General features: G+C 35.8%; 10 protein-coding genes, 1 long non-coding RNA gene and 4 other non-coding genes across 22 annotated transcripts in view; 5 read left to right on the forward strand and 10 right to left on the reverse strand.

Annotated features, from left to right (window-relative positions):
• LOC132616130 (uncharacterized) overlaps positions 1-2847 on the reverse strand; it is a 3307-nt gene extending 460 nt beyond the window's left edge. Inside the window, exons 1-2 of the long non-coding RNA XR_009573026.1 lie at positions 2143-2847; positions 1147-1197 (exon numbers count right to left, since the gene is read on the reverse strand). This is a non-coding gene — a long non-coding RNA (uncharacterized LOC132616130). The remainder of the gene's footprint in view (positions 1-1146; positions 1198-2142) is intronic.
• Positions 2848-4620: 1773 nt separating this feature from the next.
• On the forward strand, positions 4621-9011 carry LOC132644125 (uncharacterized). 2 transcript variants are annotated; one of them, XM_060360684.1, is made up of 4 exons: positions 4621-4977; positions 6993-7231; positions 8016-8164; positions 8570-9011. In XM_060360684.1, the coding sequence occupies exons 1-4, from the start codon at positions 4811-4813 to the stop codon at positions 8804-8806; spliced, it is 792 nt and encodes a 263-aa protein (XP_060216667.1). In that variant the 5' UTR covers positions 4621-4810; the 3' UTR covers positions 8807-9011. The 2 variants fall into 2 exon arrangements, with proteins under 2 accessions (XP_060216667.1, XP_060216671.1); XM_060360688.1 differs by having other exon boundaries at positions 4868-5007; positions 7034-7231.
• Positions 9012-10944: 1933 nt separating this feature from the next.
• Positions 10945-11028, reverse strand: LOC132619461 (small nucleolar RNA snoR114). The gene has a single exon (XR_009574723.1). It is a non-coding gene; the product is annotated as a small nucleolar RNA snoR114 (small nucleolar RNA).
• Positions 11029-11036: 8 nt separating this feature from the next.
• Positions 11037-11107, reverse strand: TRNAG-GCC (transfer RNA glycine (anticodon GCC)). Its single transcript has one exon. It is a non-coding gene; the product is annotated as a tRNA-Gly (tRNA).
• A 6258-nt stretch (positions 11108-17365) lies between these two features.
• Positions 17366-17746, reverse strand: LOC132616366 (protein phosphatase 1 regulatory subunit INH3-like). The gene has a single exon (XM_060330863.1). It carries the CDS (start codon positions 17744-17746, stop codon positions 17366-17368), a length of 381 nt encoding a protein of 126 aa, XP_060186846.1.
• Positions 17747-23284: 5538 nt separating this feature from the next.
• Positions 23285-24715, reverse strand: LOC132616398 (uncharacterized). The gene is made up of 2 exons (XM_060330864.1): positions 24518-24715; positions 23285-24427 (listed from the first exon to the last, which is right to left on the reverse strand). The coding sequence occupies exons 1-2, from the start codon at positions 24713-24715 to the stop codon at positions 23285-23287; spliced, it is 1341 nt and encodes a 446-aa protein (XP_060186847.1).
• Positions 24716-25117: 402 nt separating this feature from the next.
• On the reverse strand, positions 25118-25188 carry TRNAG-GCC (transfer RNA glycine (anticodon GCC)). Its single transcript has one exon. It is a non-coding gene; the product is annotated as a tRNA-Gly (tRNA).
• Positions 25189-52364: 27176 nt separating this feature from the next.
• On the forward strand, positions 52365-58486 carry LOC132644145 (adenylate kinase, chloroplastic-like). Of its 3 annotated transcripts, XM_060360725.1 has the most exons (7): positions 52367-52631; positions 53228-53326; positions 55316-55444; positions 55562-55696; positions 56252-56398; positions 56828-56902; positions 58200-58486. In XM_060360725.1, exons 1-7 carry the CDS (start codon positions 52452-52454, stop codon positions 58275-58277), a joined length of 843 nt encoding a protein of 280 aa, XP_060216708.1. In that variant the 5' UTR covers positions 52367-52451; the 3' UTR covers positions 58278-58486. The 3 variants fall into 3 exon arrangements, with proteins under 3 accessions (XP_060216717.1, XP_060216711.1, XP_060216708.1); XM_060360734.1 differs by lacking the exon at positions 56252-56398 and having other exon boundaries at positions 52365-52631; XM_060360728.1 differs by lacking the exon at positions 53228-53326 and having other exon boundaries at positions 52366-52631.
• A 203-nt stretch (positions 58487-58689) lies between these two features.
• Positions 58690-63456, reverse strand: LOC132644132 (receptor protein-tyrosine kinase CEPR2-like). Of its 3 annotated transcripts, none has more exons than XM_060360718.1 (4): positions 62844-63456; positions 60459-61986; positions 59331-60335; positions 58690-59214 (listed from the first exon to the last, which is right to left on the reverse strand). In XM_060360718.1, the coding sequence occupies exons 2-4, from the start codon at positions 61888-61890 to the stop codon at positions 58841-58843; spliced, it is 2811 nt and encodes a 936-aa protein (XP_060216701.1). In that variant the 5' UTR covers positions 61891-61986; positions 62844-63456; the 3' UTR covers positions 58690-58840. The 3 variants fall into 3 exon arrangements, with proteins under 3 accessions (XP_060216701.1, XP_060216694.1, XP_060216686.1); XM_060360711.1 differs by having other exon boundaries at positions 59331-61986; positions 62844-62877; positions 63048-63451; XM_060360703.1 differs by having other exon boundaries at positions 59331-61986; positions 62878-63451.
• Positions 63457-84588: 21132 nt separating this feature from the next.
• On the reverse strand, positions 84589-84695 carry LOC132619118 (small nucleolar RNA R71). The gene has a single exon (XR_009574519.1). It is a non-coding gene; the product is annotated as a small nucleolar RNA R71 (small nucleolar RNA).
• Positions 84696-100336: 15641 nt separating this feature from the next.
• Positions 100337-103646, forward strand: LOC132644162 (uncharacterized). Of its 2 annotated transcripts, none has more exons than XM_060360743.1 (2): positions 100337-100612; positions 101470-103646. In XM_060360743.1, the coding sequence occupies exon 2, from the start codon at positions 101591-101593 to the stop codon at positions 103427-103429; it is 1839 nt and encodes a 612-aa protein (XP_060216726.1). In that variant the 5' UTR covers positions 100337-100612; positions 101470-101590; the 3' UTR covers positions 103430-103646. The 2 variants fall into 2 exon arrangements, with proteins under 2 accessions (XP_060216726.1, XP_060216730.1); XM_060360747.1 differs by lacking the exon at positions 100337-100612 and adding an exon at positions 100685-101364.
• A 1053-nt stretch (positions 103647-104699) lies between these two features.
• Positions 104700-109323, reverse strand: LOC132644173 (alpha-(1,4)-fucosyltransferase). The gene is made up of 3 exons (XM_060360756.1): positions 108582-109323; positions 105383-105556; positions 104700-105272 (listed from the first exon to the last, which is right to left on the reverse strand). The coding sequence occupies exons 1-3, from the start codon at positions 109074-109076 to the stop codon at positions 104703-104705; spliced, it is 1239 nt and encodes a 412-aa protein (XP_060216739.1). The 5' UTR covers positions 109077-109323; the 3' UTR covers positions 104700-104702.
• Positions 109324-111671: 2348 nt separating this feature from the next.
• Positions 111672-115895, reverse strand: LOC132644181 (N-terminal acetyltransferase B complex catalytic subunit NAA20). The gene is made up of 6 exons (XM_060360761.1): positions 115736-115895; positions 115022-115112; positions 113355-113487; positions 112175-112244; positions 112019-112079; positions 111672-111930 (listed from the first exon to the last, which is right to left on the reverse strand). The coding sequence occupies exons 1-6, from the start codon at positions 115811-115813 to the stop codon at positions 111839-111841; spliced, it is 525 nt and encodes a 174-aa protein (XP_060216744.1). The 5' UTR covers positions 115814-115895; the 3' UTR covers positions 111672-111838.
• A 15227-nt stretch (positions 115896-131122) lies between these two features.
• Positions 131123-139916, forward strand: LOC132644188 (probable alkaline/neutral invertase D). 2 transcript variants are annotated; one of them, XR_009583827.1, is made up of 6 exons: positions 131123-131273; positions 132794-133195; positions 133479-133910; positions 136261-136819; positions 137034-137384; positions 139628-139916. XR_009583827.1 is itself a non-coding variant. In XM_060360768.1 (5 exons), the coding sequence occupies exons 2-5, from the start codon at positions 132827-132829 to the stop codon at positions 137327-137329; spliced, it is 1656 nt and encodes a 551-aa protein (XP_060216751.1). In that variant the 5' UTR covers positions 131123-131273; positions 132794-132826; the 3' UTR covers positions 137330-137611. The 2 variants fall into 2 exon arrangements, 1 of the variants encoding a protein (XP_060216751.1); XM_060360768.1 differs by lacking the exon at positions 139628-139916 and having other exon boundaries at positions 137034-137611.
• A 3444-nt stretch (positions 139917-143360) lies between these two features.
• The window catches only part of LOC132644198 (uncharacterized), a 5131-nt gene continuing 4312 nt past the window's right edge, over positions 143361-144179 (forward strand). The window contains exon 1 of the mRNA XM_060360775.1: positions 143361-143795. Coding sequence (XP_060216758.1) covers positions 143616-143795 — 180 coding nt within the window. The 5' untranslated portion in view covers positions 143361-143615. The remainder of the gene's footprint in view (positions 143796-144179) is intronic.

The following is a 144179-nucleotide window of genomic DNA, read 5'->3' on the forward strand; positions in this document are numbered from 1 at the left end:
GGCTTGTCTTTCCCTTTTAAAAACGTTTCCCCTCCATGAACGTAGAAAATAGAACTTATATTATGTCGTATCTTGTCGTATCGTGTCCTATCGTGCCCTATCGTGGCATATCGGGTCGTATCCTATCGTGGCATATCAGGTCGTATCCTATCGTGTCTTATCATGGCATATTATATCGTGTAATGTCATGTCTTACTACAGCATGTCGTGTCGTGTTATATCATGTCAATGTCATAGTATAGTGTGTCATAGTGTATCATGCCATAGCGTAACTTGTCATATCATAGCATAGCTTATCATATCATAGCATAGCTTGTCGTAGCGTATCATATCATGGCATAGCGTATCATAGCGTATCATATCATAGCTTAGCTTTCCGTTGAAAATCTTTTCTTGTTCGTATATATATAAAAATAGAACATGTCATATTGCTGAGGCGTCAGCAGCCGATCCATTTAGCCATAAATACACATCCCGCGTCCGGGCATCCCGCGTCCGGGACGATATCATGTCATGTAATGCCAACTGATCAGGTGGATATGCGTGTATAACGCTCTGCCCTTATTCCCATCTTCCCCGTATACATATGCATACATCATGTACATATATCAGCGTCTATAGCGCTCTGAATCTTTTATCATATACATATACTGGTATCATGTACGTATATCAGCGACTATAGCGCTCTGGATCTTTTATCGTATACATATACGTGTATCATGTACATATTTTATAAACATATACATATTTCCATTAGAATGGTACAGTACTTATCGTTTGATAATCGGAACGAGGATCAAAAGTTTCCTTTGGATTCTACTCCAAAATAAGTCAAACGGAGCAATAGGGAAAATCCGTGAACAATGGGCCCACCTCGGGTCAAATGAGGCGGCGTACCAAATTTACGTACATTATATTTCATGACGTCACTTGTGAGGGTTTTAAGGTAGTCGGGTCATATTTATGCCAGTTCTAGATGTTTAGGAAGTTTCTCCAATATTTTACACAATTTCTAATTCAATTCTACTGAATGAAAAAGGGGAAACTTTAAGTGCGGATTCCGGGAAATAGAGTTGTCCCCGAGGCTCGTACCCAACTTATTACGTTTAAGGCATGCCATAGAAGGAAGGGTGAAGCCTTACATACCTTTTCCGCTTCATACACGTCTCCAAAATCAAGTTTCAAGTTCGCCAAAATCTACAATTTGGTCACAATTACCAAATGTTAATTGTAAGGCTTTAAGATTTCAATCTTAACCAATACTTGTTTACAAAAATTTGGGCAGCATCTCCCCTATAAATACACCATCCCCAAAATTCAACTTAGCCAATTTTTTATCAACAACAATCCGGGAATTCAACCCGGCCAAACTATCAACACAATGACAACAACCATGACTACAAAACACAATATAACACAACTAGTCTTCTTTCCAACATAATGCAATAGCTTTCATTCCAACTTCACATTTCCAAAACCAATCTCAATGTTTTTACATTCATTACTAATCAAGATCATTACAATATAATTCGGAAGCATTTCATATCATTTCTACCAAATATTCACAAGATATACAAAATATACAAACTTTCCACCAAAACCATAATCCATCCAAAACTTCTAATCTTCAATCTACATATTCCTAACATATTTCCATCTTCCAATTTCATCAACCATAATCATAATTTGCACCTTAATAATTTCATTTTCATAATTACATAAATCTACCATAAAATCACAAAACTTCTCATAACCACTTAACAACCAATCTTTCATGCCAATATGGACTATTATCCTTCCAAATTCACCAACTAACATAATAATTCACATTTAAAACTCCACTTCTATAATTACATAAAAACTTCATTAAAATCATATAATTTCCTATAACTATTTCCAATAATTTTCCATGCCAACTTGAACCATTTTCTTCCATTTCCAATATAAATTTCACCATAACCACAACTAGAATACAACATAAAATTCAACTCATATTATTTATACAACAATATACATATATGTCCACTTACATATATGCACACCCACTTTGTAAACTTCCATATTTCCATAAATTCTACTCATTTCTACATACTACAACATAAACCAACCTTCATAACATAATAAAAAGGGATTAATTCTTACCTTTTTCTACAATCTTCTTCACTTGACCAAGTTGTCAACTTGAAGAAACAAGTGTTCTTTCTTCCAAAATAATTACACCAAGTTGTAAAGGACCCTTGAATTAGTAGGAATACCACAAGAAAATAATTTTTGGGAGAAGATTTCAAAGGGACAAAAATTGGAGAGCATGGCCGTATGCCATGTCTCCTTTGCTCTTCATTTGTTTTGTTTTTCTCCTCTTCTAATGTTCTTGAAACTTCTATATGTTTCAAGACAACTAAATGACCCCTTTTATTTAATTATCACATGGAAATTAATTAGAATCCATGGGCTTGGGCCATTGTATGGCCGGCCACCCCTCTTTTGGGCCTAATTTTTTTTTCTTCATTTTTTTGGGCCAACTCGGTTGATCCCGAGTTGGGCCTAGCCCACTGACCTTTCGACCTTAAAACGTCCATATCTCCTTGTACCGATGTCACCTGGGAACCCACAACCTATGGTTGGAAAGCTAATTCAATTATCTACAACTTCTATTTCTTGATATTTTTCCAAATTCCAAACTTATAATACCGTTTTTGCCCCTACAAGTCAGATCACCCGAAAACGTTTTCTTAAAAATATTCGTTTGGAGGACTTCCACTTTGATTTGGCCCAAGGGTCCTTCTTGAGTTGTGTTTAACTTCACATATGTGATTCATATGACTTTTCAGATGTCCAAAAAAAAATCTCGATGTGTGGGCCCCACCTCAGCTTACAAATAATCCGACGTAAAAAAAATACGGGATATAACACTAATGGTCTGCAGTCACAAAATTTCAATCTATTGTCAAGTAAAATTCATTTCCAAACACAACTACCCAACAACGACAACAACATACTCACCGAAATCTCATAAAGTGGGGTCTAAGAAGGTAGAGTGCACGCACACCTTATTTCTACCCTGTGAGCTACAGTGGTTGCTTCTGGTTGACTCGGCACAAGGACAAGCAATTCAAACCAGTATATAAAGCCATGGATAAATATTATAAAAAGTACGATAAAGTTGTTTAAAACAAAAAAAAAGAGTTGTAACTACGCAAATTAATACGATAATCAAAGTATAAGAAACAACAGATAGTGGCAGAAATAAAAGGATAAAAAACTACCAGAGTAATACTACGACTACTAGTATGAAAGAATAAGTAGGACAACGCTCAACTATATACTAGCTTTGTACCCTAATTTGTATCCTTCAAAATCTGCTATCTAAGATCACGTCTTTGGTAAGCTGGACCTGCGTCATATCCTGTCTAATCATCTCTCCCAATACTTCTTCGGCCAACCTTTACTTTTCCTGAAACCGTCCATAGTCAACCTCTCACACCTCTGTACTAGGGCATTCATGCATCTCATATGTACATGCCCGAACCATATGATCAGCCTCACCTCCCGCATCTTATCCTCCAACGAGGCCACTCCCACTTTGTCCGGTTATCTTCAATTCTAATCATATCCCTTCTCATATGCCCACACATCATTCGTAGCATCCTCATTTCCGTAACTTTTATTTTCTGAACGTGAGAGTTATGAACTGGCCAATACTCTGCCTCATAAAATATAATTGACATAACCACCACTCTATAGAACTTACCTATAAATTTTGGTGGTACCTTCTTGTCACACAACACTCCGGATGCGAGCCTCCATTTTATCCACTTGCACAAATACAATGTGTGACATCATCGTCAATATCTTTATTTCCTTGAATAATAGACCCAAGATACTTGATTTTTTTTTTTTGAATGGTCTTAGAACCAAGGCTCACTTTCCTGCCAGCCTCAACCAATCTCATGACAAAACCGACGTAAGTAAATTAGAAATAGTAGAAACTACAAAAATTGTTACTACTAAACACAAGCGAAAAGACGATGGACGGAAATCAGCGGATAAAATCAAGAGACACTATTTTAAATTTTTTTATTGTTTTTTTACGAAAACCAACGGACTTTCATCAGTTATTTTTGAGGAAAAATGCGTGGAAACTATTTTTTTTTTAAAGAATCACTACGATGGAAGTATTTATTTTATATCGGGTTTTCAGTAAAAAATGAGTCTAGTGTATTTTACTTAGTCGATGGACTTTCTTGATTTTTATCGACAGAGTCCTTCGATTTTTGTGTTTCGAGATACTATTTTCTGACATTAACAAGTCTGTAGGTTTTTCCTATAACCGACTGACGTCTGTCGGTCTTGTCACGAGATATTTGGTCTTTTCTTTAGTAATGTGTATCTCTAAATGTGAGTTTTTACTAAATTTTTTTTTCATAGTTCTCCTCAAATCTAATAAACAGAGTTCGATGAATATTTTGTTGGAGACTAAAAGTGTTAATTTTTGGTGAACTTAAAGGACCAAAACTGTTAAGTGCATACTTAAGGGACTATTTTGAATCTACTGGATCATTTATGTCCTCTCATAAAAAAAAAAAAAAAAAAAGTACTAAAGTCTTTGATGAGCCGTTTGTATTGAATGTCAAACGTAAATTTGGTTGGCGCTAGGCTTCAATTCTTTACTGCGGTAACACTCATACATACAATTTCTCCTTCAAATTCTCTAGAAAATACACAAATATATTTTTTTCTGGTGAAATTAGGAAAAAGACCCAATTCAACTGTATCGGTTTATTTAGTAGAAAAAGATTAGATTTTTAGGATGAGTTCACGGGGGTTGCTGCCATTAATGAATCTTGTTAGACTTAAGGGAGTCCCAATTTTGCAGCAATTGCATTTGGAAGAGAGGCTATTGAGGACCACTTCTCAAAATTGGTGTATTGTAAATGATGGAACCAATGAACCCACCATTGTTATGGGCATTTCAGGGTGAGATATCAATTTCCCCCCTTTATTATGGTATGCTTTTACTTTTTTTTTTTTAACTTTTTTTTCATACTCCCCCTGTCCCAATTTACATACACGGAGTTTAAGAAACAAAACAAGACTTTTGAATCTTGTGGTCTAAAACAAGTCATACATATTTGTGGGGTTATAGATCATCTCGTTTAAATTTAATTTGTTGCCAATTAAGGAAATATGTCATTTTTTTGGGACTGACTAAAGGGAAAGTGTGTCATATAACAGAGGGAGTAATACTTTTGCTAGAAATGTTTCTTGATTGGCGGGTTTATTGTGCAAGCAAAGACCAATTTGTGTGGGGTGTCAATTGTCATAGCTTTTGGATTTTCTATTTAATGATAGACTATCCCATAGTTCTTAATAAAATCTGTGATAATTGGTGCTTTTTGCCATGAATGGCTTATATTTGTTGTAACAAACCCAAACTCCTCACTGTATTAATAACAACAGGAACACAATTGCAGCTCTAGTATAGTACTTGCAAGTTGCAACACAATTGCAGGTATTTGTTTTTCATAATACTTTTGCTAGATAATGCTTCTTGATTGTGTCGATTGGCGGGTTTATTGTACAAAGACTAATTCTATTGGCGGAGCCAGAATTTTTAGTTTATGGGTTCTAGATCACAATTTTCTTTTTTTGCTTACTGGGTTCTGAATAGATTATTAGTACATATTAAATAATTTTTTTTAACACATACAGGGTATGAACCAACCAAAGTAATTGGGTTCTGCCAAACCTGTAATTACTACTAGAGGCGGAGCTAGAATTTAGAGTTAATGGATTCTGCACTTGCCACTGAACTCATAGTCGTTATAGTTAATGGGTTCACAATTAAATATTTATACACATTTAATGAGTTTATATATATTAGTTCGTCCCGTAACGAATACTCTCCCTCCGCCCCTGACTACTACACTGTCCGCCCCTGGTTCCGTAGCTTTTGAATATTCTATACCAACACATAGTTCTTAATGAAATAGGTGATAATTGGTGCTTTTTGCCAAGGCTGGCTTAGATATACTATTTTTTTGTCATGCTTCATTGGAAGGAAAGTTAGAGAGTTTAAAATATTATCCGTTTTCGCTTCATAATTGTAGTTTTAGAAGTCTTTGAATAATAGGAAGCGAGTTTAGGTGGGGTGTGCATTTTGAAAAGTTTCTCTACAATGAATTATTAGGGTGATTTGGTTGGGATGCTATCTGAATTTCAAGGATGTTCACTGTTCCTTTGAGGAGGGAAGAAAAAGATGGAGAATCGACTTCATCTCCAGACATATGATGCAAACAAAAACCTAGTATTTAAGTGGAGAAGTGTGATGAGCCAGGCTTGTTATCCACTGAATTTCGAACCCTGTGCCACTAGCACTCGGGGGTTTCTTAGTTATCACAAAGAAAAAAAGAAGGATCTTCAGGTTGTGCCAAGGTAAGCAAGATGCAAAGGCCACTTGTTTCTATATCTCACACCGGATGATGGATGCACTAGGAGTATGGTGTCACTTTCATTTACATCTACTTAAATAGTCAATTTAAGGGAAAACGATACCTCTAACAACTGAATAACAAAACAATCAAGGAATGAGACTTTGCAGAATATCAGCATCTGCGTTGTTTCTGTAAAAAAAAAAAAAAAAAAAAAAAAGATAAATTTTCTATGAATCAAATATGTTCCACATCTCAAGAATAATTTATAAAGATTCTTGCTGGTTGATTTAACTTAGTGAACTAATGTCGTCAACTTATGATTCCATTTGTGTATCTTAAAGACACTGAAAAATTAGGCCAGTTTATCCACTTTCTGATATCGTGAAGACTGTATATTGGTTGGATCTAAGCCGTCAGTATTACCGAATACCTACACTGCTGATGTGCAAATTCTGATCTATCAGTTTATAATTGATGCCATAGCTGTAATGATAGAACTTTACTGTTGTATGTTCTGGATTGAGTTAGTTTATATAACAACATCAACTATTGGCACAGAAAACCAGCTGAACTTCTTGAAATCGGTTCTGTTTTGCAAGACAAGATTCCAGTAGTTAAGAGGTTTACTGGAGGAGGCACCGTAATTGTTGATCACAGGACAGTTTTCATCACCTTCATATGCAACACGGATGCTCTCCCTAGCGTACAACCGTATCCTAGGCCCATCATGTCGTGGAGCGGCCAACTGTATAGCAAAGTGTTTCAAGGAGTAGCGGATTTCTCTCTTCGTGAAAATGGTACTTTTTTTTGCTCCAGGATATTGTTCATCGTTGACTGCCCAGCGTTTTTGCAGGAAGTGCTGCAGGTTTTCTTCTTCAAGAACCAAGAAAGAAAGAAACAGAGAAATAACACTTTTTCTTACTTGTCCAAAGAAAAAAAATGGCTTGCTTTTAAACTTTGTTATGGAGGAAACACTTGCTTATACTTGCTGTATGGTATTTTTTGCACTATATATTTGTGAATTATTTGGTTTGACATTAGTGAAACTTATTTGACTAATACAAAAAAATTAGAAGTTTCATTTAGCTGACAATGTGTTTTTGCATGTACTGGGGCTAAAAACTAAGGTTGAGTTCAGACTGACGATGCTATAGTAAGCACTTATTCTATGATGATGATTGTCCTCAAATAAACCTTTTACACCGCATTAGTCAAGGGACTTTCCTTTTATATAGATTTAATATTTGTGGTATATAAGGTTCAAAAACTCTCTTGCTAACTTCCTGACGAGAAAATCCCATTCATTGGATAGCCACTTGGATGCTTCTTTTTCTGTATTCTTGTTTCTTCTTGTTAGCAATGTTCTATGATTCTTGTTACCCACTTGGTTCCCGTTGAATACTAACCCCCTCCCCCCGCCCTCCCTTCTCTATCCTTGTTGCTATCCATCTGACTGCTTGTATTTGTCTTTTTCTTTTTTTTGCTCCCACATTGATATAACTTGACGGATTCTTGTTTTATGTTGTGCTCACCAACTTTCTAAGACTACCAACTTCATATTGTACTTTTACATGATCACAGACTACGTTTTTGGCAACCACAAGTTTGGGGGAAATGCTCAATCTATCACAAAAGGGCGTTGGGTTCATCATACGTCCTTTCTGTGGGATTATGAGATGATGAACATGGCTTATCTCAAACTTCCAAATCGAGTTCCTGACTATCGACAGGTCTGCTAATACTTTTGCAAGTTCCTTGTCTACTTGTTCGATAATCTTGTGAGCATTTTTTCTTTGAAGAACTTGATGATGTAGCTGATTTTTTAACATTGTGTTTCTGGAAACACTTCAATTTAAGATGTTGGCAGAATAATCTCAGCCGTGTTTAGGATCGATGCCAAATTTCATTCTTGTTTTATGTTGCAACTTGCAACATATGGGAATAATATTTTCGTAGCCATAGATATTTTTCTCTTCCCTCCAACATATAGTACATTTAGGTACAGAGAATAGATAAAACATTTTTATTTTCATGAGATCTTCACTACATTTTGTTTGCACAAGTTACTTTTCCAATGCACATTAGAAATTTGCTTGTTAAGTTTCTGACAGAGAGTTTTCTTATTGGTTGTTCAGGAAAGAGACCATTTGGACTTCATCTGCCGCATGAAGGATTATATATCTCGTCAAGAATTCATCAATAGAACCATATCTGCTCTTGGCAGCCAATTTTGTGTAACTTCTCTGGAGCTTGAATCATTTGACTGTCCTGATGACACGAAATTTGTGCCCTCCTCTAGACTTCTGGGAAAACAAGAACTGGAGGATAGTTTGGAGTCTGAATCTGGGAATGTCATACTTCAGTCACTGTAACTGCCACACGACCTTTGCTTGAGGGTGCTACTGTATGTCAGTGTACCTTAATTGATTATTCATTCGATGAATAATTTTCATAAGAATATTTTTGTTAAGTGGGCTCCTAATCTGAATGTGGTTGCCTACCTCCAACTCATTCATATTGCTACTTGCTCAGATTGAAATACTGGGAAGAAGTGCTAATTTTTAACATTGTGCATTACAGCGGGCATTAATTGAATCGTTGTTTGTAAGCACGTCGATCGAGTGTTTACATTATTTATTCACTGGACAAACCACCATCTCTCTCCCCTTCATTTGGTTCTGTGGTTTTATTTCGGGCAGCAAAATTTGAGCTACCTAGACTTTTGATTCCAAGAGTTTGTTGTAGCTAGTAGAGGTCTTGGCGGGAAATGAAAATTTCCAAATTTACACAGTGCCTCTTGATTGGTAAGTTTTGCTTAAGCATAGTATTAGAGTATGTTACCAAGCACAATCACTAGGCATGGCCAATGTAACAATAGCATCATGCATAATATGAGCTTTCTCTTAGTTGACCACCTAGGAAGCAAACCATAATCTCTTGATGATCTAGTGAAATAAGGATGCAATTCTAGTTGCCCTGTACAATCGTACTTTTCCAACTTTGATGGGGCAGTGGTGATAATAATTGTGCTGGAAGAAGATTCACACGATTACAATGATTAGTAAATGTAATTGCCACCTTTGCACTGTATTTCTTTAAAATATCAATTCCTTATAATCAAAATCAAACAAAAATCATAGATTTAGTTGAAATTAATTTACAGGCCACACGGGTAGGATTAATGATTTGCCGGACTGTTGTATTACATCTCATCATTTCTGGACACAAGGAGTGCGGTATGAATTGCTGAAATTTCAAAACGATGGACAAGTATATGGTGTTCGATACCTAGTCTTAAGTTAACTTCAAGTTTCTTGTTACTACCCCAACAATTCTTGAATTTAACTTCAAGTTTCTTGCTACTACCCCAACAATTCTTGAATTCGAAACCACTGGCTTACATGAAAATCTTAGACGTACAAATGGTTTGGTACTTGAAAAGTTCGAAGCTATGCCTATGCAAAAGAAGCCAAAAATCTGAAAATTTATGCGTATACCCATGATGAGAAATCTGTCTATACAACTAAATTCCTCTTGAGCCACCCCCTCATTGGGCGTGTGACCAGATTGCACTTTAAAAAGGGTAATCCGCACAAATGTCCCTATTTCGAGGTGGTCTTTTAAGTTTTGTCCCTCAAATTTGTGGTCTTTAATTTTTGCCCTGCATCACTTTTGGCAGGGCATAACTTGAATTTTACTCGGCATAGTTTTAAGTTTAGCGCATATGTATCATAATATTCTACAAGTTATGCCGGACAAGACAGAACTTTCAAATTTCAAAACTCAACATAATCTGAAGAACGGCATAAGTTTAGTTTTCGCTCGGCATAGTTTACGTTTAGCTCCGGCATATGTATCATAACATCCACACAAGTTATGTCAGACAAGGCAAAACTTTCAACACTCAACATAATCAGAAAAATACTACACAACTTATGCTGCATAACTAACTTCCTACAAAACTTGTGCCGAGCGAGGCAAAAGTTCAATTTCCGAAGATAAAAATATTATAGAACTTATGCCGAGCGAAGTAAATCAGGATATTTTTATTAAATAAGCAACAAGAGCAAAAATTAAAGACCATATACGAGGGACAAAAATTAACGACCAATGTGTTTGAAGGACGATCCGTGCAAAAGCTTGCTTTAAATAGAGGATTTCAGTTGTTTAAATAATGTCCTCATCGACTTGAGGTATCGTCCAAAAAGGATCTATTTTAACTAGCAAACCAACCAAAGTGGTCGTTCCAATGACTTTTAAGAAAAGATCGGGCGAACAATTGCTTAAAATCTCTGTCATTGCCTTTTCTTCTTTCTTTGTGTGTATCAATCTGTTTATAAATTTGGTCTCTACGTGACTATATTATGCAGGCCCTAATTGCACTATTTGAACATGGAACTGTCAGTTTGTACACAAGTTTGGTGGAGTTGCTAATAAAGAAAAAAAGAAGAAATGAGAAATATTTGATAATGGTCTCCTGGGGCCCGGGTAAATATAACTGCAAAAAGAGAGGCTCAGATGCACATGTTATCGTCTGATATCAGACTCGGTAGAGACCCTAATCTCACCTACTGCGCAATAATCATCACAGCACTCAAATCATGCACCAGCCGGGAATCGAACCCGGGTCTGTACCGTGGCAGGGTACTATTCTACCACTAGACCACTGGTGCTTCTTGTTTACATCGCTCAGCATTTCTTATTAATACAAATGTCACATCAATAAAATGAAAACTCATGTTATCATTTCAGCTGTTCTTAGTTACCCTATCACTACAACAACAACAACAACAACAGCCCAGTGAAATCCCACATCTTGGGGTCTGGGGAGGGTATAATGTACGCAGACCTTACTCCTACCAAGGTAGGATGGTTGTTTCCGAGAGACCCTCGGCTCAATAGAAGCATAAAAAGGGGGTCAGATAAGGTTAAAAGATTTAAAACGATATTGCAATGAAATAATGCAAGCGACACATTAAAACAGGATAATCAAGGAATTCAAAGCGATATGGAAATGCAAATCACGAAAGCGGCACAGATAAAATAGAGTAATCAAAGTACAGAAAGTAGCAAATAATAACATAAATCAAAGCACAAGAAATTATAATGCACTAATGCGCCTACTAATAAGGAAAGATAACGAGACTTATATACTAGCCTTCTACCCTAATGTGGGTCCTCCACACCTTCCTATCTAAGGTCATGTCCTCGGTAAGCTGTAACTGCGTCATGTCCTGTCTAATCACCTCTCCCCAATATTTCTTTGGCCTACCCCTACCTCTTCTGAAACCATCCATGGCTAACCTCTCACACCTCCGCACTGGGGCATCTATGTCTCTCCTCTTCACATGCCCAAACCATCTCAGTCGCATTTCCCGCATCTTGTCTTCCACCGAGGCCACTCCCACCTTATCCCGAATAGCCTCGTTTCTAATCCTGTCGCTCCTAGTGTGCCCACACATCCATCTCAACATTTTCATCTCGGCAACTTTCATCTTTTGAACGTGAGAGATCTTAACTAGCCAACACTCCGCCCCATACAACATAGCCGGTCTAACCACCACTCTGTAGAACTTGCCCTTCAGTTGTGGTGGCACCTTCTTGTCACATAGCACTCCTGAAGCTAGCCTCCATTTCATCCACCCTACCCCAATACGATGTGTGACATCATCGTCAATCTCCCCGCTGCCTTGCATGATAGACCCAAGGTACTTGAAACTACTTTTCTTTTGGATGGCCTGAGCACCAAGCCTAACTTCCACGCCAACCTCCTGGGGTGTCTCACTGAACTTACACTCTAAGTACTCTGTCTTGGTCCTACTCAGCTTAAATCCTTTAGACTCCAAGGTATGTCTCCAATCCTCCAGCTTAGCGTTAACTCCGCTACGAGTCTCATCGATCAGGACTATGTCGTCCGCGAAAAGCATACACCATGGCACCTCACCTTGAATTTGTCGCGTCAATCTATCCATCACCAAGGCAAATAAAAACGGACTAAGAGTTGATCCTTGATGCAACCCCATCACAACTGGAAAGTGCTCTGAGTCCCCTCCTACTGTCCTTACTCTAGTTTTGGCTTCCTCATACATGTCCTTGATCACCCTAATGTATGCTACAGGTACACCTTTAGCCTCCAAACATCTCCATAGGATTTCTCTTGGAACTTTATCGTAAGCCTTTTCTAGGTCGATGAATACCATATGCAAGTCCCTCTTCCTCTCCCTATACTGCTCCACCAGTCTCCTCACAAGATGAATGGCTTCTGTAGTTGAGCGTCCCGGCATAAATCCGAACTGGTTCTCTGAAATAGACACGCCTCTCCTCACTCTCATCTCCACCACTCTTTCCCACATTTTCATAGTATGGCTTAGTAGCTTGATACCTCTATAGTTTTCGCAACTCTGGACATCCCCCTTGTTTTTGTATAGAGGGATCATTACGCTCGACCTCCATTCTTCGGGCATCGTTGCCGTCTTAAAGATGACATTAAACAACCTAGTCAGCCACTCCAAACCTGCCGAGCTCGCGCTCTTCCAAAATTCCCCAGGGATCTCGTCAGGTCCGGTCGTTAGTTACCCTATCACTGAATGTTATTTTTTGTTTGCAGTTCCGAATAACATAAAGGATACAATCACTTGTGCATATTGCTGTTGGAAACGATTAAAGAGGTTTTTTAACCTCCAATGTGTTTTTTCTAACTGTTCCAAATCATAATACGAGAGCTTATGTAGTTATGTTAGGTTTAACAAATGGTCTTTCGTTCTTTTATGAATTTTCCATGGTTGAGAATTTGAATTTCTTGGATTGGACTTTCAACTCGTATTTGTTTCTCTGTATTATAAAAGGAACAAGAACTTTTTTTTTTTTTTTTTTTTTGGCTCTCTTACTTAGAGAAATTAGGAAAAACACTCCTATCGTTGTTTTAGTGACATAAAACTTTCCTTTCTTGATAAAAGACATGTGACTTTGGTAGAACCATAAAATAGGATTGAAATCTTCCTTTGAGAATGATTACTTTTCTTTTGGTTGAGAATTAGTGTTTCTTGAGAACTTAATAGATTTTTTTCCTCCTAATCTTTCAAATTATGCGATAAAACACCATACGGCATCAACAACGTAGATTCATGTTGAGAGTAAATTGCTAAAATAATTCTCATTCAAGCATAACATTTAAAGACAAAATAATTTTTTAAAGATTGGAAAGAAACAAGAATAACTCTCTAATCCTTGGTTGCGTCTCACCAACACATATATTACCTACAATATTAAAAGGTCTCCAAAGCTTAAATTGAATTTTAATAATTATTTATGTATAATATTTTCAAATTAACCTAATCAAACTTCAATTTATATTGCGAAATTTGTAAAAAGTTAAGATAAAAAACTTACTTAGTAGATATTAAACTTCAAACAATGATACGAAATTGATAAAGAGTAAATGCAAATGTATATTCCTTTTTTGAAATAATAATAGTTTAATATCATCCATCCTATGGTACGTGGCCATGTCTCCACTTCAACATATTCCTGTATCATTATAAGTCGTTTGATAGGATGTGTAAGAATAATACTATTGAATAGGATGGATTAGTAATGGTGAGAATAGCACCGATTATTGAATAGGTGTATAAGTAATGAATATTCACACCAGCAATTCTTACGACTCTATACAGAAAAGTGGGGAAGGTTAAACTGAAAAAAGTTCTGGCAAGCTGGAAGCAAAATGCAAAATCCTTCAAAGAACCTGGTTTAATGCTCCTGTGACTCACAGAATTTTCTGCTAGTTTTGTTTTTCTTGTTTCCATTCTTATCGGGGAATGTGCTTTTAGTAGTTGTTTACATTACAAATAGCGAATCATAAAATTCAAATTCTTGGGCACACAGTTCTCTTATCAAACTCCACGGCAATGCTTCAGGCTCCAAAGAGTCATCAACTTCTTTGTGGTGCTTAATACAGCAAAAAAGCAATGAGATACAAACGGGCTAACAAGAATAAGTTCACCTGAAACAGTAAAAGTCCAGATATCAGCAGTAATTAGGCAGATTCTCTAACAATATTTCTGGTATTGACTGCCAACTTCGATTAAAGAAAACGTCCATCAAAGAACTCACCCCCCCCCCCCCCCCCCCCACACACACACACACACATTTCATTCAATCAACCTCAATCCTATATTAGCTGGGGCAACTAAATGTACCCAATGTATCAGTTCTACTCTATTCAAATCTATGTCTATTGGTACATCCTAATGATAGTCATCAAATTATCTTTACACAGACTGTCAACCTACCACAATCCTCCTTCTGGCCATCACTACACAACCCTCCGTACTCTCATAACTCAAGTTGGATAACTTCCAAATAGTTCAAAGGGAAAATCTTTCGGCAATTTCATTTAGTTCAACCTTTTGAGCGGAGATTCTACACAAGCACTTCACCATATAGGAAAGGGAGGATGAGCCATAAGTTCTTAGTATACACAGCTATAATTATGGGACCTAAACATACTTTTCGAACCTGAGCAAAAGAAACAGGGTAGACTTTTTTGTAGCGCCAATTGCACATAGACTCTGACTACCAGGCCAATCATCCATCAACAGTAAAACCTATGGCATTTGACACAATTGAAGCAGTAGTTTTCTGCTATATAACCATAATCAGAAATCTGATCAATACAGCTGCTTTCTGCGGTTACCATAAGCAAATATATAGGACCACAAGGAAAAAAACATATCTAAAAGAGAGGAAACTAGTTTTTGATTTTAGTAAGCATCTCCACTGCTCGATGGAAAACCTAAGATGCCTCAATCATAAGATTCGAATTTACTAATGTGCTAATGATCTGATAAGAAGAAGTTTCTAACAGATGGTCAAGGCTGTTTGAAACTCTCTTATCTCATCCAGAAGGCCAAATAGGGTATACATAAGATATCTCATCATTAAAAATCCTTTATATAGGTTCTCAAGCAACCTTCTAAACCGTCTGCTTTTATCACATTAGCATCTTCACTGTGGTTGCTGCATTAGGCTACCACCCTGTAAGTCATCTCAATTTCTAATATCAAGAATCACATTGGAACAATTGGAGGATAGTGCAAATTTTTCTTTTACATTACTAAAGATTAAAGTATTTTATTGATCAACAAAAGCACCAAGGAAGTGCATCAATGTACACAAAAAAGAACAGAGAAGATATAAAGTTACAAAGCCTATAGCATCTGAACGAGATGAGGAAGTCAAATAAGGTGTGTACATCTTCCAGAATTCCAAATTAAATCTTGAGCATGTAACCAAGTACCTTCATAATCTTTCTATGAAGCATGTAAAATATACATGTTTGCACAAACCTTATAAAAACTATTGATCTCCAAGTAATAAATTAAACACGAAAAACATGAGATACCCTTCACTCATGATGAATACTCACACCAGCAATACTTAAGGCTCTTTATAGCCAAAAACAAGGGGAAGGTTAAATTGAAAAAAAAAAAAAAAAAAAGTACTTACAAGCTGGAACCAAAATGCAAAATCTTTCAAACAACTTGATTTAGTGCTCCTGTGGTTCACAATTTTCGCTAGTTTCTTTTTCATAGTTTCCTTTTATCTTTTCTATTGCCTTTCTTATTGAGGAATGTGCTTGTAGCGGTTCTTTACATTAAAAATAGTGGATCATAATATTAAAATTATTGGCCACATAGTTCTCTTATCAAACTCCATGATGACGCTTCAGCTCCGAAGAGTCATCAACTTCTTTGTGGTGCTTAATACATCAAAAAGCAATACAAACGGGCTGACAAGACTAGGTTCACCTGAAACCATACACGTCCAGATATCAACACTAATTAGGAAGATTCACTAACTAAATTTCTGGTCTTGACTGCTAATTTTGATTAAAGAAAGACATCTATCAAGAACACCAACCCACCCAACCCCCCCCCCCCCCCCCCCCCAAAAAAAAAAAAATTCAATGAATCAACCTAATCCTATATTAGTTGGTGCAACTATACGAATCCAATATATCAGTTCTACTCTTGAATTCCATTTCTGCATACCTAGATGGGCACATTCTTTTTTTTTAATAACCGTGGTGTCCGGGCCAGCTTGTGACTTAGATAGGCACATCCTAATGAATAGTCATCAAATTATCTTTACACCGACTGACGACTGTCAACCTACCACAATATCCCCCCTGACCATCAAAACCACTATCCCCATACTCCAATAACTCAAGTTGGATAACTTTCAAATAGTTCAGAGGAAAATGTTTCGGCAATTTCATTTGTTGAGTGGTCTTTCCTCCTTTCATGTTTGTCTCGTTTAATATCGACTTGGATTTCTTCAGTTTGATCCAGTTAGTTAGACAATTAAAAAGGTGTTTCCTTGTTCTGGGATCCTTTATCTTTGTTATAGTTTAAATCATCAATTTTAGACATTACTTTGGTGCTTATGCGGGTTTATGCAAAATTAAAACCGCTTAAAGGAATCCCTTTTCTCACCCTTTTTTATTTTAAGAGTATTAGCAGAGAACACAAAAAACTTGAAGTGGATAAGAAAGGAAACAATATTCTTCCAAGATAACCTCAACAAAGTTCAGGCATAATGCAGAAATATAAATTGTTCATTTTCATCCAAAAATAAACTCCAATCAAATCCCTCAAGATTTCACCTTTGAACAAACAACATTCCAATGATACCAAATATTCGAATTTACCCCACATAATAACATTCTTCATCTTTCCTAACAACATAGGAAAAAAAAAAATTACAAGCTTACAAATCTAATAGTATAAAAGAGTAACATTAATATAAACTGTTCAACATCATGTCCATTTAAACCAATCATATCCAATAATACCAAATCATCAAATTTACCCCAAAAGTTCCATTTTTTTTTTTCCCTTGTTAACAAAAAGTTGAACAAACTTACAAGATCAATGATCTTCAACATAACTGGTACTAGCTTCATCTCCATGATCTTGTTTAGAACAACAATGATCCCCATGATGATTACTCTTCTTTAATGTCTCATTTTCTTCATCATCATCATCATCGCTATCATCTTCATCAAAAGGCTTTTCTTTATGGAAAATACAACATTTCTTGGAACTTTTCTTGTTGAGGAATTCATTGTCTACAGTTCCTGGTTTCCATGATACTCTCCTTTTTGGCTTCAGTTTCAATGTTAGGGTTTCGATTGGTGGTTGTTGTTGTGATGATGATGACGTGGCAGATTCTGATTGGTTTTCTACGGTTAGGGTTAGGGTTGATGTTCCGGTAGCCGGTGGTGCAATTTCTCTCCTTCGTGTGGTCATTTTTACCGATTTTAGCCTTCTCTCTTTCCCTTTTTCTGTTTTGTTTTGTTGCTCTCATATAAATAAGGAAAAATCTAAATTTGTTTTACGGGTCAAGTATGACACGTACTATTCGAAATAGTTTAAATATACCCTCCCTTTGAATATCAGTTCAATTATTAACACAAATTTGCTCTTAATTTTAACGAAACGACACATGACAAGCTAAAAAAAAAAAAAAAAAAACTAATCCATCCCCAGTTTCAAATATAGGATTCATTTTATAAACTCAATTCATATTTGAGTTACAGGGTGTTCACGGTTTGGTTAAAAATCAATTCAAATCAAAATCGAACCAAACCGATATTTATTTTAGTTGAGTTTGATTTAGTTTTAAATTTTTAAAAACAGATAATCTTTGATTTGGTGTTAGTTTTAGTAAAAGCAAACCAAAGAAAAAAACAAATCAAACCGACAAATTTTAGATATAATTTTTATAATTATATACACACAATTTTTATAATTATATACACGTAATATATTAATTTTTATAAATATTTTTAAATAATTTATATACTTTTTCAGCAAAATTTTATTTATTTTTGTTAGGCTAATGAACTTCATACCTTAAACTCATTTCTAAAAAGAAATTCATGAATTCAAACTCTTTTGTTCAAAGAAACAAGTATAAAATTTACCTATATTTGTTTTTTGTATTTCTTATAAACTTTATTCACTTGATTAAAACTTAAAAATCCTAAGACATTTTCTCCATAATTCAAAAATATTATAACTACCACAATAAAAGGATAATAACAAATTATAAATTGGAAAATGATAGAAAACTCTCTCCTAATTGTAGGTAAAAAAAACCATGAAAGAGGGAAATAACGTTTAGTTTTCATAAAAATGGAACCAAACAGACTACAACTAAATCGATGGATGTGTTTTACATTTGGTTTGGTTTGGTTTTCAGAATTTTAAAAACCGACTAGATTGATTTGGTTTTGATTTTAACCCACAACCGACCCATGAACACCCCTACCCGTAATCGTTTACTTTATTTATTTGTGACATAATCCTTATTTCCGTCACAATATTGTGATAAATATATTTGTTGCAAATACTCCGTCATATATTTTTTTTCTTGTAGTGTATAAGTAATTTCTTGATCGGCTAGCTAGCTAACATTTATTTTTGTAAAGAAAAATTCAATTCACAAAATATTTTTTTCTCGACATGATGTTGACCCTCAGTCGATATAAACAGTGTCGAAGCATCTTTCAGCTCCCTCGGTATCAATCAACTTGCATATGGTGCGAACACTTTTCAGCGAATTGAAACCAATCATAAACTAATTAAGAAAGTGTATTACTACATCTTAGATTGTTTTTCTGTTTGTTCGCGTGTTTGTAGCGAATCCACCACCTCGAATATATTCCTTATATGAGCCTTTTCAAATCGAGTTTGTTGGTATTGATTCGACGATTCCTGTTGAGCAGGTCAGCGATAATTAATTATTGAGGACATACAAACATGTAAAACATCTATATTTAAAATCCACTAATCCAACCAATTTTAAAACCTCCAATTAGCAATGTTGGGAGTTCAATCATCCTACAATACCCCGTGGTGGTTACATTTTACAGTGTTTTGATATAAAAGAAAATGTACTTGGCAATAATTATTTTCAAAATGATAAAATGCTTACACAGTTTCTAAACTTTTTAAGGTTGTGTTTAGGCAAATTTTAGGATTAAGGGGTCGTTTGGTTGGGAAATAAGTTATTTCATCCTCCCACAAGGATAAAACAACATTATAATCCCGAAATAACTAAGCACCATTTTATTCCAACCAATTTTAAAACCTCCAGTTTGCAATGTTGGGAGTTGAATCATCCTACTATACCCCGTGGTGTTTACATTTTACAGTGTTTTGATATAAAAGGAAATGTACTTGCAATATTATTTTCGAAATGATAAAATGCTTACACAGTTTCCAAACTTTTTTTTTTTTTTTGGTCAAATGAAATTTTTTATTCAACCAAGTATAAATTTATGTACATGCTATTCCATTGGACTATAGGAACAGCTCTCTCATTGTATCCCTCATATCTGCTATGTAGACTACGACTAAAGCTAAGCTATCAGTAGTGCTATCTGCATCACCTAGCCTACTAACATGGAAATCTATTTCTACTCTTTAATATGGGGATCCAAGCAGCCATCTTCTGCCCTTTGATAAACACTTGCATGACTATCTCCTTTAGTCGTTCCTTACTGGTCCTACTTCCCTGTTGGAACCTGCGTTGGTTCCTTTCCATCCAAATGTGATATGTAGTCGCTGCCAGTAGGAAGCCAAGGATATCTCCTCCAGCTCCTTTATGTCTCACGGTGGAGCATACCCACTGAACCTCGTGCTCCCAGCCTTGTATTTGTCGATTCCAGCCCATCCAATTAACCAACTGCTGCCAAATATATGAAGAATACGAGCAGCTGAAGTATAAGTGTGCATGTGTCTCTGTCATAGTTGAGTTACAAAGCACACATTCACCCGGGACTTGGATCCCCCATTTGCTTAAGCGATCCATAGTGGACAGCCTTTGCTGTAATGCTAGCCATAGGATAAAGTGGTGTTTGGGAACTAGTCCCTTCACCATAATCACTTTCTTCCAAGGAGCTTTCGGGAATTGTGGCATCATATCTTGATAAGTTTTTTTAATGCTAAACTTACCCGAATCCGCATATTTGTTCAGTCTTTGCTCAATGTTCAGGTCGTTGTCTAGCCATTTTCTTGCATCAAAGAGTTTCCTAACAAGCCAGCTGGTTGGTTTTGGCGCCTGCATATCACCTAGCTCTCTGTCTTTGATGTAGAACGCATGTATCCATTTTACCCACAGCTTCTCCTTCAGTTTAGTTAGTGCCCACAACAATTTAAGTATAGCTGCTTTGTTCCAAAGAAAGTAGTTCAAAATGTTTAAACCACCTGTAGACTTGGGTTGGAATAATTTATCCCAAGCTACAGGTGGTCCTTTTGTGTAATCACTAGATCCTGTCCAAAGAAAATTCCTGCATACATTCGTGACCAGCTGAAGTACTTTCTTTGGTAGCACAAAGACTTGTGCCCAGTAGGTTTGCATCTCGAATAGCACACTCTTAATCAATTGTACCCTTCCTCTATAGGACAACATTTTAGAGGACCAACACTTAACTCTGTTTGTGATTCGATCCACCAAAGGCATACACTAGCTGATATTGAGCTTCTTTGAAGAGAGGGGTACACCCAAATATTTGAAAGGCAAACTTCCTAGCGCAAAGCTCATATCTGCCAATATCTCATCTCTTAGTTGCGCGGATATTCCAGCTACATACAAGGAACTCTTCTCAAGGTTTTCCTTGAGGCCCGACACGCTGGAAAAATGCTCAAATCTCTCCAACATGTATTTAATGGATCCCAAGTCAGCCCTGCAGCACATTATCAAATCGTCAGCAAAGCATATATGAATCAGATTCATCCTTTCACACTTAGGATGGTAGTTAAAATTAGGCTCGAATCGTACTTGCTTGAGGGACCTGTTCAAATATTCCATTGCCAACACAAAAAGATAAGGGGACATTGGGTCCCCTTGTCTAAGTCCTCTCTTTGCTTGGAACACAGGGGTTAATCCTCCATTTATCAAAATCGAGTAACTAACTGAAGTCACACATACCATGATCCACTCCACAAACTTTTGTGGCAACCCGAATTCTAGTAGAACCATTTTTAGGAAAGGCCATTCAATTGAGTCGTAGGCTTTTCGGATGTCCACTTTGATTAGACATCTAGGTGAAACTCCTTGCCTGGTGTATCCCTTCAGCAGTTCATGAGCAATTATCACATTATCTAGTATACTCCTTCCCTCAATAAAAGCTGATTGTGACGGACCCACTATGTAATCTACCACTATTTTCAGCCGCACTGTCAGAATCTTTGCTATTAGTTTATAAAGAGTGGTGCAACATGTTATGGGCCTGAAATATTTCACATATGTAGGATTCGACACTTTTGGCACTAGTGTAACAGTTGTGCAATTCACTACTTTCAGCAGTTTGCCATTTTGAAAGAACTGTAGTATGGCACTTGTGACGTCGTCTCCCACCACGTTCCAAAATTCCTTAAAGAACTCCACTGGATAACCATCTATTCCGGGTGCTTTGTCGGCTGGCAGCTCCTTTAGTGCCTTACGGACATCATCTGCCGACACAGGCCTAAGAAGTTCTTGCTGTTGTACTAAGGACAGACACGGTCCATCCCTAGCAATTGCTAAGTTTAGACAGGGAAGTTCAGTAGCAGCTGTACCTTGGATCTTGTGGAAGAATTGCAAGAATTCCTGCTGCACTTGTACAGGGTCAGATAGTTTCGTTCCCACCTCAGTGTATATACTAGATATTCTGTTCTTGGTCTGTCAGGCTTTGAGATGGGCATGAAAGAACTTAGAGTTTGTATCACCAACAGCTATCCATGTTGCTCTGGATTTCTGTCACAAGACTTGCTCGTGAATATTATCCAGCTTCTGTATTTGCCCCAACACCTCTCTTTCCTCCTCGATCAGTTGAGCATTGAAGAAGTCTAGATTTAGAGCATCCTGGATTTCCTGTAATTTAAGATGGAGCAGGTCCAGCTTTTTATCTAATGTGGAGTACTCCTTGCTCAGCCCGCTAATCCCGACTGCCAACTTTTTCAATTTTTGCCATACCACAAACATCCTATATCCTGAAATTTGCTGGTTCCAGGTATTTGTCACAACTTGTTTAAATGTGTCTTGGTTCAGCATAGCATTTATCAATCTAAATGGCCTTTTGGTCGAAGTAATAGTAACCTCAGTGTTCAGTATAATAGGCGAATGGTCAGAACATTCAGGATTCATGTATATAGCTTCCAACTGACCATACTTGCAAAACCATTCGGCATTCCCCAAAATCCAATCAATCTGGCTGTATATCCTATCATCTGAGTCGCGTTTATTGTACCATGAAAATTTGCATCCCCGTCTCGTGACCAGCCCCAACCCGAGATCAGCAACGCAATCCTGGAAATCAGTAGTTTCACTTATATGGACAGGTGCTCCATGAATTCTATCCTCCACAGATAATATCGTGTTGAAGTCGCCAATTAGTAACCAAGGGTCACTCATGCCTGTACTAATGGTCCGTAGCTGCTCCCATAGTTGTTTCCGTTCGGCAGCAATGTTTAGACCATACACAAACGTCACATTGCAGGAGAAGTTCGAGTGTTTGGCCTTCACCTTACAATGGATTATTTGGGCAGTTTCCCGCAGCGGGGTAATCTCTGTTTCATTATGCTTCGAGCCAATCCAAATCCTACCATTGTGAGCCGAAGGGTAGTTGGAGTAGAATTCCCAACCCACCCCAAATCCTTGCTGAATTTTCCTCGCCTTCTCCACCTTTACTTTCGTTTCTAGTATAGCTATAATATCTACTTTGTTCTTTCGCAAAAAGGATTTCATTTCCTTTTGCTTATAGGGGCGGTTTAACCCCCTAATATTCCACGAACAAAGTATCATGGCGGGTTGAGTGCCTTGGGGCTTTGCCCCTGACCAGCTTTAGTGATCATTGCTGTTTTACTCTGCCCGACATGGAGCTGTATCACCTGAGCTACAATGCCCTGGCTGCCACTCTCCGCAGCCACCTCTTTCGTATTTGCGACAGTTTTAGAGGCTTCCCCCTGCACTTGCTCACCATATCCTAGAGTCACTTGCTTCCCAGCTTGTTCCCGATCTCCTTGCTGAGGTATCGCAGCCAGGTCAGTGGCCTTTTCTTGCCACTCAGCCCTGTCCTGCTTCCTTTTCCTCTTAGCCTTCTTCTTTTCCTTAGGCATATTCTCATTCGCCTCACCTCGTGCTTTGCATTCCTCTGCTAAATGCCCCAATTCATGACACTCGTGGCACAGTTTGGGGTGCCACTCATATTCAATCTCTTGCTCCCTTAGCTCCCCATTCTGTTGCTCAATAACCAACACATCTGGTAAGACCTGGGTGATGTCCATCTCTATCAGCATTCTAGCATACGATACCCTTTCACACGAAGCTGTCAATTTATTTGTACATACCGGCTTACCCAGATAGCTTGCTATACGGCCCATATTTTCAGCAGACCAGTAAACCAGGGGCAGTCGTGGGAAAGTTACCCAAATGGGCACAATTCGCATAGGTTCGTCATCCATCTGGAAATCTGGCGTCCAGTTCTTCAATATCATCGGTCTGCTGTTGAAGGTGTATGGTCCATTCTGCATTATGAGGTCTATATCCGCCTCATCTTCAAATCGAAACAGGAAATAGCCATCATCATGGAGTATCACTCGTGGAGTTTGAACAGCAGTCCACACTCCATATACAAACTTAAGCATTTCTTTAAACGCCGGAGTGCCTCCCATCACATAGCCAATTAGAGTTGACTGCCATTTCTCACATTGTTCCTTCAGTTCCTTATGGTTGAGCTTGACCACTTTCAATCCATCCCTAATTGTTGGGGGGAAAAAAGTTAGTTTCAACCCATGTTGTTTCGCCCGATTTCCTCGCACAATCTCCGCCATTGTCGGAGTTTGCCCAGTATTGAACTCAAGTTTACGAGTAGCCACAGCTTGAGGACCAGTCGATACCTTCTCCTTTTCATTATCTTCCATCTTTTCCTCACCTCTTTTCGCCTGTGAAACAACAGGGTTTGGATTTGGATCGCCGACCTCGATTGGGTCTAGATCCGTAGTCTCCTGCTATGCCGGAGTAAGCTGACTTACCGTCGGTATCTTCCCAGATCTCGCCTGACTCGACTCCGGTATCCAATCCGCTAGTTGTAGTTGTTCGAGATTTTGGGGAATACCAGATTCCGGCGTCACCATACGCCGCTCCTCTTGCGTTGCCGCCGGTGTCCTCGTGTTCTTTTTCCTCTTACCTTTCTCCTTAGGTGGACGCCCAGGCTTGCGCCCCTTAGCCATCGCCGCCGGTACACAATCAGCAATCCTCGCCTATCGTGCGCCGAGAGCTTTGTTATCGTGCGCCTAGCCTTTTCCAATTATTTCTTCCAAACTTTTTAAGATTGTGGTTAGGCAAATTTAAGGATTAAGGGTCATTTGGTTGGGAAACAAGTTATTTCAGTCCTCCCACAAGGATAAAATAACACTACAATCCTAAAATAACTAAGCATGATTTTGTTCGAGCCCAAACGAGCTCTAAAAGAAGGATGAGACCAAAGAACTATATTTGTTTAATTACTCTCCTGGGTTAATACCTGCAAAAAGAGAGGCTCAGATGCGACACATGTTATCGTCTGACATCAGACTCGGTAGAGACCCTAATCTCACCCACTGCTGCGCAATAATCATCACAGCACTCCATCATGCACCAGCCGGGAATCGAACCCGGGTCTGTACCGTGGCAGGGTACTATTCTACCACTAGACCACTGGTGCTTGTTGTTCTAAAGTTCAGCTTCTCTTTATACGACAACATCACATCAATAAAATGATAATTCAACTTATCATTTCAGTTGTTCATAAGACATGTTACTGTGTTTGATAGAACCGTAAATTCAATTAAAATCTTCCTTCTTGACAATGATTTCTTATCTTTTGGTTAAGAATTTGTGTTCCTTGTGAACTTAACAACTTTTTTTTTTCTTTCTGATTCTTCAAAGTGAGCGATAAAACACCATACGGCATTCAACAACTTAAATTCATGTTGAGAGTAAATTGCTAAAATATTCTCATCAAAGCATATGCTCATTTAAAGACGAATTATTATTTTAAAGATTGAAAAAAAATAAGTATAACTCTCTAATCCTTGATTTACATCCCACCAACACATTTATAAAATTACTATGCACGCCAAAAATTAAGCAAATAAAAATATTGCCTACAATAATTAAAGGTCTCCAAATCTTAAACTGACTCAATAATTAATTATGTATAATTTTTACAGGTTAGCCTAAACTTCAGTTTACAATGTGAAATTTGTAAAACGCCAAATAAAAAATTCAATTATTAGATAATTAGACTTCAAACAATAATACGAAATTGATAAAGAGTAAATGCAAATGTGCATTCTTTTTTTAAATAATAATAGTTTATCTCATCCATCCTATGGTACGTGGCCATGTCTCCATTTCAACATATATATATCTATATATAATATAAAACTAGGCATAAATAATCCTATGTGGCACCTTTCTATGGCCTCCAATCTCCATTGACATTTAGCTTTTTTCTCCTTTTTTTTTTTTAGAGTTTTATGAGTTTTTTATACTAACTAATGAATTAAAAAAAATGTCTTCCAAGTAAATGTAGTAATAAACGCATGGAGTAGTAGTAAATGATGATCTTTATGATTCAACCAATGCTCAGGTAACGTTTTTGGTTGAATCAACCCAAAACACTTTTTATTGTTATTATCATATTCTAAATCTTTTCATTTGCTAATATATATATATATATATATATATATATATATTAATTATAAAACTAGGCAATAGAAGAATGATGTTGCACCTTTCTTTAGCCAAGGATCTTATTTATCTTCTTGCTCTTTTTTTTTTTTTTTGACAATTTTCCCTATTTCTCTATTTTTTATTGTGCAAGAATAAATGTGTCAATTACTACTCCTCCACTCATATATTCTTTAATGTAAAAACTTAATGGTCTTTATTTCCATTACTCCCATAACTTTTTATTTTCATAACCCCTAAATAATTACTAGTCATGTTCATGGCATCATTTGATATTCCATATTGTTATCCTATAAATAGAGGCATTGCAAAACTTTGTTGTAAAATAAATGATACACATCCTGATGCTAATAGTTGCTATAAGCCTAGAAGTGATTACCAATTGCAGGAAAGAAATATTTCTAAAGCAATTCTTTAAGCAAGGGATTCACTTTCTAATTCGTCTTGAGCTACGAGAGACTTATTTGTGGGATAGTAAGGGATGGTATTCAATGATAACATGCTATATTCCATGACAAAATAGTTGAACTTCTATTTAAATTTTCAATGTGCATTTGAGTGTTGTTTTAGTCAGATTTTTAGGATGTTTGGTGATATACATCTTAACTTTGGAGTTGGGGATGTATAATCATGTTTTCTCTTTACAGTTATTGCTTTTTATTTGAGATGACTGTTGTTTTTACTCTTAACTAGTTTTGGTCTCCGGTGTTGGGTTTGAACCACTAAGATTGCTTCTTCATGTAAAAATGTTTTGAGTTTACATCTTAGGTAGGGTGTTGTAGATGGCTTTCATGGTGGTGAAAAGCTTAAAGACAATTTTTCTACCAGTAGTCATACCACTTGTAATTGAAAAGTTGAGATTGTTGTTCCAAAATGATAAAATTGCGTCATTTGTTCAAATTACAGAAGTATTATAAATTTATAATTTTATGAGGACATGACAATCTTTTATTTTTTTTAGTCAGTACCTTCAATAATATTTCTTTGGTTATAATTAATTTATGCAGTTCTGATTTTGTTCGATTATTTGCAACTTATAATATATAGGAAGTTATTTAAAATTGATTCTAGAAAGTAGAAAGGTTATAGTAAAATTTGCACATAAACTCATGTAAAATCTATACTTATTAGAGATTTACTAAAAACTGTACTTTGTAACATGTCATGCAATATACTTTTAATGATTATTTCTTTTCTTTATTTTACAACACATTTATCTTCTAGATTGTTCTCAATATTTTTCTTTATATTATTTTAAGAATTTCAAAAGTCATTCTTTCCAACTTGTGGTACTTTCTGTATTCAAGAAGATCTTTTACGTTATTAAAATAAGAGAAAAAGACTATTACTTAATGCGTTCACTATTTTCGACGAAGCTAACTATCCATGATTAAAATGGAGAGAGTGTCAAATCTTGTGATGATGCAGATTAGCTTCAATCATCATTGTACAACACACCATTATTTACTATCAAAAGGAAAAGAAGCTTTCTTTTTAATTTTTTATTGTAGCGAAACATGTATGATTAATTCAATCAAGAAAAAAAACTTAATTGGGCAAGGTGAACATAACTCCAACATTTGATTAGTTTAAAGTTTGTGAAAAACACAAGTATAGTTTAATCAATTTCTTATTTTATATATTTATATTTTATTTGTGTTTATTTCAAATACATGGTATACATCCTTCAAGAATAAGATTTCGACACAATTTGACACGAAACAAAAAACGATTTCAACATAAAGGTTTTAAATTTCACCTTAAAGGGTATGAGGAGTTGGTCTTTCAAATGTTTTTTCTGTTGCTAATAAATTTTGTATTTTATTCTGTAAAGTTTAGCTTCTCAATAAATGATTAATAATTATTTAAGTATTTTTTTTTTTGGTGAGAATTACTATGTTTAAGATGAGAAATAAATCGAAGTATTTTCTTTAATAAACTCAATGTTATTTTTCTCATGACCGCGCGAAGCGCGGGTTGTTTCCCTAATTCTTATATCATTATACCTATGAATCGTTGGTGGAGTGTATAAAAATAATACTAAATAGGGTATATTAATAATGTTGAGGATAGTAAAGAATATGATGGATAAGTAATAGTACTAGTATTACATGTAGCAGACTTAAATTTGCAAAACCAATCATTACACTAATATTTAATCCCAACATTATTCTACATAATTCACCCTACCAAACAACCCCTAAAATTTAGTAGCACACCCTACCTTAATGTCAATTAATATTTTATAAAGTTGGAAATAACACAAAAAAGTGTATGTTGTTATGAAATATATTATGGATGTCCAATACACAAATATAATGCTTCTCCTCCACCATCTTAATGGTTCCTCCATTTTCTCATATATTGAATGCATATGTAGCACTATAAATAGAGGCATAAGTTTTCATATGAAATACACTTGTAACACATTTTGGAAGAATAGTAAAAATCTCTCCTCTTTTGTCATTCTATTTCTATGGATTTCATCCTTTAATATTGTGACTCTTTTAGCTTCATTTTATAACACGTTATCAGCACGAGACTCTGCCGTTCCGAGCAAATACTTTAAAGTCTCGAAGGTATTGATTTTCTATCTTTCTTTACTAATGGCAAATCATACCAAACGTGAATTTGTAGCTTTAGATATATCCGGCAATACCTATATGTCTTGGATTCTTGACGCCGAAATTCACCTTAATGCGATGGGTCTGGCAGACACCATCAAAGATAAAAATGAGGCATCAAACCAAGACCGTGCCAAGACTATGATATTCCTCTGCCATCACCTTGATGAGGACTTGAAAATGGAATATCTCACTGTTAAAGATCCTCTTACTTTGTGGAATAATTTAAAAGATAGATATGACCACCTGAAGATGGTCATACTTCCACAAGCACGTTTTGATTGGCTCCATTTAAGGCTACAAGATTTTAAATCTATTAAGGCATATAATTCCGCCATGTTTAAAATTATTTCTCAGTTGAAATTATGTGGTGAAAATATTACTGATCATGATATGCTGGAGAAAACATTCTCCACTTTTCCTGCCTCGAGTATGCTCTTGCAGCAGCAATACCGAGAGATGAAATTCAAGAAATATTCTGATTTAATAGCACATCTTTTAGTGGCTGAACAACATAATGAATTATTAATGAAAAATCATGAAAGCCGACCCACTGGTACTGCCCCATTCCCTGAAGTGAATGAGGCAAATTTTCGTCATTCTAGGCGTGAAAGAGGTTGTGGCCCCAGTCGTGATCATGGTCGTGGTCGAGGAAGGAATTTTAATCATGATTCTCGTCTTGCACCAAATAATATCCTTCACCACCAGCAGTGTAAAAGGAAGGATGAAAAGCATAAAGCTGTGCAAAAGAAAAATTCAGAAAATAAATGCTTCCGATGTGGAGGAAAGGGGCACTGGTCACGTACCTGTCGTACGCCAAAGCACCTAGTTGATTTGTATCAAGCCTCTCTCAAAAGGGCAGAAAATGATGCCGAAGCAAATTTTATTTCTGAAGATAATGTTGAGCCCATGCATCTAGATGTGACAGATTTCTTTGAACTCCCTGAAGGGAAAATAGATCATTTGATCGGTGATGGATCTGTAAAAACTTAGATATTTCATACGTGTCGTTTGTATGTGGTTATGTTTCCATGTTTATGTAAATGAAGTGTGTGTAATGCTTTGTTTAAATAGTAATATATGTAATAAAATGTGTGTAATGCTTTGCCTAATCATAATATCTACTTTGATATTCACTTTATCTATTATTTCATTTTGAAGAATCTATGGAAATTCCTCAAATTTTATTTGGATCAATGACCAATCATGAAGATATTTGTGTGATTGATAGTGGAACAACACATGCCATATTCAAAGATGAGAAATACTTTTCTCACTTGCATAGAAAAAGGGGAAATATTAATACAATTTGTGGCAATTCAAAATTGATTGAAGGCTCCAGAAGAGCTACTATATTTCTGATTAAGGGGACGAAACTTGTTATAGAAAATGCATTATTCTCTTCTAAATCCCCAAGAAACTTGTTAAGTTTCAAAGATATCCGCCATAATGGATATCACGCTGAGACATTAAACGAAATAAATGATGAATATCTTGCCATTACAAAGAATGTCTCCGACCAGAAATATGTTTTGGAGAAATTGCCAACTTTGTCTTCTGGTCTGTATTATGCAAAAATTAGTACAATTGAAGCACACTCGATCGTAAACCAGAAGTTTAATGATTCAAGTACTTTTATGCTTTGGCATGACCGAATAGGTCACCCTGGATCAATAATGATGAGACGAATTATTGAAAATTCAAATGGGCATCCACTTAAGAACCTGAAGATTCTTGAAAGTGGTGAATTTTCATGTGCTGCTTGTTATCAGGGTAAGTTGATAGCTAAGCCATCACCAATGAAAGTTGACATTGAATCCCCTGCTTTTCTAGAACGTATACATGGGGATATATGTGGACCTATTCATCCACCTTGTGGGTCATTCAGATATTTTATGGTCCTAATAGACGCATCTTCAAGATGGTCTCATGTGTGCCTCCTATCGTCTCGAAACCTGGCGTTTTCGAAATTATTGGCACAAATAATACGCTTAAGGGCACAGTGTCCGGATTATCCCATTAAGGCTATACACCTCGATAATGCCGGAGAATTTACGTCTCAATCTTTTGATGATTATTGTTTATCAGTTGGGATAAAAGTTGAACATCCTGTAGCACATGTTCATACCCAAAATGGCTTTGCTGAGTCATTTATTAAACGACTACAATTGATAGCAAGACCACTACTTATGAAAACACGGTTGCCCACTACCGTCTGGGGACATGCTATCTTACATGCAGCATCTCTTATTCGCCTCAGACCGACTCATTATAATAAATACTCCCCGTCACAATTAGTATTTGGTCATGAACCAAATATTGCTCATCTCCGAATCTTTGGCTGTGCTGTATATGTGCCTGTAGCACCACCACAGCGTACTAAGATGGGCCCCCAAAGAAGGTTAGGTATATATGTTGGGTTTGAATCACCCTCTATTATTCGCTATCTTGAGCCATTGACGGGAGATTTATTCACTACCCGATTTGCAGATTGTCGATTTGATGAAATAAATTTTCCACAATTAGGGGGAGAGAGAAAAGAAATCAAAAGAGAAATTGTGTGGAAAGTTCCATCACTATCTCATTTTGATCCACGTGCCCCCATATGTGAACAGGAGATCCAGAAGATCATTCACTTGCAAAAAATAGCAAATCAAATGCCAGACGCATTTACTGATTTGAAAAGGATAACTAAGTCACATATCCCTGCAGAGAATGTGCTTATCCGAATTGATGTCCCAAAGGGAAAATCTACTAGTGTCATACCCTCTAAATCTCATGCACGCCTGAAGCGTGGTAGGCCATTGGGTTCTAAAGATAAAAATCCTAGAAAAAGAAACACGAAAAATGATCAAAATGACACTATGAAAGAATATCATGAAGATATTCAAGATCTGACTAATCCTGATACTCCTGAAGATATTAGGGAACCCGAGACTCAAGTAAATAAAGAACTATCATTGAGTTCTTCTGGTGATGGGATTAATTTGAATCGATCGAAGATTATGGTGGATAATGTTTTTGCATATAATGCTGCCCTAAATATTATGAAAGACATTGACGATCAGGAACCCCAATCTGTCGAAGAATGTCGACGAAGATATGATTGGCCAAAATGGCAAGAGGCAGTTCAATCAGAATTGAATTCACTTGCCAAACGTGAGGTTTTTGGACCTGTAGTCCAAACGCCTAATGGTGTAAAACCAATTGGCCATAAATGGGTTTTTGTGCGAAAAAGGAATGAGAGAAATGAAATTGTGAGCTACAAGGCACGCCTTGTTGCACAAGGATTCTCTCAACGACCCGGTATCGACTATGAAGAAACATATTCACCAGTTATGGATGGCATAACATTTCGATATCTCATCAGTTTAGCTGTACATGAAAACCTTGAAATACATCTGATGGATGTGGTTACAACTTACCTTTATGGCTCACTTGATAATGAAGTCTATATGAAAATTCCTGAAGGATTTAAAATGCCTGAAGCAATTAACTCAAAGTCTCGGGAGATGTATTTAATCAGATTACAAAGATCGTTGTATGGTCTAAAACAATCAGGGCGCATGTTGTCACACCCCATTTTAACCGGGATCGATTTAGGGAGTATGACGTATTGGTGATTCCTATTTATTTTGATTTTAAGGAGTCGCCACCTAATTAATTTAACGGTGAATTAGGACACCTAGAGATTAACTAAGGCAAAGTTAAAACTAAACCTCGATTAATAGTCTGCTTAACCAGTGTGATTCTAAGTAAGAGTTCTATATTATCCTAAAGGGAAGGTGTCAGGCATCCTTTAGAATCCGTTAACTACGGTTATCCGGCCAAACTTAGGTTAATTAATTAAGGCTAAAGATGCAAATGTAGGGTTTAGATTTTAAGAGAAACGGCTAAGAAATATTGCTAAGATTTTAAAGAAAAATGTAATAATGTTGTTTAAAAATAAGATTTACAGAAAATAATGACTTGCACAAAAGATGACTTTAAATGCTATTTAAAATAAGACTTATAAATGTTGTTAGGACTTTAAATGAAAATATATGACAGTGCTATATAAAATAAGGCTTGTGATTACTTATGTAAAAAGGAGGCTTTAAAATGTTATTTAAAATAAAGCTTATAAGTGTTGCTAATGCTTCAAATGAAAGTATAATAATGCTATTCAAAATAAGACTTGCAAAATATAATAATTTGCATGTAAGCAGAAGAAGATGCGGGTTTGTGCGGTGCTTTGCTAAATATTTGAAACAAACTAAACGATGATATATTAATTGACTTTGCGTTTTAGAAGTACAAACAAGATTATGTTTTTATTAAAAAAGTATGCATAACTTGGATAAACCTTAAAAGATGTCTACAAAATATGTTTTAGTTCCTCTTTGCATGTTAGTGGCGTTTCAAAATTCCCCAGGTAATAAGAATAAAGTATGATTCCTTTAACTCAAATAAGAATTTACGCTATTGAGAATTAATTATTCTAAAAGTAAATATTATAGGTACTATAAATACTTTAATACAAAAAGGAGAAAATGAAACTTATGGAGCTAATTGTTAGTTTTCCTTAAATTAACTACCCATTACTAAAAACTAAATCCCACTAAATTCTCCTATAATTCATCTAAGCTAAGAGACAAATAAAATAAAGTGTTAGTCAAAACAACACAAGTTAAATGCAATAAATACAAAAATAAAATAAAAATAGAAGCCCAGGAAATGTAAATAAATGGGCTCAGCCCCATTTAAAGCTGCTTCGGTCTGTTTCGCTACTGTTGGGCCTCAGCCCAGCAGATTTTATAAACTGCTGCGGATGGGCTGGACATGAAGGAGATTTCGTTGGGCTTTTAGCCCAACATCAAATGTGGAAGAAGGACGAGTCCCTCGGACTCGTATGCGAATGGTCATGCACAAAAAGAAACAGAGAAAAGGATTAGTACAGATGAAGATTTACCAAAACCCACACTTCAAATAAAATGAAGGCAATGGCCGAAACAAACAATATGTATAAAAAATCATGTAACTAGTGAAACAGGATTGAACAAGCAGCACACAACAGGTCTCTTCGAAACACAATAGCATGCCTAAAGGAAAAAAGCTTTCCGCAACAAAAAGAATGTGCACTTGCTGGTTAAAAATAAACACGCTTAGTCTTCAAATTTCGAGATAATACAATGGAGTATTAATCAAAACAGATTGTGCCTTAATTAGCAGCTATCAAACATCAATAATACACCAAAATGACATAGTTAGTTAGCAAAAGGGAGGTCTTTCAATCTTGCATTAACATTACTTGACCCTTTCCAAATTGACAAGTCACTCGTAGTTGACCACTAAACAGAGAGAGCATCCTTTGTTCTTTATCAAAATTGACAAGCTACCCATGACCAAATACTAAACAAAGAGCACAAATATGAATTCCACAAAAATAAAAAAATGAATCCTTCAAACCACCTAAGGGATAGTGACTCAAACATGGAAGAACCTAATTCTTTTAGGCAGAAATTAAGTTTAAACCAACTCCTAATATAAAGATATAAACAACAATCTTCTTTAGTTCATCAAATGCTAAGCTTTTGTTTGAGGAATCAGAGTGCAACGCTAATCGAGCCATACTCCTTATAGGCTTAGATGATCAAAACCAATCTAGAGGGGGGGCTAAGAGACTGATCACTTATAGCATTTGGCTTACTAGATTACTTTTGAACCTTAAAATCAGCTAATTCCCCAAATTGCATATATTAATAAGCCTATATTGTCGAAGCCGTTACAGGTCTTATAACTGAATGGTATCGCTTAGCATACAGTTATAACTGAATGGTATCGTAAATGATGCACACTTCTCGATTCGCATACCAAAACTGCGTAATACTTATCAAATCAACCAAAACATGCTGAACTTTAAACAGGTAGCAAACAAAACTAAAAATTGATTGAAACTGTCAGGATAGCAACAGAACTGGAAACAGACAGGAAATGCAAAATACTACACCCAGATAAGGCTGAACATAAAGGGAGGAGGAGGAAAATTTATTTTATTCAAATAACACATCGTTTGAGAATCCTAAAGGACATGGCCTCTGTTCGTTGCAGTCCGACATATTCAGCAGAATAGCGTATATTGCACATTACCGGTGAAACAGTTTTCTTATAAAAATGTAAACAACATGCTACATCCGAAACATATTCCCACAAGTCATAAGCATTCTTTAAACTAGTAAAGAAAGAACACCCATCTACTAGGCTACTAACCTATTAGGCGTATTTAACTAAAATCAAACTGAACTAAGGCTAATACACAAGCATATTTCGCTGCATTAAACTGCTAAACCTGCTTATTTAAACAAATAAACTCAACTTGACATAGGAACATGCTTAAACACATAGACTAACTAAATTAAACACGACATGATTAATACAACTAGATAAACTGCAGACAGACTAAAACACGACTAAGCAGACAGATCACATAAACAATTCAGGGCAGATGCCATCTTCTATAAACACTAATAGCGAAGTGAAAATGGAGATTCTTTACTATTTTCTTCTAGCCACACTTTAACAGGACTCGGTCAAAGAAGGGACCCTTTAAATCCTTTAAGACAACATTTGACTAGTAAACATCCCGATTTATGTTTCAAACTAGTTCTCAAGCAAAGAAGGCAGGCCACCAACAGAAACACTTAAACTATATTTTAGAATGGTCAAAACTTCATGGCAGCCCAAGTAATCAACATAGAATGCTTACTCATCATAGATACTGACCCAGATGACATTTTAAGGTAGTTAATCTAACAGGCTGGACCAACAACCAATTCAAATCTTAATATAACAGGTTGTTACAGGGAATAAGCTAGGCATTATATGAACAGCACATTAAACTGGACGATGTTAATATCAACAAGTAACTGACCTAAAAATCAATAGCTAAAAATACCTACTCATGCTGAGCTACTAACATTCATAAGTCTGTTAATAGCAATAACTAATGTCTATTAATCGTGCTTAAATCATTGCTAACAGAAGATAACTAGAAATAGCAACTAATGCTCATTAATTATGCTTAAACTATTATTAGCTGGAAATTAAATCAAACAGCAACCAAGCATACAACAACTAAGGCATGACAGAAATTAACAATTAAGACTAAAATAGGAGGAGAAACAACTAAGGAAGATTTACCGACCTTCTTCGGGTGCAGCGAAGTGAGGCGCGGGGTTTCCAATCTAACTCGAAGAATACCAAATCCGAGCTTGCGATGCTCGGATTCCAAGAGACACCAAGACAAACGAAAACAAGAATTGATTTGGTAATTTTTGACTCGATATTAGAACAACATTACAACTGCTAACAGAAATTGTATTTTAGGGGATTCTATGCGGTTAAAAGGACTTCTTTTCCAGGGGAATTTTTGTGCAGCTCTAGAACTTGTATTTTTGCCAGGAATTTTTGGGGTTTTCAAAACCTTGTGATCCCTTTTAGGGGATTTTTGCCGCTCCAAACAACAACAAAAAAAACTACAAAATAGGGGGGTTTTGGGGTCCAAGAACTGTCTTTTCCTTTTCTTTCTGCGATTCTAACCCTGCTATTTATGGGGATTTGGGGGGTTCTTTTGTGTTGAAGAAAAACAGGGGGAGAGGAGCGGGGGAAAAAGGAAGAGGAGCGTGGTGGGGTAGCGGTGTGGGGGTCGTCGGCGAGGTGGGGACGAGGTGATGAAAAGGAGCGGCGGTGGTGGGGTAAAGGGAACGGCGGGGTGGGGGATGGAGATGATGAAGATGATGAAGATGATGAATGAGAAGAGAGAAAGAGGAAAGGAGCGGCGGAGGAAAAAAAAATGAAGGGGAACCCTTTTAGGGTTTCCCTTATTTCGTCTGAAAATGGGTCGGACCCAGTCCATAAATGGACTGGGTTGATTTTTTAGACCGGATATTAAAAGAATGGGTTAGTGAATTAAACATGGATTGATCAAAAATTGAGATAAGAAATATGGTTTAGTCTAAAAAAAACATTAGGAATTAATCGGACTTTGATTTGGGGTCCGGTAAGTCAAAATACGGACCGAGTGCAAGAAATAGTTTGGCTTCTAAATTTGAATAAGAGACCTATTTAAATAACTTGTGTTAAAATATTGCTCAACATGAAATATGCAAACATTAATGCTCAGATAAAAATGGCGTCGTAATAGTCGTGCAATAATATTTCAAAAATCCACAGTAAGATAAATACTATTATTTAATTATGCAAAGATAAATGTGATGCGTGTGCGTAAGCTGGTAAAGTACTGAAAATGATAAAAATTGTGAACTGTAATAATAATAATAATAATAATAATAATAATAATAATAATAAGAGTAACTGCAACAGAATAATAAAGTGCCGGTATTGATGAGAAGTTGATAATTTAGTAAAAAATGACTATATATATATTTTAATTTTTCTAAAAATATTAGAGGCGTAAATAGGTATTTTGGAAGAGAGGCGGGACAAAATTGGGTGTCAACAACTTGTCCCTCTTTGCCCGGTAATGATGAAAGAGTTGTCGGGCAAAGACGTTGACTCAGTAGCCTATTTTGTCCCGGCTAAAAGAAACTTGAGAGGATTATGACCGAACTCCGGCCTCTGAGTTGCCTACATATCTCGGGCTGTACGAGAATCAGGTCGAGTGTAGTTCTGGGATACTTACGACACTTGAACCCCGATTGGCGCGAAGCTTGCAAAATATTGTCCCAGTGTTGAATTATGATAACACTGGGTATTATGATAGAAACTTGAGAATTCTTAAAAAATTTGAATTGATAGAATGCAAGAGAATACTTGTAATTAGAGACGAGTGTTCGAGGTAGATCTTTGACCCGTGTCGGAAAGTCTGATTATCCTTCCCGACAAATTGCCCCAGTTCGCTGCCGAAGAAATAGTTCCACGAGTTGATGTGTGATGCCAACTTCGATATTGTCAAAAAGCCAACAGCTAAAAACAATTGTTAGCAATAAAGAAATATATGTGTAAATAAGACGAGGTTGGAGAAGTTACACTTGCAACCCCTGTTTTGAAAGTTGAATCCACATTCGGAGGTGGATGCCTGAACTGAAATATAAAATACCCGCATTCGGAGGTGGGCGCCTGAACTGAAATATAAGATACCCGCATTCGGAGGTGGGCGCCTGAACTGAAATATAAGATACCCGCATTCGGAGGTGGGCGCCTGAACTGAAATATAAGATACCCGCATTCGGAGGTGGGCGCCTGAACTGAAATATAAGATACCCGCATTCGGAGGTGGGTGCCTGAACTGATATATAAAATACCCGCATTCGGAGGTGGGCGCCTGAACTGAAATATAGAATACCCGCATTCGGAGGTGGGCGCCTGAACTGAAATATAGGATACCCGCATTCGGAGGTGGGCGCCTGAACTGAAATATAAAATACCCGCATTTGGAGGTGGGTGCCTGAACTGATATATAAAATACCCGCATTCGGAGGTGGGCGCCTGAACTGAAATATAGAATACCCGCATTCGGAGGTGGGCGCCTGAACTTGAATATAAAATACCCGCATTCGGAGGTGGGTGCCTGAACTGAAATATAAAATACCCGCATTCGGAGGTGGGCGCCTGAACTTGAATATAAAATACCCGCATTCGGAGGTGGGTGCCTGAACTTAAATATAAAATTCCCGCATTCGGAGGTGGGTGCCTGGACTTGAATATAAAATACCCGCATTCGGAGGTGGGTGCCTGCACTGAAATATAAAATTCCCGCATTCGGAGGTGGGTGCCTGAACTGAAATATAAGATTCCCGCATTCGGAGGTGGGCGCCTGAACTTGAATATAAAATACCCGCATTCGGAGGTGGGTGCCTGAACTGAAATATAAAATACCCGCATTCGGAGGTGGGCGCCTGAACTTGAATATAAAATACCCGCATTCGGAGGTGGGTGCCTGAACTTAAATATAAAATTCCCGCATTCGGAGGTGGGTGCCTGGACTTGAATATAAAATACCCGCATTCGGAGGTGGGTGCCTGCACTGAAATATAAAATTCCCGCATTCGGAGGTGGGTGCCTGAACTGAAATATAAGATTCCCGCATTCGGAGGTGGGTGCCTGAACTGATATATAAAATACCCGCATTCGGAGGTGGGTGCCTGAACTTAAATATAAGATACCCGCATTCGGAGGTGGGCGCCTGAACTGAAATTTTAAATCCATGTTCACTTCCACGGTGCAAAATATAAATCCACGTCCGCATTTCATGGTACAAAAATAAATCCAACATTCATTTTCACATCCGTATTATACGGTGTAAAGAATAAATCCACTTCTACTTCCACGTCCGTATTATACGGTTGTTTGAAATAAATCCACTTCTACTTTCACGTCCGTATTATACGGTGTAAAGAATAAATCCACTTCTACTTTCACGTCCGTATTATACGGTGTAAAGAATAAATCCACTTCTAGTTCCACGTCCGTATTATACGGTTGTTTGAAATAAATCCACTTCTACTTTCACATCCGTATTATACGGTGTAAAGAATAAATCCACTTCTACTTCCACATCCGTATTATACGGTGCAAATAAATCCACTTCTACTTTCGAAAAATAAATCTGTATCCACTTTCTATAATTATATGTGCATTTTCTTTTGTAATATAAATCTACTTCTGCCTCCTTGCTCACATCCACAATGTAAATGTAAATCCACGTCCACTTAAAATGGTATTGTAGAAAGGTATCCACGCTTATACCCACAACCAATAACGGGTGACCACAGTCAGTCCCTTTTGAAGAAAGTTAAGTCCACGATTATGTGTATTTGATCCATCGAGAAATGCCACGAGCTAAAGCAACTGTTAGTGATAAGGATATGTAAATAGCTGGGTTTGAAAGAATTATACTCACAACCCTTTGTTGAGAAGATAAATTCATGTCCACTGCTGCGATTGGGATTTCATAACGAGTGGTACGACGTCCACCGTTCATCATAAGCTACCTTTGCATCCAAGTTGAACAATATTTGCATTTTAAAGGAAGCTAACTCTTGGATCATGTCTATAATTTAAAATATGCACCACGTTCATGTTAGTTGAACCTGTCTCATCAAAGAAAAATTGTGAGTTTAAAAGAAAATTGGTTGACTTGTGCATGTTGGGGAACTTGGCCCTTGACTTGATTTTTGTCTCGGTCGCGTCCACGTTCTTCGATGTCTCACCACATATCTTGCTTTGCCGGGGAGTTTCAGTTATAAAACATATTTTGCAAAACATGAGTGACGAGATTTGTATGACTCTGAGGGGCAATATCTAATAGATAGATAAAAATGATTGTGAAGACTTGATTTTTTTGAATTTATTAGAAATATAGATGGACTTTTATTAAAAAACGGTTAAATATTTAAGACAACTTTTATGCTATTTCTAAAATTTTGTCCCAGTTTAAGTCCTGGAGACGCTTGATTCTGGACAATTGAAAAGTAAGAACTTATAATGAAAGCTTTTGAAAGTGATTTGACCGACTTCAAGATTTTGTCCCAGTTTCCAGTCCTGGAGGCACTTGATTCTAAACAAATCGAAAAGTGAGAAAGTTGTAATGAAAATTTTTGAAAGTGATTTGGCCGATTTCAAAAATTTGTCCCAGTTTCAAGATACTAAGACACATGAATTTAAACGGTGGGAAGACCAAAATCTTATATAAAAAATCCTTATGTATGTTATAGGAATTAAAATGTTTGGACAAACTGAAAAACTTTAAAATAGAAGGGCCGAACCCGCCTCGGGTTGCCTACGTATCCCAAAGGAATCAGGCCAGACGTAGTTCGTGATAAAAATAAAGACTTTTGAATTTTTTTTAATAAAGGGGGGGGGCCGAACCCGATATGGGTTGCCTACGTATCCAAAAGGAAATCAGGCCACACGTAGTTCCACCCATACAACAAAACACTGAAATATTTTGAAAAAGTGGCCGAACCCGATGTGGGCTGCCTACGTATCCAACAGGAAGTCAGGCCAAACGTAGTTCCAACCACAAAACAAAGACGTTGAAATAATTTGAAAAGAGTGGCCGAACCCGATATGGGCTGCCTACGTATCCAACAGGAAGTCAGGCCAAACGTAGTTCCAACCATACAACAAAACACTGAAATATTTTGAAAAAGTGGCCGAACCCGATGTGGGCTGCCTACGTATCCAACAGGAAGTCAGGCCAAACGTAGTTCCAACCACAAAACAAAGACGTTGAAATAATTTGAAAAGAGTGGCCGAACCCGATATGGGCTGCCTACGTATCCAACAGGAAGTCAGGCCAAACGTAGTTCCAACCACAAACAAAGATACTGAAATGATTTGAAAAGAGTGGCCGAACCCGATGTGGGCTGCCTACGTATCCAACAGGAAGTCAGGCCAAACGTAGTTCGTTACAAAACAAAAATGACAAACTCTGAATTCAAAAAGGCCGTAACAAAACATAGAGGCAGGATGACAAAAGGAACTAAACGTTCTAGTTGATGCCTCCGGCCTATTACAAAGGAAATTTAAACTTAAATTACTGAAACTCCCGGCGGGCTGGGGCTAAGATAGAAGTTCAATTCTGCAACTCAAGTCCTGGCTCAAACAGCCTATAAAGTCAATATTTCAGCAAAGTCTTTGATTATCACAGCATGATCATCTTCATCTTCCACGAACAGGTTCTTGATTCCCTCCACGATATCATCATAGGCAACCTCAATAATTAGATCTGAAGGTTTTGAGAAAGTTTGATCAATGGTAGGAATAGGTTTTGGCAATGGAACCTCTTTCTTTTTATTCTTTCGTGCTTTCTTCACTTCTTCCTCAGTTGGCTCATATCCCAAACCGAATGTAAACTGTTGCGTAGGGAGAACGACTGGCTCAACCCGCCCATTTAATGTCTTCCCTAGCCCAAATCCAGGTTGGTACCCATTTCTCAGCATTTCTTTTGCAACCATAATCGCGGCGCATGACCTTTTAAACTCTTGAGTTTGACAGACTTCACCCACTTTAGTGACATTCACAACCTCCCAAGCGTGGTAAGCTGCTCCGTCGAACCCTCCTTCTGCCTCAATGAATGGGATGGATTGCTCTCGATAGAAAGACGTATCCCCTTCTCCATGTATACATATTTGTTGCTGATCCCACTCGAATTTGACAGTTTGGTGCAAAGTAGATGGTACAGCCCCAGCCAGATGTATCCACGGTCTTCCTAACAGCATGTTGTATGTCGTGGAGATATCAAGTACTTGAAAATCCATAATGAACTCAACAGGGCCAATCAACACTTTCAACTCTATTTCTCCAATAGGGCGCCTTTGAGCACCATCAAATGCTCGAATATTCACATCACTTGTCTTGAGCTCACTAACATTATATCCGATCTTCTTCAGACTTGTTAATGGGCAGATGTTAAGTCCAGAACCCCCATCAATCAACACTTTAGCCACAAACATGTTACGACACTTGACAGTTATATAGAGCGCTTTGTTATGCATACATCCTTCTGGCGGCAGTTCTTCATTATCGAAACTGATTCGATGACTATCAAGCACGCGCTCGATCATCCCAGCTAACGCCTCACTAGTTGTTTCACTTGGAACATATGCTTCATTCAAAATCTTCAAGAGTGCATTTCTGTGCACATCCGAACTCAAAAGCAAAGAGAGAATAGGAATTTGGGCATCGGTCTTTTTCAACTGATCCACAACTGAGTACTCACTAGTTTTAATTTTCCTCAGAAATTCTTCTGCTTCGAATTCAGTCACGACCCTTTTGGGAGGTACGTTGGTTTCCTTAAGTTGCCCCAATCTAACTAGTTCTTCTGGAGAATAGCACCTCCCAGACCTTGTCATTCCTGACGTCTTAACCTTGTCAGTGATCGTGTCCTTTCCTCGACACTCCATCACAGTTTGTTGATAATTCCATGGTACGGCTTTTGTATCGAGCACTGGCAACTGATTTGGTGCTCGAACTACTTCCACAGGTATTGATGAAGCTCCTAATATCTCGACAGGCACACAACCCCTTATCACTACAGCCGGAGAAGCAACGGCTACAAAATCATGATCCTCCACACGATCCACAGGCACTATAAATTCGGCTGGGTCGTCAACATTTTCATCTATTCCAATCATATTTATCGTGGCCCCATCATGGGTCGGGAGTGGATTGTTAACCACATTTGGTGTTGGTGGTTTGACCGTGATCTGTTTTGCTTCAATAAGATCCTCAACCTTATGCTTCAATGCGTAACAACGATCAGTGGAATGGCCTTTTACCCCCGAATGATATGCACATGTTTTAGTGGGATCAAAGCTTCTGGGTAATGGATCTGGAATTCTACCTTCCACAGGATATACTAAGCCTGAAGCTTGCAGTCTTTCAAAAACAACGCTCAGTGGCTCTCCTAATGGTGTGAAATGGCGAAACGGTTTATTTGGGCGAGGTGCGGATGCATTGTTTGGATGATGAGTTTGTGATGGTGGAGTTGGATATGTTGGTGGTCGTGGAGCTCGATATGCTGATTGTGTGTTGTAAACAGGGTAGGATATTTGTGGTGATTGAGGTTGGTAAGATGACAAAGCTTGGTCGTAGGGATGTGGAGAATATTGGAAATATTGTGAGTGGTGAGCGTTAGGCTGGTATCGCGGGGGTCGTTGATGGTGGTATGATGTGTTTCCCAAAGCCATTACCGATGCTGCTTCTTTCTCTTTTTTCTTTCCGTTTCCGAGAGTACCTGTTTGTATGGCCCTACTAGTAGACTGTAAAGCCGCAAGACTTGTTATTCTCCCTGTCTTAATGCCATCTTCAATCATGTCCCCGGCTTTGATCACCTCTGCAAAAGTTTTTCCACCCATTGTCACCAAACGTTCATAGTATTCCGGCTCTAGCGCTTGAATGAAGAAAGTAACCATTTCTGTCTCCTCCATGGGTGGGTGTACTCTAGATGCTTCTTCCCTCCACCGTATAGCATATTCTCGAAATGATTCGGTGAACTTCTTCTTCAACTTTGTAATTGAGATTCTGTCAGGAGCGATCTCAACATGAAACTTGTAGTGATCCACAAAAGCATTTGCCAAATCATCCCAAGTACGCCATTTGGTTGTATCTTGCTTAGAATACCACTCCAAGGCTTTTCCACTCAAACTCTGATTGAATAGTTTGACTCTTATCCCTTCATTCTTTCCTACGCCAATCAACTTTTCACAATAGACTTTCAAATGAAAGAAAGGGTTTCCCGACCCATCAAACTTCTCAAATTTTGGAATCTTGTAACCTGGTGGCAATTCTACCTCAGGAAATGCACATAATTCTTCATATCTCACGCTTTGGTTACTACCAAGTCCACGCAAACTTCTCATGGCATCCTCCAAACTTTTGAGCTTTCTATTTATCATTTCATCATTAATTGACCGTGCCTCATTTTCAACTTCGACATAATGATCAACATCTGTGCGACATTGTCCCTGGATTTGTGTCATGGGTGGAGGTGTGGTATAAGTATATACTGGCGGAACTTGATGTGTATTGGTAACATCATGTGCCGGCGGTATGAACTGAGTTTTTGAAGAGGTGGTTGTAAATAAAAAGGGAGCATTTTGAGTAAGGGGTTCGGAACGAACCGGCTGAGAGGTGGTAAAATAATTTGCTTGGTTAAATTCGTCCAAATTTGGGAATGGAGGTGGCATAGGCAAAGTCTGACGAACCCCATGAGATGGAGTCATATGTGGTGGCGTTTGAGAAAATGACCGGTTGTGAAGTACCATGTGACTTAATTCAGCAACTCGTCGCTCCAAACGAGCAATGATCTCCAAATGTGTTTCTGGTTGATTAGAAGATGTGGGATCACTCGTGATCGGTAAACTAAGAGATGGCTCAGATGAAGTGGTTGCATTGATCAAACTTTGCTCCATTTTAGAACGAGTCTTTTTAGTTAACCAGATGATTAGTGATGAGTCAGAGTCTGATTTCTTGGCTCTAGACCGTGTGAAATATGGATGCTCCGCCAGTTCCCCTTTAGCACAAGTCAACCTTTTATTTTGAAAAATAAATTTTAAAAAGAAAAAAGATAAAACAAGAAAAAGAAAAAAAGAAAATGAGTCAGTATACGGTAAGGACATATTATTGCATATAAACACATTATTGCACATAATACATCACGTTCTATAATGCAAGGGACCTCTTTATGCCAGAGGTAGGCCTAACGAACATTTGAAGGACAAACATGTTTTTTGATGTGTCATTCCATAACTCTTTCTAAAACTAGTTTACAAGAGTAATAAAAATTTATTACATGCCAGTCAATAATACAATTCAAAGTTAATCTAAGATATCTAATACTTCAACTCCACTAATTTCCTTTGGCTGTCTTCAAACCTCCGGCATTAATTTTGGATGCTCCACAACAACCTGGAACAAAAGGTTAGTTTCCTTGAAATATTTATCTATAGAGTATTAGGTCCACATAATCCACATATTTGTCCTCCAAATAATGCGCATAGATAGTGAGTAGTGTCACTTAGAGTCATAGACTCATTTGGACATTTGGTAAGGTTGACTAATGGACTTAATACACCAAGGGTATTAAGCCTCCTAGGTTCAAAATGATGCATGTCCTTACAAGGTTTTGGTTTTCGCTCTACCTAGGTAGACTAAGAATGGTTTTCCTATGACACAAGGCTCCCCCAAGCGGACAACTTGGAAGTGGAAAGTCCGTGGCCGTCGACTGCACCGCCGATCGACTAAATCCACAAGACCAATCCAACTAAAAGGGTAATTTAGTAGTGCACGGGCGCAAACTGCGAAGCCGCTTTAAGTGTGTGAATATGTGTGAGTTTTCCAGGAGTGGAAGAAATATGAGCGGAATGCCAATTTAAGGAAAGCAATAACATACATATTACATAGAAAATGCATATAAAGAATAAAACAATAATAAAACATTTAAAAACATATAAAGCAAAAAATACAAGAAAAATAAAGCAAAACAAACAAAACATCCAACAAATTATTTATTAACCTAAGTTGTTATGGTTAGAGCCTAAAGTTCCCCAGCAGAGTCGCCAAGCTGTCACACCCCATTTTAACCGGGATCGATTTAGGGAGTATGACGTATTGGTGATTCCTATTTATTTTGATTTTAAGGAGTCGCCACCTAATTAATTTAACGGTGAATTAGGACACCTAGAGATTAACTAAGGCAAAGTTAAAACTAAACCTCGATTAATAGTCTGCTTAACCAGTGTGATTCTAAGTAAGAGTTCTATATTATCCTAAAGGGAAGGTGTCAGGCATCCTTTAGAATCCGTTAACTACGGTTATCCGGCCAAACTTAGGTTAATTAATTAAGGCTAAAGATGCAAATGTAGGGTTTAGATTTTAAGAGAAACGGCTAAGAAATATTGCTAAGATTTTAAAGAAAAATGTAATAATGTTGTTTAAAAATAAGATTTACAGAAAATAATGACTTGCACAAAAGATGACTTTAAATGCTATTTAAAATAAGACTTATAAATGTTGTTAGGACTTTAAATGAAAATATATGACAGTGCTATATAAAATAAGGCTTGTGATTACTTATGTAAAAAGGAGGCTTTAAAATGTTATTTAAAATAAAGCTTATAAGTGTTGCTAATGCTTCAAATGAAAGTATAATAATGCTATTCAAAATAAGACTTGCAAAATATAATAATTTGCATGTAAGCAGAAGAAGATGCGGGTTTGTGCGGTGCTTTGCTAAATATTTGAAACAAACTAAACGATGATATATTAATTGACTTTGCGTTTTAGAAGTACAAACAAGATTATGTTTTTATTAAAAAAGTATGCATAACTTGGATAAACCTTAAAAGATGTCTACAAAATATGTTTTAGTTCCTCTTTGCATGTTAGTGGCGTTTCAAAATTCCCCAGGTAATAAGAATAAAGTATGATTCCTTTAACTCAAATAAGAATTTACGCTATTGAGAATTAATTATTCTAAAAGTAAATATTATAGGTACTATAAATACTTTAATACAAAAAGGAGAAAATGAAACTTATGGAGCTAATTGTTAGTTTTCCTTAAATTAACTACCCATTACTAAAAACTAAATCCCACTAAATTCTCCTATAATTCATCTAAGCTAAGAGACAAATAAAATAAAGTGTTAGTCAAAACAACACAAGTTAAATGCAATAAATACAAAAATAAAATAAAAATAGAAGCCCAGGAAATGTAAATAAATGGGCTCAGCCCCATTTAAAGCTGCTTCGGTCTGTTTCGCTACTGTTGGGCCTCAGCCCAGCAGATTTTATAAACTGCTGCGGATGGGCTGGACATGAAGGAGATTTCGTTGGGCTTTTAGCCCAACATCAAATGTGGAAGAAGGACGAGTCCCTCGGACTCGTATGCGAATGGTCATGCACAAAAAGAAACAGAGAAAAGGATTAGTACAGATGAAGATTTACCAAAACCCACACTTCAAATAAAATGAAGGCAATGGCCGAAACAAACAATATGTATAAAAAATCATGTAACTAGTGAAACAGGATTGAACAAGCAGCACACAACAGGTCTCTTCGAAACACAATAGCATGCCTAAAGGAAAAAAGCTTTCCGCAACAAAAAGAATGTGCACTTGCTGGTTAAAAATAAACACGCTTAGTCTTCAAATTTCGAGATAATACAATGGAGTATTAATCAAAACAGATTGTGCCTTAATTAGCAGCTATCAAACATCAATAATACACCAAAATGACATAGTTAGTTAGCAAAAGGGAGGTCTTTCAATCTTGCATTAACATTACTTGACCCTTTCCAAATTGACAAGTCACTCGTAGTTGACCACTAAACAGAGAGAGCATCCTTTGTTCTTTATCAAAATTGACAAGCTACCCATGACCAAATACTAAACAAAGAGCACAAATATGAATTCCACAAAAATAAAAAAATGAATCCTTCAAACCACCTAAGGGATAGTGACTCAAACATGGAAGAACCTAATTCTTTTAGGCAGAAATTAAGTTTAAACCAACTCCTAATATAAAGATATAAACAACAATCTTCTTTAGTTCATCAAATGCTAAGCTTTTGTTTGAGGAATCAGAGTGCAACGCTAATCGAGCCATACTCCTTATAGGCTTAGATGATCAAAACCAATCTAGAGGGGGGGCTAAGAGACTGATCACTTATAGCATTTGGCTTACTAGATTACTTTTGAACCTTAAAATCAGCTAATTCCCCAAATTGCATATATTAATAAGCCTATATTGTCGAAGCCGTTACAGGTCTTATAACTGAATGGTATCGCTTAGCATACAGTTATAACTGAATGGTATCGTAAATGATGCACACTTCTCGATTCGCATACCAAAACTGCGTAATACTTATCAAATCAACCAAAACATGCTGAACTTTAAACAGGTAGCAAACAAAACTAAAAATTGATTGAAACTGTCAGGATAGCAACAGAACTGGAAACAGACAGGAAATGCAAAATACTACACCCAGATAAGGCTGAACATAAAGGGAGGAGGAGGAAAATTTATTTTATTCAAATAACACATCGTTTGAGAATCCTAAAGGACATGGCCTCTGTTCGTTGCAGTCCGACATATTCAGCAGAATAGCGTATATTGCACATTACCGGTGAAACAGTTTTCTTATAAAAATGTAAACAACATGCTACATCCGAAACATATTCCCACAAGTCATAAGCATTCTTTAAACTAGTAAAGAAAGAACACCCATCTACTAGGCTACTAACCTATTAGGCGTATTTAACTAAAATCAAACTGAACTAAGGCTAATACACAAGCATATTTCGCTGCATTAAACTGCTAAACCTGCTTATTTAAACAAATAAACTCAACTTGACATAGGAACATGCTTAAACACATAGACTAACTAAATTAAACACGACATGATTAATACAACTAGATAAACTGCAGACAGACTAAAACACGACTAAGCAGACAGATCACATAAACAATTCAGGGCAGATGCCATCTTCTATAAACACTAATAGCGAAGTGAAAATGGAGATTCTTTACTATTTTCTTCTAGCCACACTTTAACAGGACTCGGTCAAAGAAGGGACCCTTTAAATCCTTTAAGACAACATTTGACTAGTAAACATCCCGATTTATGTTTCAAACTAGTTCTCAAGCAAAGAAGGCAGGCCACCAACAGAAACACTTAAACTATATTTTAGAATGGTCAAAACTTCATGGCAGCCCAAGTAATCAACATAGAATGCTTACTCATCATAGATACTGACCCAGATGACATTTTAAGGTAGTTAATCTAACAGGCTGGACCAACAACCAATTCAAATCTTAATATAACAGGTTGTTACAGGGAATAAGCTAGGCATTATATGAACAGCACATTAAACTGGACGATGTTAATATCAACAAGTAACTGACCTAAAAATCAATAGCTAAAAATACCTACTCATGCTGAGCTACTAACATTCATAAGTCTGTTAATAGCAATAACTAATGTCTATTAATCGTGCTTAAATCATTGCTAACAGAAGATAACTAGAAATAGCAACTAATGCTCATTAATTATGCTTAAACTATTATTAGCTGGAAATTAAATCAAACAGCAACCAAGCATACAACAACTAAGGCATGACAGAAATTAACAATTAAGACTAAAATAGGAGGAGAAACAACTAAGGAAGATTTACCGACCTTCTTCGGGTGCAGCGAAGTGAGGCGCGGGGTTTCCAATCTAACTCGAAGAATACCAAATCCGAGCTTGCGATGCTCGGATTCCAAGAGACACCAAGACAAACGAAAACAAGAATTGATTTGGTAATTTTTGACTCGATATTAGAACAACATTACAACTGCTAACAGAAATTGTATTTTAGGGGATTCTATGCGGTTAAAAGGACTTCTTTTCCAGGGGAATTTTTGTGCAGCTCTAGAACTTGTATTTTTGCCAGGAATTTTTGGGGTTTTCAAAACCTTGTGATCCCTTTTAGGGGATTTTTGCCGCTCCAAACAACAACAAAAAAAACTACAAAATAGGGGGGTTTTGGGGTCCAAGAACTGTCTTTTCCTTTTCTTTCTGCGATTCTAACCCTGCTATTTATGGGGATTTGGGGGGTTCTTTTGTGTTGAAGAAAAACAGGGGGAGAGGAGCGGGGGAAAAAGGAAGAGGAGCGTGGTGGGGTAGCGGTGTGGGGGTCGTCGGCGAGGTGGGGACGAGGTGATGAAAAGGAGCGGCGGTGGTGGGGTAAAGGGAACGGCGGGGTGGGGGATGGAGATGATGAAGATGATGAAGATGATGAATGAGAAGAGAGAAAGAGGAAGGGAGCGGCGGAGGAAAAAAAAATGAAGGGGAACCCTTTTAGGGTTTCCCTTATTTCGTCTGAAAATGGGTCGGACCCAGTCCATAAATGGACTGGGTTGATTTTTTAGACCGGATATTAAAAGAATGGGTTAGTGAATTAAACATGGATTGATCAAAAATTGAGATAAGAAATATGGTTTAGTCTAAAAAAAACATTAGGAATTAATCGGACTTTGATTTGGGGTCCGGTAAGTCAAAATACGGACCGAGTGCAAGAAATAGTTTGGCTTCTAAATTTGAATAAGAGACCTATTTAAATAACTTGTGTTAAAATATTGCTCAACATGAAATATGCAAACATTAATGCTCAGATAAAAATGGCGTCGTAATAGTCGTGCAATAATATTTCAAAAATCCACAGTAAGATAAATACTATTATTTAATTATGCAAAGATAAATGTGATGCGTGTGCGTAAGCTGGTAAAGTACTGAAAATGATAAAAATTGTGAACTGTAATAATAATAATAATAATAATAATAATAATAATAATAATAATAAGAGTAACTGCAACAGAATAATAAAGTGCCGGTATTGATGAGAAGTTGATAATTTAGTAAAAAATGACTATATATATATTTTAATTTTTCTAAAAATATTAGAGGCGTAAATAGGTATTTTGGAAGAGAGGCGGGACAAAATTGGGTGTCAACACATGTGGTACAATCGCCTCAGTGAGTACTTGGTAAAAGAAGGTTATATAAATGATGCCATTTGTCCATGTGTTTTTTAAGAAAGCAAAATCGGAGTTCGTTATAATCGCTGTTTATGTTGATGACATAAACCTAATTGGAACTCCAGAAGATCTCCAAAAGGCGATTGAATATTTAAAGAAAGAATTTGAGATGAAAGATCTGGGAAAAGCAAAACTTTGTCTTGGTTTGCAGATTGAACATTTGACAGATGGGATCCTTATCCATCAATCTGCTTATACCGAAAAGGTTCTAAAAAGATTTTACATGGACAATGCGCATCCTTTAAGTACTCCAATGGTTGTTCGCTCACTTGAAGTGAGTAAAGATCCGTTCCGACTTCAAGAAGAAAATGAAGAGCTTCTTGGTCCTGAAGTACCATATCTTAGTGCAATTGGTGCACTTATGTATCTTACTAACGCTACAAGACCTGACATAGCGTTCTCTGTTAATTTGCTAGCAAGATATAACTCTTCTCCTACACGAAGACATTGGAACGGAGTTAAGCATATATTGCGATATCTGAAGGGAACTAGTGATATGGGTCTGTTTTATACTAACAAAGGTAGTACAGATCTTGTTGGTTATGCAGATGCAGATTATTTATCTGATCCACATAAAGCTCGATCTCAAACAGGCTATCTGTTTACATGCGGAGGTACTGCTATATCATGGCGATCCACAAAGCAGTCCATTGTTGCTACTTGTTCGAATCATGCTGAGGTAATAGCCATTCATGAAGCAAGTAGAGAATGTGTGTGGTTGAGATCAGTGATACATTTCATCAGAGAAATATGTGGCTTGAAGTGTGATACAAAATTACCCACAGTATTATATGAAGATAATGTTGCATGCATAGCTCAATTAAAAGGAGGATTTATAAAAGGAGATAGAACAAAACACATTTCACCAAAGTTATTTTTCACACATGATCTCCAGAAGAAAGGTGATATTGATGTGCAACAAATTCGTTCAAGTGACAATCCTGCAGATTTGTTCACCAAATCTTTGCCAACTTCAACTCTTGAGAAGATGATATTCAAGATTGGAATGCGAAGATTCCGACATCTGAATATTGGTCTTCATCAGGGGGAGTGAAATACGCGTTGTACTCTTTTTTCCTTAACCAAGTTTTGTCCCATTGGGTTTTCTTAGTAAGGTTTTTAATGAGGCAGCTCTCAAAGCGTATTACTAGATATGTGTACTCTTTTTTTTTTCCTTCATTGAGGCTTTTTCCCACAGGGTTTTTCCATTTTCCTCCACCATCTTAATGGTTCCTCCATTTTCTCATATATTGAATGCATATGTAGCACTATAAATAGAGACATAAGTTTTCATATGAAATACACTTGTAACACATTTTGAAAGAATAGTAAAAATCTCTCCTCTTTTGTCATTCTATTTCTATAGTTTTCATCTTTTAATATTGTGACTCTTTTAACTTCATTTTATAACATATGTAATAAAGTTGTATTGAAATTGTAAGAGGTTAGTTAAGTAAGCCACTTCTGAAAGTGTCCCAAATTTCTTTACAAATTGCACAAAACACGCACAGAGAGTTGTAGCGCCATGGCTTCGTGTTGCTCATTGAGCTTCACAGCAGTCTCTTCAAAGCCAAACAAGCCTTACTCATCACCTATTTCTTCCTCTCTTCAACTCCCAATATTACCTTTTTCTAAATCTTCAAATTATACCCTTCTCCAAACTCAATGCTGCAAAATCCCATTACCAAATAGTCCCACTTTCTTGGTAAGTCTTGCAACTCTTTTGATACCCTTTTGATTTTTACATTAATTTTTGGGTATACAAAAGTCAGTCCATTATCTTAATTAGTGGGTGCAAATACACACTTCACCACCAACCCTGCAATAATAGGGTGTAATTCAGTACTCCCTCTGTCCCAATTTATGCGGCACACTTTTCCTTTTAAGTGTGTCCTAATAAGGATGTCACCTTTCATTAACTTTAAAATGATTTATAGCCGCACAAAAGTTCTAAGGTTTGTTTTAGATGGCAAGTTCTAAAAGTCTGTCTTTTTTAAACTTTGTGCCAAGTGAAACGATTTATACTTCAAAATGTGTTTAACTACATATATATATATATTTCGAGGAGAAGGAAGTGGTATGGTCAAATGAATGAAATGACCCCGAATAGAGCAGAATGGATATTGAATCTCACATATAGAAAATCCAATCTAGTTTTGGGATTGAGATGTAGTTGATTCATTATGGCATAGCTGATTGATTGATTTTTATAATTTATTTTTTGGTTATAGCTTTGTGTAGTGGCTGTGTTAGCCAAGAAGGGAATCTTGATTTGTGGTTGAATTGTTTTTTGGGATTTAGGTTGTGGGGTCTGTGAAAAAGCAAGAACCTTTGAGGATTATGATATCGGGAGCTCCAGCTTCTGGTAAAGGAACACAATGTGAGCTCATTACTAAGAAAGTAATGATTCTTTTCCCTGTCTATGGATCTTTTCTATGATTTGTTCACCTATGAGATGGTGGGGCGGAGTGTAACTGAAATTTGATGTTGAATTCTCTGTTGGAATATCTGTATGAGAAAAGTTTTGGATTATTTTCTACTTGAATAAACTAGAGATTAAGAGCCCGTTTGGATTGGCTTATAAGTTGCTTATAAGCTGTTTTCAGCTTTTTTGAGTGTTTGGCTGGCCAGCTTAAAGTCATTTTGCGCTTAAAATAAGCTCAAAAAAATAATTGGGTCCATTTGACTTAGCTTATCTAAAGCAGCTTATAAGCTGAAAACAGCTTATAAGCCAAAAAAAATAAGTTAGACCACCCCAACTTATTTTTTTTAGTTTATAAGCTATTTGCAGCTTATAGGCATAAGCCCATCCAAACAGGCTCTAAGTTGGTAATGACTGATTTTTGGCAGAGATTGTGTTTTGAAATGAATTACTGGTAGGCAAAATGATGAAACTGACAAACTGAGGAACTATCATGAACATGGAGTAGATAAATTTTCATGTGCAATCTATGGACTTTTGCTAATGTGCGTGATATAGACAAAATGACCATTATATATCTTCTAACGATGATGACAAATTTTAAGTTGCACTAGTCACAAAAGATAACCCTCTCCCAAAGTAAAAGCGTCTAAGCATGTTAAAATCCATCTTTCCAGATCTTTGGAATCCTTTATAAGGTGTTCTTTCCTGCATCAGGCACACAATGTCTAGATGCCTGTATTAAGTAAATCAGTTGGACATTCGGTTTCCAGAAATTTGGTATACATTAAGATCCATGTCAATAATAGAATGTGTGATATTATGCTCTTATACAGGTTTAATTGGCTATATAAGGAGTTGGGAAAAGACACTCCTGCAGGAGAAGATGTGAAGCTTGAAGTAGGAATAATTATCGTCTGTTGCATGGTCTCTGCATTTTCAGACTGATGGTTTTGCTTCCTCAGTGTATCCACTTCAGGAAAGAAGTTCACAAATTTATTTGCGAGTCTAAGATGAGTCAAATGCTGATAAATTTTGAACTGTGAAAAGTGACTGGCAACTTGCTGTGTTTCCCCTGGTAGTGCTCAATAGGTGTGATAACTAGTCAAATATTATCAGATGTTGAGGGGCATGGGAACAGAGTTGGCAGGGTAGTGTCCCAAATTCTGTATCTTTTCATCCTTTCTTCCCCTCATTGCGAACTTCGTAAGTCCCGGGCTAATACACCTTTTCTCCACAATCTTAAAAAACACACAATTATCAGCATCTTTTAAGCTGATATACTAGCATAAGCCAGCTGTTAACCATCGTAATCATCTCAAATCTTATTTTACTGGACAAAAATCTGCTTGAAACTGAAATCCTCTAGCTGCCACTTGCATTACTAGTCTTTCTTCCCCCCCCCCCCCCCCCCCCCCCCCCTTTTTTTTTTTTTTTTTTTTTTTTTGTGTGTGTGTTTGTGGGTTGGGGGGGGGGGGGGGGGTAAGGGAGGGAGGGAGGAGGGGTTAGATTTCTCTGTAATCTTGTAACTAAGATAACCATATAACACTGTCGTGTTACTAGGCTTAACTCGAAAAGCTTCTCGCTAGCATCTGTGACGCATATTTAGCTTGTTCCTTAGCATAACATGAACTTGCTTGTTCTATTATGATTCACTAGTACCTTGTTCCCTATAGTATCTTTATGTTTGTTTGTTTAGAATCCTCATCATGGTTTCCTCTAAATTTCAGACTTTCTCTTCTCTGTATTAAGGACTCAATAGGGCTACTTGAACTGATGCTTCTGCATATTTTGATTAATTTAGCTTTAGTTTGATTTCTATGCTCGTTATTGCTTTCCTTGTACTTGTGAGGAGTTATATTGCTTGTTGCATTTGATGTTAGTTACTCCTTTATTGCCCATTTTCCCTGTTATGTATTACTCTGTGAGAAAGAACAATTTGAATTCCGTTGAGCTCATATGTGCAGTATGATTTGGTGCATATCGCTGCTGGAGATTTACTGAGGGCCGAAATTGCTGCAGACACTGAAAACGGAAGACGAGCAAAGGAATATATGGATAAAGGGCAACTGGTACCAAATGAAATAGTTGTAACGGTAGGTTAACCTTGCATACTGATTCCTGCTTTTGTTAACATGCTGTTTTATAGGTTGTAAAAGGTCATCAGATCACAATGTTATATTCATGAGTTATTCATTAATACCTTGATTCAGATGGTCAAAGATCGGTTGATGCGTCCAGACTCTCAAGAGAAGGGTTGGCTTTTAGATGGATACCCTCGGAGCTTGTCTCAAGCAGTAGCTCTCAAAGAATTTGGTGTCCAGCCAGACCTTTTTATTCTTCTGGAAGTGAGGTTCTACTTTTGATATCCCTCGTAGTTTGTTTCTACCTCTTTCTAGTTAATGTCAAATGTAGAGAACGAAATGGAACAGTATAGAACATCATTTCTCTAAAATTTACCTGAAAAAACTTTTAGAGGGATTAATGCGCTTGTGGTCTATGTATTCCAATTAAACATATTTAGCCTTCAATCGAGAGAACTGTTCTCTTTCGGTTCCTCCTCTAGCATAAAATACAAACTAAAAATATCAAAATACATTTCTTAGCATAAAAAGTGACTAGTCGTATGGTTTAATATTTATATGGTAGAGGGGCGAAAGTATGTGTTTCTTACTAATTGAAGGCTAAATGGCCTTAGTTGTACATAATGAGGACCAACATTACAATTTACGAATAATTGAGGGACCAAAATCACATTTCTTCCGTATTTTAAATATCGATGGTTTTTCTAAAATTCTTGTTTCTCTTTAGTAGAATAACTGAAGGGGGTTTCGGAATAAATGTGACATCATTGAGTCATCAACCATTGTGTTAACATGAACAAATTATGTCGTGAACCATAGGTACCAGAAGAGATACTTGTTGATAGAGTGGTTGGCCGTAGACTAGATCCTGTAACTGGGAAAATATACCATTTGAAGTATTCTCCTCCAGAAACAGAAGAAATTGCAGCAAGGCTTACCCAGCGCTTTGACGATACAGAAGAAAAGGCATGTTAATCCGTGAAAAAAATTTACCTTACAATTTTTTTAGAACTTTCGTGGCATTTTTACTGTAGGACTTATCCCTTTGTATGAAGCTTTTATTTCATATAAGGTTGTTTAATAGATCCATTTATATCTATCCTCCTTTTTCTTTCACACCTTCCACCCCAAAAAAAGAAAAGAAGAAAAGAAAATTGTAAAGAATCCCATGTTTCTCATTCTTCTGGAAATTTTGTTGCTGGTCTTAAGTTTTATTGTTCAACTGAGTCATTCTTTTAGCTATTTCCTTTTCTATTTTCGTTTTCGTTTTCCTTTTCCCATGCTTACTCAAGTGGCCTTGTAGATGAGCGACTTAAGTATAGTTTTCGATAACCAGAAATTTATGTTTTAATCAGAATTGTTTCTCTTATTTATTTTTAAAATTACAATTTACAGGTGAAGCTGCGTCTGCAAACTCACTATCAAAATGTGGAATCAGTTCTCTCATTGTACCAAGATATTACAGTCCAGGTATATACTATACCTTCTCAAAAAGAAAGACAATCCAGTTATTCTTTGTGCTACAGATTTGTCCAATTGCTTCACTCCAGAATGCAGATTGAAACATGTGAATGGACAGATTACTTCCCCAAATGTACATGTGACATACTCATGATCAAACGAGATACTTTTAACTTGTTCCTCACTTTTATGCTTGACTATTTTTGGGGTTTTTGATGGTTCCCAAGATTTTGTTTAACAGGAATTTAGTCAGTGAAAACAATGTGGATTGGGGTGATTACTTGGGTAGAAGTCGTTTGGTTTTCTAATTGATAAAGAATAATATTTCAGTTATTTTGACTTGTTTCACAAGTAGGTCATCAAATATTTGATTTAAATGGTGTTCTAGTTCATTCAGGCTGGTCTATCCTCACCACTTTGTAAAACAATAAGGGGTCATTGGTAGTTGGTTTAGAGATCACTTATTCATGTATTATTCTCTGCGTAACTAATACAACGTTTGGTAGCTAGTAAAGAACTACCTTATTCATGGATTAATTTCTGGATACTTATACCGCGTTTGGTAGCTAGTTAGGAAGTAAGTTATTTATGTATAAAATTAGTACGATGTTTGGTTTGGAATTTCGACACCCGCATAACTAATACATGTATAAGTTATGAGGGAATCTATGTATATTTTATGCGGGGTAGAAGATGGAATAACTGATACATGAATAAAAAGTTGAAATGACAATATTACCCTTATCACTTCCCATTTAAATACTTTCCTTTTCTAAACAAATATTTTTATATAATTTTTAATATAATATTTTAATTTTAAAAAGTATATAATATGTATTAACTTTTAATATAACAAACCAACATTCAAAGAAATAATTTATGCATAACTAAACCATGCATAAGTAAACCCATTACAACTAATACTTGCATTACTAATACCTACATAATTAAATCCTGTATAACTAATACCTACATCACTAACACCTGCATAATCCTAACCAGCTACCAAACGACCCCTAAGGGAAGCCATAGCAGAGGCGCTATACATGCTCTTTATCTTAATATTATTCATCTCTCCTCAATATGACAAAAGGAATAGCAAATCTTTTTTTAGTTCTCCATTCATACCAAACATTCTGACGGGAAATATACTTAATCAAGAATCCTTTCACTTATCCTCCTCCTTCACTGAACAAGGGTACTGTATGTCCCAACTCTCCATACGCATGCACGAGCGTGTTGTTATCAGTTATCGATGTTAAACTTGTATCTTCTTCTCTCTGTGTTCTGAGTATTTTAATTTCAGGTGGACGGAAGCGTTTCCAAAGAGGAGGTATTTGCTCAGATTGATGGTGCATTATCTCAACTTCTTGAAACAAAGTAAGGAAAATTTGGAACCGTAATGTGATAGAGAGCAGGAAAAATCAGTAACATGTACAATGTAATACTGAAGAGGATCACAAAAGATAGAGCAATGAGGGGTTTTCTTGATTTCAGATTGTTGATTGCAATCCCTCTTATACAAATGTATTGAAGTATTCTTGTATATCATTTTTGCTCCAACTATCTATTTTTGAGTGGATATTCAATGAATCATCTGGTATTTTGCAAGAGTAAGTGATTCTTAGAAAGACAAACTTAATACAGACCTATGCTAAGATTAAAACTTAAAGTTCCAAAGTTGAAAAGATAGTTCCTTAATAATAGACATTTGACTTTCCACATTTCAAATTAATCGGACGTCTAAAGTTTCCAACCACAGCAGAAAATAACATTTTATCTTACACAATTCAAGCTTTTACACAAATAAAGTGGAATATCATTTCACATGGTATAAATTTATGTATATCAGGTACCTGAAACCAACTTGAGAATTATACTACATAGCAACTATTAACAGGGAAAAACAAAAAAAGAAAAGTAAAAAAGAAAGGAACACAGAAAAAACTAGACCTCAGAAAAACTGTACCCCTTTTTCTCAGATTTGCTTGAAGACCTAAATATCCAAGGTTCAGCATCAACAAGCATATTGACAACTTCTTTCATGCTGGGGCGCAAATTTGGAAGCTTTGTAGTACAAAGTGTGGCAATTCTTAACACTTTGATCATGTCATCTTGAACAAGTTCAGAAACCACCTTTTTATCAAGAACTTCTATGACTCTTTCCTTGTCATCTAAATGAGTTGAGGTCCAGTAGACCAAGTCTTTACCTTCTCCATAGGCTTCTTCTATTGGTTTTCTTCCAGTTACTAGCTCTAATAGCACGACACCAAAGCTGTAAATGTCGCTCTTTTCTGTTACTCTGAGAGTGTATGCCATTTCTGTCAAGCAAACAAATAAAAGGTCAATGTTAGAAAAGTTGCATTTTTGTAGTAGAATGCCTACATCTGTATGCAAATTCAAGAATCACTGAATTTCAGGTTTTCTTGAAACTTACCAGGAGCCATGTAACCATGAGTGCCTGCGAAACAACTAACCTCGGATCCCCTAGAAGAAATTCCGGAAACTTTTGCAACCCCGAAATCTGACACTTTTGCTTCATACTCCTCATCAAGTAGAATGTTGGTTGATTTGATATCTCTATGAATAATAGGAGGGCAACAATCATGGTGTAGATACGCAATTCCTTTTGCAGCTCCAAGTGCTATTTTATATCTCTGATACCAATCTAACTCTGGCTTGCCACCCTTGATCTCTCGGTGCAGTGCCTCGAAAAGATTACCATTTGGCATGTACTCGAAAACCAAGATATTTGAACCTTCTTTCACTAAACTGGCATACAACTTAACTATATTCCTGTGCCTGATTTTCCCCAAAATTTCCATTTCCCTTATCAAAACTTTCACAGCATTCCCTTTCCACAATTGCTTCACAGCTACAGTTCCACAACCTTTCTTCAAGTCTAACCGATAAACTTTTCCTGTACCTCCACTTCCGATCAAATTGTCCTCGTCGAAATCACAAACTTCATCTGCTTCAAATTCCACATGGTGGAAGCTCTCAAGCTTCCATTTTGCATTTGTTCCCTTGCCTTCCTCCAGTTTTTCTTCATCATCTGCTTCATGACTATGCTTGTAGTTTAGGTAGCTGACGAGCAATAAACTGCCCATTAGAACGGCTAAGGAGAGCAACACAATGCAAGACACAACTAGTTTGTTTAACTTATGTTGGCCAGCCTTCCCACTACAAACACCTAAGCGTGAGTTCATCGAGAATCTTATGCTTCGATCAATACAAAGTCCTTTGTTACCAGCAAATGCCTTGTCTCCTCCCATTGTTAAAAGATCTACTGAAACTTCTCCTGATAGCTGGTTGTTAGAGAGATCCAATGAAGACAGCTTCAGATTGTCCAAGGTAGTCGGTATTGTACCGGTGAGTCTGTTGTGTGAAAGATTCAGAGAGTTCAAAGAGGTCATTGTTGATAAGGAATTGGGAATGCTACCTGTAAGAAGATTGGAAGCAAGATTCAGGTCTGCAAGCCTAAGAAATTCACCCAATTCTGATGGGATTTTCCCTGAGAATGAGTTTTTCTCCAAATGCAAAGATGAAATTTGGTTTAGTTTACCAAGTTCAGAAGGTATCGCACCCGAGAATTCGTTGTTATCCAAGTACAGCCTTTCCAATTCTGTGAGTTTTCCAAGTTCTTTTGGAACCTCACCTGAAAACCTGTTGTTTGATAATACCAACTGATTCAAGCTAGTAGCAGCTCCAATTTCTTGAGTCATAGTTCCACTGAATTCATTATCGCTGAAATCCAGCATCAATACATTGGGAAGTCCCCATACACCATTAGGAATTTTCCCAGAAAGTTGATTGTTACTGACCCTCAATCTTTGTAAAGGCTTGCAGGAGGAATAAGTACTCGGAAATTCCCCTGAGAAACTGTTCTCAATAGCTAGCAAAAACTGCAGGTTCCCATTTTGACACAAGTACTTTGGGAATTCACCAGTGAACTTGTTTTCAGATATGTCTATGCTATTCAGGGGCGAAAACCGACCAAGATTTGCTGGAAATGCACCAGAAAAACTGTTCCTGTACACAGAAAAGGCATCAAGATTTTGCATTTCTCCGAAACCAGGAGGAATTTCACCAGAGAAGTTATTCTTGAATATTTGAAAAACTCTTAACTTCTTCAGGTTCCCAATTCCCCGAGGCAACGTCCCATGCAACTGGTTGCTAGAGGCATCAAATTCTTGCAAAAGAGAGAGGTCTGCAAGTTCTACAGGCAGTTCTCCTCTCAACTTATTCTGAAACAGCTCAATTTTCCATAAATTTTTCAGCTTGTTTATAGACTTTGGAAAATTCCCAGAAATCTGATTTCTTGAAATATCCAATGTTCCTAGTGCCTCCATTTCAAAAATGGATTCTGGGATTTCTCCTATCAAATTTGAGCCTGCCAGGTAAAGCCAATACACTTTCTTTAAATTCCCAAGAGTCTCGGGAGTTTTACCTTCAATAAAGTCATTATCCCCGAGGCCTAACGCAACCAAACTAGTCAAATTTCCAAACCAAGTTGGGAATTCTCCTGAAAAGTAGTTTATAGACAAGTCCAAAACTTCTAAGTTAGTCAACTTAGATAAATCAGGTATCGTTCCGTTCATGTTATTTCCAGTGACATTCAAGACTCTGAGATTGGTGCAGTTGGTAAGTTCACTTGGAAGTTTCCCTGATAGTAAATTTGAGGGTAGCACAAGAGAAGTGAGACTTTGGAGTGTAAAAATTGAAGGGGAAATCACTCCAGAAAGGGACTTATTATCAAGGGAAATTTCAGTAACAAGACCAGTATTTTTATCACATGTAATTCCATAAAAGTTACAAGGTGATTCTGAATTCTTCCAAGAATCTAAGTAACTTAAAGGATCATTGAGCTGATCTTTGAAATGTAAAAGAGCCTGAGTTTCTTCAGTTAAGGACTTGGATGGCCGGACAAAAAAATTCAAAAACAAGAAAATAGCAAGAATTGGGAGGGAGTTTTGGAGTTTTTGGATTCTGGCCATTGTTGATATTGGAGGGGCAAAAGGGTCATTTCATGAGGGGACAAATCCAATCAGGTGCTCCATTATTGCCATGATGGGTGTCCATCCTAGAAGTGGCTGAAAGAAGAACAGTGGGAAACTCACAAATCAAAAACTAAGGTAAAATGGCATATAAAATAATGTATAAAATAAATAACATATCCAATTCAAAAAGCTGTCTTTTTTCAGAAATGCTGTATACCTAACCAAATGTTTGTCATATACTTTACTATATTTCTCCAATATGAAATAAAATTGCAGTTCAAGAAAAAGAAAACTTACAGATACAGCAAGTACAATTACAAGATAGAAGCAAATACATACACATATTGGGTGTTGTTGGGTGGGGGTGGGAAGGAAATAAACTGATGTTAAGATGTCAATTTCTCATTTAGTTGTGAATTACACTATAAAAATAAAATTATCTGCCTTTAAAGTGACTCAGAAAGTATAGTCTTACCATATTTTACAGACTGTCTAAGTTTATGAAAAAAGATACTGATTTGCCCAAAAAAGGATAGGAATATATAACCAAGAAGATTGAAATCTTGGACTTAATATTTGTACACTGACAATTTTTAGAAACTTATCTCAAATGATCAATAACATAACAACTTTTTTCCAACAAAATTATAGTATACTGCAATAGGCAAACAAGAAACAAGGGAATGAACTGATTGACAGAAAACAAACAGCTCTCATAATTAACAGAAACAGAGATATTCAGAGAAACAAAAAGGTATACCTTAAAGAAAACATAAGTAACATGCATCTTAGTTGTTAAGAATCATCTCATAATTCATATACACAAAAACTTTGGACAGTTATGTAGTTATTACATACCAATAGAGAGCAAAAACTCAAAAAGAAACATATATGATGAAGGAAATCAAAAGTCTAACAAATGAACAAGGATTCAAGAAAATACGAGTTACCTGAAATAGTAAGATGATTTTCTTTATGAGTTACCTGAAATAGTAAGATGATTTTCTTTCTGAGAAGAGTTTATTCACACATAAAGAAGCAGAAAGCTTCAAATATTTGCTTCTTCAAACTTTTGTTTTCTTCAGTAGCCAAAAGAATTCAAAAGTTTGAATGAGACCCCCCAAAAGGAAAAGGGAATTTGCAGTGTCCCTCACCAGATATGGAAAAAAAGAAAAAGAAGTTTCTGAATGAAGAGTTTGGTAGTTTTAGTCCAGTAAGTGAGAAGAAAATATATGGGGTCTTAGTAGGAAGGCAAAAATGATTAGAGAAAAGACTATAAGAGGAGATAAGGCAAAGGGTTGGGGTGTGGAGTATTAGTGCATTGATTAATAAAAGAAACAATGTCTGAAAGCGAAGCTGAGTTATGCAAGAAGAAGGTGACAAATATGAATAAAGAAGCTTTTTAGAAGAGTTGTAAGAACCTCTAAAACTGCCAAATTAAAAACCACGTATGTTGATTGAGATTAAGACCTACTCATTTCGGTGAGGATCTCCCTTTTATATATTGGCAAGTGTTAAAGTTGTCTGTCATCACTAAGGTCGAAACAATGAAATTTGTTATGCACCTAGATGTCACGGATAGTAACCTTGGAAATCAAAGGCAGAGCTAGATTTTTAGTTTATAGATTTTGGATTATAATTCTTTTTGTTTATTGGATCCAAATCGGTAGCTAAACATCGGCTCTATCCCTACTGAGACTAGAAAGCTCCTCCTAAGGTATGGTTTCCTCTTTAATGGATCATATCCGGCTTAAAACTTGATTATGAAGTTTTTAGATATCGAATGGTTATAAAATAAAGGCTATTAAATTAGGCTTAAATCAAGATAACTATATATAATGAATAAATTAGTAATTTGTAAAATAAGGCTGACAACTTTTTATAACAAATCAAATTGCATTGATTATGTAAACATTAATTTTCATTATAATTGGTTTTAAGAAGCCTTAAAATCCCTCTGATTTACATACAGGGGCAATACTTTCTATAACAAATTAAATTGCACTAATGACATAAACATTAATTTTCAGTATAATTGGTTTTAAGAAGTCCTAAAATCACTCTAATTTTTATATAGGGATTAGGATCCGCCTCCTTTTCATTTCTCTTCTCTCCATTTTCTCAAGTTCTTGCTTGGATTAATGACACATATCATTGTCTAAAATTAATGGCCTAGATTTAATTAACTAAAGTAAAAACTCTAACCACAGTTAGAATAATTAATTACTTCCATATATTTGCTCCCAAAATTTATTTTTACAATCCCACAATTCTAAATCTACATTATAATTTTTCTAAATATATTAAAACTCTTCTTTTTTGGCATGAATAAATTTTTGCCGCGAATCATTGTTATTTTTTTTCTACTTTTTTTCTATCTCTCGATATTGAAGCTTATCTCATAGGTATATACTCACCTTCTCATTCGAAGATGGAAAATTAGAAGTAAACTCCAGCCTATGAATTATGATGATATAATTAAAGAACTTTATAAAACAATATTTGCCAAATTAAAAAAAAAATCTGGCTTAACATAGTTTTAGTAGTACAAGCAAATTAAATTCACACAACTTTCTGTTACTCAGTCGCCATATAGGAGTTGTGGCCTTTTCAAATTCAATTAGAAAAATAAATATTATGAAGAAAAAAAAGGATAGACGTAAAAATATTTAAGGCACGGCAAAAGTTTACTCAAGGAAAGAAAGAAAAGTTTTTAATATATTTAGGAAAGATATAAGGTAGATCTGGAATTATGAGATTGTAAAAATATATTTTGGGAGCAAATATATGGAAGTAATTAATTATTCTAACTATGGTTAGAGTTTTGTTTTTGTCAATTAAATCTAGACCATGACATGTGTCATTCATCCAAAAAAGAATTTGAGAAAAATGAAGAAAACAGAAATGAAGAGGAGCCGGATCCGATTATGGATTAGGGGCAAACTCATAAGATAATTTACTAATTTATATTGACATAATACAATCATTAATCCCAAAAAATCACAAAAAGATATGAGAGATATTCTTCTCAAATTGCAGAACCAATTGTAGTAGTTTCACGGAAATATAGAGCACCAAATATTATATGGTCGATGAACTACGTACGTATCTTAATTTTATGCGTTCTACGTGCCAAAGTGTTTTTTTAAAATATTATTTACGCTATTTTAATTTTTAAACGGGTTGAATTGATATCTTGCCATTTACAGAGCCAAAGCTAACACTTAACATTTTTAAAATTAATGAAACTCTTCAAGAGAAAAATTAATAGCTTACCTGGGTCGTAATAATTATGTATGTTACTTCGTTATAAGTTCTATTTTAAGAAATCAATCTATCATGTTTCACTATCTAAATGTTGTTCTCTGACAAAAAAAAAATCTGAAAGACACCTTTCTATATTTGATTGGAGAATGAAAAAAAAAATCGGATGAAGCATATATTAAAATTTAATAATAGAATTGACAAATCGGATTTTCTTTTGATAAAATTTTGAGTATAAAAGTAATAATAATTTCCAAGTATTGATTAGATGAATAATACAAAGTTCACTATTGAGGTATAGCTGCGAAGCCTTTTTTGATAAAAGATATGTTTTCGAAAAATCTTTTATCGTTCATGTTATTTTTTTTATGATTTTCTATTCAGTGTTCGATATTCGTATTGAGACACAATTAAATTTGAATTCACACTGAAAAAATCTTACAGTTAGGGATAAAGTGCTTTTTAATTAGGAGGACTTCACATATATACCGAGAGTTGGAATCAAATAGCTTTAATTGAATAAAGAAATACTTATCATTTCACCAATTCTTGTATCGGTATATATGTTGATGATTTCATGTTATGGGGTTGGCGGTGGTAGTAGATTTGTTGAGGAATGGGGACCTTACATGCAAATATGCGGTACTATATAATTGTGGAGAGAGTTGACTGAAAGTCAACTAAAATTATTGAGATATGAATGCTCTACTGGGTGTGTCAGATAAATCCAACACCACACAGTTCTTTGATATGATAGCTTCACTTCATCAGCTTCCTGGTTATGAATTTATCACATAATACATCGCACCTTTGGTTTAGCCAATTATTGTGATATGCAGAGTTGCAGACTATTTTTTTCACTTTTCTATTCTCTTTTCTTTTTCAACAAAATAAAAGATCTGTATAATATTCATGGAATCCTAATTTGTTCTTTCTGGTTTTAATTATCCCTAAGGTGCTTTTAGTTTTTGTGACTTTTGATAAATGAATAAAGCTAGTAAATCAAACAAATGATACATGAGATCGAATAACTAAATCACATCTATTTTCATCTTGACTTAAATACCTTGTATTGACTTCAAACGAGTATTCATGTATTTGTTCAACATTATATCTTAAGTCAATAATATTTTCCATTTATAATTAATTTTAAAGGTGGTAATGGTTTACCCTTTTAATCTACAGTCTTATATAAATACCTGATTAAGCAAATCTTATGTCGAGAAACCACGAAATAGATGATGATATTTAAAGAAGTAAGATATAAACCCTAATGAATCAGTTTAAATACGAATATACGATCCTGATGACCTTAAGCAAAAATATCACTAGTAGTCTTCGTTATACCTTAGCGTCCTATCCCTAGAATGAAAATTGATTAAGAGGATCATGTTTAGCTTATAAGTAATATCACTAGTGTCCAGTGGTCTTCATTATAGGAAAGTTTATAACTTGGTAAACTGGCTTATAGTTTTGTTTTGGTTCTACATGTTTGATAAACCCTTAAAATGCTTAATTACAATTCAAGTGCTTACTATAAGTCAAACAATCAAAAGTCATAAGCTTGTTAACCCCTAGCTTATGTTTCAGCTTATAAGCACTTAGTTTGACCCAGATTTTATTATATTATTTTAAATATTTTTCTAATTCCCAAAATACTTTTACTAAAAATAAACGGTTGGCTGCCTCATTCTATATATATTCATTGTTCCTATTTTTCCTCAAAGATAATTTAAATTGGTATTTTAATTATTTTGCCAAAAGAATAACGTATTTGTACTTTTCTACCAAACAAATTTCTAACTGATATCAGTTCAACACTTCTATTCAACGTAGTTGCTTCTTTATAAAATTAATTTCATCACTGAAAAGTGGTTATAAGTACTTAATACTTGTCAATTATTTGCCATCACTAACCCAATCGGGCTCTAAAAATTATATCATTCAGGGGAGAAGAAATGTAAAATTCTAGTATATGATTAACATTTTCTTCGACGTGGAAGTCCACATCATTTCGGAAAGTAAATAGGGACTAAAAATTCTAAATTTCTGAAGCATCTAGAGGTAGCTTCAATTTAACCAAAAAAAAAAAGGAAAGTAAAATATAATAAAATGCAGCCTGATGCATTAAGCTCCGCTTTAAGTGAAGTCCGGAGAAGGATCGAACCACAAGGGTTTATATTTAACTTACCCTACATTTCTGTAGTATAAAACTTAAAAAGAGAAGAAATAGGGAACAAGAAAGAAATACGATAAAATTAATTTTGGAATTTCAGCCGTCTACGCTATTTTCCAACAACGGAATCCTAAGCAAAAGGCTTAATATTCTAAAGCTCGTTTTCTTTTACTTCCTTTTTTTTTCTGGTAATTTACTTTCTAGAAACTATTTAGAGTCCAAAACGTCTTATTTTGTCCTGTTTATATCTTATTCTTTTTTTGATGACATATGTTTTGGTTTGGCCTAGATAGACTTGATACTTATCTTCCTTCACCACTAGCAAAGAAAGTTCTAGTTGCAGACTTGCAACAATTGTTTATTCTTTCCTTTTCAACATCTAGTCACAAAGCTTCCCTTCTCTTTTTCAGTTTCAAGAGATAATCAATAAATCAAACGAGAAAATACAAAAAGGACATGCGAAATCATTTATTCTATTAACCATTACTATTAATCTTACTGACATTAGTATATATATTTTTATCGATTTTCACAGTTTGAGAGAGTACAAAATTTAATTTTTGTTTAGAATACACACTATGGTGACGTGTAGTCTCTAATGATATTTTACTCTTTAGGCCTAGACGGTTATATTATTTTAAAATGACTTCACTAAGATCTAATGCTTTGTTATATACTCAGTATCTCTCATGTGTTTTATCAATGTAATATTCATCTAAAGTTTTCCTCCAAAAAACTCAACTGAGATTTGTCTATTATCGCCGAATGATGCATTCAGAGTGATCTGATACTACTTCTAATAACTTTGCTCACAAGTGATATTATTTGACCCAGTTTTAAAACACGTCTTATGGTGTTAATTAGGTTTGTTTGATTACATATCTGATATTCTACCCTTTTGTCAATGCAGTATATATGTGCCTGGAATGTTGCATAAATGATAATTCTTCCCTATTTTAACCTTGTCTTGTTAGTTAAGCTAATCTTTTCTTTCATAAAAATATACACATATTTCAGTCAATACAGGAAAATTATTTTGAAATAGCAATAACTAAAGAAGGTTGATTCGCCTACTTCAATTTACTTACTATATAAGCTTACAATTCACTGTCGTTTTCATTTAACAACAAACTCAACTGACTGATTTTGACGCAAAGTAGTTTAGCACAAATTTTAAAGTTATGTAGAAATTGATAATTAAAGTAATGAACTTCTATAGTTAATTAGTATTAATTAAAAGAGAGTTTGGTTGCTTACTTCAAATCGTCCCTTCATGTAATCAAGTAAGAAGATAGAAGGAAATTTATATAAACAGAATAAAGTACGTAGACGTAAGCTAAAGTCTTATTAGTCGGTTAATAATCGAACATTAGAATAATTAATTTGTAGCTTATTAATTATGTAGTTGGAGGTGCTTGGCTTTGATTGGCTGTTTGACCATCTTAGTGAAAATGCTCTAATTGGTTCAGTATCTTTGTCGTAGGCCTGTTCACAAATCGGTTCAATTCGAATTTTTGAACCGATACGAAACAATTTGGATAATTCAATTTGGATAATACAATTCGATTTTGATTTACAAATGCAATTGTAAAATTTACGATTTAACGGTTCAGATACGGTTGACTTCAATTATCAACCGAACCGACCCGAACAAACCGAATTTATATGCCACTAGTGACTAGTATGACTAATATTCTAATAGTCTAAATATATACGCTTAATACTTAATAGCGAAGTAATATTTATTTAACTTCAGAAGTGGTGCAAATGAATGTCTGCATGCACACCTTGCACTGGATATTCACTTGTTGGCCTCAAGCTGTCTTCCCTTTTAGTCTTTCATCTTTTCAGCGTTCTTCTCACGAGCCATCTTTGTCTTATGGCCATTGCCTCCACCCATGACTTTGTTTGTTCTTTGATTTTAGCCAGTACAAATTAGAGTTTTTTTGTTTTTTGTTTTTTTGAGGATGCAAACTGAGTTATTATGCTTGTCTGCTTGCAAGTTACAAGATGCCGGATTATTAATTTGGTATATGTAATGTGGTGTTGGCGGATTTGTATGCTTGCACAAGTTGTCAAGCTCTTGTTTTGCTATTTATATATTATTATGCTTGCAAGTTTATGATTTTTTCTTGGTTAATGTTTTGGTTATAAGGCTGCAAATTTAGGATCTCATTATTTTTTGTTATGTTTACTCGAAGACTGAAATGAAATAGTTACTTGTTTAAATTTCGAATAAACTGAACAAATCGATTTGTGTAACCGAACCGAAATAATAAAAAACGAATCGAATTGAACTTAGAATGGATCGAGTTTGGTTGAAAATTTTAGAAAGTCGAAATTCGAAATTTCAACTCGATGATGTCCAAAATCGAACCGAACCGATTCGTGCACAGGCCTACTTTGTCGTACTCGTATTGCAACAGTAGTCTATTAGTTTTAAGAATTATGTCACCGTATTCAATTAGTTCTACTTACTAAAATCTATGTTAACAATTATAATTAATCAGTAATTTAGCCTTTGAAGTAATACCGTATCTCTTCCAATAAAGGTGGTTTTATTTTATTTAGTAATTATATCACTTATTTTATCATTTAGGTAACAGCCAAAGTCAGTTTATAATTCAGTAACAAACTTACCCACAAATCCTCTTCCACAACGGAGAACCTGAAAAAGGGGGAAAAAAAAGGTTTACTTTGTTTAACTAACATGGCAAAACTAAAGTTCCTTTTCTTTTTGTTTATTTATACCTAATTAAAAGTTCAGTCAAAGATATTCGTTTAACTAACATGATAACATAATTTATATCATCAAATAAATTTGTTAAAGGAAGCAGGGCAATGATAGCACATACTGGTGGGAAGGAAAAAAAATGCATTGGTTGTTCAGCAAAACCTTATAAAAACATTCGGATGTGGATAGTGTTGTAGGCAGTGGGAGGAGTTTATTTTTCAGAATGTCACTCAACTATCCTCACTGTAATACAAAAGTCACTTAAATTTATTTTATAACAGGAAAGTCACTCAACTATCGTTATTGTAACACAAAAGTCACTTAACTTTGTTTTGTAACTAAAAAATCACTTAACTTTCATTTTTGTAACACAAAAATCACTCAACTCACTTTAGTCAACTTTTGTAACACAAAAATCACTCAACTTATTTTAGTCAACTTTTGCTGACGTGGCCTTTTTTTAAAAGCTAAATCCTTAAAAATAAACTCACCAATTTTTACCATTTGGTGATCCGCCCCACTAAACGGACCCACTATCCACATTTTTAGCACAACACACTAAGGACTGAAATTTTACTAGTAATTTTTACTTGAAACGTGGCTGGATTCTCCTCCCTACTCAGACCTTAAAATTTTGTCTCAAGTTCATCTGGTTACTATGACACTACTGCTAAGCTATTTGCAAGTAGTAATAGTTCTTCAAGGAAATTTATATATCCCATTCACAAAATATTACGCAAATCAACTGAGTGTAGTTATACCTTTGTTCTTCATTTCATCTATGATATACTCAGAATACAATTCCCTTGAGCAAGCAACTTAAATTTTACAAAGAATACCATAAGAAGTTGGTAGTGATTCCAGGGAAAGTAAATGCCCCATCGATAATCAACATTTCAATTCACTTAGTTAATGCATGAACCAGGAAGTGGTGATTTTGTTCAAGATTACTAGATTAATCCTTTGCTCTACAAAATTTACACCGCTGATCAGCACTCAGACATCTTCATCAAGTCTTATGCTAATTCGATCAAGGAATTATTCAAATATTTTGCTCGACTCGACAGTTTGTCATGATACTGTTGTGTTGTTATCATTGAATAACCGGTCAAACAGAGTTCGTAGCTTTCCTCTTTATTTATCGTCTTATAACAATTTATGGTTACTAGAAAATAACTCATGTCGACGATATTTAATTCTTAATTTTATTTTCCGCGTATCTCCATGCTCGTAAATACCAACTTGTCTACATCGATGACGATTATCGATTTTGCAGCTAAACAACCATTTAAGGCTTAGCAAGGAGCTTAATGATATGATTATGTACTTAATTGATGATATAAAACTATCCGTATAAAATAATTTATTACAACTAATTAATGAAATTTAGCTTAAATAAAGTACAGTTACAATTAACTTTTGTATGTGTTATAAGTAGGAAAAAAAAAAAAGTTATGCCAAATGGATTGATGTTGTGTCTAATGAGAAAGAAGCAACAATAATAATAGTTTTAAAAAATGAAAAACAGTAAAATAGTAATTAATGCAAACACCAACTTGTTGAGAAAACAACTTCTAACAAAATTAGCATGAGATAAAATAAGTTTGCTATTTGATCTTACTTAAAGAGATCATAAACACATAATTAGTTGCCCCAAAAACACTTGTGTTGTTTTGTTGAGTCCCACATCGGCTCTTTAGATGCAGGAGGGTCTCTTTATATGATTTTGGACAATTTTCATTTTATGAATTAGCTTTTAGGATTGAGTTACGCTCAGGTCCATCTCTTATCATCGTATCAGAGTTATGTCAATCTCGATTCATTGTTTACCCGATGTCAGCCCCCATTTTATATTGTCCACGCTTCAAATGTCTAGTCCTGGACGTGCTGAGGTGTTGAGTCTCTTTAAGGGTGGGATCTTGAATAATGCTCATCTTATAGCTAGTCTTTAGAGTTGAGGAGACTCAAGGAGCATATCTTATCATTGTTTCTGAGAAAAAAAAAACTAAATCTCTTCATTTACTATCTATAAGTAAATTTCCAAGGGAAGAAATATAATAATAATAATTTGACCTAGGTCTTTTCCACCTTGATGGAAGGTGGATGCAATTGATTAGGACAGTCACAAATGTCACAAGATAAAACTGTATTAAGAAAGAAAATGATTACTAGAATTTGTTTTATGTGTTTTTGTGGCCAGTAGGAACACTAAGCTTTCGGAAGTCATTTTCCCAATTAATTGAGAATTTATGCATGGACCATGGTATATTAGAAACTAATTTACTCTTGAATTGCTTTAAATTATTTTGAATTTATAAAAGGAAGTACGGCAAAAGTCATAAATTATGACATGGATTTACTTGATTTTGGCTCTGTCAAAATAGACCAGTATTTATAGAAGAAAAGCACCCTTTTATGAAAAAACACAATGTTTCATGCATATTGGCAAAAGCACAATGTTTCATACATTTTGGCAAGTGTCACTCTATTTATAATTAAATCGAGACCTAGCATGAAGCCCATAAGCTATTTAGTTACAACGAATATTATTTTAATCTAAGATGTCTAAATCCCAAAAATAAATGAGGATATGTTGAGTGGTTACGAATTCAGATCTCAAGGAATACAAAATTAGTGTAGAAGCTTCTATTCCTCATTTCCTTGGCTAACACATTACTGCATTTATGGTACGTGCTATATATGTATTCTTTTATTTTTTTTAGTTAATAACAAATTAAACTTAATATCATATGGAACGTGTGGCTTCTTTCTTTAATGGCTTTGTAGTTTGTACTGAATATCATATGTATTCTTGACCCAAGAAAAGAAAAGAATATCATAATGTATTGCTGTAAATTAAACCACTTCTTATAGTATTTTCAACCATGTCACATGAATTTTGCTTCTCATTTTTGGTTTCTTATCTGATGTCCAAACTCTCTTTAGGGTATTGACTAATTAATTTGAGTTCGCGTCATGCAATTAAAGGAAAAGCACTCTCTACTGGAATTTTTCTCTTAATCATTCCACCACAACCTTTAGTATTTGAATTTTGCTTCTCATTAGTTTGCACCTTTTGTTATAGTACATCTCGAGATAATCATATAAGTTGCCTCACATTTTTTCTAGTGTAAGAACTTTAAGGGCTCGTTTGGTTGGGGAACAAGTTATCCCGGGATTAATTGTCTCGGGATTATTATCTGGGAATTGTTATTCCACCCTTAATTGGGATAAAAATAACTTTGCAATCCCGAGATGGCTAATCTCGGAATTATTTATCCCAACCAAACATGGAATAAGGAGGTTCTAAATTTTTATATCAGGACTATTTTTAAATATTCATCATACCAAATGACCCCTAACAGTATAAGGGCAATTTAGCAAGATGTAGTAAGTTACCCACCTTATCTTTTAAGGTACTAATTTTACTTATCATTAATTGTTAAGTATAATTATCTTAGGGGTGGTCAGATAGTATAAAAGTCAGTATAAAAATCAGTGCATACAACGTGCTGGAGAAAAACGGACCTCTTTTAAAATGGCTAATGCCATCAATAATAGAATGGAGCCCCATATGCAGCATTGTACCACTTGTTTCGTTGGAGTCTTGTGGTGGCATTTGGTAGGGATTGTCATTTTCAAAAGTAATGGGATTATTTGACGTTAAAATAACAATATGGGCCCTTCAAATGATACTCCTAAATGCACTAAGATTGCTCTTTGTTTTGTCTCTACGGAAAAACTATTCTACAATATTTAAAGTAGGAAAGACTTCTAGAAAATTTTACGTTAAATAAATGGTATGCATGTACGAAAGTCATTTATATTACTAAAGTTTTATTTGTTTAATTAAAATACAATTATCACCTTAGTTTTGCTTCATAAACTGAAACTATCGTAATATTATTAAAAAAGGTTCAGAACATCACCGGTTCTCTGTGTTCTTTTTCTGTTTTAAAATGATTCGGGAAATATACATATGTCTCTTAATGTCTATTTTTACCAAGAGCCGAGAATTTTCGCATTTAGTTTCACTGTATCATTTATTGATACCCATATTTATCAGTGTCGCATTGGTGTTAGTTTGTATTAATTACTAGTAGAGTTTAAGTTCTATATATTATCTGCGTAAAAAAAAAAAAAAATTATCAGTCACTCAAAGAATATCTACAGATAAGACGTTTTTTTAAAATGTGTGATTTGTAATTTTGACAATAAGATATGCTACCTATGTTAATGCAACATGGTGTGAAAATTGCCTAAATTAACAGCATATAATAGACAAATTTCAATATAGTTATGTATTTGTATATTTATTTAGTTTCACAATTCTCTGTGTGATCAAACATAGGGTAGAATTGTCATATGAATGTAAATAACATCATGTAATGGCTTTTCAGTGGTACCTTTAGTTGGGCCCTTTTTAGTTTTGTAATTTTGTAAATGGTGGTAGGACACCACTTAGTTAAGCACCACCAGCTTTTTATCTAGGGGAAGTCTCTGGACCTCTCATAATTCAAAAGAAAAAAGGAGGAGGAAAAAAACAAAGAAAAAGAAAATGTTAGTGACCTTCTTTTAATAGGTCATCAACTGTGGTTTGATGCCTAGCTACCTCACTAAATTTGATAAGTCAAATTCACAACTATGACTTGAAAAGACTAGCAATGGCCAATGACCCTTTTGTTGTTTTTCTATAAAAAAAAAAAAATTCTGTTGATTATGGTGCATCACGCGGCCGTGCGCACTTTTTAATTATTTTACATAAATATGATATCTCCCAGCAATATAAGCATCCAACAATTTTATTCGCCAAAATATAAATAAATGAAAAGAAATAACCCATTGATATTTTGTTATCTATAGCTAGTGGGACTTGACCCCCTAATTTTTCATAACTTTCACTCGATCATTTGTTGATCCTAGTCCAAAATGTTAAGTGAGATGTTGTTTTTTTTATAAGTTTATGAGGGATGAAAAAGATCTCATGCAGGAAATAAGAAGAAAAGAATCTAGTGAAAATCCATTTTTCCATACGTAAAATATGAGGTAGAAGGTCTGTAACTGATTAATTGAATTATTGAGTTAAAAAGAGCAAGAAAAGACAAAAGCTCAAAAGAGAATCCATGAAAGATACACTAAAGGTTTAAAAAGAAAAAAGAAACCTATTTGATTAATTTCCCCTTAGTGGCATGAATGGAAGGCTTTGTCTTTTCTAAAGACCTTAGCTGGCCAAAGGTTTATTATTGGATGATATGCTAATAGTACATTTTATCTTACCCACGATTGTTTAATCATTCGTGTGGTTGGAGGCAACTTTTATCACCCTGAAAGTGAAGGACAAAAAAGCTCTTCATATATTTAAATTTGTATTCATTTTCCTGCAAGTAAAATTCTAAAATTCCATGTTTGTTTTAACTTCTATAGATAGTACTTAATAGATATCATTCAACCAACAAAAAAAAAAAAAAAAAAACCTTAATAAATACTATCAGGTATTTGTTAGCTAAAAGGCCTAATTTAGTTTGAATTGGTTTAGCCCTTTTTCACGAAGTAATTTTACCATGTGAACTATTTGCAGAATGCCATTTAAGATGCAATTACCGTCTTAAATTGTGCACCTGTAGTCAGTTAAGGATCTTCAATATTAAAAATATCATTGTTGTAATCTTGAAGAAATATATTTGAATTTCGAATATGAGAATTGAGCTTAAATTAAATAGAAATTGTTGAAAAAACTAAAAAACATTGATAAGATTAGTAGTTCAAACTTCAAAAAAATTACTTTCAGGCTTTCAGTTTCAAACATATAAGTCTGCACTTGATTCCAAAATAGCTAAACTTTTGAGTTGCAACCAAAGCTTTCAAAAGCGTTTTCGGGCCGAGTCTGGGGGTGGGGCTTACCAAAAACGCTTCGGGGCGTAAATGAACGGCGTAGATCCATAGGGCGTATGGACTAGAATTTGGGACGTAAGTCTCAGGCGCAAAAGCATAAGCCCCAGTGGTAAAAGCGTACATCCCAGCGTTAAATTTACTTTTTATTATTTTAAAAGTATTTTTGAATTAGATTATGATTTTTATTATTGGTGTAATGATATTTATACTTTATATTATCACGTTTTATTTTGTAGTGATTTTTTCTAAAATATATAAATAAATAAATAAAGCAACTCTCATAGAAAGTAACACTGCCATAAATAATTTTTTACATGATTATGTGAAATTGTTAGGATATATTTCATAGCACTATGTTCCTGAATCAACTTTATTCATTTTTTGTCATTCACCTTACACTTTTGCCCTTCTCCTTTGAAACATATAAATAAACATTAATGAAAATATTAGTTGAGGGTGGAAAGGATTAATAGACGTGAAGATTAATGATGAAGTGGATGAAGACTTCATTTTAAAGATTAGCTAGGCGATTATCATTTTTTGCGTTGTTACCTTTCTCAAATAATAATTATAATAATTTTTTTTATATTATTGGTGATTTATTTAAATTTATTTGCGGAATTTTAATAAAAATTTTACTTTTACTTATCTTTAAGTAATAAAATTATAAAAGTGAAGATACATGACACATACGCCTCGTAGATCTATGGGACTTGCGCCCTACGTCTCGGGGCTTACGCCTCGCGCACCCGCCTCTTAAAACACTATGATCCCAAAATGCGCTATATGTGCACTTGCCTTGTTTTTTCATCAATAAAATGGAGAAAGGATGGACCGCAAGGGATAATAAAGGCCAATTATTTATGCATAGTTTATTACAGATTCACACATGAACATAATTATTGTAAAACTGATAGAACTTAAAATGAATGATTTACCAGATAGATGAAGGCTAAAAGTTGCTAAATCAGATGCTTTAAAAATTGATTGGATTTACTAAGTAATAGTTGATTGCCTTCACATAAAATTTCCTTGAATCAGACATGCTTTGAGTGGAAGAGAAGACGAAAGTAGAATTGCAATGGATGCCCTTTTTTTTTTTTTTTTTTTTTTTAAACCAATCAATGGACGATTAATTTTTCTTTAGTCACTTTGATTCAATTCCTCTTCCTGACATTTTTTCTGGTTTAGAATTTTCGTCTTTTTTTTTTTAATTAAGGAAAACTTGAAGCAAATATTCCTTTTTGGGCTTTGGCCCAACAAAATGATAGGCCCGGTTGATCTATGCATTTTCTTTAGGAAAATGACACAAATGGCCATCCCGGTAAAACTATTGACATTCGGTGGCTCAAGAATCTTATAAGTCATTTTTTATCCTTTTCAAAATAATTCCCTTTTCTAGCAATTTTTCAACTAATTCCAGCATAGTATACAAATTGTATCATTGTTGTATATGTACGACTACTGTATATGTATAGAAAATGTATCATACGTATAAAAACTGTATCTTTGTTGTATAGAATGTGTATCACTACTGTATATGTATAAAAAAAAGCATCATACGTACAGAAACTGCATCATTATCGTATATATATCCGTACCGTATATGTATGGAAAAAATATCATTGTTGTATAATTTGTGTTGTAGTATAATTTGTGTATAATAAATGTATAGTCATCGTATAATTAGCATAAACAATGTATACACACTAATGATACACGAATTATGAACTATTTACACTGATATATACCGACAAGAGTTATCGGAGAAAAAAAATGAAGACCGCCGAAAAGGTTTTCCCAGCTAGATCTGTATCTAATGACCATAGATCGATGTGAACAAGTAAAAACAAGGTCGTCGGAGGGAGAATAGAGGACCATGGCATTGCTTCCACGGCAAAAATGCTGGAGCAACATGGAAAAATATAACCACGATCAAATCTGTATGATTTGAATGGATAAGATGTCGTTTTACTCGTCAATGGCATAGCGAATAACACAGATGCTCCAGCGACCACAACGAAGTTGTCCGCCACCTCGGAACTTGCAAAGGAGGCTGCGTTTCGTCGCAACTCCGTCAACGGCACATAAAGGAGAAAGTGAGAGGCGGATGGAACAGAGGAGAAGGGTGGCTAGAGCTTGTATTTATTTTGGCCTTGGGGGTTATTTCGGGTCATTTATATAAAATGAGGCCTTTTGGGCCTTTTATTTTTGCTGGTGGCCTCTTAATGTCCTTTCCCATTTTCTTTTGGGGTCATTCGCATAAATGCACCTATTTTGGGGTCTTTAATTTTTGGCCCTCCAATCTGCGGTCTTTAATTTTTGTCCTTCAGTACTTTTTGTGTGGCATAAGTTTATATTTTCGTATCATAATATTTCACAAGCTATGCTGGACAGAGCAAAGCTTTCAAAACTCAAAATAAAAATGGTCAAAAACACATCAAACTCCACAAAAACAGACAAGTTATTAAACTAAAAAAAATACAGAACATATGCCTCAAAAAACATAACTCCAGTTTCTGAACACTACAACAAAATCTGAAAATACTTATGTTGCATTATTTAATTTCTACAAAATTTATGTCGAGCGAAATAAAAGTTTAGTTCCAAAAATAAATGCTACAAAACTTATTTCAAGCAAAGCCGGTCTGAAAATTGCACAAGCCAAAAAGTTAAGACCACGCACACGAGGGATAAAATTAAAGACCAGTACGTTTGAAGGTCAATACGTGCAAAAACTTATTTTGCTATTAGATATGCCCATTTTTTTTTTTGGTTAAAAATATAAGATTTCTTTCTCTTTCATTTCCTTATTATGTTCAATTATTCAGGCAAGGCAGCACTATAGATTCAGATTCTTGATACTCTTAAGGGTGCGGTTGGTATGAAGAAAAATGTTTTCAATTTTTCGTAGAAAATACTTTTTTATTAGATCAAACGACTAAAGATTGAAAATGAAAAAGGATCCCTGCATAGGTAATGTTTTCTCATTTATTATGAAAGATTATTGCAAAATCTCAGAGTTCGTCGAAGGACGTGGTACGAAATGTGTAAAATGTGCGGGTAAAACGTCGGTGAGATATGCATATAATGAGTGGTAGGAATTACTAATTTGTTGGTTGAGCATCTTAAAAATTTCTATCGTACTTTACAATCTTTTTAGCCGTCCTATTTCAAGGGAACAAAATTTACTACTATAAAAGTTGTTAATTATTTTTTCTTAAAAAATAAGTCAAACAAAAATAGAAAGTACTTATCTCTAATCTTAAATATCATGAAATAGTACTGTATGTAATAAAGAAATATTGTTATAAAATAATAAAATTAAAATGCAAGAGAACATATATATGAAAGAGATTTGAAGATTGATATGATTTCTTTCACTTTTGTCTGTCTTCCATAGGACATGAGTGATCCTATTTATAGGAAAACTAATTTAGTAATACATTTAGTGATCACTAACTAAAAGATAACTTTACTTTGGTGATCACTAACTAAAAGATAACTTTACTTTGGTGATCACTAAAGTACTTGAATGATACATGGACATTCACTATTAAATATTATTTACAACACTCCCCCTTGAATGTCCATTAATAGATAGTGTGTCTCGTTAAAACCTTATTAGAAAAAATCATGTGAGAAAAAGTCCTAGTGAAGGAAAAAGAGTACACATAGCTAGTAATACGCCTTGATAGCTGCCTCACTAAAAACCTTACCAGGAAAACCCAATTGGGACAAAAACATTGGTTAAGGGAAAAAGAGTGCAGCGCGTATTTTACTCCCCCTGACGAAGACCAAAATTAAGATGTCGGAGTCTTCACATTCTAATCTTGAATAACATATTCTCAAAAGTTAAAGCTGGCAATGATTTGGTGAACTAATCTGCAGGATTATCAATATCACCATTCTTCTGGAAATCATGTACTTCAATCTTGTATACAAACGTATCATATGTCGATGTTGGTAGTGTCTTTGTGATCAGATCTGTCAAATGATCATTTGACGAATTGGTTGATGATCTGCATCTTCATTCCTTAGATAGAGTTGCATCATCGCTATATAGAATTGTTGTAGTCACGCTAAGTACATTCTTGACTTACTTTTATAAATTATCTGATGTTATCATTCTATGGTTTGACTGTCATGTATAATAACATGTTTTGACAGTAATCCTTCATGAAAAGAGATAACATATTTGGATCGAACTCTTATGTCGATCAGATGAATGCCCTGTATATTCAAAACACTTGACAATATTTGTTAGGATAAACACATTCATGCTATACTTTCATTAGCAGTATGCAATTGATCTTATTTCAATATCTCCATCTAGGAGTAAATTGTATCATGCTCGTAGTTATAGCAAGATATATAAGTGCATCAATTGCATAAAGATATGGTACTTCAGGACCAATTCAATTTTCTTATTTTAACTTCTTTCAGCAGATAATGTACTGCTTTTGTTAACTCTTCAAGAGCTCTAATGATATTCATATGAAAGATTCTGACTATCATAAAAAGACAAGGATAAACATAGTATATTTGTACCGTTTGTCAATGAATATACATTAAGGCGATTTCAGTACATCAACCTTGATTCATTTAATCCATTTAAGGATTATAAACCAGTTTCCCAAGAATTTGTATATGCTTCAGGCATTTTGAATCCTTCAGAAATTTTCATATAAATTTTGTCAAGTAAGCCATATAGGCTGTGGCAACTTCCATCAGTATAAATTGTGACATCTTCTGATATCTGGACTACAGGTCCAATCGCTTACCGAGATGCATCATTTCACTTGCTAATTATTTCTACGTCAGCATGCTTTAAGAGACGTAGAATTCAGATCCTCACAATCTTATACAATATTGCGCGCCATATCGTATCAAAGATATCGTCGATGAGATATCATCGCGTATCGATTCGCAATTCGACATAACTTACTGAGATCTCATCACTTCATTATTTTCAGGTGCCTGAACCTCTCATAAGGTTTATGAAGTGTTATGTCGTAGCTCTTTAAGAGCACATTGCCTCCTTATTATGATCATTTTCTCCTCCCCTTTTCAAGGATTATTATATTTGGAACCGATTGGTCTACCATGCTCCATGCATGCTGTAGACTCTGTCCTTCAGGGACATTAGAAGCATTTTGCAGATGAAATATAAAATCGTTGGGTCAGCAAATGCTTCCAGCATTTGACTTGAATTATCTGAGGATCATACTGATGATAATTCACAACATATTTCTTAGCTGCTTATTCTCTCCCTCTTATTTTAGTGACATATGTCCCCATTTTCTTTGGGAAAATCCATCTGTGTGCATCATGGTATATCCATTAATCATATACCGCACATCAAATGCTATCAGATGCAAATATCTAGTTCCTGACCCTGAACCAAATATGAGGGGATAATTTATCAAAATTTATTGATCTGAAGCATACAAGTGTTGTTGTATGCAATATATCATATCTCAAACCAACATCTGAAGCTCTGTTCTCATAAGCAATGGTTTAGCTGTATTATGGAGGCATCTAATGCCAAACCAGCATTATCAAGATGAATTGTCTTGATTACATGTTCTGAAAATTGTGCTTCCAACTCAATTATTTGAGCAAACAACTTCATAAATGTCAAACTGCAGGTTGACAATAAACGCACATGTGAATGTCTCATAGATGTATCTATTTAGGACATCACATTGCAGGTGAAGGGGCCCACATTCACCTTTTATATTTTTCAGAATTTCGGGGATTCAGTCCCAACATTAGCCGGTGTAATCAACTTATCATGAGAACAAATAACACAAATAAATTCTTGAAGAATCTTCTAGTTTTTCAATATGTTTTTAATATTCAATTAGCACATCAGATTTAAATCAGGACGATCAAAATGGTCTTGTCAGCTGATAAAATTATTTGTACGCGTAAACTTCAAGTTTACCATGACGAGTGCTATTTATTTTAATAAACTTCTGGTTTACTATTGCATGAGATTGTATATCAATAAACTTCTGGTTTATCGTGGTATGTGATCTCATCATGCTCGGGTAACATTTTACATGTGTATTTCTTACCCATAGTAACTTGAAGATATTTAATATTCCGATCATTTGTAGTCTCAATATGATAACCATTTTTATTGTTAGTAAACTTTAGGTTTACTACAGTGTTCTGATCGTACCAATTACGATCTACGATGAATGGTATTATCATATATAACATCTTCAAGAGACTTCAATTTATTTATCATAATCAGATATTATTTGGACACTGCTAGTGTCATGATACTTGTAAATAAATAATTAGCTCTTCTGGAGCCTTTGATCACTAATTTCTATTACCAAATATTTCTTAAATACTTTTGATACCATGAAAGCAAATTTCGACACTACTGGTATCACGAAATAAACATTGAATTCTAAACTTCAATATTTCAAACTTCTCCTATAGAGAGATTCATCATTAACTGAATATTTTGTATCTAAGCGTGATGTGCCGTGAATTTTAGCACATTTTATGCCTTTGTAACTAGACATGTTGCTTGATTTTAAGTGTTTTTACATTGTTTCTTATGTTATTTTTGTGTTTTATAGGGTTGATTAACTAAGGATCGGAAATGAGAAGTAATGTTGAAAAAACGGACAAATTGGAGCTAAGCGACGCTCCGTAACTCATGTTACGGACCGTAACTCATGTTACGGACCGTAACAGGGTGCGTAACTCATGTTACGGTCCGTACCTTTGAACCGTAACAGGGCCTGAATTTCCAGAAAGTTTTCATTGAAACCATCAGTGTTACGGTGGAGTGTTACGGTGGAGTGTTACGGTCCGTAACTCATGTTACGGTCCGTAACATGTCACCGTAACATGAGCTAAATTTCCAGAGAGTTTCAATAAAACCTTCAGTGTTACGGTTTAGTGTTACGGTCCGCAACTCATGTTACGGTCCGTAATCCTTCACCGTAACATCATCCAAAATTCCAGAGAGTTGCCAAGTAATTGTCACCAGTTACGCTTCAGAAGGACGGACCGTAACACAGGGTACGGTCCGTCGCATGGTGGCCGTAACGTCAAAGTGGTCAAATGACGAAATGAAGGACGGACCGTAACCTGAGTTACGGTCCGTAACAATGCGGCGTAAGGGCATTTTTGTCCAGAAACTTGGCGCGATTTTTGGCTCTATAAATACATAATGTAAGGTTTTAATTCATTTATTCAGATTTTATTTTAGAGGCATAAACCCTAGGTTTTTAATCTTGAAGTGGTTGGAGCATTTAAGGCAACAACTTCACTCTCATTCCATCTTGTATTAGTATTGTAAGTGTATTATGTTAATCTTTAAGCTTTTTCTGTCAAGAAACATTATGAGTAGCTAATTTCAATTCTAAGGTTGTGAATCCCATGATGGGTATTATGTGAATGGGTTTCTATTATTGATATATGCATAATGGTTGTTGTTATTTATTCTATCTTTGAGTTGTAACGTTGGGTAATGATTGCAAGCATTAGCCGAAGCCATTATATTGACTTTTCTTGGGAAAGAGAGTCAATATTGGTAAGATTGAATAACAATGACTCGAGGCGTTAACCCTCGTTTAATAGACTAACTTAGGAATAAGAATAAGTCTAAATTGGCATCATAGGTCGCTCTTCGATTGTAACTCTTTTATATTCGGAAGAATCATAAAGAGGAAATACTGCTTAACTGTTGGGAAACATTAAGAAGTCTTTAAGAGACCAAGTGCATATTCATAGAACAACCATTAGAAGTATATCACTTTGAAACCTAAAGCATAATATCTAATCAAATTGGGGAACACAACCTTAGTCTCTCTCTCTCACATTAATTACATTTTAAGTCAAAGTATTAAATTACATTATTCAACAATCAATTCAAACTATCCGGAATAGGATTAAAGCATTTAAAGACCGGTATCGCATAAGATTAGTACTCTTTTCTCTCCATATTCCCTGTGGGATTCGACCCCAACCTTGTTGGGTTACTATATTTGACAACGTCCGCTTTACGCCATTAATAGGTGTAATTTGAGCGTATCAAATTTTGGCGCCGTTGCCGGGGAATACGGTTCAGAAATTACTAATTGTTGTGTACTATTCTTTAAAACTTTTTCTATTCCATCACACCTCGTTTGCTGTTTTAGTGAACCAGGTGAACATGGCTGGAAGACCCCATCGCAATCAAGGGAACCAAGGGGGGATCCAAGTGAACCATCCTGCACCAGAAGAAGAGGAGGATGAGAATGTATTTGCAGAATTCATCGACGAAGCTGATTATGCTTCTGCTGTAGTTCCCCCGAGAACAGGAAATGCTAATTTCAAAATTGATAGTTCTATCTATCAGCTATTGAAACTTGAAGGCTATTTCCGAAATTCTTCGGAGGACTGTCCACTTCGACACCTAAAGAATTTCGTGCATGTATGTTCCCAACAATCTCAAGGTGATGTTCCTGCTGATGCACTGCGACTGCGAGTTTTCAAATATTCCTTAGCTGGCCAAGCTAGGGAATGGTATGAAAAGCTCCCGAGCAATACTATTCATACCTGGAATGAGCTGGCCAATATCTTTCTAAAAAAATGGTTCCCACCCAGCAAAAAGGCTGAGCTTCGGGATAAGATTTTTGGGTTTAAACAACTTGCAGGGGAACAACTATATGCTGCATGGGAGAGGTTCAAATATTATCTAGCTCAATCTCCGACTCATGGATTTCCAGATGCAATTCTCACAGAGAAGTTCTACAAGGGGCTAGATACAATGAATCAAATAGTTGTCAACACTGCAGCTGGGGGATGCTTCATGGACAAATCCTTTGTCAACATCACCCGGTTGCTCGACAAGCTTACTACCCATAATCAAGCCTGGCATTCGAGTGATAGCGAAATCCTATCATATGGTAGTCCCTCTGTGGCCGCGGTGGCCAAAGAAAATCATGAGCGAGATCATGCGTTCGCTCAATTGCAAACCACCGTGGATTTATTATCCAAAAGGCTTATGGAGAAAGAGGCCAAATGTGTAAATGCTGTCGATGAGATGCCACCTCATGCTCCAGGAATGTATCAAGTTTCTGACGAAACTTATCTTGAGGGGCAGCCACAATATGAGGATGCGAATTATGTCAATAACTCGCAAGGGGGTTATCAACGGCAAAACTACCAAGGTCCCGGTAATCACCCATGGCAAAGGCCTCAACAAAATTACCAAGGAAATAATTATGGAAGAACTGATCAGGGTAATCCCAATCAAGGGAATTACAATAACTATAATTATGGCAACAAGAGCTCTAACCCCTACATTCCACCTAGGGGGCAAGCATCCAATTCCCAGCCATGGAGAGATAATTCAGCTACTAACTCTGCTGGCAACACGTCTAATGATTCTGCAGAACTGAAGAGTATGATGCAGAAAATGCTGATGAATCAAGACAGAACAGAGAGCACAATCAAGGGAATGTCCCAGGTCCAACTATCGCATTCAGCTTCCATTCAGAAGCTTGAAGCGCAATTCAGAGACCTTTCCCGAGAAGTGCATACTCCTCAACGGGGACAATTACCGAGTGATACAGTTCCTAATCCAAAAGGTAGTGGAGTGAACTCTGTGGAGAATGTACTTGCCATTAGCACCAGAAGTGGAAAAATACTTCAGGGTGACAATAAAAAGCCAATTGATCAGGAACCAATTGTTGAAAAAGAAGCGCAGCCTAATGTATTGGATGATATTGTCGAGGAAGAAGCAGGGGAGGAAATCCCCATTGTAGTTGAAGAAGAGCTGAATCTTAATAAACCAAAGGAACCGGTGGAAAACCAGGAAAAGGGGAAGGCAAAACTTTCCGGTGCTCTTCGCCCTTTGAGCCAATTGTTCAAATCTTCACCACCTTTTCCTCAAAGGCTGGTGAGAAAAACAGAAGATGAGAAGTGCTTGCGATTTTATGATCAACTCAAGCAGTTAACGATGAATTTTCCGTTCATGGATGCTGTCCAAGAAATGCCTGGCTTTGCTAAGTATTTGAAGGACCTTTTAACAAAGAAGAAAAAACCATTGAAACATGACACTGTGGGCATCACTCACCGTGTTAGTGCCATTCTTTCCAAGACCACAGTGCAAAAAAGGGAAGATCCTGGAGCATTCACAATTCCATGCACCATAGGGCAGCAAAATTTTGCTAGGGCTTTATGTGATAACGGGGCTAGCATAAATCTTATGCCCCTGGAAATTTTTATGAGATCAGGGTTAGCGATGCCGAGGCCAACCACCATGAGATTGCAGATGGCTGACAGATCGATAAAAAGGCCAGTGGGGGTAGTTGATGATGTGCTGGTTAAAATCGGGAAATTCCTACTGCCGGCAGATTTCGTGATTCTTGATTGTGCTATTGATCAAGAAATTCCTATTATTCTGGGAAGACCTTTCCTTGCCACAGGGAGAGCTCTTATGGATTCCGAGAAGCACGAAATAAAGTTCCGGGTGAACAATGAGGAGGTGACTTTCCACGCAAGCAGAGGTATGAAATTACCTAGTCCTTATCAAAGTATTTCAGTCATCAATTTTGTTGATGAGGTGGATGATGCTGTGGAATTCAAAATGGAGGAAGAATGTTTGAGTGAAGCACTATCGGCCATCTTGGTAAATTTTGATGCTGAACAAATGGAGGGATATACTGAGACAATAAATGCACTCATCGGTCTGGGGTCTTACTCTTATGAGCCCAAGAAACTATCTCTTGATCTAGAGAAACGAACAACTCCTCCAGCAAAACCATCAATTATTGAGCCACCAAAGTTGGATCTCAAGCAACTTCCAGCTCATCTTAAATATGTGTTTCTTGAAACGAATGCCACCCTCCCAGTTATTGTGTCATCACTTCTGAATGAGGGCCAAATCCAAAGACTCATCGAAGTATTGAGAAAGCATTTAAGAGCTTTGGGATGGACTATTGCAGACATCCGGGGGATTCCTTCAGGAATTTGTGAGCACCGAATACAGTTGGAGGAGGAAAGTTCACCAAGTGTTGAACATCAGCGAAGATTAAACCCACCGATGCAAGAGGTGGTGAAGAAGGAAATTATTAAGTGGCTAGATGCTGGGGTGGTTTACCCTATTGCCAACAGTCAATGGGTAAGCCCAGTCCAGTGTGTGCCAAAGAAAGGAGGCATCACTGTTGTCTCGAACTCTAGAAATGAGTTGATTCCAACAAGGACTGTCATTGGTTGGAGAGTGTGTATGGACTACCGAAAATTGAATACCGCCTCCTGCAAGGATCACTTCCCTATGCCTTTTATTGATCAAATGCTTGATCGGCTAGCTGGAAGATCTTATTACTGTTTCTTGGATGGGTACTCAGGGTACAACCAGATAAATATCGCATTGGAAGACCAAGAAAAGACTACTTTCACGTGTCCCTATGGGACATTCGCTTTCAGCCGAATGCCATTTGGTCTTTGCAATGCCCCAGCTACATTCCAACGATGCATGATGTCCATATTCTCTGATATGGTTGAAAACTTTCTTGAAGTCTTCATGGATGATTTCTCTGTGGTGGGAGATTCATTCGATGAATGTTTGGTTCATCTTGATCGGGTGTTGCAACGGTGTGAGGAGACCAACCTTGTGCTCAACTGGGAAAAGTGTCATTTTATGGTCAAGGAGGGCATTGTCCTTGGCCATAAGATATCAGAAAAAGGGATTGAGGTTGATCAAGCCAAAATAGATGTGATTTCACAACTCCCGCCGCCCGTTTCTGTCAAAGAAGTTCGGAGTTTCTTGGGACACGCCGGATTCTATAGAAGGTTTATCAAAGACTTCTCAAAAATTGCAAATCCAATGTGCAAACTCTTGGAAAAAGATTCCAAATTCAATTTTGATGAGAAGTGCATCAAAGCGTTTGACGAGTTGAAGCTGAAATTAACCTCCGCACCGATTGTGGTGTCCCCAGATTGGTCACTTCCCTTTGAATTAATGTGTGACGCCAGTGGTCTTGCAATTGGAGTTGTGCTTGGCCAGCGGCTAAACAAAATCCTGCACCCAATTTATTATGCCAGCAAAACATTGAATGGAGCTCAGCTGAACTATACAGTAACGGAGCAAGAATTACTTGCCATTGTTTATGCTTTTGAAAAGTTCCGGGCTTATTTGTTAGGTGCCAAGGTAGTGGTTCACACTGACCATGCTGCATTGCGCTATTTGATGGCGAAGAAGGATGCTAAGCCTCGGTTGATAAGATGGGTTTTGTTGCTGCAGGAATTTGACTTTGAAGTCAAAGACCGGAAAGGGTCAGAAAATCAAGTAGCTGACCATCTTTCCAGACTTGAAGCACCAAGGAGACCGAGTGATGTGCTAGATATTGATGACACTTTCCCGGATGAAAGAGTTTTGGTCATTTCCAATGATGTGGCACCATGGTATGCCGATATTGCCAATTATTTGGTAACTGGCATCGTTCCTGAAGAGTTGAAGACATATCAAAAGAAGAAGTTCTTGAGAGACTGCCGACAGTATTGTTGGGATGAGCCTTACTTATTCAGAACGTGTGCTGACAATATGATCCGGAGATGTGTGGCGGAATCTGAGGTGATGGACATTTTGAAAGCGTGCCATGATTCTCCAGTTGGTGGACATCACAGTGGAAATCGAACAGCAGCCAAGGTGCTAGAGTGTGGCTACTACTGGCCAGCCATTTATCGTGATGCAAATATGTTGGCACGCTCTTGTGATAAATGCCAACGCCAGGGCACAATAGGTCGGAGGCATGAAACTCCGATGAACTTTGTTCTTGAGGTGGAGCTATTTGATGTATGGGGAATTGATTTTATGGGGCCCTTCGTGAGCTCCTACGGCCTGAAATACATTCTTGTCGCAGTGGATTATGTCTCCAAATGGGTAGAGGCGGTGGCCTTGCCTAACAATGATGGTAGGAGAGTCAATGCGTTACTCAAAAAGAACATCTTTACTAGATTTGGCACTCCTAGAGCTATTATTAGCGATGGTGGATCTCATTTCTGCAATAAACCATTTGCTGATCTTCTTGAAAAATATGGCGTGCATCACAGGGTTGCCACTCCATATCATCCTCAGACGAGTGGTCAGGTTGAGGTCTCAAACAGAGAAATAAAAAGCATCTTGGCAAAGACGGTCAATGTGAATCGCACTGACTGGTCTAAAAAGTTGGATGATGCTTTATGGGCATATCGCACGGCATTCAAAACGCCTATAGGGACTTCACCGTATAAGTTGGTATTTGGGAAGGCATGTCATTTGCCTATTGAGCTTGAGCATAAAGCCCTTTGGGCATTGAAAAAGCTGAATATGGATTGGCATGAAGCAACCAAACTGCGGTTGTTTCAAATCAACGAGATGGATGAATTTAGGTACAATGCCTATGAAAGTGCAACACTGTACAAGGAAAAGATGAAATACTATCATGACACGAAGATCCTAAAAAGGGATTTTCAGCCAAAAGACTTGGTCTTGTTGTACAATTCACGCCTGAAGTTCTTTCCAGGCAAGTTAAAGTCCCGTTGGTCTGGTCCTTTTGAAATTGTGAGTGTGTCCCAAAATGGAAGCGTCATTGAGGTGAAATCCGAGGATGGCACTCAGACTTTTAAGGTGAATGCACAAAGAGTGAAGCATTACCATTGGTGTATTGATGATGGTAAGGTCGTGGATAGGTATCGTTTGAAATATGGCTCCTGAACTCGAAAATGAGGTACCACGTCGAGCTGTGACGTTAAACCAAGCGCTGTGTGGGAGGCACCCCACATTTACTGCTTTGTAAGTAGTTTAAAGTTTGTATTTTCCTTGTATTCTTTTGTGTTGTTGATGTGCTAATGTGGTGAGATTTTGAAAACTGAAGGGACCAAATAACTGTTGAGTGATCCAAGGCGAGACGCTCCATGTTACGGCCCGTAACTCATGTTACGGTCCGTATCATTAAGCGTAACAGGCAAAAAGAAAAAAAGAAAAAATCACTGAAGGATGAGGAAGAGTGTTACGGTACAAGTTACGGTCCGTCGTACGTGTTACGGACCGTAACACTGGGTCGTAACTTTGATACAAAATCTGGGCTTCACTGGAAATTTTCAACATGTTACGCCAGGTGATACGGACCGTAACACGAGTTACGGTCCGTCGATTGGACTGCCAGGTCATTAATGAATAACTGAAACGGGGTCGTTTGATGGACCGTCACAAGATACGGTCCGTATCTCAGGATACGGTCCGTAACAGGTAACGTAATTGTCGGAAATGTTTAAATACATTACCGACGGTTCCCATTTCAAATTAAAAGGATTCTTAAAACGTTTTTAAACTCCCTCTCCCTCATAAATCCTCTCTTCTCTTCTTCACATCCTCCTCTCTTCATCTTTCCATTCTCCCCCATATTTCTTAAAAAAATCTCTTTACTATCTTCTTATCACAATACCTGTTTTAAGTTTGAGTTTCATCCTTACAATCGCCAACGATCAGGTATTACATGTCTTTGCTCTTTTCTTTTAGCTATCAATGCGAGTTCTATGATGCTCATGAGTAATTTCGTATAATATGCGTTGAAATTCGTGTTTTGGGCTATGTTGATTGAGTTTGAATTTCAATTGATAAGTTGACAATGGTCGGGGGTTGGGATTGGTATTGGTGTTGTTTAAAAGATTCGTGGGCACAAGCAATTACTTCCCACTGAATTGGAGGGCAAATCCGGTTAAAGGTTTCATTTGTGAAATTACTAAATCGGTTTGCCCACCAACTGTTCGATAAAATTCCCCAATGAAAACTTTAATAAAACCGGGTGAAGTCCGAGTAACCCGAGGCATGTGAGGGGATATAATATTGTTTTACAACATACCCATGGGACATTAAGTCGAAAATCTTGGCCTCGTGCTTAAAACGTGAAAATTTGGCCAAGTCATTTGTTTGCTAATCCGTTGCCCGTCATTATGTGTTACGGACCGTAACGTACGTTACGGACCGTAACATCGCACCGTAACACCGATAATGTCCATGAAAACTTTCTGGAAATTTGGCTGATGTTACGGTGGGATGTTACGGACCGTATCCTATGTTACGGACCGTAACACCACACCGTAACATCGATGGATTCCATGAAAACCTTCTGGAATTTTGACAGACGTTACGGTGAGGTGTTACGGACCGTAACACGAGTGACGGACCGTAACATCATACCGTAACACCTCTCAAATTTCCAGTAACTTTTCTGGAAATTTTGATCATGTTACGGTGAGACGTTACGAACCGTATCCTACGATACGGACCGTCGACTGTGTTACGGTCCCTTTGCTTAATTGAACCATTTGAGTTACGGTTGAAGATACGGTCCGTAACACCATCGACGGTCCGTCGACTGTGTTACGGTACCTGGCCTAATTAAAGTCCTTAGCTTAAATTCATAAGGTGTCTAAATTTTTTTTTTTTTTTAAAACAACTTCTCGTACATCATATCTAACTTTTCCTTCCACAGGTATGGGTAAACCACGACAATCAAAGAAGGCTTCACCTAAGGTCGCGCAAAAAGGAAAAGGTCGTGCTGCAAGCAAGGTAACCTCACGGCTGCGCGACGACGATCTGATCAAGGACGCCAGGCCTAAAAAGATACCGGTCGCACCTAGCAAGCCACCCCCACCAGTTGCACCCAGCCAACCAGACCCACAATCAGAAAGTTCCTCCTCGACTGAGGAGTTGAGAGAGTCGAGCTCGTCGAGTTCGTCGAGCCAAAGTGAACCCCAGCGGGCTATCACACTAACACACCGACCTCAACCACCCATTAGACAGCCTACTGCGGAGGAGCACGAAAAAGAGCGCGAACAGGAAAGGAGGAAACTTGACATTCGATTGCAAGCTCTGACTGAGAAGATCCTCCGGTTTAATGTGGAGGGATCTGAAGATTTGTATAACAAGGGGTGTGAGCTGGTAAAAGGTGAGGGAATGGACCCAAGGCGGAGTATTTTCGAGGAACGGAATGTCATCTTCGATGGAATAGAAGGATATCCCGGCATTAGTGATACTATCCGATTCCACAAGTTGGAGTTTTTGAAAAACCCCGTTGGGTCCTACATACCGGTTTTTGTTAGGGAATTCTACGCTTCATATGGGGCAGCTGTATTCAAAGTAGTGAAGAAAGGGCAGCGAGCAACTCAAGTACCGGCAATGAATGAGGTTATATTCCGGGCAAAGAAGATAGATGTCTCTCCATCGGCTATAAATAATACACTATTCGGGGAAGATTATATAGAGCCTACAGCAACGGAAGAAGGGGAGTTTGCCTACAAAATTGAACAGAAGGATACAATCCTCGTCCGAAAATGGGTAGCTTCTGTTATTGCACGGACAACAGATCCTGAATGGGCCATAGTGCCAAAGTTGACAGCCACCACGCGGATTTGGAAAAACACCCTAACGCCAGAGGCAAAGTTTTGGTGGCAAATTGTTCTGTTCCGCATCCGTCCTACCCAATCAGATAATTATTTGACTCCAGACAGGTCTGTTCTTGTGGCTTCCATAATGTCATGATATAAGATCAACTTCGGACGACTGATAGCCGAAGACCTCCGAGAGAGAGCCACCCAGCCGGCCACTTCCCTCATTCATCCATGCCTGCTTACGCTACTATGCTTGCGTGCAGAACCAGAACCCCTACCCCATATCGATCACAGTGTGATTGCCAGCCATATTTATGACATCACAAAAGGGAAAGATGAGGTGTTGAGCCAGGGTTCATTGCCCTCTGTATCGGTTTCTGAGGTGCCGGAGGGGCCTACGGGGTCAGATGTTATACCCTTGGCTATCATGGGTGAAGAGGGAGCTGCTGCGGATCAGCCCACAGATTCTGAGGCTCCACCGGCTGATCATGCTACACAGCCTATGCCACCTCCAGCCGCACCTACTTCGGGTGGTCCTACCTCTTCCACTGGAGCAAGCCCAGCACCACCGCAGGCAATACCAGGAGTCCCACCCAAGCTTGCGAGAAAAATGATGTTCAACCGGGACAATTTTGGGGCAGTGGTCCTGCAAGCGGATCGCACAGATAGGCAGGTCAAGCAGATCATGACTGAGCTAAAATTATACACAAAAAGGGCTATTGATGCAGCGCTGCAACCGATAAAAGAACAAATGGCTGCGGACCACCTACAAATCCACTCCCGAATAGATGGTATTGAGGGCAGGATGACTGAGCTGACTAGGACACACCCTACATTGGAATTGGGCGCTATTCGGAGTGAGTTGCGGTCTGTCAAGGATGATGTGCAGAAATTGAAGGCCCAGGAAGTGGCTGTGGCGATAGACCAGGTTCCTAAAGTACACACGGAGTTGGTACAGAGCCTATGCCATCCGGTTCAGAGCCTACTAGGGGATGATGACAACGAAGACACGGTTGAGGAACAACACGACGAGGAGTTGGACGAGGATATCCCCTTTGTGGACAAAGGGAAGCGAAGCAGAGCATCGCTAGATCTCGAGCCCATTCTCCAAAGTCTTGATCCATATGCTGAGTTGCGCCCACAGAATGAGGAAGAGGAGCAGCGTACTTTGAAAAGAATCCGCCAGGAGTCCCGGTTAAGTTCCGACACCGCAGGAGCTACTTCTAGCTCAGCTCAGCCCATTGGGCCGGCTCACCGTATTTCTCCCCCACCCACTGCTCCACCCCATGATGCTGCGACATATCCGAGTGCCTAGTGCGCTCCAGGGAGGCCCTCCATTTTTTAATGCGTTATATTGATGCTTTGAGGGCAATGCATGCTTTTAAGTTGGGGGTGTGGTATTTACTGATTGGTTGTTGGGATTGCTGTTTTAGTATACTGGATATTGTTTTTAGTATTTTTGTTTTGATGGGTATTTTATCCCAAAATTGTGATAATAAGCATGTGTTTAAGACAATTGTTATTGTTTTGTTTTGTTGGTATTATTTTTATTAGCAAGTATGTGTTAGGACGTTCTTCAGCTGTTCTTTGCTATGTGTTTTTATTCCCGAAGAATGCTATGTGTATGTTAAACCTAGCATGTTTAGGATGTTTAATATAGAAGTAAAGTAATGATGACTTAAGTGGTAGTGGTCGGAAATGATAGGAAGAATGATGAATGAAGTCAAAAAGAAGTGTCGAGGAGAGTGAGTCACTGATACCCAAATATTCATCCTACCCGTCCCTAAGCCAACATTACAAGCCCAAAAAGTCCTAATGTGATCACGATCAAATTGTTCAGAGTTGAATGCATGGAAAATAAAGGCAAGCCTATGGTTTGTGCACGCATGGTATGCAAATTTCTTTGTGAGTGTGAGTGTTCTTCTGTCTCTTTAGTCTTCTGTCCCATTTATGTCGTAAATGTGTGTTGGGACATTCTTTGGTCTATGTGAGGGCATAAGGATTGTAGGTTTCAAAGTAACTGGCTTTCCGGAAGTTGAAATTCATGTGCATAGAGAGCCCCGTACTATGATTGTGTCATTAATTGAGGTTGCATAGTTAATTGAAATTTTTCTGAAATGTGCGTTTTGTGTCACAAACAGGAGATGGATAAGAGCCTAAATATTTTTCTTGGATCGAAGAGTCCGTGCTAGAAACACATGCCAAACCCACCGTAGTCATTCTTATTTTGCTAAGATGTCGTGTGTTAGTAGCGAGTATTGTTGTAGTTGCTTGAGGACAAGCAAAAGCTTAAGTTGGGGGTGTTGATGTGCCGTGAATTTTAGCACATTTTATGCCTTTGTAACTAGACATGTTGCTTGATTTTAAGTGTTTTTACATTGTTTCTTATGTTATTTTTGTGTTTTATAGGGTTGATTAACTAAGGATCGGAAATGAGAAGTAATGCTGAAAAAACGGACAAATTGGAGCTAAGCGACGCTCCGTAACTCATGTTACGGACCGTAACAGGGTGCGTAACTCATGTTACGGTCCGTACCTTTGAACCGTAACAGGGCCTGAATTTCCAGAAAGTTTTCATTGAAACCATCAGTGTTACGGTGGAGTGTTACGGTCCGTAACATGTCACCGTAACATGAGCTAAATTTCCAGAGAGTTTCAATAAAACCTTCAGTGTTACGGTTTAGTGTTACGGTCCGCAACTCATGTTACGGTCCGTAATCCTTCACCGTAACATCATCCAAAATTCCAGAGAGTTGCCAAGTAATTGTCACCACTTACGCTTCAGAAGGACGGACCGTAACACAGGGTACGGTCCGTCGCATGGTGGCCGTAACGTCAAAGTGGTCAAATGACGAAATGAAGGACGGACCGTAACCTGAGTTACGGTCCGTAACAATGCGGCGTAAGGGCATTTTTGTCCAGAAACTTGGCGCGATTTTTGGCTCTATAAATACATAATGTAGGGTTTTAATTCATTTATTCAGATTTTATTTTAGAGGCATAAACCCTAGGTTTTTAATCTTGAAGTGGTTGGAGCATTTAAGGCAACAACTTCACTCTCATTCCATCTTGTATTAGTATTGTAAGTGTATTATGTTAATCTTTAAGCTTTTTCTGTCAAGAAACATTATGAGTAGCTAATTTCAATTCTAAGGTTGTGAATCCCATGATGGGTATTATGTGAATGGGTTTCTATTATTGATATATGCATAATGGTTGTTGTTATTTATTCTATCTTTGAGTTGTAACGTTGGGTAATGATTGCAAGCATTAGCCGAAGCCATTATATTGACTTTTCTTGGGAAAGAGAGTCAATATTGGTAAGATTGAATAACAATGACTCGAGGCGTTAACCCTCGTTTAATAGACTAACTTAGGAATAAGAATAAGTCTAAATTGGCATCATAGGTCGCTCTTCGATTGTAACTCTTTTATATTCGGAAGAATCATAAAGAGGAAATACTGCTTAACTGTTGGGAAACATTAAGAAGTCTTTAAGAGACCAAGTGCATATTCATAGAACAACCATTAGAAGTATATCACTTTGAAACCTGAAGCATAATATCTAATCAAATTGGGGAACACAACCTTAGTCTCTCTCTCACATTAATTACATTTTAAGTCAAAGTATTAATTACATTATTCAACAATCAATTTAAACTATCCGGAATAGGATTAAAGCATTTAAAGACCGGTATCGCATACGATTAGTACTCTTTTCTCTCCATATTCCCTGTGGGATTCGACCCCAACCTTGTTGGGTTATTATATTTGACAACGTCCGCTTTACGCCATTAATAGGTGTAATTTGAGCGTATCAAAGCGTCAACCACATAATAATCACATCCTTCATAAAGAGATACATTAATTGTTATTTCCTTCAAGGAAATCAATAACAACTAACCGTAATGTATCAATGTGGTTATAGTAGAAAGCATTTTACTCTGCTTCCTTTTTCTTTAGAATGATACTTTAATATATTTCGATGAAAGACAGGTACGTGTAGCAATGTCTGAACTTCATACCACAAAAATAACATGTATATCCATTGTTATTTTATCTCTTCAAGAGATAGGTCGTGGTATTTTTCATTTACTTGAAACTGATTATTCAATTGTACTTGCAATACGACGTTACTCGATAACTCGTTATTTTGCTCAAGCACAAGAAGACATTGCTCTAGAATATTTCTCAGGTATTTTACCAGTTCTTTCTGCTTTAGGAATAAAGTTTCGGAGTTTTACTACTTCATGAGTAAAGTTAAAGATTTACTACTTCAAGAGTAAAATCTAAAGTTTTACTATTTCTAGAGTAATGTTTGAAGATTTATTACTTCGAGAGTAAATTTCAAGGTCTTACTACTTCAGGAGTAAATTTCAACGTGCTACTACTTCGAGAGTAGAGTTCAGAGTCTTACTATTTTGTGAGTAGAGCTCAATGTTCTACTACTTCGGGAGTTTTCAAAGTTTGTGTAACATCCCGTAAATCCGAATTAGGTATGAATGTATGAATCTAGTATAAAGGTGATAATTTAGCTATACGAATCTATTTGGGATGAACTCGGGTGATAAACAATCGTTTTGAAGTCAAACCAAAAAGTGAAGTTCTTAAGGCCTTCTAAATTCATCTAAGTCTAGGACAGTCTGTACTTATGGCCTTTTTTCGGGTACTTGCATTAGGAATTTGTGAAAATTTCCTCTTGAAAGTTGTAGCCTTTTGAAATACCTTTCTAACGGTATATTACGGGGGTTAAGGGGACATCTCTACAAAAAGTTATGGCCATTTTACTGAAGGATTACAGAGCAGTCCGTTCACTGGTCATGTTATACGAACTTGTTATACGGCCCATATAATTTTATACGGACCGTATAACTCGTCCGCACTTCATGAAAATTCAAATCGACGTTCTGTTTTCAGCCATGATAAAATATGGTTATATTATACGGACTGTATAACTTTATACGGACCGTATAATATGGCCATATAATTTTCGCCCCACTTTTGTATAAATTCAAGCCTTCAGTTCTTTTATTTCATTATTCACAATTTCAAGCCCTAGAAACAATCCAAAACATCAAGGTAAGTCAATCCAAACCCTTCTAACTCAATTCTAGCTTATACTCTAATAATCTAAGCAAGAAATCATTGTTCCTAAACTAGGGTTTTCAAGAAAACCCATCTCAAGGTTCAAGAATTCAAGATTTTGGAAATCTTCTTCAAAGTTGAAATCTTTAATTCAAGTTTGGAGCATTACCAGGTATGTAGAGTTGCTATGTACGTGTGGGAACATCATTGTTCTTCCCAATGCCTCTTAATCCATAAAGTATGATTCTTTACGAAAACTAGGGTTTCTACACCATGCTCATAACAACCCTAGGTCCATGTCCATGATTATATTATGTATGAATTGCTATTATTCTATCATTGTGTTCTTAATAACTCCATATGATTATTGAGAATCAGTCCGTAATCCATGAAAACTCATAGCTTGTATTCCATGGGTTCTTGCATGCATGTTTTTAGCTAAAAATGATTATTTCATGAATATCCTACATGTCTACAAGTTTTCATGTAACTATATTATATAATTACTTTCATGCCATGATACATGATACATACATGCTAAATACAAGCTATTTCATGAAACCATGTTTATAAGTTATTTCGTGAAATCATGATTACAAGTCAAGTACAAGTTAATTCACGAAAATCATGGGCTTCTTAGCCAATTATATCATGTTCATGTTTTTGGGAGTTGCACGAATTACCGAGAAGGCTCAGATATCCTGAAACTACGTAGCCACCGTAGGACAAAGATCGCTCCACCCAGTTAGGACGATTCCTTAATTTTACACTGAATGGATTCCATCAGGCACGTTACCACCTTATACCCTGGCAAGGTATGGGGGCTCTGCTGGTCCGGCGAGGTACCAGACTCCACGTACCCACGTGGTGATATCACATGGTCGGTTTATGAAATGCTCTCCCTACTTATCATATTTTACTTATGTTATATATATATATGTACCCATGCTCATGCTCATGTTCATGTTCATGTCCAGGTTTTCAGTTTCAGTTCTTATCATGTTATTCTATGTCCCATGTTATTTCTTTCAGTTGCTATACATACCAGTACATTCAATGTGCTGACGTCCCCTTTTATTGCCCGGGGGCCTGCATTTCACAATGCAGGTACTAATTTACAGGATGACGCATCTGCTCAGTAGGACAGCATTCGTATCAGCTTATTGGTGAACCCCATCTAATTCGGGGTTTAGTCAACTCTTTATTTTATGATTAGCTATGCATCTAAGGTATGTTGGGGCCTTGTCCCAGCAAGTATGTTTTCCATGTTCAGACTTATGTTAGAGGTTTCATAGACTAGACAAGTCAGTTATGTCATGTCACACTTTCGGAGTCGTCTAGCCATTTTGGCTCATTCATGTTATTTTCGCACTCATGTTTAAACAAGTATTTTGATTAAGTATTATGACTTATTGCATTTTATAAAGGCTCATCATGCATTCACGTTAAATTCCGCTCATGTTATGCCTCATGATGATTCAACAAGCCATGTGGTTCGCTCGGTCACATGCCGTAAGGCACCGAGTGCCGTGTTTCGCCCAGGCCATGGTTCGGGGCGTGACAGTTTGCTACTCGAGGAGCAAATTTATGAGTATAATACAATATTAAGAATATTTTTTTTCAATTATTCTACCTCTTCTGGAGATGAATCATGATATTTTTACAATCAAATGCACATTCATATTTATACGCTTTACTGCATACTATCACATTCACTTCAGAGAATAGATCTGTATTTGCAACATTTATCAAAAGTTTTCATTCTTCAGGAATAAAATATAATTATCTAAATGTGCCTTAAGCATCATATCAAATCGTGATAGTTTATAACCTCTTTTAAAATATTGCTACTTTAGGAGTAAATCGAGTCATATGATGTAATTTTTTTTTCTAACACATTTTCAGTTGTAATCATAACAAGTCTATGAAAATATTACCACTTTCGATGGTTATAGGAGTAAATATCATTTAGCCATAACATAACTTAATTATGAAAGATTGCCACTACTGATGGTTTGTATATCACTTGCTAACTCTACAGGAGTTCAAGTATATCCCCTATGTGAGATATATATCCAATTTTACAAATATAATATATAAGCAATAAGTAAATAGCATTAACCATTAATGGATATGAATTAATTCATCATCCCTTTTCACGATATTTATTCTTAGGAACAAACTATAGGCATGGACTGCCAAGGAAAACATTAGGTTACCTGGACCCAACGTCGTGCCATTAGAATCAAAGGACAAACAAACATAAGATTTAAAAGAAATACTAACCTTTTGTGAAAAATTCTTCATGGTGACAATCCAACCAGATTTTTAGTAGACTTTCATTTGCCCAACTCAACCAAATAATTAATGTCTGAGTAAATATATGAAAGTGTAAAATATTGAGAATTGTTGAATCCTTTGCTTAGTTAAGCCAATCATGGGATTATCTTACGTGCAGGCCAATGGTTTGGAACGAGGATAATTAGAGTTGTCCTCTCTCCGGATCTCAAGATCTTTTCAAATTAAGTGCTCAAGATAGAGTCTCGTGCTGATAACGTGTTATAAAATAATAAAATTAAAATGTAAAAGAACATATATATGAAAGAGATTTGAAGATTGATATGATTTCTTTCACTTCTGTCTGTCTTCAATAGGACATGAGTGATCATATTTATAGAAAAACTAATTTAGTAATACATTTAGTGATTACTAACTAAAATATAATTTTATTTTGGTGATATATGGATATTCACTATTAAATATTATTTATAACAAATATAAACATTTGTAGACCATTTTCACAACCCTTTACTTATCTATTTACAGTCGTAGCCCTAACAAATATCCGATAAATCCAAACAAATTCAAGGCTATAACAGTCATTTCACTCACAGCTGTTTGTACGTCACAAATCCCTAGCCATAGTTCCCCAATTAGCCCTCTCTGCGCCGGATGTGAGAGAGATTTTACATTTTCAACTTTTAGGGTTTTCCAATTGCCCTTAAAATTCATCAAATTTACGCTCTTATACTCTTCATCTTGTTCTTCATCTTTTAGGTAGTAGTTTTTATATAATTTACATATTTATCTATTATAGCTCAGCTGTTAATTATAGCCATTTTTGGGTCCTAATTAGATCTCTTCAACAACTAAATAGCTAAAGCAGCATATCTCAGGTAAATATAAAACCCCTTTTGTTTTTCTTGTTTTTTTAATCTTTTTATTTTTATTTTTATTTTTGTATTACTGTGTTTGGAATGGAAAGGGTCCAATGGAGTAGAATGTATATTTAAAGATTCATATTTTGTGTTATGTGATATTGTTTTTGAGCTTGACCTATGTGAGGACCAATCTGGAATGTAAAAAGTCGAGCTACATATTTTTTTTTTTTTTGAGAAATGTGTTGTTTTCTGCACATGACTAGTGTCAGTGGGCGTACGCAGGATTTTTCGCAAGCTGTGTCGATAATTAAAGAAGAGAATAGATGAACAAATAGGAGGGAATAATGAATAAATTTTTCGACTTTTGTGTTTCAAATTTGGTTTAAAGTAAGTGAATGTCTAAAATTTATTTGGAAATGAACTTGCTTGACTGGTTTGATTTTTCCTTAGTAGGAAACGTGTTGGGTGGGGATTCGAGTCTCACTTAGGACCTGCTGTATCTTTTTTGGCGATAGTCGCTTAAAAAAAACAAAAAACAAAAAAAAAAAGATCGGCGCTGTGAAGGACGTTCGACCTCTGGGTGAATGCTACATGGGTGAGGGGCTTAACCATGAAGCCTTTTGTGCTAAGGGGTGTTGTTTTTAATGTATCTATAAGTATTCTGCTTTTTCAGATTTTATACATATAAATATTGGTGAAATTTTCGATGAAGCGATGTCGGATGACACCCCTTGCGATAGGGTGCGTCCCGCCCGACTAGTGTATATGTAAGCATAAGAATTTGAATTAATGTTTTGAGTGTTTTATTTTCTAGTTAAATGGTGAGTTTGGCATGATACCTATTTAATCGTTTTTCCTCTGTCATTTGGTAGGTATTCAGTGTGGAGTGATAAGTGGATCCCCAGTTACCCATTTGGAAAACTTGGCAAAGCAGACGGAGTAATTGTTTGGGTTTAGCAACAAGGTCGAAGCTTTTTAGATGCGTCTAGAGTTATGGGGGATCAAGTATTGGAATCAGTACATGATATATTAGGATCGGGACCCGATTCGAATGGGCAGCACGTTACGGAAGTACCCGGTACGAATGGGGTGTTGATTGACCAGCCTTTAGCAATTGGGCAAGAGTTCCCGGATGTTGATACTTGTAGAAGGACTTTGAAAGAGATAGCAATAGCATTGCATTTTGAAATTCGAATAGTAAAATCAGATAGGAGTAGATTCATAGCTAAGTGCTCCAAAGAGGGTTGTCCGTGGCGTGTTCATGTGGCAAAATGCCCAGGTGTTCCTACATTTACAATAAGGACCCTTCATGGTGAGCATACATGTGAGGGGGTTCAGAACCTTCACCATCAGCAAGCATCAGTGGGTTGGGTTGCAAGATCAGTTGAATCACGGGTGAGGGATAACCCTCAGTATAAACCAAAGGAGATTTTGCAAGATATTCGAAGTCAGCATGGAGTTGCTGTGTCTTATATGCAAGCATGGCGAGGAAAGGAGCGTAGCATGGCTGCTTTACATGGAACCTTTGAAGAAGGTTATCAGCTTCTTCCTGCATATTGTGAACAGATAAGGAAAACTAACCCAGGGAGCATTGCATCAGTTGCCACGGGACAGGAGAATTGTTTCCAACGATTGTTTGTCTCATATCGTGCAGCAATTTATGGATTTTTAAATGCTTGTCGGCCACTTTTGGAACTTGATAGAGTTCATTTAAAAGGAAAGTACCTGGGTATGTTATTTTGTGCGGCAGCTGTTGATGCCAATGATACTTTGTTTCCTTTGGCAATAGCTGTTGTTGATGTGGAAAGTGATGAGAATTGGATGTGGTTTATGTCGGAGCTCCGGAAACTTCTGGGTGTAAATACAGACAGTATGCCAAGACTTACTATACTTTCTGAGAGACCAGCTGGTATGGTTGAGGCAGTCGAGACTCACTTTCCAAATGCATTTCATGGTTATTGCCTACGTTATATCAGTGAGAATTTTCGAGATACATTTAAGAACTCGAAACTAGTGAACATTTTCTGGAATGCTGTGTATGCACTAACCACAGCTGAATTTGAGACCAAAGTCTCCGAGATGGTAGAGATTTCACAAGATGTGCTACAATGGCTTCATCATTTCAGTCCGCAGCATTGGGCTGTTGCATATTTTGAAGGATTACGATATGGTCATTTTTCATTGGGGATCACAGAAGTGTTGTATAACTGGGCACTAGAGTGTCATGAACTTCCTGTTGTGCAGATGATGGAGCATATCCGCCAGCAAATAACATCATGGTCTCACGATCGCCGAGACATGGGCATGAGGTGGACGTCGATACTCGTACCGTCTGCTGAAAAGAGGATTGCAGAAGCAATTGCTGATGCTCGATGCTATAAGGTTCTACGAGCAAATGAAATTGAATTTGAGATCGTATCAACTGAGAGGACGAATATTGTGGACATACAAAGTCGTGTGTGCTCATGTCGCCGTTGGCAACTATATGGTGTACCCTGTGCACATGCTGCTGCTGCACTTATCTCTTGTGGGCAGAATGCTCAGTTATTTGCCGAACCTTGTTTCACGGTCCACAGTTATCGTGAAACCTACTCACAGATGATATATCCAATTCCTGATAGGAGCATGTGGAGAGAAACTGGTGAAGGTACAGAAGGTGGCGGAGCAAACGTTGATATTATGATTCGGCCACCGAAAACCCGACGTCCTCCTGGCAGGCCCAAAAAGAAGGTTCTTCGCATAGAGAGTTTAAAGCGTCCAAAGAGAGTCGTTCAATGTGGTCGCTGCCATATGTTGGGACATTCTCAGAAAAAATGTTCTTTGCCTAGTTAATCCTTGGTTAGTTGTCGGTTTTCTTTGCTCGTCAGAAATTTTCTTAGAAGAGTCTTAAAGCTGTATGTATTTATTAACGGCTTAGTCATGAGATTGTTACTTGGTCTTTGCTTTGTCCTTGAATATACTATGTAAGGAACATGTTGTGTACCTTGTATTTTATAACTATATAGCTAATAGAGTTTTCGGCGAATTGTATCAAAGAAAGCCTTTTTCATGTGGTTCCTCTTCCATATTTGTGATTGTTTATCTAAGCTTGGGTTTAGAAGAAAGAGTCCAGTGGTCCCCCAGAGCTGAGTTTCGTAAAGGCTTCTTCATTGTTCATATTGTGTGGTTCAATGTTTCTGTACAACAAAATACTTGCCTATCTTATATGACCAAGAGATTTTAGAGGGACTGCCTTCATTGGTGTTGAATTGTGTTATCTGTTTATGTGGTTAGCTTTTCTACGAGATCACTTCTTGGTTTCACAGGGAAGAAATGGTAACATCCATATCGATTAGTCCCATGGATAAAAAAACTTAACTAGACTATCTTCATTTGGATTGAAGGGATTAAAAGGAGATGGATGGATTCATAACCTTGTGAATAAGGAAGGGTATCATTTCCCTTCTTTCGTTTCTTTGTTATATGAAAGGCCAGATGTCTCCAGATTCCAGAATTGATTCACTTTTGTGGTGGTAGAAGGTACCAAGTACCTGTGGAATAATTGAGATGTGTGCAAGGTGGTCCATACACCAACCGTCAAACAAAAAAGAAAACCAAGTAATCATGTCTTGTATTAGCTTTGTTTAGGAGGGAAATCTTATGTAAGAAAATTTGCCCTTTTAAGAGAACTAGTGCATGTTTGCTTTATTATATAGCAGTACTAAACAGTGTGGTTTTACAGCTTCCTTAAAATCGCCTTCATTAGAGTCTTGGAAGAAAAAAGGATCTGATTGAACTGCTGGTCTGCAACAATTAAGATTAGCTTAACTTACCAACAAAAAGGTTGATACTGCTCACATCTAGAGACAAGACGAATTCTAGGGTCACCCATGCGCCAGAGTTAACAGAACAAAGAGAATATTGGTGGAAATCGACATACAGAACAGGCAATTTTTTAGGACCAAAATTTATGTATGATTAATCTGTAAGGGTTTGGGATCTTTACAAATCACTCTACCTAGTCCATATCCTAATAACACAAGCTCTGTTGAGAAACAACACTAGAAGACCTAAGTACACAATAATAATGAAATTTAAAACCTAGTACCCTGTATTTTTGCAGTTGTCAAGAGGCTCTTGCATTTCTCCCATTTCTTTTACTGATGGCTTCACATAACCTGCAAGGCAAAGTATCTAGACTAGCTGCGCGTGTCTTTCTATAGTTTCCCAGCACGCCACATCTTCTCCATGCATGGTACTCTGCATAAGCTACCGGATTATTGGCAATGGCCTTAACGTACGAGGCCAAATCCTCCAAAGAGCTAAACTTGCTTCCATCAATTATCGAATGTGGCGGTACAAAGTCCCAGACATTCGGGGCACCAAAATAGATGGGGACGGCACCAGAGTCCAGTGCATAAAACAACTTCTCCGTTACATAGCTCTCTGTCCGGGTGTTCTCAATCGCAAGGACAAACTTGTAATGTGACATTGCGCAATGCAAATGATCCCACCATTTGGGTGCTTCATTAGAATCCTTGATGCACTCAGGATAGAGGGAGAGTGCCTTGTCTAGACCTCCAACGTTGTTCAGGCACTTGCCAAATGAATGGGAGGGTAGCAAGCTGAGTATACGTTTAGCAAGCTGGTTTCTTTGACGAAGACAACGTGATGAAGACCAATAAACTAGAGTATCCTACAAATTTACAAATAGCAAGAGATTATAATAAGCACTGAAAAGAATGTACGCTCAGTGATTGAATATTCTACAGGCAGACTGAAGGAACAGAGTGACCTTCCACTTACATTGTTCTTATAAGGAGAAAGCTGATAATTTCGATTATTATGGAAAAGTGCACCTGCATAGGTTGACTGGACATCATCTTCTGCATGATAGCTAATAAATAGATCCTCATACCCTGATTTCTTTCTACCAGCTTCAAGATCCATGTATACACGTAATGGATCACCTCGACGTCTCTGATAAGGAAAATAACAATTGTGAGGAGACTGGACAGAAGAAAATGATGCATGCGGCGTGTGCAACAAGCAATTTGATGTAATTCAGATTTACAAGGGAATCTCAGCACAGAAGATAGGTAATTCTCCCCTCCCTTCGATGGAGAGGTTTCAAACAAGAGGGCTAGGGAATAGTCTAGTTATAATGCTGAAAATAACAACTCTTAAAATCTATTTTGCTTAATTCCATACAATCAGCAATACGTTTTCCAACAGAGACTATTTCTTTAGCATACTCAGCATTTCATTTTTAAGAAAGAAACTTAGTGAGAGAATATTATAATAATGGTCAGAAGAAAGCAGGATTCCTCAGGCAATTCTCACATGATGAACCTCCTCACAAGGAAGGGAAAACTTTATACCAAACCAGAAAATAAAGAATGGAAAAGTTACTGATTGACTAAGGTGCTTAAAAACCATAACAAACAAAAGATTTTACTTTTAGGACGGATAATTCATTTTAGTCAATTATTTCATGAATCAGATTTTAGTGATGAAAAGCTAGATAAGTATAAACTAATTTTGATTGCCACATATCCTCTATTGATAGCACAGAAATCACTAATGTGGCTATCATACAGAATATAATTATTAAAGAAAAAAAAAATGAATTGCAAAAACTGAACCAACTACGGGAAGTAAAACCTTAGGCACTATGCCTTAGGTCCAGCGGAGAGTATTTCTGTAGATTACAAAGTGGAAAAGTCACCGGACCACCAAAAATGGCCCTAGCCTATAATTAAAAAGCTCCACATGGAACACCTTGTAATTATCCACCTGTACTTCAAAATCGAGGAGAACAATAGCTATCTTCGATGTCCTAAATCCTAATAAGCTGTCAATAACTATTGTCGCAGTTAATGTTCTACGAACCTATTACGATACGTAGCGATACCACTGAAAATAAAGCAGGAATGCAGGACGGCAAAAAATTAGTCATATGGTAAACTTGAATTTTACATAGCTCTACAAGGAGCAATGCATATGTTCAGTTCACATCAATGTATGAATAGACTTACCAATAGATAAGTTGAAACAAGTCGTAGCAAAAATGTTTAACAGAACATAGCAAGTACACAGACAACTTTTTGGGCTTTCCATCACAATTGAGTGAAAGACCTTGACCGCCTTATACAAAAATAAGATTTAAACTAAGATAGAATCATGAACTATTTGTAAACAATCATTGGGTCTGGTGTACTTTTTACCAAAATTGTTTCACTTTATCCATAGTAGAGAGCAGCATAATCCTCCTACCATTATAAGTAAAGGATACAATATTATTATATTCAATTCTTTCATACACCAAGAACTATATCTGGGGAAGAATAGTGAAGACTACCATTTGGTTGGTCAACATCACTGCTTTGAGGCTCTATTCGTAAGTAATCAGTGACTGTGGCTTAGTCTATCCGAAAAATAATCAAAAGATTTCATTTTCCATTCCATGGAGATAAATTCCTAGCTGAAGACCTATTGGGTTTTCAAAACAAAAAGATGTTTAATGAAAAGAATGTGCAAAGAGTTGCAGAGGAAAATAGGAGAGGAAGTTGAGGCTTCAAGTTTGTATTCCTGGAGCTATGACGGGTCAAAAATTACTTTAGATGGACAGCCACAGAACATAAAGACTGACAAAGAAGCTAAACATGCATAAGGACGAGCAGCAGCAAGAAATAGATGATTCAAAGCGCTAAGTACATTTACCATGTATCAATTTCACATAACTAAAAATGGTTAGGTAATTGCAGAGCATCTAATAGCACTTAAGTTGTTAATCGCCTCCCACATTCTAAGGTAAAAAAGAACTTAAAATGTATTTAAGTTAGAAGTTTATAAAACGGTTTAACAGTTGGCTCTGAGAGTTCGGACCAAAATATGTGAATGCCTGATTGCTTGAATTCATCATACCCTAATTTTATAAGAAAGGGAAACAAGGTCCAAATCATATCACCATTCCATCATGTGACATGTAAGATGACATCTTAAAGGTAACTACCGAGTCTCTCTGTGACGCATAAGAAATCATATGCGTAAGGTTCAATCCTTGGTCGCTTTTACTACTGCAAACATATTGGTCTTAGAATATAAGACATTCAGACAACTCTATTTGGAGAGATCGTTTCATTTGCTCTAAAGCTGCAGTGCACCTGACTATCTTCAACGCTGAAAGGAAAATCTTTCGACCGTGCCTCAACTCCAAATAGTTGGAATCGGGTGTCTGATTCCTCTGTTTCCATTTGCTCTATTCAAGCCCATGCCACTTCAGTACTAAATAATTTATTATTAAGGGAAATGAGGGTTCTATAACAGTTTCTCTAAATGTCACATTTATTTTACACCGTTGTACAAATCTCTAACCACAATAAAAACCAGTGTTATAAAAAGCGAACAACGCAAAAAAGCTCCAAGGTCAGCTGGGGCTTTAAGCACAAAGTCCAAATAAGGCGTGGGCTTTAATGAAAAAAGGCGCAATGGTGAAAAAATACAAATATATATATATATATATATAGTCCAAGACTACTAATAATAAGCATGAACAACAAATATATGGACAAAGAAATTGTAAAAGCATTACGATAAAGTGAAATATCAATTATCTCTTCAAGAGAGGCTCATTGTCAAGGAAAAGTATGTCTAAGAACCTTGTTGATGACACTAAAGCGCAAATAAAGTGAGGCGAAGCGCTCAACATGTTTTGAGCCTCGCTTCAGGGCTTAAGCGAGCTTTAAGCGCGCCTCTGACAACACTGATAAAAACTCCTAACACCGAAACCCAATGTAAGTGTAACAATAACAACTAAGCCTCATTTAGCTAGTTGATCATTTGTCCACTCTGTCTAATCCACATTGATTCCTTAAGATTTTAAAATCAGGAACTACCTCAAAGAAGAAATATAGGTTTATCCAGATGCATTATCATTATCAAAATTCATTTCCAAGCAAATGACTTCCCATTCAAAAAAGCTAAAACTGGTTAAGAAGAATACCTGAATAGGAGGAGTAGAAGTCTCAAACAACAAAGCATCAGGTTTATCAGCAAGAACAGAAGATTTAGTCCACAAACAACTAAGCCCACATCTACAAGAGTACAAATTATCCAAATTATCAGGAATCCAAGTCCACCCTTTAACTAGTACACTCACATGATCCATCTTTAACTCATCACACTTCAATTCACCTTCATCAACATTTTGCAAAGACCCATAAGAAGAATTTAACAACAAACCATTTCCTAATAACCCCTTATGTTTTTTCTTGAATTGAGCACAACCTATTTGAGAATCCCATTTCTTGAAAGCATCCAATAAGTTGCTAAAAGGGTCAGGTTTGGAAGTTGAGATAGTGTTCAAGATTTGATTTTTGGGTGTTGGGATTGAAGAAGTGTAAACTGGGAAATCAAGAAATCCAGAGAAAAATAGGATGATAAGTGCAAAACTAAACATGATTATGATTGCAAATGTGTTGACAGATTTCAATTGCATTTTTCACTTCAAGAATTTACAAAAAGAAATCAGCTTTTCTTTTTTCCTCTCTCCTTTTGTCATTCAAGGAGAGAGAGAGAGGGGGGGGGGGGGGGGGTGTTAGAAAATTAATTGATTCTGAGAAATGATGTTGGTGTTCTTGAAAGAGCAGTTTCCATCAACCGGTGGTTAGATTAGAAAAGGGTGTTGATTATTATGTTTGAAGGAAGACTATTAGCCATTCTGTTTGATCATCTATTCTTTCTAGTAGTTTACGTATAACTTGGGCTTTACCAATGTCATTGACCGGGACCTCACTTAAAATAAAATATTACTCCCTCCGTTTCATAATAAGTCACTCTTAAAAAATTAGGAGTATTTTTACTAATTTATTCCTAATTAATATCTACACAAAAAAAAGTTATTTAATGATTCTTGATTATAAGTTTGGAAGAATAAGATTAAATTTTTTCTTGAAATTCTAAAACACTACTTATTTTGAAACAAAATGAAAAATTTAAAACACCACTTATTATGGAATGGAGGGAGTATTATTCGGAAGAACCAGAAAAGGAGAAGACAAATCTGAAATTACGATAACAAAAATTAAATTTGCATCTATTTTGCTATAAGTTTGTACAAACTATTTACTTAACTCTAAGCTTTGGTGGCTAGAATCTCGTTAGTATTCGAACTTGAGATAATCAAATGTTAATTAAATAGCCTGTTTGGATGAGCTTAAAAAAGCAGCTAAGCTGGGCTACCCTAATTTATTTTTTTCCGGCTTATAAGCTTTTTTCAACTTATAAGCTGCTTTTTTTAAGCTAAGCCAAACGGGTCCAATTATTTTTTTGGGACTTATTTTAAGTACAAAATGACTTATAAATTGACCAGCCAATAAAAACAAGGGCAAACTACATAAATGACAGATTTGGGCTTAACTCAAGCCACATAGCATATGTTTCACTAATTACCTTCTATAGCAACAATCAAGATCCATGCGCGCGTCTACAAATTCTGATTTGTATACAATAATTTTTTTTCTGTTTTTTCACTGTATTCATGAAAAATGACTATATGTATTCATAAATTGACTTGTTGTATTCATAAACACAGTGAGTAACAAATGAATACATAAAAACATACATACACAAAAAATTAACAAAATCATATTTTCCGGTATTGTATACAACAAATACAAGGCATACAACATAGATACACCAAAAAATTAACATTGTATACAACATATGTACACCAAAAAATTAATGAATACACTCAAATATTGAATACAAGAAAATAAAATTGACTATATTCATTTGTATACACTTCAAACACTGTATTAATTTGTATCCAACAAAAGAACTTTGAAAAAAAATATTGTATACCAGTGTATCACTATATGTATACACAGATTTGGAAAAATTTCCGGTCAGATCTGAAAAATTCTGGTATGTCTACGACAAATACAAGCGAAAAAAACGTTGTATACAAGGTAAATACAACAAAAATACAGCAAACATCCGGACTGAGGCTTTTTCCGGCGTAGATCTGAGCTTTTTCCGGCGTAGATTTGAGTTTTTTTTTCTTTTTGCTTCCAACAATTCTTAGATCCGTCGGCTACGGTAGTGGAAGACGTAAAGGTGGCGGCAGTGGATACGGTGGAAGGCGTGAAGGAGGCGGTGGTGGTTAGGCTGCGCATCCATGGCGGCATGAATATTCTCATTAGCTCTGTGATTAGAGCCCAAATCCATTTCGCCGGAGCTCCGACAGTGTTGGCCGGCAGCGGAACAGTGGGGAAGAGGGGAGAGAGAGATGGGAGGGTTGGGTTGGAAGTGAATAATGTGATGGGTATTCTAGTTTGTGTGTATATAGACATATAGTTATTAAATGTCATTAATATACAAATGTTTGCTATGAGAAGTAATTAAGTTAAACTATAGCTACTAAATGTCAATAACTACTATATGTTTGTTATGTCATGTAGTTTTCCCTAAAAACAACTTATAAACTAAGCCAAACGGGCTCAAAGAAAGAGTGTCACAATACGTACATGGTATGATAATAAATATGTGTGTAAGTTGAGTTTGGACAGATTACTCGCATATGCAGACACATTACTATTTTCTCTTTGGCTTACATTTGTAATTCGAATTGTGACATCTCGAGTCTCGACTATTGACTTATATTTGTTTAGTGCTCCACTTCCCGCAAACTAATTTATGTAATCATTTATGCAGACATGTTATTTTGTACGTAGAGATTAACATGATTTATTTTATCACATCCTTTAAAATTCATTCCAATTGAATTATTGGACTTTTGATACAAAAGATTTATAAACGGAGCTATCAATAATATATAAGCAATTATTCGCTCCAAAACACACGACAAGACCTGAGATCTCTCTCTTTTTTCATTATATTCCAAGTGTCGTTTAAATCAATCTATTACTATTAGTATGATAAAACTGTGCCAAGTTATGATTCTCAAAACTATTAGCATTAACTACACGTGTTGACCAATACACACGACATGCTCCTACGATTGCAGCCAAAACACAAGGCCAGAAATTCTAGCACACGTCTTAAACATAATATAATGAAAAGGGATCAAATATGTTTAACCCAAAAATCTTTACTTATTGGTAGAGCAGTATTATAAAATGTATCCTTTTTCAGATTATATAAGAGCCCAGACACCTCATCTAATACATCTTCAGATAGACCTCTTGATGCCTAAACATAGCTTCTTGAAAGATATACATGGTAACAACTCTTAGGGACTCAGTCATACTCCAATTCATCTGGAGTCACCGGCCGTCTAAGAGGGATGATAGACTTCCTTTCGACATCTCGCGATAATGCCTTCCTCATATCTGGAACAGCAAAGAAGGAACAAGGGTCATAACAGTGACATCATAGAGCAAATAGAAACTATGCCACAGTTAAAATGCAGCAACTCACCTAAGCCATCTTCCTCCCCCGAGTAATAGCGTAAAACTCGCCTATATATTACATAATCAAGCTGGAAAAGAAGAAACAGTTAAAAGGATTACTAGCAAGAACAAATATTCATCCAGATACAACTCCAACATGGTTAATCTCAGGAGAGGTTACTACCTTCTCGTACATCTTTATGGCTGGTGTATTTGATGCTCTTACAAACAGGTCCACAAAGTAAGCCTTATCACTACAACAACAAAGCTCCCTTCAGTGCCAAGCTTAGACAGCAAATCACACAATTAAAAAGATGGATTCAGCTAGGAGCCACAAACATCAGCAAAGTTTACACAAACTCTATTGTTGTCGCCTGACACCAACTTTATACTATCTTACAAACTGAGTGATGAATCAAAGTCACCCGCTATAGTTTAAGTATAGCAAAGATGATAACTAAATTCTGCTAGAAGGTCCAAAAAATGAGAGCAGGTTACAAATCTCACTCTACTCTCGTCACATGAAGCTTCATGTCATCATGCAAAGACCGGTGAAAGTTAGCCAGTTTATATTAGAAAAAGAGAAACAAAGCTGAGCTCAACAAGGTCAAAAGTTCTGCTAAGATGAAATTGATCTAATCGTATCACTTCACACTCAACTTTTATGTCATCACACAAACTGACCACAAAACATAACTATGCGCCCTGGAATAACCATGGGAAATAGGATAGCAGTTTCAGTATCCACCAAACTGGAAAAGAGAGGGGGTTCCAGTATCCACAGTATCAAGCTCAGAAGAAAAGGATCTAGAAGGCTAAAATAGTAATTTTATTCCCAAAAAAGGACAAAAGACATGCATAAGTTTTGAAGGTATTTACAACCCAAAACTTTACAGTACTTATACAAGCGCACTGTTACGTGCATTCATTTAATCAGTTAGACATCTATTAGCAGCATTTCACAGTGTAGAACTTTCTCTGAAGCTAGAGAAGTCATGTAACATATCTTTAGGACATCTAATGAGACAAACCACAAGCTGGATTAAACAAACAAGAGGAAAAACTGTAAACAAACTACGGATGCCAAGTTCAAGTTAAACACAGCTCCATCTGGAAGTCTCTACATAAAAGAGAATTGTGAAACAATAAAAATGATAAATATGGAAAGATGAATTCAAAAAAAGTAACGAGGATTCATGAAATGCTGTGAACTGTTAACTTTATGATGTATGGACACTCCATAAAATCTAAAGCATGAATGTTATTCTCAATTTGCTTTTGTTCCGGGTTCAAATTATCATAGGCACTAATCTCTCAGTACTGGAATTTAGCAAAGAATAGTTTTCCACAGTATAGTTGCTTACATCTTATCACTGACATCTTCCAGCAGGTTCATCAATTTCTTGGCTAATTGCTGCCTCCGATATTCAGGAGCAACAGTTACTGCAGTGACGTGACCATGCCAAGATTCACCTTGCCCTTCAACTTTTCCCATAACTGTACACATAAGCTAAACACTAGTAAAAAAACAGATGTTTCTTAGGAGTAATTTTATGAAACACTGATAACAAACTCTCTTGCATGTTGAGAATGCACCAGCCAGTAGCCAAACTAAGACAAAATTACATAATTGAAATTTTAAAAGACACCTGCAAAAACTAGTAAATGAAACCTTTTCACCAAAGGGAGCAATAGAAAATGATTACTTGCATCCGTCTTAAACCTAGGATCTGTTACTGGAAATTTTGCAAGGGAAAACATAGTGGCATATGCATCTAGGGGGCCAGAGTTACTGAAACCTACCTAAGCATCACAAGTAATCTACTTTCTGTTGCCAATCACTTTTTGAAGGAGAAATGAAATTAAGAAGATAAAGGCCAGCAAAGATCCTTGTTACAACAAAGCATCCATGCAGTACTGTTTGATCCAAATTCAATAAAATGAAGTGATTCTTTGTCAACTAAGTTGACAAAGAAAAGCAAGAAAGTCACATTTAATGTATACCCTGCGTCAAACAGTGCTGCTGAAGATCTTGATAAATTGCTGTGTCTCAAGCCCAAAGTCCAAATTGCTGTGTCTCAAAACCAATCAGAAGCTACAATCTAGAGAGAATCTACCAGAATGAATGGAGTAGACTACACCTAATTGCCAAGGCTAGATGGCTGTGTGATATCAAGGAGGAGAGAAAAGAGGCCAGCCAAGCACCCAATGCTCAGAGCTTGTAATCATTAGCTACTAATTCTAGGATGGTATAGCATTGTCGAATGAGCAGCTGGTTACTTTCCCTAGCTGAATGTCATCATCTTGGAAAGTACTACGATGATATAATAATCAGTCGAGTACAAGGCATCTGACAACTAAGGGATAAGGGACTATAGCATATGGTAGACACCATAATCTCCTCTAATCTAAGTAAGTAGCTTCCGGAACCACAGAGTGTTATAGAATCATCGACAAGGTAAATCACTATTAAAGTACAACGACTCACTGCAGGCAGTTAAGGACTTGAGGCTACTAAAACGGATTAAATTTGATCGTCAGATCATGATAAAAGTGGCAGAAAACAATTTTCTCTTGAAAAAGCAGGTAAGATTAAATTAGAGCTTTAGGTATATTACTATCAATTCTTGCAACTTATTTCTTGATCTTCAAAGAATTTTGTATTCCTAAAACACTCTATCTCTTACTACTTAAGTAGCTCCTAGCTACAACTAAGGCATTTTTTTAATGCTTCAAACTTATATTTGATATTTCTAATTTACCCAATCTGCAATAAAATAAATAATCATCAGTTGCATGCCTAAATCATCCCAAAAAAGCTACAACAACAAGAACATACCCAGTGTAATCCCACAAGTGAGGTCTGGGGAGGGTAGTGTGTGCAGACCTTACCCCTACCTTGGGAGGTAGAGAGGCTAACTACAACAAAATAATACGATAATTGAAGTACACGAAACAATATATAGTAACCGAAATTGAAGAACATCCCAAAAAAACTATGAATTTTAAAATCTACACTTAAAGAACTCACTGTATCCCATGATGTGGCCGCCAGGAGCCTCTGCAACGTGGAAATAGTCCGGCCATCTTGCCATGTAAGTCATATAAAATGGCATGTTGAACTGCATCACATGTCAAAAACTCATTTCAAATTCCAACAAAAAAGCACTATAAATCATGTTAAAATTCCCAATTTTTACAAATTAGTACAAATCATACTAAAAATCTTTTAAAAGAGGCCCTACAAAGATGTTAAATTTCGTTCAAATTCTACACTCTCAATCCCAAAATAAGAATCGCTTTAGCTCACTTCACGCCCATTAAGAAAAAACAATAAATACAAGGTATAGTTTACTAAGTTACTCCCAATATATGTTTCTTGAGAATTGAACACTATTAAGAAAAAGTAATTCTTTAATATAAGAGTATAGGTGGAAACAATTACCTAATTTTTTTTTTTTCTTGAATTCCTAAAGAACACTTATTTTGGGACAACTCTTTTTTTTTTTTTAATTGCTAAAGCACACTTATTTTGGGACGGATGGAGTAAAAGTCAAAGCAAATCATGTCAAAATTCGCTTTCAAAATCCTAGAAAAGCACCATAAATCATGTGAACACTCATTTCAAAATTTCTAAAAGGCACTTAAAATCATCTTAAAACTTGTTTCTAATTCAGAACACTCTAATAATTATGCAATTTTCGTTAAGAATTAAAAAAAAAAAAAAAGGAAATATATGGCTTACAGTTTCAGTAAGATGATCAAGATTAACAGAGGCGAAACGGAGAAGGTCATTGCAGCTGAATCTACGAATCGTAGTCATCCCCTTTCTCTCTCTTCTTTCCCCTTTCTCTCTCTACGCACTCATATGTGAGGGCACATAATGGACCCCCGATACCCTTTTGCACTCAGATGTCAACATGACGGCCCATAACCCGGCCCAGAAACGAAAAGTCCACGCCGGTCAATTGACCACATAACCAAAACGTCGTCGTCCTGTTCGTCTAACAAGTAACACCCCACGGCTCTTCATGAAATGCTCTATGACGACTCACACGCCATTTTTTATTTTTCTGATTAGATATCATGTAACGCTATCTGGGTCACTGGTTATATAGCTTATGTAAATCGTCTCGTTACTAGTTAGACTCATGCAGATATTAGTAATGTAGAGATTAGTTATGTGATTTTTATTTTTTATATAAGAATTATATAGTTATGCAGTATTTAATTCTTTTGTTTAGTTATCTCATCTTTTATACCGCATACATAAATTTTCTCATAATTTATATATGTGTTATTTATGGAGGTTTTAAAATTGCAAACCAAACATTGTATTAGGTGTGTGAATTTCATACATATCAAAAAAATGTTACCAAACGTGATATTTAATTACTTATGTAAAATTTAACATATGAATAACTTAGCTCCTAACCAGCTACCAAACAAGGGTCAAAAGTGGGATCACTATAAGGTTTTAGTTATATGGCTTTCTCAAGTGTATAGCTAGCTAGTTGTTTTTCTTGTCCCGTTTTATAATTCCATCATTTTCGTTTTTCGATATAATAATTCATCTTTATTATAGTTGTAGTTTTAATCATCTGACTACATTTCATCGCTATATATGGCTTACCGTAAAAACAAAAGTGATTAATAGTCTGTTTAGCCAAGCTTATTTTTCCCCCAAAAGTATTTATTTTTTCAATAAGTGCTTATTTTAAAAAAAAAAAAGTGAGGTGTTTGGTCAAGTTTTTGGGAGAAAATAAGTGATTTTAGGGAGTAGCAGAAGCAGTTTTTCAAAAGCTAAAAAAAATAGCTTTTGCCCAAAAGTACTTTTGAGAAAAATACACATAGAAATACTATTTAAAAGTTTGACCAAACACTAATTGCTGCTCAAAAGTACTTTTTAAAATAAACTGTTTTTAGAAGCTTGGCCAAACAGACTATAATAGCATATAAATTACTTACTAAGTAGTATAATTGTTAATCAATTCAAAATAAAATTGTCACCGTGAATTCTAGATCTTATCCTGGACGAGATGGGCTAGCTGCGTACTCTTCTGAAGAAAATGGGAGCCCCTCAGGTTTTTCCACCGGATTCGATCATTCAGTTTTACTAGCATTTATGATATGATATCATCAAACATTTGGTTATGGCGGTCAACATCCTATACGTAATCCAACTAAACTAACCGAATTTGATCTGGTTCAGTTGATCTGGCTGCCCATGTTTCTTTTCTACTTTGATTTTCTTTCTTTCCATGTCTGATATTATTGGGGGGGAAAAGGAGGTTTTTCTGAACAACTAGCATTACTTAAGGAGCCCATTTTTATTTCCTTTAGGGGTCGTTTGGTTGGTCTTGGTCCTCTTGGAGGAGTATTAATATTCTTCACATAAAACTCCGCATTAGATTATACATCGTTTGGTTGGAGTCTAGGGAATCATCACAGAAAAACCAGCATTAGTTATACATTTGGTTGTTTCATTGTGTTTTCCTCATAAATAATCCTCCTATTTGCATATATAGTTATGCGGGAATTATGTATTATTTTATGTGGTATAAAATGTACGGATTAGTAACACATGGATTAAAATGCTGAAAAGACTAAACTAGCCCTCATAATAGTAAGATATATACTATAATATGTAATACATCAAACTAAACCGTCAACAAGAAATAATCCTGCATTACGATATAATCTCTGCATCACTAATAATTCATGCATAACTAATCCCTACATTATTAATTAATCCATGCATAACTTGTCTCTGAACCAAACTACTCCTTAGTACATTGATCTTGGCCACATTCAGCAGCAGAGTCAGATTTGGTGCAAAGCAGACGGTGTGTGTGACGGAATCAGAACAAGGAAATCGGTAGAGAAGTTGTGTGTTTAGCACTTTAGCTAAGCTATCTTGATTGTTTTCTTCTCTAAAAGCATGATTTTATTGTTGCATGATTGCTTAGGAAATATAGTTTAAACTGTCGGTATATGGGGGCAAGCACGTACTCAGACGATTTTAACACATAATTAAGTTCATAGTTTTGTGTTAGCATGTCGTCTATGAGATGTTCACTATGTTATTGCATGTCTATACGTGTTTTTACACTAATCATGAGCATATAATTGCACTTATTATGTTGACGATGGTGACAGTCCCGCGTGACCTAATGTGAGATATCGAAAGATGTTGGGTTCAAGTCCCACAACACCGTGATGATAATATATCGGGTTTGAGTCCGGTGCACTGTACTTTGATAAGATAGCGAGTTCGTGTCCAATCGCACTTTGAGCGACATAATTAAGGTTCGAGTTCCAATATAATGAATCGTGACGATATGATAATGACCTGAGAGACCTAACGCTTTGTGATAGTAAGACATGAAGTTCGAGCCTTGCCACACATTAAGCATAAGACGTCATTGGGTTCCAGTTCCAATGCACCATAACAATAATGATAATTACCTAAGTGACCCTATGTTTTGTGATAATAAGACTTTGGGCTTGATTTCCAACGCTCTGCTTGTTAGACGTTGCAATTACGAAATTGCATTGGCATATATGCATTGAATAAATATATATGTCACTGAGGATATATTATTATATAGGTTTTTTTCTAGCTTCAATTCTAACACCTACTAATAATCTAGGTAATACCACTCAGACACGGTGGTAGAGCAGTAGAGGAATGGTAGTTTTCTCTGTTCCAGTGGATGCATTTGAATTTAGTAGATGAAAGGTATGGCAGCAGATATCAATTTTCCTGACACCATGTGCTTCTGCTGAAGCTCTTCCTGCATGCACATCAGTACCATGCATCCATGACCAATAAACCCTAGCAAACTTAGACTCTCCCCAGTCTATTTAGCCATTTTGCATGGACATGAGTACTTCATCAGTCACACATTTTGGCCTCATTCTTTTACTTCTTTTGTACTTATTAATTACCTTATCTTCTACCCATAATAGAAAGAGAAAATGAGCACATGCACTTGTTCTAGTATTAACTTCTATATATGGAGATCTCTCTATTGTCCTCTTAACGTAACTCTTCTATATTCTGTCCCGTTTCTCAAGAATGCCGAAGAAAAATATAAAAGAAGAAGGTAGAAGAGCAAGAGCACCAAAAGGTCATTTTGTTGTGTATGTTGGGAGTGAAATGAAAAGGTTTGTTGTGCCTACATCTTACTTGAAGAATCCTTTGTTCCAAAACCTGCTTGATAATGCTGCTGAAGAGTATGGCTTTGATAATAGGAACCTGATTCTTCTCCCTTGTGATGAATCCGCCTTTAGTCAGCTTATCGCCATTTTAGCAAGGTCTAGCTCATTCAATAGTACAAGAATAAACCCTAATTGATCCAATAACATCTATATGTGCATGCTTCTATTATTAGTGAATATATTTAACTTATATACACGGATAGTCATGTAAACACTATTTATAGTACTATTAGACTATCAGTGTATTTTAACTTATTGTAACAGGTTAAATATCTTATTTTTCAGGTTATCTTACTTATTATGAATAATTATCAGTAATTATCTTCTAAGTCACCTGATAGCTAAAAACTATTAACTGGACTGGTAAAAAAGAGTTTGCGCGAGATAAAACTGATTCAAATGAGCCTTGACCGCAGTGGAAGTACTGTCTTCCTCAAATCTTTAATTGCTGAATATTGATTAATTATGGAAACTACCAAGTGATTGGTGGAGTTATGCGGCGTAGAGGGTACCATAAACATACATAGTGGCAGGCTTATATATATGAAGCATCCTACATCTTTGTAATTAATTAGTTGTAAACATATTCTGATTAAACTAATATGTCACGATATATATTCACTGATTTGGCTGAAAATAAATTGTAAGGGTCATAAATTGGTAGATGTACGAATTTATTGGATAATCAATACTTCAATATTATATATCATGTTAGTTCTTTGAGTTATTGCGCAAATCAAATTGGTCAAGGAAGACATATTTCATTTGAATCTATTTAGAATACTAAGTAGGCGCGTTTGGCCATAGATTTCAAATACTTTCACTTTATTTGGAATTTATGGATGTTGGAGTTGAAGATAGAGTTGTGTTTGGTTATATATTTTACAAAGAATGTCAGGAATGATATTCATGCTTGAATGTGTTGAAATACAACTTCAAAAGTAAAAAGTGAGTTGGAAAACATGTTATAAGTTACGTTGTTTCCCAAATTTAAAATACAACTTCAAGTAGAATTTGAAATTTTCATGGCCGAACACTAATTTTCAAATAGAATAAAAAAATTATTCCGGAAAAAAATGAATAATGTTTATGGCCAACCAGGTCCTAAATTGCTTTCAACGCATAATCGAAATTGTTCTTTTTGTCTTTAAACTTTGATTAGAGTTTTCTTTTCAGACTCGTTTGAAGGATTACCTAGAAATTATTTTCAAATGATAAATTGATGTGATTTTAATCTAATGTTGGTCAAATTAATTCTTAAAAGAATGCACCTGACATTACATAGCCCCGAGCATAGGATCCTTCTTTGATGTGGAAGCCATCAATGTACTTACAAACAAACATCATAAATACAACAGGACAGAGAGTATTCAATGTGTGTTGAATTCCTAGTCAATATAATCTGTTAATCACCATCGTCTTCATTATTTTGCCGTCTATGTAACCATCAATAGGTCAGTTGTTGCAGCTTGCAGGCTACAGCGGCTTGGCATTTTCTTATGACAATGTCTTGCTGGTAAGACAAACCAAAAAAAGGAATCACTATTGGTCGGAAAGAATATCAATTCCTTTAACAATTTGATCTTCAATTACAATTATTATATAGTTTCTGAGAGACGTAATACTACTCCCTCCATTCCAATTTATGTGATATAGTTTGACTCGGCATGGACGTTAAAAAATAAAGAAAGAATTTTGAATCCTGTGGTCTAGAATAAGTTAAAGATATTAATATGGTTATAAATCATCTCGATAAGCGTAAAAGGTAAACCTTAAAGTTAAATTATTGCTAAATAATTAAGGAAATGTATAATTTTTTTTGGGACAGACTAAAAGAAATGTATCACATAAATTGGGACAAAGGGAGTATATAGTTTCCGACTTCTTATAATTCCTTTTTAAGAGATGTATAAATTGATATTCAAAATTAATTCATAAAAGAATAATAAGATGCATACTGTTGTGGAAGATCCGGAGTTAACAAGAATACAGTAACATATGAAGCAAATAGAGAAGAAGAGATAACACAAGGATTTGATGAGGTTCGGTGAAGCATACATACTAAGGGTATAAATGTAGAAATAGAGAGAGTTTCAATTAAGATGAGAAAAATAGAGATTACCCTTTTATAAATCCCAATTGTTTACAAACCTAGTGTGTTAATTAACCTCAAAATTAACTAAATATTAAAATAGGTGCGATTTCTCCCGATTGTTTACAAACCTATTGTGTTAATTAACCTCAAAATTAACTAAATATTAAAATGGGTGCGATTTCTCAGACGTGTCATCACACAAACTTATCACGAGCTATAGAACTCCTTGTGTTATTCTTGTGTAGTTCTATTATTGCACTAATTTAGCACACGCTTCATAACTTCTTATGCTATAGCACCAACTTAGCGCAAGCCTTTGAAGTTCTTGTCTATAGCCATAGCTTAATGTGACAAAAATTCCTATCAATTTCTTCAATTTTGATTAAGGTAGATTATATTGTGACACCTTAGCTATGAGAACCCCACATCAGCAAAACACGGGAGGGATATTACGTTGTGTATATAAGGAAGCATACCTTAGACCCCAGCGACGCATTTTAAATTTCGTGGGGACTTAGGTCCAAAGCAGACAATATCACTAGGGGGTGACACTGTTACAGATGGTATCAGAGCCACTCTTATGCTAGCTTTGTCAATGGTTGGTTAGAGTTCAACTAAGCTTAGGCATATTCCGGGTAGGGGAGCGGAACAAAACTCAGTGTTGAGTCTAGGCAAATCTCATGCGATGGGGGCAAACCTCAACGATGACACCGAGTCCATAAGAGGGGGTGTATGTGATACCCTGACGTAACTAGGAGAATCCCACATCGGTAAAACAAGAGCGGGATGTTGGATATATAAGGAAGCATGCCTTAGACTCTATTGACGTGTTTTAAAGTCGTGCGGGCTTAAACCCAGAATAGACAATATCACTAGCGGGCTGAGCTATTACACTGATCCACCAGAATTCATGACACAATCAATAATAGCTAAGCTAGCTAAAGAGATCAATAAGAAGAAATCAAATGTAGATTAATTGATCGACAAGGACACACAAGTGTTTATTCTAGTGATGACTTCTTCAAATACAAGCTCCTCTTGAGTCCCTCGGCATAGGGCACTTTTAATGCCTTAGCCCTTCACAAGATATGTATAGAATAGTCCTACTTCCTTAGTCCAAAGAGAATACTAGGTTCTTGAGTACGAGGATTAAGAAAGTAATATATAAAAATCACACCTTTTTTGTTGCTAAAAGTATCACGAAAAAATATCTAAAAGTTTATAATAAGAAGATGGAACAATTGACTCTCTAAATAAGAATATTCTTAATTGTAAAATGGGAAATTAAAGGAGTAATATATAGCTGATATTTTGTTCCTTCTTCAACATTTTATAAACTCTAAATATTGGAATCACTTGCATGGGTCAAGGCAACAATATGAATGCCAATTCTCAAATCCCAACTAACTACGCTTTCTATATTCTTAGACTTTGGAAACCAATTGAAAAATTGCTGATGTCCAATTTCCAAAGCAAAGACACTTTTCATGCACGTCTCGCTTTTATTCTTTAAAGTCTTCAATGACCCACAAAAAAAAATTCTACGTTGAAAAATAAATGATTTAGCTATTTTTCAAGTCAAACGTTCCCAATATTAAAACCTTTTTTTAGCTTTTATATATCAACTACTACAAAATTAGATCTCCGCTTCATTCCCATTGTAATGCCCTTTTATTTTATGATATTGTTTTAATTGTTATTAATCCGACTATTTCATTTTGGAATCATTTTTAAGTATAATCAGAACTTCACAGGTTATGATGTTTGCTTCATATACGAAACTAAAAGAGAAATATTAATGTGAGGTCCCCCTCCCCCCCCCGAATAAAATCTGCCTTGATCTTTAATATTGAATTATCAAATATGGAGAAAATGATCGAATTCATCCTCCTCTTACACCTGACATAATAATGGTCCATACTGCTAAACTTTTTTAAAAAGTTCATTTATCTGTTTGTGTCATGATTCACGAGCATAAAAAGAAGAAGTCAAAGCAAAAACAAATCATATTTTAAAATTTGAATAATCGGCCAAATTATATTTCGTTTCATCTCAATTTATGCGGCACCAGTTAATTGGACATTGAGTTTTAAAAAATAACTTGTTGATTTTAAACAAGCCTTAAATATTTGTGTAATTATGAATCATCTAGTTAAGGATAGAATGAGAATTCTTCAGCTAAATTCTTTCTAACTATAAAAATATAATTCATACGAGTATTTTTTTTGGACAAACTAATTAAAAAGAAAAGTTTGCTACAGTATATTCTTCAACTTGTTTGCCCGCGTCATTCATATTCCCAGCAGAAAATTTTTGACATGATCTTCTATAATAATTAAAGTACATTTCATCAAGTAAACAATTGGGTGGACATACTTTGTATATAACGAATCATAGCCTCTTTCACGCCCATGGTGAATTAATTCGTGCGGACAGAGCCTGTCAGCCTTATGCATTTTCACCATCGTGAAAATCAAGTTCGAATTTAAAATTTATAGTCAGTGAATACTGTCAGGGGCGGATCTATGTGTTGTTGAGGGTGTTCACCCGAACACCCTCGGCAAAAAATTACAGTGTATATACAGGGTAAATTTTCTGTGTTTACGTGCATATATTAGTTTTTTTTTTTTTTTTCCGAACACCCTGAATAAAAATTTTGGATCCGCCACTAAATAATGTATAGGCAAAAAATCGCAGCTAACACGTGGATCAACATGTAGTTGACACGTGTCATTTTATACAATAACGTAGAGAAATCAGATGGTAACGCTGAGCAAAGCGTTTACGGAAAGGTAGCTGACACCGACGATAAGGTCGACGAAGAGAGCATCAACGGAAACAACACACAAGACCCTCTTGATTGCTCATTAAATAGAGTTACAATAACGGTAAAACGGTTTCTAACGATCAGAGTAAATGACAATCATTAATTCAGCAACTAATGATTGCCGCTACATGTATATAACGGGAAGAACCCCAGATAGGACCAAATACCTATAAATAGGACTTTCACTTGTATATGTAGGCATCTAATACTGAATGAAAAATAAACGACTATTGATTATTCTCTGCTTATTACTATTATCATTATCATTATTCTTTTATCATCAAGTTCTTATTCATTCTGTGGGAACGAAGAAGTCCATCACTATTGTTCATCCACAATTGGCATAAGTTTACTTTTTCCTTTTATTTACTTATTCTTTATTGATCTTTATATAATTTGCTTGTGTCAATTCTAACTTCTGTATCAAATTACCACCAACTGCGGTTAACCTTAAAACAAATTCAACTATTTGAGTAAAATACGAATTTTGACTCAAACAAATACATAAACAATTATATATGTGTGTTAAAAGCGACATCACAACACAACATAAATACTTCTCGCGTATGTAGTTACGAATTGAATAAAAAATAAGTGAATCAGTTAAACTTATTAAATTTGTTCCGATTAAATCAGCCTTTAGTTCCATGTAATTAATAAATTTAAAATTGTCATTCATTTGTTTTATTTAATGTTTAACGTAACTATTAAGGAAAAATGCTCAAGTTAGACATGACATATTATTTTGATTTGTCTTACATTTGCCCTTAGTCTACCTTTCGATCAATGAAAGCCCGGCACCCCTAATTTTGTCACAAATTTTCCCCTGAAGGAAGATGTTAACTTATACTACATAATTGTAGAAAAATAAAATTGTTATACCTAAAATTTGAACTTGAAATCTCAAGGTCGATTTTGAAATCCCCTAAACCACTAAACTAACCTATTCTCTTATATTCAAGGTATCCAAACACTACATATGTACATAAAAAAAAATTACCTTATATATGTGACGTAATTTTTATTGAGGGTGTTCAACCCTATCCGCCCCTGCATATATATAAGTTAAATTAACAAAATGTCATGCTCCAAGGTCTAGTATTGTAGACATATACATGGCACTCATGACGGCTAAAGTAATGCGTGCACAAGATCTATTTAAAAATTCCTCGTGTGGAAAATAATAATTAAAACCTACACTTTACTTTATATCCAGTTCTGTGTTGCGATTGGTTCGGGATTTGAGCCTTGCCAACCCCTCAGACACCACTTAATTTTGTTAGGTATGTACCAACTATTGTTAGGAGAGATATAATCAATGACTTGGGGAGGATTCGCATAAGTGTTAGTTTATTCTTTTCTCAAAAAGAAGATCATTCAAATGTAAGTAAGAAAATAGAAATTACTACAGTTGAGTACATTTTCACAATATTACAAGTGGAATATATAAAGAAAACTTAATCGATGATTTTAGGGATAGTTTGAGAAATCTTCCTCCGGGTTTTATTATACTAACCTCGCTTATGATTTACAATATTATGTACTTTTAATAAATATAAATCAAATATGATTTGACAAATTTACCATTTCTTATATTAATTTCTCCAAATTAATGAACACTATCAAAATAAGTTAGTGAAAAAATACAGATAAACGTGTTAGCTTATTTATTAGTACTTCCTCCGTTCCATAATACGTGCCATCTTAGTCAATTTTTCTTGTCTGATGATAAGTGTCACCTTAAGAAATCAAGATATAAATTGACTAATTTTTTCCAATTCTACCCTCAGACAATAAAGTAACATTTAAATGATGATTGAAAAAATCACATAGTAACTTGGTATTGTTGGATTCCAAATGTCAGAAGGTTTACTTCTTGTGCTTGCGCTAATCAAAAGGTAAAAGTAATTTATTTTTATTATATAGGGGTAATTTGATAAACTTCACATTACATTATTTATTTTTTAATATGCGTGTTTTTTTGCTAAGGTGACACTTATTATGGGACGGAGGAAGTACCAATTAATGACCACGGACCTGCACGTGTAGCAATTAAAAAACGAATTAATTAATTAATTATTTTTTTATTTTTATTTTTTAGAAAAATAACTCTCACATGTACCTGACTAAACCAATTTCACCGTCGACTTTATTTCCGGTTGGACCACCTTCAAGTTGGAGGAGAAAATGTAATACCCAAAAGAGGAAGATGATGAGAACGACTACAAAAGATTTTATTAAGAATTTGTTAACTAAGTTATTTGGATAGTGTTCATTAACTGGAAGAAATATGAAAGGGCAAATTTGTCAAAACATATTTAATTTATATTTTTGTTAAATAAGTTTAATGAATAGTTGAAAGTAAGCGTAATATCGTAAACCACTAGAAAAGTAAATTTGATATAATTAAATCTGGAAGAAGGTCTCTAAAGTTATCCCACGATTTGATATATCAAATTTAATAATCCTAATTAATAATTTCTAACAGGTCTCTCCTACTTTCTTTTCCATACAATTAAATAATTAGGAACGTAGACAATCTTACATCTCTTTAGTTAATTAAGCCTATTATCTCATTTATTAATGCAGATCAACTCTGATTTTTCTACCAGCTAAATTGCCCTACCATATGGGGATTTGAAATAGATCACACATTTGCCACTTGCATAACATAATCATGACTTTAGTCATTATAAATCTCATGAAAAACAACAGCTATTCAATTGCAAAGATCTTTGGGTTTGATACATATGATTTGTCTCAACTATACGCACAGTTTATGCTCATTGCTATTATCACAACCGTCCAAATAGTATGTAATTAGGAAGATAGTTGAATTTCGAGGCGAGTTCGGAATTTAAATTTTATGAGTTCAACATTTAAGGTTCTTAGTCTTGAACCTATTATATTTTAAAGTTATGGATTCATATATTACTATTTATCGCATGTTTAGTGAATTTTTACATATGAATTTATGCTCCGCAACAAATATAATTGAGTTCGTATAAACCCTGTACTAGATAATCTGCATCTGGCCCTGGTTGGGATTTCAAAAGAGATGTCCATTCAAATAAGTCACTTAAGTGCCAACATCTTGAGGGTATACATTCAACTAATTAAGTCACTTATGAAGTGCCAACTTCTTGAGGGTGCATTTATATCTTCAGATGCACGTAAGATAGGGGAAGGATTTATGTGATATGGTCCTGCTATAAATAAACTGTTAAATGTCACAATCTAAATTAAAGGCCTAAGTTTACTTCAATGTACACAGTAGCTAGCGAAGCTAAAAATTCTAATAAGAAAATCTTCAAAAAACACATAATAAGGGGTTGTTTGGTTTCATATACAAGGCATAACAATACCTACATAAAATCTAGCAATAACAATGCAATGTTTGGTTGCCCTTTTGATCCTCTGCATCAAATTCAGCATTAGTTATGCAGTTTTTTGCCGTCCTTTTTATTGTAATGTATGAATAAGTTATGCAGGACTTTACATGTTATTTTAGTAATATATGAATCAAATTACTAAATAAAAAAATTACGAAATTGACCTTCACAATAGTAAAAACATATATTTTTTAAAAAGTTAAATTATACATATTTTTTTTAAAAAAAATTATACATTGTACAAAGATCTTAATTGGACTTCGTTGGTTTGCATAAAATAAAACAAAGATGGTGGTCCATTCTACGGAGTGCAGTTAACTCAACGACTGATTATTTAATGACTGTCATTTTATTTTAAATTGCAGAATTGTTTGCCTGTTCAAACCCAAAGGGACAGATTCTTGCCCAAAAGATTTTGTAAAAGAAAGAAATCTTTTTTTCAGATTTGCTTTTTTCTTTTCTTCTTTTTTTCTTCCACATTGAATCTTTTTTATTCTTTCTTTCTTTTTGACTTATGCTGAAACAAATGCTTATTATATTTTCTTTTATCGGGCTACAATAAGAATATTCTTATTTATCATGGTTTCTAGTACTTTTGGTACTCTTTGCTGTACCTCTTTTTCAACGTCATTCCGAACAAAGAAAGACGAAAGGGGGGAAAAAGGATAGGAAAACCAGAGTAGAGAAAAGAAAATCTCAAATTACAAATAGTACTCTATCAAAACCTTATGTATAAGTTGGGTTTTGTTAGAGAGCTAGTTACTCCATATGAAATTTTCCGGCGTAAATTTAGATTTAGTCGGATGCCAATATAGATACCGAGCATCGAGTGAGAAATGAAAAAAAATTTACACGTAATCGAGTAATATATCCTTATGTACTTATATTAAGGTGAATAGTTTTTTTCCAGGTGAATAATTTTTTCCTATTTGGGACGTACAAAAGATAAAGATTTAAAGGACAGTTTTTGACATCTAATTCTCTATAATTACTAAACTAAGAAAATAAAGATTTTTATAACTTAATATATCTCTAGCTTTCCTATTATAGGAACTTTTTGGAAAAGTTGCAACATTTTTCATTAGACTTGTTTGGTTTAAAATCTTATTATGGAAAGTTTTTCCTAGAATTTCTTTTATAGGGAACAGTCACCATTGAGGCACTTTTCTTATTTTTTTGGCAGCCTACAAATATTCATAAAACCGTATTATATTATTCAAACACGTTTTCATTTGCACAATCTTTTCTACGAAAACATATACTATTCCGACAAATTGTTTAACCACATAAGGAAAAAATCACACTGAAAGCAAAAGGTTGATTTTTATGATGGATGAATATTGGAATAAAGACAACATAAATCTACTAGACAAGGAAAGGTAACCCCACCTCCACCTTCTTTTAACTACAAAATGGAAGTTAACCAAAAGCAAAGCCAAAAGATTTTGAAAAAAAAAAAAAAAGTTAATCAAAATGTTGCTTATGGATATTGGCTAAATTACTTACATAACGAAGACGTATTAATTGAGGGGTTTATTGAGAGTCTCATAAAGTAAAATGGTCTTGTTTTGCTTCCTTTTTTTTTAAAAAATAAAAATAAAAAAAATCTTATAAAAAATCAAATTCAAGTACTGCTATTTTCGGAGAATTAAAAGTCATCCCAAAAATAAAATAAAGAATGATTACCAATAAAAGTTTATACCCTGATAATATAATAACTTTTTACATCATCAGTATAATAGGTAACTTATTATTTATTCATAAATAACAAATCAATATTATTATATGAAATTACCGACATTATCTTTTATATGACTAATTATGTAAAACTATTTACAACTTCATTAAATAAAAGTAGCCGAGCATTGTCGCACTTGATGCAGGAGAGGCGGGGGCTAACATCATCGCCTCTCCTACTTATCAATAATAGTATTTAACTTATCAATAGAGTATTTAATAATCAGTAATTTCTTATTTTCCAATGTGTATTAGTACTATATATTTGTTGCTTCATTTGTTTTGTATCTTACTATTTTATTATCATAATTTTTCTGATTCGAAAACTTGTCGTTCGAGCCAATGATCTCCGGGAAACAACCTCCCTACGCCACGTAGATAGGTAAGGTCTGCGAACGACCCGTAGGATTATATATATATTTTTTAAATATCTACCTACCCCCTCTCCCTCTCTCTAGCTCTTTCCAAACATTAACCTTTAATAATGACTACAGTAGAAGTCCAAAAAGGACAGCCAAGTGGGGACAAAATAATAATAGTAAAATTAAAGAGAATAAAAAAACATGGAATAAATCTAAGTCAAGTTGGCTGAGGTCTTTCTAACAACAGCCACTAGAGAACATTATTTGGTCAGAAGAAATCGTCAAAACTGTGTCGTTTTTCTCCACGTGGATTCCCCGCAATTGCCTCGTGCTTGGTAGTCTCACCTGCTACTCCCCGTAACAACCTCACGGAAATCCTTGTTTTATTTTTAGTTTATTTGATTTTTTTCTCCTTTTTTTTAACTTGTAATTAAATCAATCTTTTCTTTTGAAGTTAAATTTTTTTAGATGGGGATTGGAGAAAGGATATCGTGGAATTTTGAAATTTCATCATAAGATAATTTGTTTTAATTTGTCCAACCATATTCTAAAACTGAGAAAATCTAACGTGTAAAAATTCATTGATGCATTATCAAGAATTGTCTTCACATTAATTAGAAATAAAAAGAAGAAATTGTGTATGGCTTCAGCAGGTGTTAGGACATGCTGAAATTTTTTGGAGCCATAATTGTTTTACTTGGTAAGAAAATTCCGTAATTACCAAAAAAAGAAAAAAGAGAACAAATTGTAACTAGAATATTACTTACAATCCGTTTGGCCATGAAAATTCCAAATACAACTTGAAGTCATATTTGAAATTTAAAAAACACCTAAAATCTTGTTTTCACTTCAATACATTCAAACAACCAAATATTCTTTTTTAAAAACTATAACCAAACACAATTCCATCTTCAATTCCAATTTCAAAATTTCAAATAAAGTGAAAAATATTTGATTTCATGACCAAAAGCCTACTAAAAAGTTTAATCATTAGATCCAATAATGCTATTTCCGACAAGTGAGGGATGACTCAGGGGTTAAGCACTTCCACCCACGACCGGTAGGTCCTGGGTTCGAGTCACACTGGAGGGGAAGTGTGGAAACACTATAAATCCTCCTAAAATGAGAGGGGAAAAAAAATAATGTTATTTCCTTTTCTTTTTATGAATCCAACAAATTAAGGAAACAATTTTTTCGCAACTTTTTATATATTCTATTTCCTCATTATAAATTTCATATTTTCCTTAATTATCATTTCGTGTGATTTCCACGAAGGTGTCACCAAATTTTCTTTTCCATCCTTCCAAATTTAATATTCCAATTTTTTATACACTTGTGGGAAAGGTTGATAAATTGTAGTCCTACTCCTACCGTAGTACTTAAACAATTCTTTGTTGGTTTTCTCTTACTCGCCAATTGCCAATTTATCCTAAACAAATAATATTCCAGCTGTACGTGGTCCCCACAATAGCCAAAACTTTTTAATTGTATCAGTCTATAAATAATGAGCTCTTAACAATAAGCTCTTTTTTTCTCTTCTTCCATTTCTACACACTCTTTCTCTCAGGCGATCTCGCTGGTGCTCCGGCCATTATTACGTCGGAAAATATCCCTTCTTCTTTCTTTCTCTCTCTCTCTAACTAAAGGTCTGTTTGGCTCTACATATTTATCTTGTTTCTCTAAAAGCTTGTATTTTTTGTTGGTTTTGTGGAAAATCAGCTTTAGATCTAAGTTGGGTCTTGGTAATTGGTTATTTTGATTCTCAAGAAACACTTTTACTGTATCTTTTTCTTTGTTTTCATTATGTTCTGTTCTTCATTGTGGTTGGATCTTGAGTTTGTCATATGTAGCTTGTTTTCTGAATTGGGGTATGGCTAAAAAGCTCAAAGATTTGATCTTTTTTATGAGCTTCCTTTTATAGAATCCAGTATTTTTGTTCTTTTAAGAATTAGAAATCTGAACAGCTTGATTATGTTTAATTGGTATCAGTTTAATATCTGTACTTTATTTTGGATAAGGTTATTTTGATTATGGTAATGTAATAATAATGACCAGCATTATGACTTATTGGATACTGTAGAGTGAAATCTTTATTATTCTTACTTTGTTTGTCTGCATAATGGTTGGGATTAAAAGCTCAAAGATTTGATCTTTTTAATGAGCTCCTTTTACAGAATCCTATATTATTATTCTTTCTAAAATTATCATCCTATTATTGGATCTGGACAGCAGCTTGATTATGGTAATTAGTACTAGCAGTGTACTTTCTTTTTGGATAAGGTTATTTTGATTATAGTAATGTAATAATAATAACCAGCATTATAACTTACTGGCTACTGCAGTCCTTCAAAATGGTGGATAAGATTGAAAAGTGAAATCTTTATTATTCTTACTTTGTTTGTCCCTTTGTTTAATGGTTGGGATGATAGCTATTGGTCATTGTCTCATTTTTTGCGTCCAGTTGAGCCATAATGTTACGCGGATTCGTGCTCAGTACAATTTCGGTTCTGGATTTTTCTATACTATATGATTTTCTGGACTTCCTGACCATCTATTTATGTGTTTCTACATATATGCACACAAATCTTCCAACTTTATGTACAGAAAAGTGCCTTTTTCTTTTTATGCGAGGCATAATGTTTGCTGGTTGAGAAGTACCCAGTTATATAGATAGATAACGAGTTCATGTTTTTATGTGGCTTTGCAACTTGTACTGTAGTCTAAAGGGGCTATTGCTTATGATTTTTCTAGTTATATTTGATTTTCTGGAGGTTTTGACTATCCTATATATGTGTTTTGACATACTTGAGCGTACGTGCACACACGTGTATGTATGTGTGTATCGATGCATCTACATGTGTGCCTGTAAGTTACTTACGAGTATTGAAATAAAATCTGTTCGGATGAAGTGGAATGGATTCATATATCCGATCTAACTAATTTGTTACTATGGCAAGTTGTTTGATTAATACAAATGCATGCTCACAAACACACTCACACGCACAAATACTTGTTTGTGTCCAAAGTTCCTACTTTTTGTGCAACACAGAGTGCTAGTGGGTTGACAGGTGGCTACTATTTTTCTAAAATAAATAACAATTTTTTTTTTAAATGTGGGTCTGCAACTTGTGTTTTGTACTAAAAGGTGTTATTGTTTATGATACAGAGTACTTCCAGGGATTGAAGGGTTAAGGCGAGCATGGACGGAACTGGAATGAGAAATGTGAGCTCCAACTGCTCCATTTCTGAAATAGATGATTATGATCTCTCTAAGCTTCTCGACAAGCCAAGGTTAAACATAGAGAGGAAGAGATCTTTTGATGAGAGGTCACTCAGTGAGTTATCCATAGGTCTAAGTAGAGGTTTAGATCATTATGAAAGCGCCTCACCAGGCCGGTCAGTCTTGGACACACCAACTTCATCAGCCCGGAACTCTTTTGAGCCCCATCCAATGGTCGCTGAAGCATGGGATGCTCTCCGCCACTCTTTGGTTTATTTTCGCGGTCAACCAGTTGGCACAATTGCTGCAGTTGACCATTCCTCTGAAGAAGTCCTCAACTATGATCAGGTCAGTATTTACATGAAATCTAAGCATTATGGTATCTTGGTGCTCTTATGTGATTTTGATTTAGTAATTTGCATAATATTGGTATTATATACTATGATCAGGTGTGACTTTTTGACAAAAATACTGGAAACCCATTTATATGCCATACATATATATGTGTGGGATATTGTCATATTGAAGCCGAAACTGGGTTTAATATGGAGGTACAGTGATGTGATAAGGAGTATAATATTATCTGTATTATCAGAGTATTTATCCATTGAAGTTTTTCTTTGATGTGTAGGTTTTTGTTCGAGATTTTGTGCCTAGTGCTTTGGCCTTCCTGATGAATGGAGAGCCAGATATAGTTAAGAACTTCTTGTTAAAGACACTTCAGCTTCAGGGATGGGAAAAAAGAATAGATAATTTCAAGCTGGGAGAAGGGGTTATGCCTGCTAGTTTCAAGGTTCTTCATGATCCTGTTCGTAAGACAGATACCATTGTGGCAGATTTTGGTGAGAGTGCAATTGGAAGAGTTGCTCCAGTTGATTCTGGGTTTTGGTGGATAATTCTTCTCCGTGCTTACACAAAATCTACTGGAGATCTGAGTCTCGCTGAAACACCAGAGTGCCAGAAGGGGATGAGGCTTATATTAAGCTTGTGCTTATCCGAAGGATTTGACACATTTCCAACGCTCCTATGTGCTGATGGATGCTCAATGATTGATCGGAGAATGGTAATATATTTTGTCATCTTACCTTCTTAACATTGTTGGATCTTCTTATCATTGTGTTATAAAGCCTATTTAGCTTAGCCATTGGAGTAGTTGATAAGCATCAAGTGCTGAAGATGGTTTTATAACTAAGGAGTTACCTTTTTGAGCAGAACTGTTGAAACTGATAATCAGCAATTGATGTGTTTGTTCAAAAAGTGATCATAAGTAATTTTCAGTTAAAATAACATAAATACCATTAAAGATGTCTACACTAAAAATAAGTTGATCATTGCAACATGTTTAATCCTGAATTGATTCAAATACAAATTAATTTGTGTCGTAGTTTACTTTAAACTCATTATACCCCCAACTTATGGTTTTGACTGATTTTGGCTTATAAGCACTTTAGCTTTTACCAGACTAGGTAGATAAGCCAAAGTATATTATAAGCTCGTACAAAAACTCAAATGGTGCTGATAATGAAGCTGATCTCTTGGTATCCGCTGATCTTACTGGATGATCCTTCCAGAATCAACAAAACTAAAGAAATTTTGTTAAGAAATCTCATGATCAATTGACTAAAGGGTTGGTATCATGGACTTTTCGAAACTTCTATGTGTACATCTCTGGAAATAAAAAGAATTTTTTATTTGTTTATGAAGTTGTCAATTTTCATATTGCGCTTCTGCCCTCTGTTCCCTGCATTATGCATAATGTGGAGATGGACTATTATGCTGATGCTGGAGGTGATGCCCTTAATGCAGAACTCATGAACATGTTGCGAGTATCTGCTTGTCTAATTTAGCGCTTACAATTTTTGTGATGGGGATTGCATTTAGATGTGTACCCTATGTTCTTCTATGCTTTTTCATTTTATGTTTGTGGTTATTGCTCTACGGTTCACAAATCTTTCAGTCGGAAAATGAACTTGTGCAACGGATTTTCTAATAGTGCCCTTTAGCTTTGTTTTCTTTGTCCCTGCGAGTACGTGAGATGGACTCTAAGGCATGGAATTTAAATGTAGTAGAATTCAGTGAATGTTCCTAGTGTAGCTTTCTTGGTGATCTTTCAGGTAAGGGCTTATGCATATAAATCTCTGTCCTAAGTTACTGTAGGAAAATAAAATAGCAATAGGCAATGCCCTGCTTATTTTCAAATCAGTGTCTTTGGGAAATGCTCTTTGTACAATCCCTCAGTCCATCAGAAGGCATCTTAAGATAAACTTCATGGGAGATTTGTCAACAAAACAGATACACAGTTAAATTATGGAGATCAAGACTCGTAGCATTAATTATTACTTAGCCCCCTAAAAGTTTGTTTGGGTCATTAGCCTCTTCAAGTGATGTTCTTCCTTGTTAACAATTATAAAAAAGTGATGTTCTTCCTTGGTCATACATTGTTGTTCAATTGTTCAGAATATTGATATTTTGGTCCCTAACTTATGTTCAACAGTTCAAGTGTCGGACATACAATCTTGATGTTTGGATTAAGAGTTATTAACTAATCTGTTAGTTTTCCTTGTCAAAAACTTTTATCTGTTAGTTTCTTGGACAAATAACTTTTGCGAGAAATACGAACCATTCGTCTTTAGCAATTACTCATTTTACATTGACTTTGGAATAGTCAATCAAAGAGAAACAAGTGATAAAGCTAAAAGAGAAAAGGAGACCAGAAAAGGGAGCAATAATAGGATTTTATTCTGTATTTCAGCGCTAAAAAGCTGCCACACAGCTCATATTCTTCTTTGTTGAAGGGGAAAAGAAATCTTCGTCTTCCTCTTCTTTTTCTTTAAATATTTAATTTTTGTTATTTTCCTGCTTCTTTGTATAGGCATAATCTACAGACCATTAGAAGATAAAAGACAAAACATAACATGGCTTGTCTAGTGAAATCTCTCTTTACTGTTTTTTCCAAGGAAAAGGAGAAAGCATTACATGGCTTAATTGAATCGTTTCTGGTTATGCCTCATGCTTTGAATTGTTATATTTCATCGTTTCTGAAGCTTCTGTTCCAGCTTAGTTATCCATGACATACAAATTTCTTAAAAAGTTGAATTTTAAGTTGATGAATATCTAGGAGGTGAACCTTTTATTTATATTACTCTGTTGTTTTTTCTGCATATCTGACAATGATCTGGAAACTCTGAACATCGTAAATGGCTCTAAATAAGAGACTGAAATTCTCGCCTTTGTGAGTTTCCTTATCCACTCTTAGAGGACTGGATACTTTTCCTTAAAAGAAATGTAGTAATACAACTATTTCTTGCCTCCCAAATTTTGTTTTGTAGTGATAAATATTACAATGGACATTAACGTAAAAGTTATTGAAGAGACGTTAATTGGATCTTTTATTTATTGTGGTTGATTTTCAGGGAGTTTATGGATATCCTATTGAGATCCAAGCACTCTTCTTCATGGCACTAAGATCTGCATTGGCCATGTTGAAGCACGATACAGAGGGGAACGAATTTATTGAGAGAATAGTGAAACGCCTGCATGCCTTGAGTTATCATATGCGAAGTTATTTTTGGCTTGACTTTCAACAGTTAAATGACATATATCGCTATAAAACTGAAGAGTATTCTCACACTGCAGTAAATAAGTTTAATGTTATTCCTGATTCAATCCCAGAATGGGTATTTGATTTTGTGCCTACGCGTGGTGGTTACTTTATTGGAAACGTTAGTCCTGCAAGGATGGACTTCAGGTGGTTTGCTTTGGGTAACTGTATTGCCATCTTGTCTTCCCTTGCCACTCCAGAGCAAGCTTCTGCTATTATGGATCTCATAGAAGCCCGCTGGGAGGAGCTAGTAGCCGATATGCCTTTGAAGATATGCTATCCAGCAATTGAAAATCACGATTGGCGGATAGTAACTGGTTGTGATCCCAAGAATATTAGATGGAGTTACCATAACGGAGGATCTTGGCCAGGTTCGACCATCGTCCTTTAGCACTGCACTTGATTTGATACTTTACTATTTAACTCCTGCTATTGAGTAGAACAGTTTTAGTTTTATTAGAGAAAGATGACATCTATATTGCTTCTGTGGCACTGTCAGAAAGAAATGAAATGCATATGCTAATTCTTGATGTCAATTGATCTTGTACTTGCTAATGCAAAGTATGGTTTATCTATTAAACGCAGTGCTTTTGTGGTTGCTAACGGCTGCCTGCATTAAGACTGGGCGGCCACAAATCGCAAGACGAGCAATTGATCTTGCTGAGAGCCGCTTGCTTAAAGACAGCTGGCCCGAATATTATGATGGAAAACTAGGAAGGTACATTGGTAAACAAGCAAGGAAGCACCAGACATGGTCAATTGCTGGATATCTTGTAGCAAAGATGTTGCTGGAGGATCCTTCACACTTGGGAATGATCTCTTTGGAAGAGGACAAGCAAATGAAGCCTGTAATCAAACGATCATCTTCGTGGACGTGTTGAGGTATCGAGTTGAAGCAAGAGACAAACAGTAGAAATGGATAGAGAAACACAGAAGGTGAGAGATCTTTTTGTTAATTTTACAAGAACACAATTCTTTGGCTATTTCTCCTTGTAGGTTTGCTTAAAAGTTTCCTTTGTGTAAATTAGCATCCAGCCAGATTTGTCTTGTTTTTCTCAAAATAAGAGACTTTTGTTTTGATAGTTTCCACTGTGTTGGACAAATTTTAGAAACTGATGCTCTAATTGTTTGGACAAAGACAGTGAATATGATGTTTCTAACTATATTAATTGTTTCCTAAATTGAACAAACCTTCTTGATATAATTTGTTCCCTTGCTGCAGCTAAAACAAAGGTATACTCAAAGATAGCTACCTGCTCTGATTAGTACTTAACAAACTAATCGAATGAACATGTTTGCTAAAAAAGTTCCTCAATTTGCGGTCCTATTGATAAAGCAACAGCTGATAATAAAAAAGTAGTAGTAATTTTCAACAAAAGAGGCGTAAACAAAGCACCAATTATCAGAGGAGACACTGAATAAAGGCTAGTGGCCAATGAAATGAAAACCATATGAGGTTTTTGGTTTGAAATCCTATCAAAAGCAAAATGCAACACCTCGTATCTTTAATTTAAGCTTTGACCATGATTCTAGACTTAGAAAATCAGATAAAGAATGTGGGAATTGAAATTTCCTTGTTCAGTTGTAAGATGGTAGTTTACGCCCATGAATAGTGACCTTATTTCAGTATACGGCCCGTATTTCAAGTCGTAAACTGGTACCAAAGATTTCTGAGCATTCTGGAATTTGACACTTAGAGGTTACATCGTTAAATACGGACCGTATTTCAAAATACGGCCCGTATTTCAAAACGTATTTGGAATTTGGAAAAAACTTCCTTGATGAAAGTTGTAGAGCTTTGAAATACCTTTCCAACGGTATATTATGGGGGTCAAACGGACATCTGTGCAAAGAGTTATGGCCATTTTACTGAAGAGACGCAGTGGAGTCCACACGGAATACAGACCGTATTTCAAAATACGGCCCGTCTTTCAAAATACGGCCACTGGACGTAAAATTCAATTTTTCAGAACAGTATATATTCGTCCATATCAGTTCAAATCATTATTTTTCATTCCTTCAAACCCTAGAACGACCTCCTATCCTCTTCCATCATCAAGAACACCAAGGCAAGCCTATTCTAATTATTCCAAGTCAATTCTAATACATATCCTTGTAATCTAAACAAGAAATCATTCCTAAACTAGGGTTTTCAAGAAAACCTATCTTAAGGTTTAAGAATTCAAGATTTTGGAAATCTTCTTCAAAGCTCAAGTCTTTAATTCAAGTTTTGGAGTGACTAAGGTATGTAGAGTTACTATCTACGTGTGGGAACATCATTGTTCTTCCCCACGCCTCCTAATTCATAAAGTATGAAACTTTACAAAACTAGGGTTTCTATTCTATACTATGCTCATGATAATCCTAGGTCCATGTCTATGACTATATTATGTTTGAATTGCTATTATTCTATCATTGTGTTCTTGATACTCATTATGATTATTGAGAATCTGTCTGTAATCCATGAAAACCCATATTTTGTATTCCATGGGTTCTTGCATGCATGTTTTTGACTAAGAATGATTATTTCATGAATATCCTATATGTCTACAAGTTTTCATGCAATTAAATCATATAATTACTTTCATGCCATGATACAAGAAATATACATGCTAAATAAAAGTTATCTCATGAAACCATGATACAAGCTATGTTACAAGTTACTTCGTGAAATCATGATTACAAGTTATTTACAAGTTATTTCACGAAAATCATGGGCTTCTTAGCCAACTACATTATGTTCATGTTTTTGGGAGTTGCACGAATTACCGAGAAGGCTCAGATAGCCTGAAACTACGTAGCCACCGAAGGACAAGGATCGCTCCGCCCAGTTAGGACGATACTTTAATTTTACACTGAATGGATCCATCAGGCACGTTACCACCTTATACCCTGGCAAGGTATGAGGGCTCTGCTGGTCCGACGAGGTACCAGACTCCACGTACCCACGTGGTGATATCACATGTCGGTTTATGAAATGCTCTCCCTACTTATCATGTTTTACTTATGTTATATATATATATGTACTCATGCTCATGTTCATGTTCAGGTTTTCAGTTTCAGTTCTTATCATGTTATTTCATGTCCCATGTTATTTCATTCGGTTGCTTTACATACCAGTACATTCAATGTGCTAACGTCCCCTTTTATTGCCCGGGGGCCTGCATTTCACGATGCAGGTACGTATTTACAGGACGCCGCATCTGCTCAGTAGGATTTGCTCGTATCAACTCATTGATGAGCCCCATCTCATTCGGGGTTTAGTTAGTTATCTTTATTTTACTAGTCATGCATTTAAAGGTATGCTGGGGGCCTTGTCCCAGCAGGTACGTTTTCCAGTCAAGATTCACGATTAGAGGTTTCATAGACTAGTCAATTTAGTTATGTTAGACATGCAAGGTGTTTAGCCATCTTTGGCTCAACTCACGTTATTTCCGCATTTATGATTTAAACAAGTATTTCATTAAATTATTATGACATCTCATGTTTTATAAAAACTCATTACGTTCATGCTATATTTCCGCTCATGTATGGGTCATGATGATTCAACAAGCCATGTGGTTCACTCGGTCACATGCAGTATGACACCGAGTGCCGTATTTCGCCCAGACCATGTTTCGGGGCGTAACACAAAAATACTAAGTGATTTTCAAGTCTTAGTGGATAGAGTTACTTGAAAGCCGTGCTAGTGGGAGATAGTAAATACCTATAAAATTAGTCGAGGGTGCGCACTAGTTAACTTGGACACCTTTGATTATTTAAAAGAAATAGTATAAAAGCAGTCTTATCAGTTTTCCAGATGTAACATGTTTGAGACAGATGGAGACCGAGAATAAGAGCTCTAAGAAAAAGACCCACAAATTTCTTCATAATAATTGAGAACATTTTTGCGTCCACCGTTAATTTGGATCCCACATAATCCGAGCATGTCACTATGCAAGAAAATCGAAGTTGTTTAAACGACATCACTTATTATCATCCAAGAGAATATGTTTTTGACAAATTAGGAAAAAAATATGTTAGTACGCTTATTTTGTCAATTAATTAGAAAACTACGCCCCCAAAAAGTTGCAATATTTGCCAAGAAATATGGGAATTGGAACGTTTGCCTCATAGTGAGAATAAACAGAGCAACTATAACTACAGATGCTGTATTATTTAGTTTATCTAACGCCTACTTTGAACGTGGGATGGTTTATCTCGGCAAACACTTACCCATACTCGATATACATTATGCTATATCAATTTATCATGATTAAGTAACTTAATAAGGTAAAAATATGAATTAATTAACCATGAATAAGTAATAATAATCTATTAACAAACACATCTTATGCTCTATCATGCTCTCTATTGTATTTTGTATGGGTTTTTATACTGTCTTGAATTGCTTGTTCTTGTACCGATGGTCTACCAGAAATATCATCTCTGCCTCCCAAGGTAGGAGTAAGGTTTGTGTACACTCTACCCTCGCCAAACCCACTTTGTGAGATTTTATTAGGTATGTTGTTGTTGAATCTATTAACAAACACATCTTATGCATTTATTTGGTGGTCCAAAGACTCTCTTTGGTCCCTTTTTATTCTTTAATAAACATGTTAAATTGACTAATTTTCAAGTGGAAATTGAATGTACATATAAACTCAACCTTTTTATTTATAAAAGCACCATTTCAAAATAAGTTTTTAAATTTACTTTGACATGATATTTTTCTATTTAATTAATTGCCTGTTATTGTTCTAATTTTCATTTTGTTAGTCAAACTAATTTCTTGACTTTTGTGTCAATCAAGTAATTGTAATTTAAAAGGGATTATTGATTTCCTCTGATTCTGACTGCTGTGATATGAGATGGTAAAAGCCTAAAAGTGGTGAATGCTGTGATAAGGAGAGGAAAATAAGAAACTTTAAAAATAAAAAGAGAAAAAGAAAAAAGAGGAGAGGAAAAAAGAAAAAGAAAATAGTTCGGGGCTTTCTATGCTAGGCCATAAAGTGCAAATGCAATAAGTACCATATATATAAAATAAAAATGTCACTTGTAATGTTTCGAACACTTATAAGAGCCGAGATCTGCATCTTCAATCCGAAGATTGTGGGTTGAGTCACCAAAGCAATTTCGAGAGAAGCTCTTGGGGGAGGGATTAAAAAAGAAAACACTTATAAAAAAATGGTATCTCGAGAAATTTAGGGGTATAATAAGTGATAGGGATCTAGTAGCTTAGTTGGTTGGCTACCTGAACTTTCACCTTGTTGGTGAGGGTTCGAATCCGCACGTTGTAATCCCCTCCCCCATTTCCCCTTTCCTACCCCTATGTAATAAAAATCATTTTTCAAAAAAAAAAAAAAAAGTTAGTATAATAACTGAAAAAGCAACACAATATAAGATGTCCTTAATTTAAAATGAAACGAAAGTAATAGTGATATGATATCACTCATTCTTTGAGTAAGGAAAATATGTTTTTGCACGGATTGGCCTTCAAATGCATTGTTCTTTAATTTTTGCTCCATATATATGTGGTTTTTAATTTTTGCATTTGCTGCTTATTTAAAAAAAGATATTCAGACGTGCTTCGTTCAACATAAATTTTGTAATATTTTTAGCTTTGGAACTGAGCATCATCTCAGTCGGCACAAGTTTTGTAGAAATTAAGTTATGCCGCATAATTTGTATAGTATTTTTCAGATTATGTTTAAGTGTTAAAAGTTTTGCCTTATACATATGCCGAAGCTAAATGTAAATTTTGCCGAACGAAATCTAAATTATTTAGTGCCGAATAATAAAATTAAAGACCAAAAATTTGTGTGTGTGTGTGTGGGGGGGGGGGGGGGGGGGGGGGAATTGAAGAGCAGCCCGAAATAGGGGCATTTGTGTGAAAGGGGTGGAGAAAAGACGAGTTTTGGGCTAAAATTATCCTTTATCTATGGGAGTAGGTTTATTTTGGTCCTTCAAATATAATTCTGAGCACATTTGATCCCTTATCTATGGGAATAGGTTTATTTTGGTCCCTCAAATATTACGCTAAGCATCTTTAATCCCTTAATTATGCTAAAGTGGAGCACCTTTGATTTCCCTAATAGAACCTATTTAAAAAGTAATTGTGCTAAACCCTTGTGACACTCACGTGACTCGTAACAGGCTAAATTCATCTGACAAAATGCAAAGCAGAGTAATGACATTTCTCTAAAAAAATGCAACTCATATAAGATATTAACAAAGCAACTCATAATATTTGGATTATATGATTGGTAACCAACTCTTAAACGGTTATCTGGCAGCACACGTGGGACCGTTTCACTTATTTTGGAAGCATGTGAATATAATGTTTTTTTTTGTTAAATATTTTTTTAAAAAAATTCTTTTTAACAACTGTTATAAATTATCTTAATTAGTGAAACCGCTCTAATTTTTCGAAAGCATGTGAATGCAAATTTCAATATATTAGATAAATCTTCTGCCTGTTTTGAAAAATCAATTTCTTCTTCTTCTTCTTCCAACCAATTGAAGCTTTCTACAGAGAGGCTAAAGCTTTTTCCAGTGAAGTGTTTCTTCATATGAAGTTGGGGGGAAAGGCGAATAAGTTTAGTATTTTTGTCCGATAGGTTTAGCCTCTTGTAAGTCACGTGAGTGTCACATGAGTTTAACACCGTTACTTTTTAAACGTGTTCTATTAGACAGACCAAAAGTGCTCCACTTTAGCATAGTTAAGGGATTAAATATGCTAAGCATTATATTTAAGAGATTAAAATAAACCTACTCCCATAAATAAAAAATTAAATATGCTTAACGCTATATTTAAGGGACCAAAATAAATCTACTCTCACAAATTAGAGATAATTTTAGCCCAAAACTCATTAAAAAGACTATTGGGCCTTAAAGAGAAGTTACCAGTATTAGTGTTTGTCAGGAAGAAGGAAGAAAAACAAAAAGAGAAAGAAAACTAAAGGCCTAAAATTGATCTCCTCAACATTCACATAATATTCTTTCCTTCTTCAGTCAGCCTAACTCTACCCAAAAAAGCCAAAGCAAACCTCTCTCCCCGCTTTGAATTCTCCTTTAGTGGCAGCAGTAACAAAAAATTAGCAGTGTTCTCCAAAAAGGGTCTCTTTGAAACAGAAAAAATAAACAATCTTTGAAGAAGAAGAAGAGCGAAAAAGATTGTTTTCTTTCATGTCGTTGAGAATAAAAGCAGTGGTTGATAAATTTGTACAAGAACTGAAAGAAGCATTAGATGCTGACATACAAGACAGGATAATGAAAGAAAGGGAGATGCAGAGTTACATTGAAGAGCGTGAACGTGAGGTTGCTGAACGTGAAGCTGCTTGGAAAGCTGAACTCTCTCGTCGTGAGGTAAAAAAAACCATTCTTTCTTGAAAATATTGAACTTATTTTGCTGTTTCTTGAATTGGGTTTGAGTGAATTTCTTGAAGTATTGTCAAGTGGGGTACTTTTGTACTCTCTATCTTTCATTTTTCGTCGAGATTCAAATTGCATGAACTTTGACCAGCATTTTAAGATGTAGATGAAAATTCCATTCTTTCTTTGAAATTTTTAGTTATTTGAACTTATTTTTGCTGTTTCTTGAATTGGGGTTGAGTGAATTTCTTGAAGTATGGTGAAGCTTGTCAAGTGGGGTACGTTTGTACTCCCTCTGTCCCAATTTATGTGATACTTTTCACTGAAATTCAAATTGCATGAACTTTGACTAACATTTTAGGATGTAATTTTTCACCA

Source organism: Lycium barbarum, chromosome 1, assembly GCF_019175385.1.
Source record: "Lycium barbarum isolate Lr01 chromosome 1, ASM1917538v2, whole genome shotgun sequence".
In the NCBI taxonomy this organism is placed as follows: Eukaryota; Viridiplantae; Streptophyta; class Magnoliopsida; order Solanales; family Solanaceae; genus Lycium; species Lycium barbarum.

Bases quoted from the DNA above. Each gene is read 5' to 3' on its own strand.
- LOC132644125 (XM_060360684.1), top strand. From the start codon at position 4,811: ATGAGTTCACGGGGGTTGCTGCCATTAATGAATCTTGTTAGACTTAAG. The intron at 4,978-6,992 runs GTGAGATATCAA...CTATTGGCACAG, and splicing joins ATTGTTATGGGCATTTCAGG to AAAACCAGCTGAACTTCTTG. The intron at 8,165-8,569 runs GTCTGCTAATAC...TTGGTTGTTCAG, and splicing joins GAGTTCCTGACTATCGACAG to GAAAGAGACCATTTGGACTT.
- LOC132616366 (XM_060330863.1), bottom strand. From the start codon at position 17,746: ATGACCACACGAAGGAGAGAAATTGCACCACCGGCTACCGGAACATCA.
- LOC132616398 (XM_060330864.1), bottom strand. From the start codon at position 24,715: ATGGCTAAGGGGCGCAAGCCTGGGCGTCCACCTAAGGAGAAAGGTAAG. The intron at 24,428-24,517 runs GTAAGTCAGCTT...GTTGTTTCACAG, and splicing joins GATCTGGGAAGATACCGACG to GCGAAAAGAGGTGAGGAAAA.
- LOC132644145 (XM_060360725.1), top strand. From the start codon at position 52,452: ATGGCTTCGTGTTGCTCATTGAGCTTCACAGCAGTCTCTTCAAAGCCA. The intron at 53,327-55,315 runs GTAATGATTCTT...TCATATGTGCAG, and splicing joins GTGAGCTCATTACTAAGAAA to TATGATTTGGTGCATATCGC. The intron at 56,903-58,199 runs GTATATACTATA...TTTTAATTTCAG, and splicing joins ACCAAGATATTACAGTCCAG to GTGGACGGAAGCGTTTCCAA.
- LOC132644132 (XM_060360711.1), bottom strand. From the start codon at position 61,890: ATGGCCAGAATCCAAAAACTCCAAAACTCCCTCCCAATTCTTGCTATT. The intron at 59,215-59,330 runs GTAAGTTTCAAG...TTTGCTTGACAG, and splicing joins TCATGGTTACATGGCTCCTG to AAATGGCATACACTCTCAGA.
- LOC132644162 (XM_060360743.1), top strand. From the start codon at position 101,591: ATGGGGGATCAAGTATTGGAATCAGTACATGATATATTAGGATCGGGA.
- LOC132644173 (XM_060360756.1), bottom strand. From the start codon at position 109,076: ATGCAATTGAAATCTGTCAACACATTTGCAATCATAATCATGTTTAGT. The intron at 105,557-108,581 runs GTATTCTTCTTA...TTTCCTTATCAG, and splicing joins CTTCTACTCCTCCTATTCAG to AGACGTCGAGGTGATCCATT. The intron at 105,273-105,382 runs GTAAGTGGAAGG...GTAAATTTGTAG, and splicing joins TTTCTCCTTATAAGAACAAT to GATACTCTAGTTTATTGGTC.
- LOC132644181 (XM_060360761.1), bottom strand. From the start codon at position 115,813: ATGACTACGATTCGTAGATTCAGCTGCAATGACCTTCTCCGTTTCGCC. The intron at 113,488-115,021 runs GTGAGTTCTTTA...TTATGTGTACAG, and splicing joins CGGCCACATCATGGGATACA to TTATGGGAAAAGTTGAAGGG. The intron at 111,931-112,018 runs GTGAGTTGCTGC...TTGCTGTTCCAG, and splicing joins GGGGGAGGAAGATGGCTTAG to ATATGAGGAAGGCATTATCG.
- LOC132644188 (XM_060360768.1), top strand. From the start codon at position 132,827: ATGGACGGAACTGGAATGAGAAATGTGAGCTCCAACTGCTCCATTTCT. The intron at 133,911-136,260 runs GTAATATATTTT...GTTGATTTTCAG, and splicing joins CAATGATTGATCGGAGAATG to GGAGTTTATGGATATCCTAT. The intron at 136,820-137,033 runs GTTCGACCATCG...TATTAAACGCAG, and splicing joins TAACGGAGGATCTTGGCCAG to TGCTTTTGTGGTTGCTAACG.